The sequence below is a fragment of the Anabrus simplex genome, chromosome 1 (genome assembly GCF_040414725.1).
Source record: "Anabrus simplex isolate iqAnaSimp1 chromosome 1, ASM4041472v1, whole genome shotgun sequence".
Lineage (NCBI taxonomy): Eukaryota > Metazoa > Arthropoda > Insecta > Orthoptera > Tettigoniidae > Anabrus > Anabrus simplex.
The window spans coordinates 870,957,599-871,079,494 of record NC_090265.1 but is presented as its reverse complement, the minus strand read 5'-3'; the positions used below and the strand labels follow the sequence as shown (position 1 = coordinate 871,079,494).

Here is a 121,896-nt window from a genome sequence, read left to right as displayed (position 1 = left end):
GTTAAGGAGAGTACAGCATAAGAAATTCAAACCTGAGTTGAAGAAAGGCGACCTTGTATTAATAAAGAAACCCGCAATTTCCAGTGTAACGAACAAAATCTTTGCGAAATTCCTGCATTTATTCGAAGGACCATTTAGGATTAACCGTTCATTCCGAAATAATGCATACGAAATTCACGACTTAGATGGAAACAGTAAAGGAGTACATAACAGTGCAAATATCAAGTTATATTTCAAGGAATAGAGAAGGGGCAAACCATCTCAGGTGATGACGAGTCAAAGAAGTACAGATTGAAGCCACTTACAGCATGAATAAACAGATTGTTCCGAAGAAAGGAGTAATAATGCAAAAGAGAACTCCTAAAGAACAGTGAAAAGTCCCATTATAAGAAGGAAGACGAATATAATAAATATATGGCAAGCCATATATTTCTTTCAACGTAGGGGAAGTTAATGTGCCGTTTCACAGTTCTTTATAAGAGCTAGAGCAACAAAGATGGAGTCTCTGCGATCATATGTCAAATAAAATACATTTAACGTCAGTACGGGCCGAATTGCAAGTCTTTTCGTCGATCAGTTACGGTAATGGCCGCGTATAGAAGGCGCAGAAAAAAATGACAGATGGACATTATTTGAAACCATTATTCAAGAAAAAAAAAAATGCTCAGCATTTATTATCTAATCTACCTTCGAGGTGTTAAGAAGACGTAAAACTCATTTTATAAGGAATTATCCAGCGGAGCTGTATACAAGGGATTGGAAACGAAGATTAATTCCCGACTACACGCTAATTTGCGGAGAGCAAGATTTAAACGACGCGGGAGATTTAATACGTGAACAAGAAGAGATAAGATATACTACACTGGAACTACGTCACGCAGTGACGCAAGCCCTTGGCGAAATTTTCCCGATACCGTTTAACATTGCAAGACACCTACGGACCAGTGATTGAATGCACTTAGGCTAATAAAAGACGGCGGAAAGAATTTTTTTTTTTTTTAAATCAGAATATACCGAACATCTGTCTTAGAGAATTTTGAACTATTTATTGGATCAACTGTACCCCAGTAAAACCTATGCAATTTGAGCAACGCAAGAGCTATAGTAATTGGAAGATGTCCGCAATGAGTCAAATATTCTATCATTGTTCTGTTCCATACGCACGAGTCTTCACCATGGGTCTGTAAGGAAGCAAGGCGATGCTGCTTGGATTCTGACGAGGCGAGACGATGTTGGCTATCCCGGATGACCAGTGATCGATGTTGAGAAGCTACGATGTACCCGACCACTTGTGGAGGAACCAGATGACGAGATCCTAGTCTCAGATGACCGGAGGAGGAAGCGCCGAGACCATCTTGAGCAAAGCTAAGTCCATTATCCAAGTCGTTTTCGTAAGTAAGAATATATCATTTCTTTTATTGCTTGTTAATATTTGTTTGAGCGAACACTGTGCGTAGATAAACATCTAGCGGAATTGATTGGAAGTAGGTATTCATCCGTATGAAACGTCAATTCCATTTGTAGGCGTGGTCACCAAGTGATTTCCCGATCGTAATGTTTTCCAGAGATATGTGAGGAGAGATCGCTAGAGTTATTATTATTATTATCAGTGATGTGTAAACAGTGAAGTTAGCATTAATACCTGCGTGTACTAAATTTAAGCAACGTCAATCGATTCGAGATCATGCATAGGATGTGTGTTATGAAGGAATGGCAGTAGACTACTCCAAGTTCACGTTAAAATTTGGCACTATGACGGTATTTTCTAGAGTAGGCATTTTAGTAACGTCACGGCACGTTAATGTGTAAGTAAAGGTAATAATTTACATGATGAAGTGATTATGTGGCTTTATATGAAATATGAGTAATAATTGACACGTCATGGATATGATATAGAGTTGTTGATGATGTATGATGGTTGTAGTTATTGTTTCTTCGAGAGAGATAGTCATAGTTGTACGTAGTAAGGTCTCGTGACTTCTATTGTCATAGTTGAGAAGGTCACTGATTTCTCGCCAATTCCACTCAATGATTCTGAAGCCTACGCACCTTTACCTAGTTCAGGACATGATCTCAAGACGTGTACTGCAGTGTTTTCTTTTATCCATATTAGGTTACCTAGAGAAGCATATATGTGCTCTGGAGAGGATTTGAGCCTTCACTGATTTACTTAGGATGATCTTGAAAACTTTCACTGAATATAATTACATTTCTGTATAAATTTCAACCTATAGACTGATCACTGGTGACCTAGATTTTCAAAGAAGAATCATTTTTCTTTTAGCTGGAGACAGTGTCATACGATTAAATAGATTTTCCATTGGTAGTATGTGTTATTATAACTCTGTATGACCAGTGTGGTGACGTTTCTTGTTACTTCGTACGCACGTAGTCTATGTCAATAAGATAAGGTCATGTTACCTTAAGTTCATGAATTAAATCTTGCGAAAATGTTACTTATAGGGCGATTACGGCTTACAATGGACGTAGCTTAGCTCATGATGTGTAACACAAGGAAATATGAGTGACTAAGAAGCAAATAAGTAGGCAGAAAGGAATGTTTAAGATGTAAACATATACGTGTGTACTTGTCAAAACAATGCAAGAAGAACTTTATAATAGCCTTATTGATAGTCTTAAAACTGCAATCAGACAATCAGTCAGTGAAAATTTAAGGAATGTAACAGTTTTTAGAGTAGGTATCAGGTGTTAATTACCAGAATCTAATGCGATTTCCAAGAATGATTGACTTAAACGACTGGAACTCCATTTCTTGACTGAACATTAGCTCAGAAATTCCATGTGCGATTCTTTATTTCTCAAAGGAATACCACTAGAAAGACTGTAAATAATAGGTAATAGGATTTTTTTTTTTTTTTCTGAGGATGCATCCTATATTCTTAATGTACTTAATCTTAATGTTTATTTTCTTGCCAAGAAGGCATCTGTAAATACCATTAACTGTGTTCAATTTAATTTATTTAGTCATCACCCAACTCGGTAGGTGAATTGAAAGAGAAAGAAAAGGTAGCTTTTTCAAGAATCTTCCCAGATGTTGCAGGTAATTTATACTGACAATTGAGGATTTCGGAGATGAATGACTTTTAAGAAAAGAAGCAATTTAAGCCGAGAAGGCATTCATTTAGGTGGAAGTCGAAAGATGTGATTTCTTTAAAAGTTGTGGAAGGACATGAATTATTAGATTGACAAAGAGTTACTCGTTACAAGAGTTTCTTCATTAGTAAAGACTTGAGATAATTTCTTGAATATTTTATTTAATATTTGAATAAATATGGAATAGTGAAACCTAAACATTCTTTCTCTGTGTTCTTAAAATAAGGATTAGTTGTAAGACCGTAGTAGTAACAAGCGACGACGATTTCCATAAGAATTAATGAGAATGGTACCTAACTAGATACGAGAAAGAGACGTCTTTCTGCGTTAGTTAGAGACTACCGTTGGTCGACCTGGACGTTTTTCTGTTACGGAACTCACACCCGTAGAACTTAGTTACCAGACTTATTGAAGTTAGAGCTAGTCCGGATCTCTTGTGTCCTTGCCTGGACGCGGGAACGGCGCAATACTATTGTTTTAAAATGTAAAGGCAGTTTCGAATTAAAAGTCTGAATTTCGGTAATGGGGCTGACATTGTACTTCGAATTACGAATTATCCGTATTTCGAATTAAACAATTTAAATAACATGCAAAACTGTATCTCATGTTTCCGGGAACGAGAGCTTCTTCGAATTATGTGGGATTTTGAATTAACCGATTTTGAATTATCGAGGTTCTACTGTACTCCAGAAACGTACGAAGAAGTCACAAGTTCCAGATATGCAGAAAATTATAAGAAGGCTATGCAAAATTAACTGACAATACTTCAAGGAAATAGAACCTAGTCACTTATGCAGCTATTCAAGAATAAGAAGGCATGGTTTTATAAATAGGTCTACAAGATTTAACACAACCCTGATGACTATTGTTTAGACATCAGAGGAGTCTCTCAAGGAACAGGAATCAACTACAATGAAACATTTAGCCCTGTCACAAAAATAGGTAATATAAACTATTTTGAGTGTTGTAGCAAACAGGAAGATTTATGCAACTCAATTTCATGTCTCTGTAACATTCCTACACATAGAGTTAGATGAAGGAGAACAAACATATTGAGCAACAGGAAGGCTTCAATGATGGAAACAACCAAGTCTGTAAACTTAAAAGAAGTCTGTATGGTTTAAAGCAAGCTAATCACTGCTGGTAAATAAAATTTGCCGATTTCCTGAAGAAAATAAAGTTTAAACAGAGTAGTAGAGATACTTGTCTATTTATAAAAGAAGAAGGAAGTGACCTTATCATCACTGTCCTATATGTTGACGATGGTCTAGTTGCATCAACAAGTAAGACATATAAATAATTTCACTGAAAGACTAACTTCAGAATTCAATGTAAAGAGCAGAACTTGGCTACTTTCTAGACTTGGAAATTCATCAAGAAGATGATGGTACAATAAGAGTAGATCAGAAGAATTATACCACAAGAATTCTCAAAATGAACAATTGTAAGTCAATCTTCACACCCATTATCAGTTCCCCACATCAGAAGGCATCAGAATTAAGGGGAGACATCTGCAATTATCCATACCACCAAACCAACAGTGCTCATATGTATTTAATGGCATCCACTTCACTTGACACAGTGTATGCAATGAAAGACATTTCTCAATCCTTGGAAATTCCATATCCTAAGGAGAATGTAAAGGTCTAAAGGATATTCTGCTATTTTAAGGTAGTTGAAGACCTTGGTATAGTTTATAAACCAGATGAAGATTGTATCCTAGAAGGACTCAGTGATGTGGGCTTAGGTGGTAACATTCAAACAGGGAGATCAACCACACGGATCATTTGCAGATTTACTGGGTGTTTTATTACATGGGTCAGCCAAAGACAACCAAATCTTTAAAACTGAGGCTAAGCTCATAGCTACCAGTGAGGCTGCATGTAAAATGGTGTGGCCCAGGCATTTCCTTGATGACCTCTCCATTCTTCAGGATACTTCAACTTTATTTGTGAACAATGAAGCTGCCACCAAATGAGCAAAGAATCCTGAGTTTCAGTGACATGCTAAGTATACAAGAATTAAACTCCTTTTTTGTAAGGGAGCCTATCCAAGAAGGGATCATCAACGTACGGTCCGTCTCTACTACAGACCATCAACTGACAGACAAGCTGACAAAGTCCATTCACAAACAAAAACTGACAATTTTTTCCTTGAAGAAATTAAACTGCCATATAAAAAAACAAACAAAAAACCCAACATTGTTCAATGTGTGCGTGCGTGCACGTGTGTGTGTTAGGATAAACACAGGCATGTTCCAGATGTGTTTATCCTGCGTGTGTACTCTTTGGCTTTTATAGCTACTCTAGCACAGTAACGTGCACTTTAATCTGTATATTGGTGTGGTATTATGCCAAGACTGACTTGTGTTTTCCCAGTGCAATGTAGTGTTGAATACTCTATTATAGAGTGTTAATGATGTATCTATTTATTATTGATTTAACTCAAAAGTATCATTAACAGCATGCATGAATCATCTATGGACGGATGTTCACTAGAATATGATCAACTTTAGGATGTAAAAATTTAAAGACATTTTAATACCACTGCTACAACAAAGACAACTATAAAATGGTTTGAATGTACACATTTTGCAGAAAGACTGGACAGAAATGGGTAAAAGAAATCATATGGTAACTTTACTTCATATACAGGTGGCTCAGCAAAATATCTCACAGGAGGTTTAGTAAGGTCTAAGAAAGATACAGAAGAAATTATCTCGTAATGCTGCTCCACCTGCTTGCTGACATTTATACAAGGGAGGGGAGAGCATGTGAACACAATGTCTTGGGGAGATCCAAATTTAAATGCTGCACCCAGTATCTTTGACTGAGGATTAGCCTGTGAACCAATCATTGCAAATACTATATCAATATGCATACTTGTGACAATACCACTGCATATGAAACTGTTCTGTTTGCCCAAGAAGCTACTAATCACTGTAGGAATATTGTCCAATAGAATTTGTACCCAGTCTCCAGTTTCTTCCACATTTGAATTACCAAATGTAGCCACATATTTATTGAACTGCTTGGCCTCTGTTACATTGTCAATAGCATCTCCCACAAGAAGATGCAGTATTTGTTTCTGTATTGCTGAACAATTCACCATGGAAGTAAAATTGTCTAAACGGAGGGGTATAAGACATAAAGATTGGATGTTTTCTCCAAACATCACTGAACGCCTTCTCTTCCAGTCACAAAGACCCCCATTCACTGTCTGAGGAATCGTTAACCAGTCTGATGGATTTTCACTTAACTCGATAGCTTCTCTGTCTGGTTCATCTTCTTCTTCTGAGATATGAAATACCTTTCGACCTGCTAACACAGGCTTACCAACAATATAACCAGGATTACCACTGCGTTTAAAAGGTCTCTTTGGCTTATCAGCCCATATGAATGATACGTGGAAATTCTGTGTCAGTTCTTTTTGGTTTGAAGGGATATCTGTTAGCCAAAAATAAACATCAATCTTCAAAATACCTTGTGTGCCATTATGATGCAACAAATATTCTATGTGCTTAACTACACCAATACATGTTTCAGTGAAATTATCCAGTGAAGGAAGTTCAATCTTGTCCACTTCCAAACAGTCATCCAAGTCTTCTGAGACAGAACAAAGGTACGGGGTCACAGGAAGACAGATGTTTAGAGGGCACTCTTGAGTCTGAAAGAATAAAAAGGTATGATCTCAGTTTTCATTGAAAAAGAAAATAAAAATAAAAAAAATAATAATGTTTTTCGTTATTAATGGATAACGACAAACAAAAGTATGCTGGTCAGTAGACACACTAAAAAGAACTCACAGAAGTCAATATTGATCCACTGACAATAATGTCTACATACAGACAAAAGATTAACATCCATAAGTTTACACCCAAGAATCCAATGGCAAGAAACTTAAAACTACACAATGCATGGACATAAGAAAGACGACAGGCCCATAGCGAAAAGATGAGGAAGTTTTGGGAAAATAAGAACAACAAGAAGGTCAAGGTGAAGAATTCCAATGCTATTTAACGTGTTACTTAAGAGGGCTAAACATATTATAGTATACGGTATACAGTGAGTTTCTCTCATCGGCTGGCTGGCAGGTGCGCCCAGCATATCTGCCTCCCGTTGACTCATCACTTCCCATTGCACAGCACAGCGACAGCACGGGAATGCCCGCACTTCGCAGTTCAGTTCTGTGCTTAGAATGTGTATTAAGTGTTGATCTGTCACTCCAACTGTTCTCGAGATGTGAAGTGTTACTTCGGGGTATGATACTCATAATGCCTCCACATGTGTACACGGTAGAGGAAAGGGTATTTATGTACAATTATTATGTGAAAACAAAGTCTTGCACGGAAGTCATTAGGCGATTTGTAACACAATTTCCAGGTGTACGCCCTCCACAAATTGAGAGGAACTGGTTCTTTATTCGATAAGAAGCGAAGTGTTAAAAAACATGTACTTAATGAGGAAAAAGTAAATAAAATCGCAGAAAGATTAGAACATATGCCTACAAAATCCCTAAGACGACTTGGACAAGAAGCTGGAGTTTTGAAGAGCTCAGCATGGCGAGCTAAGAAAATGTCAAAAACGCAGGAGGAGAACATTTCCAACATCTTCTGTCATAAGGTACAAGCTTATTTTCATAATTCTTAACTACTCATTTTCTGAATTTTGATTGTTATCTCATGTCATGTACGGATAAAGTGAGCAAAGTACTGTCCTTGTTGCTATGTCGCAGGGCGGGCAGTTATGAGTCAACGGGAGGCAGATAAGCTGGGTGCGCCTGCTGGCTAACCAATGAGAGAAACTCACTGTATATACTAGCTGTAGTACCCATCGTTGATGGGAGAATCACTTAGCATGTGTATGATGACATTTTTGTCCACCTCTTACAATGTTCCCCAGATTCTGAGGAACATAAGTGGGCATGCCTCTCTGTGTCAGCTGCTTGTCGTGATGTACTCGCTTCCATGCTCCCTGCGGCCTTTTCAATTTCCTTTTTTGTTTTTCTTTCCTTATTGCTGATCTTCCTTCCAGTATAAAAGATAGCCAAGTATCAGGTTATTACTCAAAAAATAATGACAGGTGAACTAAGCTTTAAAACATTGTCAGAACCGTCTCCATAATGACTCTACAGTCTATAGAGCTAGTTACCGGCTACTGATTTTAAACTTTGACATGGCTGCCACTAATAATTCCCTTATTTGTCACTCTATCAGAAAAAGGTATAGAATAATAAAAGTTTGCGATAAGTTACTTTTGTGGGTACCCTGTCCTGGTTACATTTATTGGATTCTATTCAATCTTATTCTAAACTGAAATACCAAGTTTCATTAATATCCACTCATCCACTTTCCCATGATGCTGTAACAGACACAGGCAAATATTAAATTGAACTCGACATAGATTACTACAATGATGTCACTATTCTTGTCAGAATACAATATTAAACAACTGGAATGATGCAGTTAAAAGCAATGCCGTCATATGAAATGCTCGATCAAATGAAAGATCAGCAGTTTCTCACTTTTTACAAACAGTACTACGCTGGTGTTCTAAGAGTGGCAAGTTCCAGAGCTGTAATGACCCAGCCACAGACAGCAGTGAACACTGCTCTGCCGTTTTCCATTAAGTATGCACACTCGTTATTCATATCAGCACCTCAGAGCAGGGATTGAATAGCTGGAATACCATGATGAACCAGTGTGTCACATATCAATAATTTTCAGAACATGTACAGTATGAACCAGAGAAATGGCATGCTAATAAATAAAGTTATCTAACTCCTCAGCTATTTCCCGCCAATATTCAGGCAGGCTGTTCTACTCGGGACGCAGCAGTAATCCCATTTATCAGAGATAAGCGGCAGCAGAAAGAGACAAGGCACATAACAACAAATAATAGTTAATGCAATATTATTGTGGATCAATTTTATGAGCTTTCGATATTGTAGGCCTTCACACTTAGTTTTCCAAAGTGATCTAATGTCATGTAAAGGGAATCCTTCTTCCTCCTTTCATTGACTCCTACTGCCTTATTCTTCAAGTGATTTTTTTCTCATTTTAATAATCATCTTCACAACATTCCTTGTCGATAGGGGCTGATGACCATGCGGTTTTTCACCTTAAGACAATCACAACAAAAAACAACCACCATTGCCAGTTAACACGACTGAAAAATATTTCCATGTTAGTTGATGCTCGGCATTGATAAGGACTAAGGAACAAAAGTCTAAATTCATTAATTTTCTCATTGTCGGTGTGGTAAAACTGTATGACATAAATGATTAGAAACTGTAGTTTCCATAACTTGTCAGCGTGAATAAAAATTTCTATAGCTTATACTGTAGTGTCTTATTTCTGGACTTCATATACCATTCAATTCTGTCCACCGATTTTCTTGTGGACTTAGCAACCAAAGTCTAAACTCATGAATACTCTGTTATCATAGCCGGTATGGTAAAACTGTAGAAGACATAAATGATCAGAAATTGTATTCTAAAAAATTTTATATTTTTGTTATGTAATATTTATTTATAGGACTGCCAACAAAAAATATACGTATATTTGAGAATTAAATTTTAGGCTTTCGCCTAAACTACCATTTCACTCAGTGTGAATAAAATTATTTATAGCTTAAAGTGTAGCACCTTATTTCCCAACTTTACATACTAGTTTTCATTAAATTCTGTTCAGCCATTTTCTCATGATGCGCAGACAGACAGACAGACAGACAGACAGACAGACAGACAGACAGACAGACAGACAGACAGACAGACAGACAGACAGACAGACAGACATGAAGGAAAATTAAAAATTGCATTTCTTCCTTACAGTGGAAACAACTGATAAAGAAATACCATTCTTTTTAAATTCTCAGCAATGTATAGACGAAACTCTTATTTTATATATAGTAGTAATAATAACAATAATGTTATTAGTTCTATGTCCCACTAACTACGTTTACGGTTTTCGGAGAAGCCGGGGTGTCAGAATCTTATTTTGCGAGAGTTTTTCTGTGCCAGTAAATCTATTGACATGAAGCTGGAGCACACCGCAATGAGGTGGGATCAAACCTGTCAACTTGGGCTGAGAAAGCCAGGGCCTCAAAGTCTAAGCCATACTCAGTCCAGCCACAAATAATATAATAGTTCAAACTACCTTCTTCCTCTCTTGAAGAAATAAAAACATCACCAAAGGAAGTTTTTTTTTTTTTTTGCTATGGGCTTTACGTCGCACCAACACAGATAGGTCTTATGGCGACGATGGGATAGGAAAGGCCTAGGAGTTGGAAGGAAGCGACCGTGGCCTTAATTAAGGTACAGCCCCAGCATTTGCCTGGTGTGAAAATGGGAAACCACGGAAAACCATTAAGGAAGTTTTTAATGTCTAAGAATACTGCCCATACATTGTGAAGCAACAACATTTTACAACTGACCATAGTAAGAACACGTTACTTACTGAATGACTCAGTGGCAGATTTTGGGAGGAAGAAGGAGAATCTGCACTCTGTAAATATCATACAATATTTATAAGATTTATTAAAACACATCCAGTTGGAGTTGGTTGTAATGTATCAGTACTAGAGATAATCCATTTCAACAGAAAGATGTCTATGAGGAAGACAGCTGTGCCTTGATGGAAACTGTTTGTCTGTCACTTCGTAACAGATAGTACTGCAATGGCTACAAGGAAGCATATGGAGCAAAAATTGATAATACTAGTTCGATCAATAACCAATAAGCAATTTTAATGAGCATATATATGGTACTGAAAAGAACAGATACAAAGAGTCTAGTACGGCAGAATCCTACTGCTATTTTTTTTTTTGCTAGCTGCTTTACGTCGCACCGACACAGATAGGTCTTATGGCGACGATGGGACAGGGAAGGGCTAGGAGTGGGAAGGAAGCGGCCGTGGCCTTAATTAAGGTACAGCCCCAGCATTTGCCTGGTGTGAAAATGGGAAACCACGGAAAACCATTTTCAGGGCTGCCGACAGTGGGGTTCGAACCTACTGTCTCCCGAATACTGGATACTGGCCGCACTTAAGTGACTGCAGCTATCGAGCTCGGTCCTACTGCTATTATATTGTTGCTGTTAATGTAAGTAAGGATTTTATAATTTGTCTAGAAGTAACTTGGGGGCAAGAAATGGAGTGAGCTTTATACTTCACAAAGATATAGATGTTTGTAGCCAGATTGAATTTATTGATGATTGAATAATTAAAATGACAGTAAACTGGAATGAAGAGATACTGTTATCATGTAATCTACGTCTACACTCTGCAAGCAAGATATTCGAATGGAGAATATCTCCCAATTAACTTGGAGGAACATACAGACTATGGAAATTTGACAGTAATGGGGGATTTTAATGCTCATGCTGGATCAAATAGACTGGGCTATGAATCCTCCTTGGGTCTTCATGGAATGGGAAATAGGGTTGCAGAGGGCAAACATATTCTAGATCTGTGTACGAGAAACAATATAGTTGTGAGTGACAACTGGTTCATGGAATGGAACTTGCACAAGATATAGATGGAGAAATAAATAAGGAACTGTTATGATTACATACTCTCCAACCAAGGTATAACCCTCCTATCCCATGGGTTACAGATATATGAGTGCATTCTGGAGAGAAATACCAGCAAATGTGTCGAACCTAAACTTGAGGAAGAATAACATGGATTTATTTAGACCAGAAAGGTCAACTCTAGACCTACAGTTTTTTCCCTATAAGAATGTGCTTTCAAGTATAAGGCGTGATCAAAAAATTTCCGTCTGAGGGCACTGCTGCAGCAAAACATGCGACGCAGCACGACTTTGATGCAGGTATATAAGCACTGGCATGTAGGCAAAGGGATTAGTGTGCCAGTTATGTCATGCCGCAGTGCATGCGTTAAATGCAGCCACATAAATTATGGCGACATTATTACCAAATGCGTCCAAACAGGACCAATGTGCTGTTATTCTGTTCTTGGCTGCCGAAGGACAAATGCCGGTGGACATCCATCAGAGAATGAAGATTGTCTGTCGAAAATCACCGTTGTGGAATGGTGCACCAAGTTCTGTGCGGGTTCGCGTTTCGACACAAGACGTCAATCGATCTGGGAGACCAGCCTGATCCATTATGGACAGCAACAAGTGGGCGGTGTATGAGGCAGACCGGCGCATAACCATTCATGCACTAGCAATGGATCTCACCTTGAAGGGTTTATAAGCCTTGCATTAGTGTTGATATTAGGTGTTTAACATATAAGTGGTGGATGTGTTGAGCCACAAATTATATTTAGTAGCTAAGGTATGCTACTAGCCACTTACTGAGATGCTCAAAGGGGACATTCACAATCTGAATAACGAGTAAGTAACATATCAAAAGACATATCTACGTAATAGTGGAAAAAGCTTTTAATGTATTATTTTAATTTTCTTTTTAACTGTGACTGTGTTTTCATTCTAATGTACTGTTTACCTTCAAGACTTTATTCCTAACAAGGATAAATTAACCCCATTTAACTTCAGATGTATATGTAAACAACTACAATTCAACTACGACTCACATGTGCTCATTAGTGTATTATATAAACAAGACTTAGACATGCCAATTTCAGTGTATTATTGGTGATTGTATTGCATGTAACATTATATTTTTTTCCATCTTGTGGTTAAGGCTGAAGATGACTCAAATAACAGGGTCAAAACTACTCCCAAAATTTAATAAAGATAATTAGACTTTATTTAACTGGTACTGAATAGGTGGACCTCCCTTCCCCTTCTTTGTTAGTGATCATTCGTCAATATGGATCAAAATGAAATGTATTACTTAAGAATAGAGCTGACATATGAAGAATTTAATGGTTAATGATTACTCGGTGCATACAGTTACTGTAAAACCAATAAATCAAACTTACCTAATCAATCAAATACAATGTTACAGAAGTATTCTTTGACAACATCACAGGTAGGCAAATTAATTCTTCTTGGAACTATTTCTTGCGTAATGCAGTATAGAGTTTGCTCAAGGCAATTCAAATGAACAGTCAGAAGCCATGATTTTCAGCATCAACTTGTTAACAGGGAGAATGTGAAACACTCTAAACTTATATGTACTCAAGGTAACAGAAAATTCAAAAATAATCATGCTGACCAAGTTGAAAACACACCTGATTTAAAACATTTATTACCTCTATGTCACATACCATTACACTCAAGTACTTTCATCAATGAACCTTAATAAAAAAAATTAGAAAATAATTCTCTTCAAAACTACAAGACTACAACAACAAATTTCATACCACTTACCTCGAGAAGTAAAGTACTGTTCAACATATGAGGCATGGCTACAATAGTAATATTTTCATAATAGGAGGCTGCACTCAGAGCACCATTAACACCACAGTCTAAGTCAATCTGACTGCAGGAGCCTGACCAGTTGTGCAAGTACCGAATGGAACTAGATGTCTGGCAAATTGATGAAGTTAACTTTGCAGGAACACCTGATAATTGAAAATAACATCTAAATTTTTAAAGAGGAACTGCTAAAACAAACATGCAGAACAGTATGCCCCCATAGGTATATTTGCATACATGTTTTTTATATCAAATGAGTGAATGGTACAATTGGGTTTTCATTCTATTTGTCCAATAATACTACAGAATTCTTAATTTTTAACCGATGTGTATGCTAAAAAATGGTAGTGTTTCTTTCAAGTTTTTTGAATAAATTGTGATATTTTTTAGGTTGGACTGTTCTTAAAGTTTATTATTGGTCTAATTGGGACCCCATTTTTATGAATTTTAGGCATAGGCCTAACCTAGGAAAGCCTCGTGTTCATAATAGTTAAATTGGCTATTTCTTGTCCAGTAAGGGGAAAACGAGTATTTTTCAAGGTATGTGTAAGGTTCCTTTGTATTTTGTTAGTGGGGTCTTTGTTCTTTTTAGTGAAGTTATTCTCTGTGAAGAATGGTTCAGTTTTATTGATATAATCATTTTTTGTTAGAATAACTGTAGTGTTCCCTTTATTGCCAATTTACTGCCAACAACCATATTATACGCCGGTCTCACGTACGCATTGCACAGCTCACTCCATTTGTTTACATTCCCCCTCACCTCCCACGCTCCCCTCTGCCGATAACATTGCTCACACTCGCACAAGGACGAACATGTTAATGACTCAGTGTCAACTTAGCCAACGTACAAACATGATATGACGTAAATACAGAGCTGTTGTGAGTTTTGTCTTGTTTTTCTGTATTTTTATCCACATGGTGCTTCTGCTAAATCTTGCTTCCCTAGTTTTAACATTTTTCAAATGCCTTCTAGATTTCATTTCACACAACATGACTGGACGACAGATGATTCCTACTCAATAGTTTGGCTGGCAATGAATCATTTTGATCCACATTTGTGAATTTGTAATATTTAAAAAGTTTCTATATTAAAGTGGAATAGCAATTTTACTGAACCAACTGACATTATTTTGCATGAAACTAATTTGAAGGACAGAAGAAACTTTTAATTACATCTTCGCCATTTTACATAGAACTGTTCTAACTTCATTGCATCTAGCGACTTCTTCATCTGATGATGATTCAATATACACTTTTTAACTTGAAAATTCCATGTATCATATGAGTGGAATTTTATTCATGTTTTGTAATTATTAGTAAATTGATTTTAGGTTAATTCTAGACAGCTGAAGATGGCCTAATGTGGCCGAAACATGTTCTGTAATTTTAATAAGATGCTTTTACAACTTTGAAACTGTAAATAAACTTATAAGTATTGACTAGGTGGAACCATTATACTAATTTTTCAATTTCCTTTATCTTTCATTTCTCTTAAGAATTCAAAGATATCTCTATAGACAGAGGACATAACTAACCAGCCTACCAATATATCCATTGGGTAGGTGCTACTGTTGGTAATCGTTTTTGCATTACTTTTTCAGGGGCAGTGGCACTTTTAGGGCATGATGAAAAAAACCTGCTAATGAAGACTAAGTCTGAAAAAATACTTTGCATTTGTTTATGTGGTTAACAGATTGCTGTAATAGGTTGATTCATCCATATAGTATGAAAGATAATCATAAGGGTAAAGATAGTGTCTGAGTCTATGACCATAGTAGTACACAAATATAGTCTGGTCATATTCATCCCTGACTAACTTCTGCAACCCACTGTGCTGTTCTGCCATCAAATGTCTTTGCTACTAACTTTCCACCACACTGAAATTCTTGTAACACTCCAAAGAGATGTTTAGAGAGATAAACAGCAGAACATCACCGAATCTCAAAAATCTCTCTTGAATTTTGCCTTCGGGACTAACATATCTAAATACATATCTAAGCTCTGTTAGAAAAGCCTCTACTTTCATCCAACATAACGGAAATAGTTTGCTTTCATAAAAGTAGGTATGACTTCAATAATATCATTTGGTATGTCAGATGAAAGTCCTGAGAAAACTGTAGATATTTCTAAGTGGTGCCAAAATATGTAATCTTTCTTAGCAATTAACACTAGTAACTCCCTGTAATTACCTATGTAAGCATATTCTTCAGTTTCTCGATGACCTCTGAAAGGTAATCCTTGCTTTAAAAGAAAATACACAGTACCTATTAAAGTGCTGATAATATATCTGTTATTTTTTATTATCTCATTATGCTGGTCAATTTTCTTTCTGTAAGCTGTACTCAAACAGAATTCTATTCTGGACCTTCCGAACTAAATCATTTCAGCAACAGCATTAATGAGTGCTTGACACACCTCATGGCATCTGTTTCAAACTCTGAAACTATCTAAATTATCAACACTGTCTTTATTCCAAGTCCAAGCATTCTTTTCTGAGGAAAATAGAATACATGGCCAACAGTAGAGCTTATTCATTTTTGCACAAGCACATAACCAATCCTGAACTATGAACCATGAGTCGTGAAAATACTGTACTGTTCTTTTTGATTCCTTGACTAAATTTTTAAAAGAAGGCATGGCATTTATGATTTTTCTTTTCATCAAAAGTTCTTAACGAAAATGGCATGTTCATTAAGCTTTATACCATACATGAACATTCTGGGCCCGCCAACTCATTTATTTTTGAGGTGGAAGCGACAGCACTCATTTTAATGTTTAATACGTTGTGCAGTCCTATAGGCTATCCTTACCTAAGTTAAATATAAATTCACACTTAAGCGAGAAAAGTCACATCGTATTATAATAGAAAACATTAACACAATATTATAAAAATGCACTGTTAAGCGCAACAGAAATAATGGACAGAACTGCTCAGCACCGACTTTATAAGATTTCGTTTCCACTTTCCATTGTGGTAATACGACTGGAGAATGTAGTAGGATACATCTCAGAGAAGAGATTCAAAGGGTAACCACTGCACGGAGTTGGTAACAGCCTCTCGCTCAGCTTTAATGGTGGCGATCTACTGCAATAGAGTTCTCACCACACGCCCGGTCAAAGAAACAAAAATATTAATATTAAAGAATATTCGATTTTTTAAATTTTCAAACTGTTACCAGTGGTAACAGTGGATACTAGCATGCTTCACCACTGGTAGTTTCTTGAATCCACTGATATCTGATTCTCAAGTGCTGTTTTACTGTTACAGCCTTGACACACAATGTGATCCTAACTATTTCCTGCCTTTAAGGATTCTGGAATGGAGTACTAGTTTATCATCATCATCTAGGTATTCTGCCTTATGGCAGGTCTTGTCATGGGATGAACCGCTTCCACTGTTGCCTGTCCTGCGCAAAGTTTTTCATGTCCGAATATTTATTTCCTTGGATATTGTCCAACATTATTGATACTTTTTCCTTCCTCTTCCTCGTTTGCCTTTCACCATTCCTTCTATTCCTTCTTTCAGTAAACAGTCCTACCAGTTTATAATGAACTCCAAGTCGTACCCAGTCCTGACAAGTTTCTTATCCACATTTATCCACTTCAGATCCTGAAGTTACATCATTTACATTCAAAGTTATGACAGCCAAGTAATACTCTATCATTAGCTAAACAAATACTCACCAAAAGGTACTAAAGTGCCATTGACTAAACTCCAAATCAAATTATCGGCTTTATAAACGGATGGCTTGAAAGTAACCTGAGCGATAGCTTGTGAAGGCCACCGGTAAAACTGACGTCTTTCATACAGCTTATTAAATTCCTTTATGTTGGTTATAACCTGAAAATCAAAATCATACATTAAATTTCTTAACCATTCGATTAACTAGAATATGTAAAAAAATGCATCATAGAAATAAAGTATCACAAATATGCACTAGGGAGTAAGAGAATAAAGGAACTATTAATAAAATGATACAATTATTAATGTGAAAGGAAGAATGTGAAAAAATATTCATAAAAGAATATTTGGGACTGCTGAATCGGTAGTGGAATGGCAGTGTGTTTGAGAAAATGGACGAGTACCTACTTCAAATATATATAAGTGACCGGCCCCAGATTCGCACAGGAGCAATTGTGAATTTATGGTGAAAGGCCTTATGTGATAAATTTCCTACTTCTTTGAAATTATTTAAGAAAAGACTAAGTAAACAACTGATAAGGAATCTGCCACTTGGGCAACTCCTCTAAATGCGGATCAGAAGTGAATGATTGATAGATAAACTGGAGTTTCCTTGTAGACAGCATTAGTTGTTTTCCCCCTGATGTAAGTATGTAACTCAGTGTAATGTCTTTCCAAGGCCCTTCTGAATGCCTACCTGTTAGCTTGCTCCTTTTGTCCCATGTGATATTTTAATTCTTTCTCTAACACAATGCTAGTGGCTTTATGTTGCACCGAAACAGATAGGTTTTATGGCAACGATGGGATAGGAAAGGCCTAGGAGTGGCCATAATTAAGGTACAGCCCCAGCATTTGCCTGGTGTAAAATGGGAAACCACAGAAAACCATCTTCAGGGCTACCGACAGTGGGATTCAAACGCATTATCTCCCGGATGCAAGCTCACAGCCGCACGCCGCTAACCGCACGGCCAACTCGTGCGGTCTCTAACACAATGAAAACTCCTAAATCATTCATGCAAATCATCAAGAAAGAGCTCAGATGGTTGTTTTTTCTTAGCTAACATTGCCATACCTGACTCCCTTTTATTACAGATGAAAATGAATGTTTCATGCACCTAAATCTCCTGCAATAAAAGCTCTATACAATGGTGAAAACTGCATCAAAATCTGTTTGGTGGTTCTTAAGATTAGCTTGAAAAAACACACACACACACACACACACACACACACACACACACACACACACACACACACACACACACACACACACACACACACACACACACACACACACACACACACACACACACACACACACACACACACACACACACACACACACACACACACACACACACACACACACACACACACACACACACACACACACACACACACACACACACACACACACACACACACACACACACACACACACACACACACACACACACACACCCCCCCCCTACAAAGGACTTCATTTTATAATAAATAGAGATATTTAAAACAGCAAGACTTAGTTATAAGTAAAAACATATTATATCTATGCCCTTGTTTACAAGACTTACTTTACTACTGTCAGATTTTTTATAAGTAGACAGAATAAGTAGACGGAATAAGTAGATATTTTCTTGGCACATAAGTCTTGCTGAATCCATTCGTACCGTAACTATGCATGTTTGATATCACTCAATACAATACCTACAGTATATCTTGGAGCTTACTCTGAGAATGTTGCAAACCAAGTCTCATTACCGTTTTCCAGATGTACTCAAAGCTTCTATTGCCATTCACATCAGAATTCATACAACTCCCAGGCACATCACATCACATGATCCCACCATAAGCAATGACTCGACATGTCAAGGCATTCCATAATATTCCAAAATGACAGCTGATATAATTATAACATAAATATATTAATGTGATTATAAACTGTACAGCCTTTCGGCATTCAATATGCAAGTCACTGTGAATCATGTGAATCTTCATATTTCCTCTACCAGAGCTTAGTGGTCGCTTGTAGTTTCTCAACTCTTGCCTAGAAATCATTCCATCAGACAGAACTACTCCACCAGGCAATCTCAACTTTTATTTAAACTGTCAATGTACCGACACAGGAAACTACCTCACTCCTCATTTCCCTCAAAAACCTCTTCAGAACAGTAGTTAGTGGGATGTAAAAAGCAATAACATTATTATTAAAAGCCTGTTAAGACAGACACCTACCAAGGACTTTATTTTATAATATGTATAAATATTTATTGTAAACAATGTAAACAGCAAGGCTTAGTTATAAGTCAAAGTGTATGATATATATGTCCTTGCTTACAAGACTTCCCTTACTTCTGTCAGATTTCTTATAAGTTGATAGTTTCTTGGCAAATCCATTCACACTATAACCATGCATGTTTGATGCCATTAAATACAATGCCTACAGTTCATCTTGGAGTTTGGAGTACTACAATTAATTTTTCTTTTCACAATTTTGCTTTACGTTGCACTGACACACATAGGTCTCATGGCGACAATGGGATAGGAAAGGGCTAGGAATGGGAAGGATGCGGCTGTGGCCTTAATTAAGGGATAGTCCCAGCATTTGCCTGGTGTGAAAATGGGAAATCACGGAAAACCATCTTCAGGGCTGCCGATAGTGGGGTTCGAACCCACTATCTCTCAGGTCTAACTGCACGGCCAACTTGCCCGGTACAATTAATTAATTTCTACATCTGCCTTTGTTTCTCTTTCTATCCAGTAAGACTTCATTTGTCTTTTGCCTACACCTGATCCAACCTCAATGCTGGTATCAGACAAGGTTTCATTCAACGTATTTATTTCTAAATACCCAATATCCCTTGTCACTAACCAATGGCCGTAGCCGTGTTGAAACACTGGATCCCGTGAGATTTCCGAAGTTAAGCAACATTGAGCGTGGTCAGGAGTTGGATGCGTTACCACGCGCTGTTGGTGGGGGGTAAGGGAATGGAGGAGCGGAAAGGAACTGCCCACCCTACCGCACGTAAACTCCGGCTCAGGAACACATCTGCGGAGGTTTGGACCTGCCTCCGGACAGAATAACCCTTACCTTACCTACCTTGTCACTGATTCTATCATTTGTTGCAGAAATCATTCTCTTAATTTTCATACCTCCAACTTTGTGGCCCGTAATCCTGTCATTTTGTTTTCCAAAATAACGACACCAGCTGACAAACAAAATATCCTTAAAATTCTCAAATAATCTGCAATGTCAAAACCTTGCAGGATACTTGACGATACCACTGTCCTCTGTTGGCCTAAGGTGGAAACTTATGGAACTGTTCCCATCCCTTGGTCTTGCTTAGCCCACCTCCTCTATAAATTCAGTCCTTCAGCCATATTTGCCAATTTTCCTAACTTAATGATGTCTAACTGGATGGTATTTGAAACTGGTTTTCCAGTTTTCACACTTGTGCCAGTTCATTCACATCTACAGTATGGAAAAATAATGTGGGGGAATTCCACAGGGACTCAGAATGTCTTTATATAGCAAAAGAAAGCAATCGGATGCATACAGGGAATTTCAGACAAGCAATCATGTAGGGCCATGTTCCAAAAACTGGGAATAATGATTCTTCCCTCGATATATGCTTACCAATGCATAATGGACATTAAAGAAAACCTGATTAATTACCCATTAAGGAAGGAGTTACATCAGCATAATACAAGAAGAAGGAAAGATACAGACACTCCTCATGTTAGATTAAAGAAAATGCAAAAATATCATAACTACATAGGAATGATATTCTTCAATCAATCAATCAATCAATACTGATCTGCATTTAGGGCAGTCGCCCAGGTGGCAGATTCCCTATCTGTTGCTTTCCTAGCCTTTTCCGAAATGATTTCAAAGAAATTGGAAATTTATTGAACATCTCCCTTGGTAAGTTATTCCAATCCCTAACTCCCCTTCCTATAAATGAATATTTGCCCCAGTTTGTCCTCTTGAATTCCAACTTTATCTTCATATTGTGATCTTTCCTACTTTTATAGACGCCATTCAAACCTATTCGTCTACTAATGTCATTCCACGCCATCTCTCCGCTGACAGCTCGGAACATACCACTTAGTCGAGCAGCTCTTCTTCTTTCTCTCAATTCTTCCCAACCCAAACATTGCAACATTTTTGTAACGCTACTCTTTTGTCGGAAATCACCCAGAACAAATCGAGCTGCTTTTCTTTGGATTTTTTCCAGTTCTTGAATCAGGTAATCCTGGTGAGGGTCCCATACACTGGAACCATACTCTAGTTGGGGTCTTACCAGAGACTTATATGCACTCTCCTTTACATCCTTACTACAACCCCTAAACACCCTCATAGCCATGTGCAGAGATCGGTACCCTTTATTTACAATCCCATTTATGTGATTACCCCAGTGAAGATCTTTCCTTATATTAACACCTAGATACTTACAATGATCCCCAAAAGGAACTTTCACCCCATCAACGCAGTAATTAAAACTGAGAGGACTTTTCCTATTTGTAAAACTCACAACCTGACTTTTAGCCCCATTTATCAACATACCATTGCCTGCTGTCCATCTCACAATATTTTCGAGGTCACGTTGCAGTTGCTCACAATCTTGTAACTTATTTATCACTCTATAGAGAATAACATCATCCGCAAAAAGCCTTAGCTCCGATTCCACTCCTTTACTCATATCATTTATATATATAAGAAAACATAAAGGTCCGATAACACTGCCCTGAGGAACTCCCCTCTCAACTATTACAGGGTCAGACAAAGCTTCACCTACTCTAACTCTCTGAGATCTATTTTCTAGAAATATAGCAACCCATTCAGTCACTCTTTTGTCTAGTCCAATTGCACTCATTTTTGCCAGTAGTCTCCCATGATCCACCCTATCAAATGCTTTAGACATGTCAATCGCGATACAGTCCATTTGACCTCCAGAATCCAAGATATCTGCTATATCTTGCTGGAATCCTACAAGTTGAGCTTCAGTGGAATAACCTTTCCTAAAACCGAATTGCCTTCTATCGAACCAGTTATTAATTTCACAAACATGTCTAATATAATCAGAAAGAATGCCTTCCCAAAGCTTACATACAATGCATGTCAAACTTACTGGCCTGTAATTTTCAGCTTTATGTCTATCACCTTTCCTTTATACACAGGGGCTACTATAGCAACTCTCCATTCATCTGGTATAGCTCCTTCGGCCAAACAATAATCAAATAAGTACCTCAGATATGGTACTATATCCCAACCCATTGTCTTTAGTATATCCCCAGAAATCTGATCAATTCCAGCCGCTTTTCTAGTTTTAAACTTTTGTATCTTATTGTAAATGTCATTGTTATCATACGTAAATTTTATTACTTCTTTGGCCTTAGTCTCTTCCTCTATCTCGACATTATCCTTGTAACCAACAATCTTTACATACTGCTGACTGAATACTTCTGCCTTTTGAAGATCCTCACATACACACTCCCCTTGTTCATTAATTATTCCTGGAATGTCCTTCTTGGAACCTGTTTCTGCCTTAAAATACCTATACATACCCTTCCATTTTTCACTAAAATTTGTATGACTGCCAATTATGCTTGCCATCATGTTATCCTTAGCTGCCTTCTTTGCTAGATTCAATTTTCTAGTAAGTTCCTTCAATTTCTCCTTACTTCCACAGCCATTTCTAACTCTATTTCTTTCCAGTCTGCACCTCCTTCTTAGTCTCTTTATTTCTCTATTATAATAAGGTGGGTCTTTACCATTCCTTACTACCCTTAAAGGTACAAACCTGTTTTCGCATTCCTCAACAATTTCTTTAAACCCATCCCAGAGTCTGTTTACATTTTTATTTACCGTTTTCCACCGATCATAGTTACTTTTTAGAAACTGCCTCATACCTGCTTTATCAGCCATATGGTACTGCCTAACAGTCCTACTTTTAAGACCTTCCTTTCTATCACATTTATTTTTAACTACCACAAAAACAGCTTCATGATCACTAATACCATCTATTACTTCAGTTTCCCTATAGAGCTCATCTGGTTTTATCAGCACCATATCCAAAATATTTTTCCCTCTGGTTGGTTCCATCACTTTCTGAATCAGCTGTCCTTCCCATATTAAATTATTTGCCATTTGTTGGTCATGCTTCCTGTCGTTCGCATTTCCTTCCCAATTGACATCTGGCAAATTCAGATCTCCCGCTACAATCACATTTCTTTCCATGTCGTTTCCCACATAGCTGACTATCCTATCAAATAATTCCGAATCCGCATCAGTGCTACCCTTTCCCGATCTGTACACTCCAAATATATCAAGTTGCCTATTATCTTTAGAAATGAGCCTTACACCTAGAATTTCATGTGTCTCATCTTTAACTTTTTCGTAGCTTACAAATTCTTCTTTCACCAGAATGAAAACTCCCCCTCCCACCTTTCCTATCCTATCTCTACGATACACACTCCAGTGCCGTGAGAAAATTTCTGCATCCATTATATCATTTCTCAGCCATGATTCAACTCCTATTACAATATCTGGTAAATATATATCTATTAAATTACTTAATTCTATTCCTTTCTTTACAATACTTCTACAGTTCAACACTAACAATTTTATGTCATCCCTACTTGATTTCCAGTTCCCTGTTCCCTTATCACCGCTCCCTAGGCCATCCCGTTTCCCTGAATGTACCTCCCTATTACCCTTCCAAACAAATTTCCTAACTTATACGTACCACTGCGGTTTAAATGAAGGCCATCCGAGCGCAGATCCCTTTCTCCTACCCACCCATTAGGATCTAGAAATTTCACTCCCAGTTTCCCACATACCCACTCCATAGTCTCATTTAAATCCCCAATCACCCTCCAGTCAGTATCCCTCCTACACAGTATTCCACTAATAACAATCTCCGCTTTCTTAAACTTCACCCGTGCTGCATTTACCAGATCCCACACATCTCCAACTATGTTGGTACTTATATCAGCTTGCCTTACGTTGTTGGTACCAACGTGAAACACTACCACCTTCTCCTTCCCCTCCTCCCTCTCTTCTACTTTCCTCAACATCTGCCTCAACCTAATTCCTGGATAACATTCTACCCTGGTTCCCTTTCCTCCACACACTTTCCCCACGTGTCTAACGATGGAATCCCCCATGACCACAGTCTCAACCCTACCCACCTCATTTGATCCCCTTCCCTCCTGGTCAGCCCTATCTTTCCTGATAGCTGCAGAAGCTACTTCCTCCTCCCTTTTCTCCTTCCCATGACCCTGTTCCACCTGTCTTTTCCTATCCTCTACTCTACATTTCCCTTTCCTACCTTTTCCCTTCCTCCTACTTCCACGCATCTCAGCAACAGTTCCCTGTCCCTCATCTTCCCTCTGTTGTTCTACCTGGAGTGACTCGTACCGATTTCGCACAGACACCTGTCCTGAATTCTGATCCTGAATAGACCTCTTGGCCTGCAATCTCCTTCCCCTTAGAACATTAGACCACCTGTCTTCTACAACTCCTCCCTCTCCTTCCCCTCCCTCTTGTACACCTACTGTAACCTGTACATTGTTTGAGGGAGTCCTATCTTCCTTCCCGTCTTCTGTGAGAATCCTAATTATCTCCCTCAAACTTTCCAACTCCTCCCTCATACCCCTCAATGCCTCACCACACCCACAATAAGTACACTCGCGCTCCTTAGCCATTCTTTACGGAAGAAAAATTTTAAATTAAAAAAAATAAAATAACTTATTTGCAAAAAAAATAAATGAACGGAGGGATATATTGTCTGGGATAGTACACAACAATAGGGTAATTAATATACGACTACACTACAATACTACTTAGTCGTGCTCTATTATTATTATTATTATTTTTTTTTTAATCCTACAACCCGTAACAGGATAAAAGCTGCTGTTAATTACTGAATATCGAAAGTAATACACAAGAACTACACAATTCCAAACTGCAATTAAGCCTATCCTAATTTCAACAATATTTTAGTAAGAGTTTCTACGGATACCTCTACCACACCAGTACTACACAAATATTTTACAATAATAAAATAAGCACACTAAATTCTAATAGGATATTACTCATATACTACTGTACAGTACACTACAGTAATTTTTAAACTACTTTCAGACGTATCGTAATTACGATACCGGTACCGTACCGTATGTCACTACTAAGCACAACAGAAATGAAATTTGCAAGAACTACTGTACTCAAAGATTACCAACGAAGCTAAATGGTTAGACAAATTATTATTAGTATTACGGTCTAATAGATATACACGAAAGATAACACACGAATATAGCACGCAAGATACGGCACTATCTAAATGTACTGTATCTATACTACAATGTATCTACACTACACTACACTGCGTTTGGTTAAAAGCTTAAGTATCAAAAGGATTGCCGTACACGAAGAAAAAACACGAATATAACTGGCAAGATACTATCTAATATATTATACCTTATCTTCACTACAATTCTACTGAAATGTGGTTATGTGATTATTACAGCTGGTGGATTACTATTATTTTCCCTACTCCACGGGACGGAGAAAAAAAAAAAGTCCTTAATTAGGCCTACTGAAAAATACGAGGTTGTCTACAATAATTTCTCAAATATTTCTATCAAAACTACTACTACTACTACTACTACTACTCCAGGGACTTGAACTGCAATTACTGGGATATATGAACTTTATTATTATTAGCTAACCGCTCATAAATACTGAAAGATCGAGGGAGCGAAATATAAATTACGGATACTAACTACCTACTCAGAAGTACAAATGAATGGAATACAAGGTCAGCTGATTTTTATTTATATTTACTTGACTACACTACACCCTTTGTTTACGACTGTAGCCAACAATGCAATATTTGAATATGAGGAGCGACAATAATCAATAACAATACGACTGTTAACTATTACCGTGTAATCTCTTTAACTTCTTTTTAAATGGAAGTTTACAGGCGTATCGTGTCTTTTAATGTAGTAAATTATTACCTTCGCGATAGTTTGAACGTATATCTATACGAAATACTGGAAAAGTTGCTGCAGAAGTTACGGTACTATTCCTTATGATAATCTGCCTTTGTAAGTACAACCAACGAATCTACAGATATTTACAAATATTTTTAAAGTTAACCCTCCGTCGGGCGCACCTCTGAACGAAACAAAATCAGGCGCAGCCGGCCTGAGAGGCCACCCATATATTTTAACCCCTCCTCTCTACCTAATAGTTTGCTTAGGATCTAATACTTTGCTAGAATCTAAGGAAGGCAAATATACCAAACTAACGGGAAAGAAAATGTTTATTACATGAAATAAAGCTTAAACTAAAACATCAAAAATTGATCACTTATCACAAAAGAAATGTTAAAATTAGACTAATTAAATATTATAAAAGAAAAGAACTGAAATACAAAGGTGAAATACACTGTCTTCTGACGTGGGACCATCCTTCTTTGCCGCAGATGTGAACAGAAACCTACGATGAATCTTCAGAATCAGCAGCTGAATAACAGGTCTGGCACAGCGGTTTTACGTGGCTTAGACAGATCGGTTCATGACAATTATGACACTCGTAATTTGTCATCCTTCTGAATCCTGTTTCAGCCATGCATGTACCACACTTGCGTCTTTTGGGAGGTATGGAGGAAGACGTTTCACGTTCTTTTTGGGGCAAAAACCTTTTCAAAGCGCAATTGCAGCTGAGTAGGCATTCCACTTGTGTTCAGACTTCGCCGGGCTAGATGTCCAATCACTAGTTGATGAGACAAAGTTTTGAGGAAGATTCTCCTTCTTAGTGCTTCCAGTCCATTTCCAATCGAAATCACTTGGGAATTTATGCCGGCTATGTTCAGACAGGCAAAGAAAATGACCATCGGCCAGCGTCTTGTGTTCCGGCTCACATTGAAAGTTGCAGACATTTGGTCAGCTGTGTCAACTCCACCTTTGGTTATATTGTAGAATGTAATCCCTTCTGGCTTCTTCTGCACTCCAGTAGATTGATCAATGGCATCAGTTTCACAAAGTGATGAAATGAGAATTACATTTTTCCCTTTCTTTGGTATGTATGAAATCAAAGTGTTACCATTGTTGAATCCGAACAAGCTGCTATATTGATCCCTCCCTCTGACATTGACGAAACTGGGCGGCAACTGCTTTTTATTTTTTCTTACTGTCCCAACATATGATAGCTTCTTCTCTTTCAAATCATTTACCAGATCAATGTCTGAAAACCAATTGTCACAGGTTATGTTACGCCCTGTCTCAAAAATAGGCTCAGCCAATCGTTTGACCACGTCACTTGGCTTATTGCTTACTTTATATGGCCCTTCAGGCTGTCTTCCTGCGTAAATTTCCATATTGTAGGTGTAGAACATTCTGGCATCAACAAGGGAAAATATCTTTGTCCCATACTTGGTGGGTTTAGATCGTATGTATTGTCTGAAACCGCACTTTCCACGAAATCCTGGCAACATCTCATCGATTGTGACATTTTCTCCCGGAATGTAGTTCTTTTGACAGTTGTGAACAAAACAATCAAACAGTTCACGAACTGGGCAAAGTCGATCATATTCTTTCCGTTGTGAACGGCTGGTACGATCGTCAAAACGAATACAACGTATGAGGAACTTGAACCGTTTTATACTCATCACAAGGCCAAATTTTTCAATCCCATCTCCTTCTGTTCCCCATAGTTCCTCCAGACTCTGACGGTTTGCTCTGTAAGCTCCAGCCAGGTACAATAGACCAATGAATGCCCTAATTTCTATGAGGTCTGTTTCTCTGGCATCTCTATCTCTGGCAAATTTGGCTTTGACTGAGTCAATATATTGGTTGGTATATTTGACAATCAATTCCAAAATATCGGTATTGAACAAACATTCCCAACATTGTAATATGGTTTTACAATTTCTTGCATCTCCTTTTACACCTGGAAGGTGTGTAATGATGTTGTGACGTTGTGCACGACGAACAGCAGCCGGAGATGGCTTTTTGGTCCACTTTGTCTGTTTGTCTCTTCCAAGAAAAAAGGCATCCGGTATGTTCTCTTCTCCTTCGTCTTCCTCACCACTAGTCCCTCCTTCCTGTTCAGTTTCTGAGTCCACTTCACGTTCTTCAACCTCGTCCTCAGAAGCAATGTCGCTTTCTTCACCCAAGTCCTCAACTAAAGCAGGATCATCACTATTATCCTCAAGGAGGATGCTTTGTATTTCCGCTACATCCTTGGGGTTGGAGACATCATACAATTTTTGGGCCATTTCAGCAGGAAATCTGAAACTAAAGATATAAATACTAAATTAATTATCGATGTAACGTTATCAGGCGCACTCGGCCTGAGAGGCCAGGTTCAAAATAGCACTTATTTCTAAAGATATTGATGAATTTTCACACAGAACAAGCTTATTTCGAGTAAAATTAACCCTTGCAATAAAAATATTCTGAAAAAACTCACCTTCAAAATTATGACGTAATCGGGCGCAGTCGGCCTCACAAGCTGCGGAAGTTACAGGCGTGCCGCATGGAGACTGGCAGTCAACTGAGGTACGGTGTCTTATACACTGCCACGAGTTAGGAAACTATTCGTTGGGGCGGCCTGCTGGGGAGTGGGGTGGAGGGAGGGCATGCCAAAACGTGTTTTCCTGGCCTCTCAGGCCAGCTGCGCCCGACGGAGGGTTAATATTGTTACCTAAAGTATTACCTAAACCTAAATTCGAAACAAGGTGCATCTAGCTAGCCTACTTAACCTAGAAAACGTAATTTACTGAAGACCAACTGAATTACTTGTTACAAAATTTAAATAATTATTACTACTCCCAATTTCTACCAACAAGCACTAAACACCACTATATAAACAGCACTAAATGAATCAGATATACACAAAATTAAGCTATTTCACTAGGTTTTCACTACTTTAACAAGCTCCCATTGGAATTAAGAGATATGTCTGTGAAGTCCTTTCAAAAGATTCTAAAAAGCTGGCTGATGGGAAACAGCATTTACAGTATACAGGAATTTGAAGAAAATTGGTGCACCTCCATATAAATTAGTAACGATGTATAAATGTGTAGATATATTACTTGTAGAATAGCATAAAGTACAGTTTATATTCCAAGGAAATGAAGGATGTTTAACAGTAGGCTATATGTATAGTCCTGATTTTTAAGAGCATATTTTTTTATGGACTGTTGGACTTATGTCTGTTATGTACATTGTTTAATGACAATAAATTCTATTCTATCTAAAGAGCTGCAACTTCGTTGTTGGGGATGTTCTAGCATTTTGAGAGGCAATATTAATCGTTCTCATTTTAGGTTGTTACTTTTTTAAATTCTTTTTTACAATTTGCTTTATGTCGCACCGACACAGATACGTCTTATGGTGACGATGGGATAGGAAAGACCTAGGAATAGAAAGGAAGCGACCGTGATCTTAATTACGGTACAGACCCAGCATTTGCCTGGTGTGAAAATGTGAAACCACAGAAAACCATCTTCAGGGCTGCCGACAGTGGGGCTCGAACCCACTATCTCCTGGATGCAAGCTGACAGCTGTGCAACCCTAACTGCACAGTTATCTTGTGTGATAGGTTGTTATTATTCCCATTACAATGGGATTGCGACCCTGGTAGGCACTTTATGCCCATTTCTAGGTTTTATTTATTTTTATTTAATTATTTATTTTTTGCTAGGGGCTTTACGTCGCACCGACACAGATAGGTCTTATGGCGACGATGGGATAGGAAAGGCCTAGGAGTTGGAAGGAAGCGGCCGTGGCCTTAATTAAAGGTACAGCCCCAGCATTTGCCTGGTGTGAAAATGGGAAACCACGGAAAACCATTTTCAGGGCTGCCGATAGTGGGATTCGAACCTACTATCTCTCGGATGCAAGCTCACAGCCGCACGCCTCTACACGCACGGCCAACTCGCCTGGTCTAGGTTTTATTATGGCTGCTTCTAACATAAAAGACAGATGTTATTTGCAGTCACCCTTAACATGGAGAAGATGCTTCATAATGACTTTCAGTGTAATTTCCTTCCAATGAGTGGTCATCATCCCATCTAGAGAAGCTCTTCCAACTAAAGCCATTACTGGCTCTGTCCAAAAGTTGAGTTATTTACTGTTACACATCATTTAGCACAGAGTTACATGCTGTAACTACAATATTGTAGCAGGTACTGTATCTGGAAAGTCAGGCAAAGCTCCTGGCCAGACAGATTTTATACCTCTTTCTTTTTCTCTTTTTTTTCCAAATTTGTTTTTCATCACACCGGCAAGGACGAGTCTTATGGCGATGGTGGGATAGGAAAGGACTAGGACTGCGAAGGGAAGGACCATGGCCGTAATTAAGGTACAGACTCAGCATTTGCCAGGTGTGAAAATGGAAAACCGAGGAAAACTATCTTCAGGTCTGCCAACAGTGGGGTTCGAACCCACTATCTCCCAAAATGCAAGCTCACAGCTACATGACTATGTAGCCAACTCACTCGGTAGTATTTCTTCAAAGTCTTTTGATACCTTATATACTCATCTACATTAGGTTTATTCTTCATTGAAATTACCTTTAATTATTTTAAAAAAGATATTCTTTTTATGAGGTGCTTTACTCCGCACCGACACAGGCAGGTCTTATGGTGATAATGGGACTGGAAGGGGCTAGGAGTGGGAAGGAAGCGGCCGTGGCCTTAATTAAGGTACTGCCCCAGCATTTGCCTGGTGTGAAAATGGGAAACCACGGAAAACCACCTTCAGGGCTGCCGACAGTGGGATTCGAACCCACTATCTCCCGAATACTGGATACTGGCTGCACTTTAGCGACTGCAGCTACCGAGCTTGGTAATTATATATCACTATCACTATCACTATCAGCCATATTCAATCGTTTTTACGATGTGGCCTCTTTAAGTCCGAAGCAAGGTAGGTTTTCATGAGGTCTCTCCATTTGGCACGGTCTTGAGCGATGTTCTGCCAACTGATCCCAGTAGTCTTCCGGATGTCTTTATCCCATCTGTCCGGTGGTCTTCCCCTTGGTCTGAGATGATCTTTCGGACACCACTCAAGCACAAGCTTTGTCCACCTACCATCAGTTCTCCGAGCAACGGTAATTATATACATATATTGAAAAAACAGTAGAAATTACAAAATATAAGATTTTTCCAATTTGCTTTATGTCGCACCAACGCAGACGGGTCTTATGGCGACAATGGGAGAGGAAAGGGATAGGAGTGGAAAGATATTGACCATGGCCCTGATTAAGGTACAGGCCTAGTATTTGCCTGGTGTGAAAATGGGAAACCATGGAAAACCATCTTCAGGGCTGCCAAGAGTGGGGTTTGAACCCACTATGTCCCAAATGCAAGCTGGCAGCTATGTGACCCAAACTGCACAGCCACTCACTTGGTAAAAAGTCATGCAAGTCATACAAAAATGTAAACAGTAGTAATTGTTGTTAGGTCTTTTACTGTACTGTACTTCCACAGCTTCCAGCAGATTATCTAATTTTAAAAATAAATTACATGAAACAATATAAAATAACATAAATATTACAAAATAACTTTATATTTGTAGGTAATAATAAAAAAAGGTTCTCAGTTTTAACCCTCAAAATACAGTAGAACTTCATATCTAATTTGTATATCTCTGTCCAACTTACCTGCCTAGACTTAAAAGTTGTCACTATTGGTAAGTTGTCCTTTACAATACAGAAGAAACCATCATTATTCTGAGTGACTTTCAGCTCTGAGTTGTTGCGATATATGAATTGTGACCGATAACAATAGCGAGATTCAAAAACTGTAGATGGCCTCCTTTTGCAAGATATGAAAACAAGTCTGTCCTTGAGAGTGCAATCTTCATCACAGCAACAGTTGATGTCACAGAAGTCCACCTACACACAGAAAATCAATATATTTGAGATCCTGTATAAAAGCAGCCCACCTAAAAAGTGCAATTACCTCAAAAACAATACTTGTATCACCTATATTACTGTAAATATACACCACCATGGCAATGCACTTCATGCCATATATTCTTTTCAGAGTTGTCATTCCACTCAATGATTGCTGCTGTTACATAAAATCAAAACCAAAGATTATTCTGTAAATTTTACTACTAGCACTAGATATCTTATCCACTTAGCAGCATGAATGGTTAGTGGGTACCGCAAATTGAAAATGTACTTATTTTAAAAACAGCTTATGTCATAACATGAGTACTGGAAAGGAACAAGTAAGTATTAACCCTAGAACTGATATACGTCACATTTGTGATGTTATTCACTCTTTCTGTAGTAATAACAATAATTTCATGTGGCTATTTCTAGCCGAGTACAGCCCTTATAAGGCAGAACCCCGATGAGGGTGGACGGCATCTGTCATGTGTAGGTAAATACGTGTTATTATTGTGGTGGAGGATAGTGTTATGTGTGGTGTGCGAGTTACAGGGTTGTTTGGGACAGCACAAATACTCAGCCCCCGAGCCACTGGAATTAACCAATGAAGGTTAAAATCCCTGACCTGGCCAGGAATTGAACCCAGGACGTCTGAACCGAAGGCCATTCAACTGACCATTCAGCCAACGAGTCGGACACCCTTTCTGTAGTGATAGAGTGCAATGCAATGCAGTCCCCACGAATCAATAGGAATCGTTTAAAATTGATTTAATATGAATCAAATTACACAGTTCTCAAAAACAGTTGTTACAAGCTAAGTACCTATTGCAATTTTGGTTTCCACAGTAGGCTATTTTGAGCGCTGATTGTAAAACAAATGAGGCATTGTTTTTAATTTCGTAGTTCTGGGTTGCTGCGCTTTACGGGTGAGGTCTAGTAGAGGTTGCTGGTTATTTATATTAGATACTAGCAAGATACCCGTGCTTCGCTACGGTATTATACTGAAATTTATAATTGAATGCTTATGGTTTTAGATATATAATCCGCCGAAATTCGCAATCTGACTCGTTTTCTGCGAGAATCCGCCAAAATTCGCGATCTGACTCGTTTTCTAATAGATTATGGCAAGTTTCCTCCCATTTTTCAATCTTTCCTTCCTGCAATCGATTTCGTACTTCCCGGGCTAGGTCAAGGTATTCCACCCGGTCAATTGGGTCCCTAAATCTTTGAAATCTTTTCCTATAAGCATTTTTAATATGGATCAAATCCTTCAGGAGATCTGGCGTGGTGTCGTCTTGGGTGCCTTATGTCATGCATTCTTAATCATTACCCGTCCAGGACCCGTTTCCAGCGCGGTCCGCACATTTGACGAAGGTCCAGTACATTATTATTATTATTATTATTATGTTCTGAACCCCACAGCATGATGCAAGACCGCTACTTGGTGGTAAATTACATCTGCTGCCATTGTCATTGTTGACAATGTGACCAGCACCATTGTCGCGCGTAGGCAAGTGTGCGGGATTTCTGGCGATACGAATGGCATACTTCCGTGCATTATTGACCTTATTATAGAGGTGAACAATTTGATGGTCAATCATATTCCTATCGTTTATTTCAAATGTGTTTACATTTTTATTTATATGCCAGGAGAATCTACTGTATTCTAAGAACGTTCTCCGAAGGAAAAGATGGCTGTTGAAAACGAACCCAGGAAAGATTAAAAATGATCGGTTTATGATCAGGATAAGTACATCGAAAATCTACAGCCTGTTTCCAGTCATTCGATAGGGTCAGGAATGGAATGCATAAAGCCCCATCTAGCGGCGACAATAGTAATTGTTAAAACAAGAATAGTAGTTAACACCACCTTTCCAATACTTATCTTTCCTATGTTTAGGAAATAAACATTACAACAGGCGTTGTAAGATGGGACATGTTTCGCTTAACAGTAGTAAGCATCATCAGCCGAAAATAAATCTTAGCCTAAAGTTAGGTCAGGGCCCTGAACCTAGTGTCCTTAACATATATGGCACCGTAAGAATCAACATTTATATTTATAAAATGAAAATAGGCTTAAAACTAGTGTGAAAAAAACATGGAATGTTACAACATGGCTAAGAGAAAAAACACAATCGAGTTGAGACAGAGGATAAGAGCAGAAAGTAGGCTATAATACAGAGCTGGTAGTGAAATAATTAAAATCATTAGGATATCATTGTTACCAGTCAGTCAATCAGAATGTTCAAACATAAAAACAAGCGTGAAAATATATAAATTTAACAGACCCCCTTGAACGGCTAATGTCTCCGCTCAACGCTCATCCAACATAAGAGGTAAGCGATCTTAGTCTCCCATTCTGAACACCCTATTTTCAAGGCCCCAGTACATCTTTTTCCTTTTTCCATTTTCAGATTTCAGTTCACGCACTTGGCATCTTTTTTTTTTTTTTTCCGTTTTGGTCTTGAACTCCCAGCAAAAATGAAGCGGCTTCAGGCGTGATCAATCCTGTTTGAAGTGTTACTACTCCATGTCTGCTACAACATATGATTTCTCTCGCCCGTTCTCACGTATCTATACAAGAGTGGGATTTAATTATTTCTTCACTTAAAAGAATATAACCATTATGTTTTGTTATATATGAACATTCTTATTAACTGACTGGCAGCCATGAGTTTGATACTACACTGCCAACTCTATGTTGTACCTTATGTTTTTACCTCTGGCAAAACGATTACGTGTTTTTTCTAACTCAGCCATGATGAACACTCTTATATATTTTCACGCTTGTTTTTATGTTTGAACATTCTGATTGACTGACTGGTAACAATGATATCCTAATGATTTTAATTATTCCACTACCAGCTCTGTATTACAGCCTACTTTCTGTTCTTATCCTCTATCTCAACTCGATTGTGTTTTTTCTCTTAGCCATGCTGTAACATTCCATGTTTTTTTCACACTAGTTTTAAGCCTATTTTCATTTTATAAATATAAATGTTGATTCTTAGGGTGCCATATATGTTAAGGACACTAGGTTCAGGGCCCTGACCTAACTTTAGGCTAAGATTTATTTTCGGCTGATGATGCTTTCTACTGTTAAGCGAAACATGTCCCATCTTACAACGCCTGTTGTAATGTTTATTTCCTAAATATAGGAAAGATAAGTATTGGAAAGGTGGTGTTAACTATATTCTTGTTTTAATAGTAATTGTGCCGGCTGCCGAAGCACTCCTCTGGGGCAATGATCGATGAATGACAAATGAAATGAAATATTGGACACTGTTGCTGGAATGAATGATGACAGGGAAAACCGGAGTATCCGGAGAAAAACCTGTCCCGCCTCCGTTTTGTCCAGCACGAACGTCACATGGAGTGACCAGGATTTGAACCATGGAACCCAGCTCTGAGAGGCCGGGGCGCTGCTGCCTGAGCAACGGAGGCTCCTTATAAGTACATTATGAACAGTAAAATCAATTGATCTCACCTTCTTTTACACCCCACTGCCGTTAAGTTTATTTACCCTACCCCCCCAAAAAAAATAATTAACAGAAGGCATGTTTCTTTATGTTTAAAGGAGATTCCAAACACCAATGTTCATGGCTATTACCTTCAGTTTTGAGATATAAGTATCCTCATAAAATAATTAACTTTTTTTCACTTCCTTTCACACTCCTACCCCCCCCCCCCCCACCCAAAGTGAATTTTCCGGCAAAAAATACTTGCTTCTTTAATAGTAAAGGATCTTCTAAATACCAATTATCACGACTCTAACTTCTTCAGTTTTTTATTTATGTGTCCTCATGAAAGGAATTCAACTCCTTTTCACTCCTGCCCACCAAAATGGTTTCCCCCCAAAACGCGCTTTTCTTTGTTTTTAAAGGAGGTCAAAATACCAATTTTCACGTCTGTAACAACTTTAGTTTTGATTAGATGTATGTATTCTCATACAATTAAGTCAATTAATTTTTCAATTCTTTCACCCCCTCCCCCCACTTCATTGGATTTTCCGAGAATACGTGTTTCTTTACTTTTAAAGCAGATTCCAAATATCAAATTTCATGTCTGTAACATCTTCATTTTTGAGATATCAGTAGCCTAATTAAAAGAATTCAACACCATTTTCAGTCACTTTTACCCCCACTCCACCCAAGTGGTATTTCCGAAAACTAAAAATACACGTTTCATTATTTTTAATAGAGATAAAAAGTACCATTTTTCACTTCTGTAACATGTTAAGTTTTTTGAGATATACTGTAGAAATTCTCATTTTAAAATTTCACCCCCTTTTTAGTTCCCCTTAAGTGGAGTTTCAAAAACAAATCACCTATGTTTCTTTACATTTACAGGAAATTCGAAATACCCACTTTTTATGTCTGTAACATTTTACGTTTCTCAGATATTCTGTAGATATAGTCTTTCAAAAAATTCACCCCAATTTGTCGCTCCTGTTTAACTGCCATTAATTGGATTTTCCAAAAGCAAAAAAATACGTGTTTCTTTATTTTTAAAGGAGATATATACAAATTTTCAGTTCTGTAATATCTTCAGTTTCTGAGATATATGTATCCTCATTTAAGGCATTCAACCCATTATTCACCCTTTTACACCCCCCTATTGGGATTTACAGAAAACAAAAAAAGTGTTCCTTTATTTTTAAGGGAGATTCTAAATACCAATTCTTACATCTGTAAACTTTTAAAGTTTTAAGATGTAGACACACTCATTTTAAAACTTCACCCCCCTTTTCACCCCCCCATTATTTGGATTTTCGAAAAACGAAAAAATACCTGGCCCAAATGCCAATTTTCAGGTATGTAATATATTCAGGTTCTGAAATATAAGTAGCTTCATTAAAGGCATTCAACTTCTTTTTCACCCTTTTCCACCCTTCCTATTGGGATTTTCCGAAAACAAAAAAAATACATGTTTCTTTATTTTTAAAGGAGATTCTAAATACCAATTTTTACATCTATAAACTTTAAAAGTTTTGAGATATAGATACACTCATTTTAAAATTTCACCCCCCTTTTCACTCCCTTAGCGACGGAATATCCAAAAATCCTCTCCTAGCGAGCACCTACATCTTAATATGAATATATCTTCAAAATTTCAATTCTTTATGTCCAGTGGTTTTGGCTCGGCGATGGTCGGTCGGTCAGGACAAGTTATTTTATATATATAGATATTGTTGTTTTATAGTATTTTATAGTAAATGATGGATCCTTGTAGACCTAGTGACATTCGTGAGTGGTTGGAAGATGAAGAAGAAGAGTTTTCCGGCAGTAATAGTGATATTTTGCTAGAAGATTGCCATATGATGATGAGATGATAACAAGGGTAATAGTGAAGATCTGGAAATCGAGCCTGAATGTCGGAAATAGCCGAGTATATCCACTCGAACCCAAGTTTGACGTTACAAAATAATTTTATGTATGGAACCCTGGAAATCTGACGAATGAGATCAGTGATTTTCGTCTGTGGAAATACGGAACATTGCCTTTTGTCGGGGCCACAGGTAAAAATTTTTCCAAAATGTATGTATATAAATAATCAGCGTAACATTTTACACTTTTTGTATATTTTGAAATTACATTACTGTTTCTTTTTTCAGTGGTTTCCTGAGATTCAATTTTGAAAAATGATTCTTCTTTTTATACTTTTTGTGTTTTGTTCGAGTCTTATTCATTGAAAGATGATCAAGAAGCTATTTTTATCAAATAATTACAATGCTGCTGATTTTCTGAGTAAAATGATATGAAATATGTAATGGTTATCTATGTTTTTTATGTCTTAATTGCTTTTTCAATACATAACTGTAACATGGTACGAGAACGCGTATCACTTAAGAGAAAAATGCCTATCAGTTCTAGGGTTAATGAAGTTATAAATACAGAGATGGAACACATAACAGGACAAATACAATGACAGGTCAGTGTGCGAAGTGGAAGGAACAGAAAAAGAAGACAAGGATAAAAATAACACAAAGGACAAGGATAATCTCCAAATCTTCCTACACTGCAGTCTTCAAATACATAGATTGACTCTCTCCTCATCAATTGCAGATCATCTACAGCCATTTATTCTCAAACCTCAGATGAGCTCGTTTATAAAACACAAGTCTAAAAGCTTGTAAAATTGTAATATAGTTTTGCCAGAAAGTTTAGGGACACATTATAATTTTAACATATGCAACTCTGTCCTTATATTATTAGGTGGCATAACAATGTTTTAACTGTTAATTAACATTGCAAAACTAGTGTTTTAAAAAAAATGCAAATTAGGAGTTTCTACAACGATGGTTGCTCCTTCTAGAAAATTTTATAGTGTTTCAAGCAAATGGAAATGTTTGAATTTTTAGGAAATAAAATGCAGAATAATTGAGTAACTAACTGTGATTAATTTTTTATTTATTGCTCAATCGTTTCTAACATATTATGTTTTAAATTTGCAAGGATGAAATGTGCCTTGAAAATTTACTTTGCAAATGTCCGAACATTATCTGACTTTGATTTTTCTGGACAAGGGTAGGGGAAATCATGGCATAAGTTGTTTGATATAACTTCTGAATGGAAGCACCTAGCATGCCATTGTTTGCACAGCAGAATTCCTTGGGATCCGATCTGTAGGCAAGAAAAGTTTGCGCATGCTAGGTGATTCCATTCAAAAGTTATATCAAACAATTTATGCCATGATTTCCACCACTTTTCTCTAGCAAATACAAAACTCAGAAAATGCTCGGGCGTTTGCGAAATAAATTTTCAACAGACATTTCATCCTTGCTAACTTAAAATATAATACTTTGAAAATAATCCAGCAATGATTCAAAATTGCATCACAGTTAGTTAGTCAGCCAGTTTGAATTTTATTGTCAAAAAAGTCAAAATAATAGTTCGCTTAAAAAAGATTAAAATTTTCTAGAAAGAGTAACCAATGTCGTAGAAACACCTGGTTTGCACCAAAAAAGTTAAAAACAGTTACTTAACTGTTAAAAACAGAGTTATACTACCTAATAACATAGGGACAGGGTTGCATGCATTCAAATTATAGTGTATCCCTAAACTCTCTGGCACAACTTTATGTACTTGGCAGGTTCAATTCTGGCTCAGTCCGGTGGTATTTGAAGGTGCTCAAATACATCAGCCTCGTGTCGGTAGATTTATAATACCAATATAAATTTACTCATTCAGGACAAATATTTCAGATTCCCTATGGGAATCAACATCTATATCATCGGTAGATTTACTCGCACATAAAAGAACTCCTGTGGGACTAAATTCTGGCACCTAGGCGTCCCCGAAAACCGCAAAAAAGTAGTTAATGGGACATAAAGCCAATAACATTATTATTAAACCTGTATGTAAAACATCACCCCAAAGAGTGTTGAAAATTAAACATAAAATCATTTTGGGTAAGACAGTTACTCCTATTGCAATTTTTGATGTAGGAGTGGGGAACAGCTGCTGCAAGAATGTTTAAAGGAAACTGTAAAAACATCCTACAAAAATAATGGTATTGGTTGAGATTTAAGGTAAGGAATGAATTGTGTTTGTTCAAGATACACTGAATAAAGAACAGTATCTCTAATTACTGGATACATGTGTCATTCCCCAAATAAATGTGTGGTTTCTCATGTTCTTCAGCAAAGATTGTAATGAGCCATCTTCAACAGCCCAGACTTTTAACCCTATTGAGGAGAAATTGAAGCTCTTGTCTTGAAAGACAAAATTAGTGAACCTAAAGGGCTAGGACTAAGAAGGGAGCAGCCATAGCCTTAATTACGGTACCATCCCAGTATTTGCCTGGTGTAAAAATGGGGAACCACGGAATACCATCTTCAAGGTTGCCATTGCTGGGGTATGAATCCACCATCTCTCAAATACGAGTTTAAAGCTATACTGCCCGTACCACACAGTCAACTCGTTCAGTGTGTTAAAGTTATAAATTGTTTGAAATATAAGTAATGCTTATGATGATATTCCAGCTGAACTATGAAAAGTCCTGGGTGCCAAAGGAAATGAGTGTTTGACGAAATTGTTCGAGAAATCCTTGCCGGATTTCAAATGCCAGAACAGTTTCGTCAAACCTTCCTTGTGCCCATTTATAAGCAAATGGATGATGTCCAAGAATGTGAGAATTACAGAGGCATCAAACTCACTTCACACACACTCAAAATCTGGGAGCGTGTCATAGGAGCGCATCAAGGGATTGATTAACATCCACCGGAACCAGTGTGGTTTTACATCGGATATGTCAATAAATGACGCAATTTAGACTCTGTGGATCTTGATTAGGAAACACCATGAACTATGTAAAGACTTCCATATGGTATTCATCAATCTGAAGAAAGTCTTCAAGCGCGTTCTCAGGAATATTATCTGGGCAGCAGAAAAAGTTCCTGAGGTGTACGTGAAGATGATCCAAGACAGTTTTACTGTGTTGATGTGGTGTACATCAGGAGTGGGCACTGAACCCAGCACTGCTCAACGTTGCCATCAACCACCTGACAGAGCAGGTGATGACAGACCTGCTAGGGACCATACTTTACACAGATAATATTGTTTTGGTTGGTGAGTCATGTAAGAAGGTTGAAGCAGTGTTGAAGTGATGGCGAATAAGACTAGAGGCAAATGAATTAAGAATAAGTTGCAAGAAGACAGAGTACATGATCTTCAACTTTACACAGCTTGTGCAAGTGGGCCCACATGGCACTGTCTTCCTTGCTGGAGAACTGGTGATGATGACTGACAAGTTCAAATATCTTGGATTAGACATCACAACTGATGGTAATATTCATGTAGATCTCAAGCACTGCATCAGTGTTGGTTGGATGAAATGGCAGTCTCTTACTGGTGTTCTGTGTGATAAGTGGATGCCTGTCAAACTGAAGAGCAAAGTGTACAAAATCACAATTTGGCCTGCCCTAACGTACGGCTCCGAAAGTTGGGCAAGACAGAAGAAGCATGACCAGTGAATGGATGTCACATTTGCAGATTTGCGACGGTTGGCGGGTGTCGCTCTGCATCACAAAGTGCACAACGAGCATGTGCGAGGATCTTTTAAAGTTGAGCCCAACAGTGACAAGATGGAGGAAAAACAGCTCTGCTGGTATGGTCCTGTCAGAAGACGTGATGAATACCATCTAGTACAGAAAGCTCTTGCCATCGAAGGGCCGAAGAGAGGAAGAGGGTGTCCTAAGGCAACATGGAAATGATCTGCCGAGGCAGCCTTAAAGGAAAAGCAAAGTGCCATTAGATCTGGTGCAAGAACATCGGACATACCTACTCTCTCCAAGTCAGACGAGCTGACCCTGAGTGAGTTCGGGAGCACTCGTTTTATGGGTACAGTATATATACAGCCAGGAAAGAAAGAATATAAGTAGTGCTTAAATGTCAAGAAATTCTTAGTTCACTGGCCACCCAACTGTATAACTTTTCCTAGTACTGATTACATCAAGCAAAGTATTGTTTAATTTAGAAAATTACTTGGGCTCTGATTGCAACAAGAATACAGCATTCGATACTGACACATCACCTGGTGCATAATTTCAATGTGTTTCAATGTTGTTCTGGCACAGTAAAATATTCTGTGATAAAATCAAAAACCCTATAAAGGAAATATATAAAAATTACTCACAGTCAAGTCACATGAACAAATATCTTCAGGCACGAAGAGAGATTCCAATGGTGGCTCCTCTGTTTTAGTAACTACCTCAGTAGGACTCGGCAAAGTTGTCGGAATGAAAGTTACGGTCTCTTCTGTTGTCGCATATTCTGTTGTTCCATTATTCTTGTCAATCTCGGTGTCAGATGTTGTATTCCCATCCTCTGTATTACTGACATTTGTGGTTGAGTTTAACTCTGACTCAGTAGCATTTAACGTTTGATCTAGAGAAATGTCAGTAGAAACATAACACGCTTCACTGGCATTGCTGTTTGTATCATTTGAACAATCATTATAGGGTGTCATTTCTGTTGGTGGAACTTCAATAATAGTATGACATCTTTGTAACAGCAAAATAAGGCAAATGACTGAAATATAACCTTCCATTATTATTAAAGTCATATGATACACAGGGAAGTATCAAACATAGAATTACAGCATGTAACTGCTGAAATCAATTGCTCTCCTTCATATATTTGACAGGTTAGATTAATCAACATTCGACACCAAACTTATCGAAGTTGCGAAGAATTACTCCCAGTTCCATATGAACTACACCCATGGTTTCTGTCTGAAGTCGAAAACGATCATTTCCACAATAAACTACATCTGGAGACTTCAGCTGTGGCCCTCCACCCAAGAAAAACTGTGTAATTTGATCTCTCATGCTTCCTAAAATAAAAGAAATATTTTACAAATCAAAAAAGATCTAAAATTATAATAATGTAGTGAATAAAACTACAGAAAGAAATAATTCTCAAAGCTGGCTGACTAAAGTTTTAAGTTCTTACCGACAGGCCTCCAAGTGACACAATTAATTGAATGATTGCCAGGAGAAGTTGGAATGTGACAATATCCATAACCATATATTTCACAGCGACCATGTCTATCCTGATGATACACCTGAAGATGAATTTTTGGCCATCCTGAAAAGATTATGATATCAACGGGCATAACAATCAGTCATAAAAATAAACTCTATTAATAGAAATCCTTCTGTGTTTTCATTCTACTTCATCAAGTACTGAGTCCGCCAAGAATGTTGGCCATCAACACCATAACTTGTACATTATCTACAATCATTCAGAAAAGAACATATAAGGCATGATTAAAAAGTTCCCATTTGAAGGCACTGCTGAAGCGAACATGCAACATAGGGCGACTCCTATGTGGGAATATAAGCACGGACATGTAGGCAAAGGGATCAGTGTGGCAGTCGTGTCGTGCCAAGGTGTGTGTGTTATATGCAGCCACGTGAACTGTGGCGACGTTATTACCAAATGCGTACAAACAGGACCAACATGCTGTTGTTCTGTTCTTGGGTACCGAAGGTCAAACACTGGTGGACATCCATCAGAGAATGAAGACTGTGTACGGGGCAGCATGTCTGTCGAAAACCACCATAGTGGAATGCTGCACTAAGTTCTGTGTGAGTCGTATTTCGACACAAGACGTCGGTCGATCTGGAAGGCCAGCTTCATCCATAACGGTCAACAAGCGGGCGGTGAATAAGGCGATTAGGGCGGACCAGCACATAACCACAATTATTACGCCTTCAGTCACCTCAAAATGGCCTTAAAGGGTCGACGCTTCCTGTCGGACGAGGATGTGCAGCAGGCAGTTTCGAATTTCTTCACGCAGCAGGACACAGTGTGGGATGAGTGCTTCAATGCTCACAGCGATTTTGCCTGATTGGCATCCCAATTTAGAACTGTACGGCTGTCAAATGGAAACTTTTTGATCGCCCCTTATATTTGATGTGAAATGTCTGTCAGTTTCACATTTAAGATACAAGACTGCATTTCACAAACAGAAGGAAGAATCCATTATCATGACGAAATAAAATAGATAACGATTATCTTAAAATGGGGCCTAAGACTAGTAAATGGAAAAGGAACAGACAAACATACAAAATTTCAGTTTAGTGGTGATTATATTTGAAGAGAGAACATAATTTCTAGACATTCTCCATATTCAGATAACCGACAGTCATTATCACTCACCTTGAATTCCTTTAGTTACAAAATGAATATCTATTGGATGGCACCAATATGCTATGTTATCATACTGAGGATTATCCACATGTGTCTGGCCTTCTTTTAGGCCTTCAACAACCTTCCAGCCACCACCTATCATAGAAAGAAAAAAAAAAATCACAATTCAATGCCTCAAACTTTTTTACATTCTCTGAACACTTCTATTTGCCCTTTTTAAAATTTAATTTCATGTGGCTATTTCTAGCCGGGTGCAGCCCTTGTAAGGCAGACCCTCCGATGAGGGTGGGCGGCATCTGCCATGTGTAGGTAACTGCGTGTTATTGTGGTGGAGGATAGTGTTATGTGTGGTGTGTGAGTTGCAGGGATGTTGGGGACAGCACAAACACCCAGCCCCCGGGCCATTGGAATTAACCAATTAAGGTAAAAATCCCCAACCCAGCCGGGAATCGAACCCGGGACCCTCTGAACCAAAGGCCAGTACGCTGACCATTCAGCCAACGAGTCAGACTCTATTTGCCCTGAAAAAGTAGCATAGTTAAGAAGACCAACAAGAAAGAAAACTCTTGACAGATTTTAATTAAAACAGCTGAATTAGCAAAGGAGCTTAAATTTTACATGAATTTCAATAGCTATCTTCTGATTTTATGACATTTTGTAAGCCTTGTATCAAACCTTATGATAAAAGTTCAGAAGTTTATGACTTAAAGAAGTACAAAATATGCAAGCAAATATGCCCTAAAAGCTAGCTAAATATGACCTAAAATACAATAAAATATGACATGAATTTTAGGGATAGGTAGCAAGTATTGGAGTTTTACTGACATTAAATGTCTTAGGTAAAAAAATGTGTTCAATGATAATACACCAGACACATTTAATCACACAAACTGATAGAGAGCTACAGTACGTTAATACTTTCAATGTTCATTCAGTATCATAGCTATTGCTGCAGTTTTTGATCGGTTTTCCTATATAAATTAAAAAAACTAAGTGTTAGCATGCTTTATGGTATCTGTATCCACAAGTTAGAAGACACTGTTTAACAGGAAATTTATTAAGGCCAATCTGTTGAAATTCGTTGGTAGTGGAAGGGGAAGAGAGCTGTAACTGGACCCTTCAAGGAGGAACTGGGCGAGAGATAACATGGAATTTACTTGTTTGTTAATTGTTTCTGAGCTAAATACAAGGGCGAGTCATAAGTCATGTCAACTATTTTTTTCCTCGCGAACAGGAGACAACACGGAAAATCTAAGATATGCTTTTGGAAATATAGGTCATGTACTTGTGCATAGTGCTTGAAGACAAATTCTGACTTCAGGAGATTCTTGTAGAAAAATGACAGAACACAGGCCATTGAACCTTGTTTTATTATGGTACAGACAGCAAATACACAAGACTATGTACAAAGGACAGGTTTCCACTGGTTACAGACCTTCGAAATAATCACCCAAGGTTTCCACTGTGCGTTGCCAGCAGTGGGGCAGGCGCTGAATACCATTCATTGCGTGTGTATCACTAACGTATGATACCTCTCTCCGAAATGCTGTTACGATGTCCCTTTGTTAGCAAACCGTTGTCCACGTAATGGCTTCTTGACTTTGGGGATTAAATCATAGTCACGTGGGCTCAGATCCGGCTGCTATTTTAATATACGATCGTTGCTACTGCTTGTTGACTTCCATTTCTTGATGCTCTCGCTCACACACTGAACTTGGGGGCATGCTTAGACCCACACTGTTGTTTACATACACCATCTAGTGGCATCATACTCAAGTACATACCGTATGTTTCCAAATGCATATCTTAGATTTTCCGTGTTGTCTCCTGTTCGCGAGAAAGAAAAAAAATAGTTGCCATGACTTATGACTCGACCTACGTATATCTACTGGAGTGAATCAAAGGCACAAACACACTATCATCATATTTCATGAGCTCACATGTATCGTGTCACAATCTAACCTGTCAAGAAAGATGTGTTAAAAGACGTTCGAACAGCAGCTCCTCCTTGGAATCAGGTCTTCTAAACCTGCGAACTGTCTGATCCGGGGAAAAAAGGAAAATAAACTACTACACTATTTGGAAATCCTGTGTTTGAAACTCGATGCAGATAACACATAGCTTGTTAACGACTTCTCAAATTAAACAAAAATGCTGAAATTATAACCAAATATGACCTTATTTCACTAAACTCAGCAAAATATGACTAAAACAAAAATGGCTGAACTATGCATTTATGTGCAACATCAAATTGCTTTAAATGGGACCAGAGACCCATCATATACATGTATTTTCCAGATTTCAGGTAAAACGAGTTCAGGAAACAAATACGACTTTTTCTTAAGTTCTGAACCTTACTAATGATCAAATGAGTTAAGAGATACTTGAATACTAGCATAGCACCCACTTCCAATCTGAGAGTGGCGGTGTGGCATGGACTCCACAACACACCGGAAGCATATGTGAGATATGCTGGTCCATGTTCACTGCACAGCCTTGCATAATGCATGGAAATTAGTCAGAAGAAAGTTCAGGGCATGCACATTCCTCGTGGCAACATCCTAGTTGTGCTGGATAGGAATGAGGCTGGTTGATCTTAGGAGATGTCCTCCCGTCCATGGAATGTTCATCGAACGAAATGGCGACAATTCAGAAGCAATGGACAAGTTCATTGTCTTGCTGTGGGTACAGGTCTTCTGCAGAGTGCTGGAGGCAAACAAATGGGCAGATATGATCTGATAGCAGCAAGTTCCTTCTCATTTGCTAGTGAGGGATGTTGGCAGGTGTATGAGGGGCCCCATTTCATCCCATACCTGCCTGAATTCTATCCTGCTGATAAGAGGACTCCTTTGTCTCATGTGCTTGGCAATCCACTTGTACCCTACCTTCAGGGTGTACCAGTGGTGGTGGTGGTGGTGGTGCTGATTGCTGTTTTAAGAGGAAGTACAACTAGGCAACCATCCTCTATATAACACTAATCAGATAGGATAGGATAGATGAAAGTGAGGAGCCTGGCACAAGTATGTGAAAGTAATGCCAGGACTCAGCTAAAGGGCCCCATGGTCGCCAACCCATACTCCCAAGCTGAAAGCCTGTGGGCCCCTTTTAGTCACCTCTTATGACAGGCAGGGGATACCGTGTGTGTTATTCTACTGCCCCCACCTGCAGGAACCCCACCAACCTGGACCCAATGTTCGGGAAGCCAGGCTCTGCCTGTCACAAGTCAGGACAGAGGGCGAGTGATAGAGGAGTAACACCTCTTTAAAAAACCTTGGTCCAGCTGACCCGGCTGGTAGTCCCATGTAAGGGTCCCTTGCTAGGGTTACGGCGAAGACCTCAACGGCAGTGAAGGCGGAGAAGAGGGACTTCGGAACGGTGGAATTGGCGGAAGGGGCAACCCTCCTATTCTGGGTAAATAAAATAGGAACTGCTGCCTTGCAGTAGAAGTGGGAACTTCAAAGGCTAAGGGAAGAAACCCCGACAGAAAATCAGCCTGGTGCCTCAGGCTTAAGATGGCAGCCCCATCAAGGCACTCGGAAGCAGTGGGTTAATCACTCGCTCTTCTTAAATAATCTGATTATAGAAACTGAAGCGAAATTACAAAACCGGACGGATAATCTGACGATGACCTTTGGCATGAAGAGGATAACGAAAATTGGTTTCTGGAATGTGAGGACCTCGAGGGAGAAAAGCAGACTAAAACAAGTGACTAAGCTTCGCCTCTTCAACAGCAATGTAAAGTCAATTCTTCTATACGGCTGTGAAACATGGAAAGTTACAAAACAGATCAATAACCAGCTACAGGTGTTCATAAATAGATGTCTGCATCGCATAACAAATGTGAGATGGCCAGACATAATCTCTAATGAAGATCTTTGGACCATGACCAATCAGCAGCCGATTGACATCCAGATCAAGGAGAGGAAATGGCGCTGGATCAGCCACACATTAAGGAAGCCAGATGGAGCTGTTGAGAGGACAGTGCTGGACTGGAACCCCCAAGGCACCAGAAAGCGAGGTCAGCCAAAGAAGACCTGGAAGAGGACAATCGAAAAGGAAATCGCAGAGGTTGACAAGACCTGGAGCGAAGTGAAGAGAATGGCCAGGAACCGTACTGTGTGGAGAAATTTTGCCAAGGCCCTATGCTCCAGAGGGAGCAACAGGAAATAACTCAAGTAAGTAAGTCCACCTGCAGGGGGATCGGGGTGTACCAACTGTTACCTCAACTCATCAGCCCAGGCAACTTTTTACCATGTTTCGAGAGTCCAATGGTGGTGTTCCCTTGTTCATATCAATTGATGTATCTTGTGATCTGCGATGAGCAGATTTATGCTAGAGGGACGGTGGCTTCTGTATATTATTGAGAGGAGGAGATGGTTCTGGATGGTACGGTTGCTTACGCTTCGTAGTTGCCCGGCACTGAATTTGCAAGTGATCTGATGTACTGTGGCCAGTCTATCCACTCATACCATCCAAACTAGGTGGTGGTGACCCCTGTCCCCAACATATTACACACTGCGGCAGTTCACCTCGGCAATGGTAGCTTTGCCTGAATCCACATAATGAGGGTACTCCCTTCACATGTGGCATGGGAAGTCCTAGTCCTTTGCCTGCATGGTTTCGGAGATTGAATGGCCCATACTAATGGCACCAATAATCTGGCTGCGATCAACTGCGCTGAGATCTTGTGTCTTAACCATCCTGTGCCCAGCTGTTACTCACACAGCCCGTATGAGGCCTGATGACATCACAGTCACATTCCATGGTGTACTACTATGGAAGCTGACAGACATCATGGGAGGAAGAACACATCAACAGATGCAAGAAGCACAGGGCAGAGAGCCTTAGAGGAAGTCCAGCTGATCCATTTTCTGGGACAGAGCTAAATAGAAGCTGACTTACCAGTATAGAAAAAAGTACTAAGGGATAAAATTTCTGGCATCTCAGTGCCCGTGAAAACCATGAAAGTAGTTAGTGGTGTATAAAACCAATAATAATCCAACTTGGTCCACGGGGTTCTAGGTTCGTTCCCCAGCCAGGTCAGCGATGTTAACCTTCATTCATTAACTCTTCTGGCTCAGGAACTGGGTGTATGCGCCATCTTCAACATTAGAATATTCATTCTAGGTAGGGCCCTGCCCTTACAGATGCACAGGTCACCCATGGGCATCAATTTAACAATCTAAAAAAAAAAAGAAGAAGGAAAAAAAGGTAAAATTAATAAAGTCATGGACATCAAGTCGAAATATTGCAACAGGCCTCTCCAGCAGCCAAATGCCATTAAATTATTATTGACCAATTAAAGGAAAATGTTAAAACCAGATATATAATATATTTTCTTTTTGCCCACGGCTACAAAACATATAAAATTTGATGAGTATCACTGTAAATATGTGGGTATCAGCGATGTCTACTTGTCATGCTGGCACGGGTATAAGCAGTTAAATGAAAACTGTACTTGTTCATTCAAGGTTATACACTTCATTATTGGTTCCGTATTAAATTAAGATTACATATAAAATAAATACAAAGTTTAATCCACCTACTCAATACTTTACATAAATTACATAAATGTTTACAAAAACATTACAATAAGTTACGAGGTACTAGTTTCGACCCTGTATGGGTCATCATCAGCTTAGCCAAGATACATATGTATATGCCAAAGTCTTAAAACAGAATTACACGGTGGAATGAAATATAAAAAAATGAATTGAATATGTGATGGAATGATGCACATAAAATGGTGAATCTATGAACTGTTGTAGATGTAACAATGTTATGTTTATCAGTGACAAATAAAATCTTAGGAATTATGTCACGTATAATTAAACCATATGAATATTTATCATACAACTATTGTAAATTTGAAATAAATGAGCTCTGTTGACGAATATTCTAAAATTGCACATTTAAAATCGTAATATGCCAGTTTTAAAGTGAAATGCAAATGCTTCTATTGAGTTCTAAAAGATATAAAGTTCAACATTGGCGCAGAGGGAATCTTTCTTACATGATGTCCAATAAATCCACAACAGAGGTTAAATGTTGATAGAACTGTTCGACATTCTTGTAATATAATAAAATCCTACTGTGCTATAAGGAATACTCCCAATTCAAGTAGGAACCAATAGAACCTGATGAAGAAAAAGTTAGAATTAACGCGAGAAATATTGTGAAAAGGCGAGAAAGGCGAAGAAAGAAATTAACGAGTACTCACCTTGCGTGCAATGTAAAACAACCTTACCGGTGGAGTGCAACTGACAGAATGAGAGTGGCGTAGAGTAGGAAGGGAGTAGGTTAGTGAGGGGAGGAGCAACCAGAGAATGACATGCAAATGGAGGAGTGGGGAAATGGGAAGTAGCTTAAGGCGGGGTCGGCGGGAGGGAAAATGGTGGTGTTTGTATTGGCGGAGGACCTTTAAATGACTTAAAGAAAGAATTTTGGTCTACTAACTTACTTTTTCTGAAATAAGTAATGAATAGATCAAATAAAATATTAGACCTCCGTTATTTCATTAAGGTTGTAGTTAGTGTTAAAGTACTGGTCCAAATGTATATAAAAATTCTCGATTATATTAAGTAGAGGGCCTTTATTACCTATTTCAAGGATATCCATGTCTAGTTCGATGTTCGTAAATTTATGATTATAATCGACCATATGTTGACCGATAGCCGAAAATTTATTGTATTTAACTGCATTGATGTGTTCCAAGTATCTTACATTAAAGCTTCTACCAGTTTGCCCTACATAAGATATATTAGTGCAGGAGTTGCATTTAAGCCTGTAAACACCTGATTTTGCGTACTTGTTGACTTTATTAATTTGTGATGTGTTGTGTAGAATGTGTGTACTGCTGTTATTGGTTTTTAATGCTATTTTTATGCCTTTTTTCCTTGAAAATATTAGTGATGTTATGAATTTCGTTATTGAAAGTGAGAGTAGAAAAGGATTGGTATTTAGCTAGTTCTTTTTTAAATGTTGTTCTGGGATGGAATTTATGTTTACTGATAATACTTTCTATGAATCCTGCTATGCTACGAATAGTATTCAATTCAATGGAGAGATCTTTCTTAGTCATCGGTATATTGAATGCTCGGTGAACTAAGCTGTCATATGTTGCTCTTTTGTGAGGTTGAGGGTGAACTGAATCTTGACGAATAGTAACTGCGAATTGGGTGGGTTTTCTATAAATTTTATAGGTTAAAGAATCCGGATGTCTAATAATGGTAAGGTCTAGAAAGTTGATCTTTTGATCTGTTTCTGATTCCAGGGTAAATTTGATATGTGAGTCAATGTTATTTAGTGCTTGAAGGGTGGTATGGGCGTCATCTAATTTTTCATTTATAATTACTAAAACATCATCAACATACCTAGCCCAGAAAAGGATATTATCGAAATTGTTGTTGATTTTAGTGTTTTCAAGGAAGTCAAGATAAATTTCTGCAAGAATAAATGAGGCCGGTGAACCCATTGCCAGACCGTTCTGTTGGTAGATGATGCCATTGAACGTGAAAAAGTTATTATTTACGACCAATTTAAGTAGCATACTAAAGTCTTGAATTTCTAGTTTACTCAAATGACTATTTCTATCAACTAGTTGAAGACAAACTATTTAAAGACTTAGCCAAAAAACATCATAATTTAGAGAAAAACTGAAGAAATTAAAGAGCTCTAAACTGTATGACAATCAAATCAGATACATTAGCAGACTGGTGGACGATTGCAAGCAATTCCATCCACCTATCATCAATTTATCCATGATACCCCTAAGTGAAAATGAACAAGTAATTTTAGCCAAGGGACCCAAGCATAACTGGCCCAATTTGAATACAATTAGTTCAACCGTCACAATGATTACAGAATCAGAACTAGCTATCTCAAAAATGCCATTAGATACACAAGATGAGTTAAGATTTGAGGTAAAAAAGAAGCTCAAACAACCATTCTCATAATAATTCACCCAACCTTCCTGACAACACTAGTAACAAGAAAGTATTAGCCGATCAGAAACTTCTACATGTCCTAAATAAGAAAATAAAAGACAACGATTTAATTGTGACTAAAGCAACACAACAGTAATTATCGATAAAAAGGAATACATTAGTAAAGCTTCGGATTTCTTTACAGGTGGTTCTTTTTCCGTAATTAAAAAAGACCCTATGCAAAAAGTTCAAAGACTCCTCAAACAAACTTTAAAAAATACTTCCTTTCTGCTTACCGAACAAGGAAAAAGTCAACTTATAAGTATGAATCCGGGTCTTCCTACTGCCAGAGCTCTCCTTAAGATACATAAGACCAGTGTTCCCATTCGACCAATGATTAATTTTAGTCCGAGTGCATTGTACAAAACATCGCAATTTATCCAAAGTTTCTTAAGGAATAACTACCAATTCCTATCTAAGAAGTCCATTAAAAACACATATGAATTAATAGACAAACTAAACAAGTTCAGCATGCAACCCGATTATTCCTTCAATCTTTTGATATTATAAACATGTACCCCAGCATCCAAATTTCCTAGTTAATTCCCATCATTGAAAATAACCTGAACAAAAATAGTCATTTGAGTAAACTAGAAAATTATAAATGAGAAATTAGATGACGCCCATACCACCCTTCAAGCACTAAATAACATCGACTCTCATATCAAATTTACCCTGGAATCAGAAACAGATTAAAAGATCAACTTTCTAGACCTTACCATTATTAGACATCTGGATTCTATAACCTATAAAATTTATAGAAAACCCACCCAATCCGCAGTTACTATTCGTCAAGATTCAGTTCACCCTCAACCTCACAAAAGAGCAACATTTAACAGCTTAGTTCACTGAGCATTCAATATACCCATGACTAAGAAAGATCTCTCCATTGAATTGAATACTATTCGTAGCATAGCAGGATTCAATGGCTTCAGTAGCCACTTCATAGAAAGTATTATCAGTAAACATAAATTCCATCCCAGAACAACATTTAAAAAAGAACTAGCTAAATACCAATCCTTTTCTACTCTCACTTTCAATAACGAAATTCATAAGATCACTAATATTTTCAAGAAAAAAAGGCATAAAAATAGCATTCAAAACCAATAACAACAGTACAAACATTTTACATAATACATCGCACATTAATAAAGTCAACAAGTACGCAAAATCAGGTGTTTACAGGCTTAAATGCAACTCCTGCACTAATACATCTTATGTAGGGCAAACTGGTAGAAGCTTTAATATAAGATACTTGGAACATATCAATGCAGTTAAATATAATAAATTTTCGGCTATCGGCCAACATATGGTCGATTATAATCATTAATTTTTTTTTTTCTAGCTGTTTAACGTCGCACTGACACAGATAGGTCTTACGGCGACGATGGGACAGAAAAGGGCTAGGAGTGGGAAGGAAGCGGCCGTGGCCTTAATTAAGGTACAGCCCCAGCATTTGCCTGGTGTGAAAACTGGAAACCACGGAAAACCATTTTCAGGGCTGCCGACAGTGGGGTTCGAACCTACTATCTCCCGAATACTAGATACTGGCCGCACTTAAGCGACTGCAGCTATCGAGCTCGGTAATCATAAATTTACGAACATCGAACTAGACATGGATATCCTTGAAATAGGTAATAAAGGCCCTCTACTTAATATACTGTAATCGAGAATTTTTATATACATTTGGACCAGTACTTTAACGCTAACTACAACCTTAATGAAATAACGGAAAAGTCTAATATTTTATTTGATCTATTCATTACTTATTTCAGAAAAAGCAAGTTAGCAGACCAAAATTCTTTCTTTAAGTCAATTAAAGGTCCTCCACCAATACAAACATCACCATTTTCCCTCCCGCCGACCCCGCCTTAAGCCACTTCCCATTTCCCCACCCCTCCCTTTGTACGTCATTCTTTGGTTGCTCCTCCCTCACTAACCTCCTTCCTTCCTACTATATGCAACTCTCATTCTGTCAGTTGCACTCCACCGGTGAGGTTGTTTTACATTGTGCGCAAGGCGAGTATTCGTTAATTTCTTTCTTCGCCATTCTTGTCTTTTCACAATATTTCTCGCGTTAATTTTAACTTTTTCTTCATCAGGTTCTACTGGTTCCTACTTGAATTGGGAGTATTCCTTATAGCACAGCAAGATTTTATTACATTACAAGAATGTCGAACAGTTCTATCAACATTTAGCCTCTGTTGTGGATTTATTGGACATCATGCAAGAAAGATTCCCTCTGCGCCAATGTTGAACTTTATATCTTCTAGAACTCAATAGAAGCATTTGCATTTCACTTTAAAACTGGCATATTACGATTTTAAATGTGCAATTTTAGAATATTCGTCAACAGAGCTCATTTTTTTCAATTTAACAATAGTTGTATGATAAATATTCATATGGTTTAATTATACGTGACATAATTCCTAAGATTTTATTTGTCACTGATAAACATAACATTGTTACATCTACAACAGTTCATAGATTCACCATTTTATGTGCATCATTCCATCACATATTCAATTCATTTTTTTATATTTCATTCCACCGTGTAATTCTGTTTTAAGACTTTGGCATATACATATGTATCTTGGCTAAGCTGATGATGACCCATACAGGGTCAAAACTAGTATCTCGTAACTTATTGTAATGCTTTTGTAAATATTTATGTAATTTATGTAAAGTATTGAGTAGGTGGATTAAACTTTGTATTTATTTTATATGTATAACTATACTTGGCCCTCATAAGACTGTCATTTCAATAGTATCTATAAAATTCAATGATTGTTCTACATCAGTTGTAATAAGAAAACATTGATACATGAACTTAAAAAAAACCATTCTCATTTAAAACAGCATCACCCAGAAAAATTATTAAAATTATATTAATAACAATATTAGTCTCAGGAGTGAGTGAGCTCAGGGTGTGTGGTGTGTAGGGTGTATGAGACCACACAGTCCACACAGTACCTTTTCAGCTCAGGGTCATGCAGGGTTATTGGATTTACAGCTCCCTGTGCAGATCAGTGGTAGAGTGACGGCCTCCGGACCCCCAGATCGTGGATTCAAACCTGGTATATGGAATGAGATTTTTGAAGGGCAGATGAAAGTCCATTCCACAATCTACATTGTACAATGTCAGCAGGTAAAAGATATCTTTGGTGAGACACTTGATGTGTATCTGATAAGATTAATTAAATCTCAGACAACGATCACCCATCAGACTGCCATACAGCAGAGTAAAGTGGAACATCAGAACTGATATACAGACAGCCTAAATGGGATGAAATCACAATGTCTGCAACACTGCAGTTGAGGTCATACAATCATTATGGGTTTTATGCCCCACCAATTAGTTTACAATTTCTGGAGAAGCTGAGGTGCTAGACATTTTTGTACATTGGGACTTATTTTTCATGCCGGTAGGTCTGCCAATGTATTTTAGTATCTTCAAATTTCACCAAACTGAGTCAGGATGAACTTGCCAACATTAAAATTATTCCAATAAAAGAGAAGGGAACAACAGAATAAGAGTAGCAAAATATACTCCTGTAAATTCAAAGTTAATAAAATTCCTAAATACACAGTCGAACTTCTCTCCCGCGGACATCGTCAGCTCCGTGGTTGATTGCCTAGTTGTACTTCCTCTTTAAACAATAATCACCACCACCACCAACCATGGAGAATGTTTGTTACAAGAGGTGTCTGCTAAAACAAGTTAAAACGAGAACACATATACGACAGTTCGCAACATTTCACTGACATTAACACAGACCTAAGAATTTTACACATCGAAAATAAAAGTAAATCTTTAAATATTAAGGAAGCAATCAAATTTATGTTGCAAAAAAGCTAACGAAACCGACCTAAATGACCATACACATTTAAAGAATTCCCTGCTCTTCGCTCTACTCGCATAACATCTGGTCAACACTTACTGTTTAAATTAGCACTTAACATTTTTAAAAATATGGTCTATAGTAAAAGTAACGTCTAATAGATACTCTCCATTTAAATTCCGCACTTCGTTCAACACTTACATCACTCCGCCCCTACTCCCCATCCCCTCTCCACGGCACAGTATGCTCGATTATAACATGGAGAAAGTACTTACCTGCTCTTCCCTATCCAGCAGCCCTTCTCCTGCGTCCCCTTCCCTCTCCGGAGAACAACATGCTTCACCCAAAATCTTCCCCTAGCTTTTCCTTGACCACAGTCATGAAATAGTGTTTGGTGACAACGGACTAAAGGCGGGATTCCACTGAGGCAACATTTGGGCAACATGGAGCATGCGACACCGAAGCATGCTGCAGACTTTCAATTGAAGAAATACGGCACGACGTGTAGCGTGCAGCTGTGTGGCATGAGACATGTTGCCATCTGTCGAACACTCTCTGGTGCCGCATGCCTCAAAAATATGCTTGTCGAACAGTGTTGCCTGGGATCCAACAGTGTGTGGATCGGTGCTACAATTTCCGTGCGACAAGATGAAGTGGGCTATTGAAAACACTGCGAATTTAATTGGGGATTATCATAATGCTCCAGAATTGCGGAATGTAACATTGAGTGATTATAAAAACAGTAGAAAAGAAAGCATATGTTAAAACGGCCCCCAGAAAAATATGACTGCAGTGTCCACGAACTGAAGAAAATTTTAAAAATGCGTTCAGCTTTCCGAGAGCATAAAAATTCAGAAAATGAAAACTGGTGTTGCTTCTCCATTGAGAGGAAATCTGTGGTTCGTCTACTTACCTTTCTTCTTGACATCGATGCTCCAAACATCAGGTGACAATAAGGAACGTGAGGTGAATTGATTTTATGCTACTGTTTTCCTCTAATAAATGAAATAAGTTAACTGCTTATGAACTTTTGTAAATAAAATTGTGATTTATTCAATGCCCACCAGGCTGAGTGGCTCAGACGGTTGAGGTGCCGGTCTTCTGGCCCCAACTTGGCAGGTTCGATCCTGGCTCAGTCCGGTGGTATTTGAAGGTGCTCAAATACGTCAGCCTCGTGTCGGTGGCACATAAAGGAATTCCTGCGGGCCTAAATTGCGGCACCTCGGCGTCTTCGAAACCGTAAAAGTAGATAGTGGGACGTAAAGCCATTATTATTATTATTTTATTATTATTCAGTTCCTGGTTTTATCCTTATTAGTACTGGCAATAGTTTGCACTAGAAATAAATAAATTAGAGATAACTATTAAAATAGAATTTAATGACATCATAGTACTAACTACAACAACAACAATAATAAACTTGGCAGGTTCGATTCTAACTCAGTCCGGTAGTATTTGAAGGTGTTCTAGTAGACCTAGTCAGCCTCGTGTCGGTAGATTTACTGGCACGTAGAATAACGCCTGCTGCACTAAATTCCGGCACCTCGGCGACTCAGAAAACCGTAAAAGTAGTTAGTGGGACTTGAAGCAATAACATTATTGTACAATAATAATAATAATAATAATAATAATAATAATAATAATAATAATAATAATAATAATAATAATAATAATAATAATAATAATAACAAACAATGAACAATAATAATAATAGTAATAATAAATTCTACATATCGGTATATTATGGCATTTCCATGCCTATGGATTTCTCGTAAATACGTCATTTAATAGCATAACAACAAATGGTTTTCTTTTCTACATTGTTAACACACAACAATTAATCTATTTTTTATTCGGATATTCTTCGCCGCTACTCTAATTACTCAGTCTCCCAACACTGTTTCATCATAGCCTCTTTCTTCCTCACTATGTCTACTTATTGCTGGTCCTGTGGCGTAGAGGTAGTGTGCCTGCCTCTTACCCGGAGGCCCCGGGCTTGATTCCCAGCCAGGTCAGGGATTTTTACTTGGGCCTGAGGGCTGGTTCGAGGTCCACTTAGCCTATGTGATTAGAATTGAGGAGCTATCTGACGGTGAGATAGCGGCCCCGCTCTAGAAATCCAAGAATAACGACCGAGAGGATTCGTTGTGCTGACCACACGACACCTCGTAATCTGCAGGCCTTCGGGCTGAGCAGCGGTCGCTTGGTAGGCCAAGGCCTTTCAAGGGATGTAGTGCCATGGTATTTTTGTCTATTTATTGTCATAGATGCCACAAGTTTTCTACAGATTCTGTCATGGTACACGGCCTTCATCCGACAAAGTACTCCAAAAAATCATCACTAATGGCTTTCGCCTCTTGAAAATTCCGACGTGGTTTGTTTGCCAAGGACTCCATGCCTTATCAGCTAGGATCACTCCGCGCCATGCACATTTCCGGGATGATTCGTGAGATGATACGTTGAGAAATTCGAAACAAGGAAGTATAGCTGTCACCAGCCGGTCAAAGTCGAGTGAGGAACTGTTGTCTTGGTTGCCTTGATGGAATAACGTTTATAGTTGGCAACAAGTCTCCACAAGTGACGCATGCTACACCCGGCAACACATGTAGCATACCACATTTTTTGTGCCCGACTGACAACAAACCGCATGCTACAAAGAGCAACATTTGTTGCCAGCCACATGCTCCATGTCACCCAAATGTTGTCTCAGTGGAATCCCACCTTAAGTTTCAGCAATACAGATAAGTACAGAAAATTGTTTTTCATTATGTTCACGTGGTGTTAGCCGAGTACTTATAAAATCATCATTTATACTTGAAATAAAATTCAGGAAACTCAATCGTCAAAAGTTACCAGTGTTTCGCCCAGAGTGCGGCATGGGCTCATCAGTTGGATACCGCACCTTTTCCAAGACACTGGCTGGCTAGCACGCCGGTAGCGACACCACTGCAAGCCATACATGTGATAAGCACAATGCAGTGCCGACGTACTAGGGGAGAATTGCATCTCCACTTGCTATATTGCCCTCCCGGGCTAGCATGACCAAAATATGGCTTCCGATTGAGATAGCTAGAAAAAAAATTCAGGAAACTCAATCGTCTTGGAAAAGGTGCGGTATCCAACTGATGAGCCCATGCCGCACTCTGGGCGAAACACTGGTAACTTTTGACGATTGAGTTTCCTGAATTTTATTTCTAGCTATCTCAATTGGAAGCCATATTTTGGTCATCATTTATACTTGTTCATATTAACACCTAACTCTCTATCATTGACATTATGCAACGTATACAATACCGTACATATTAACACATGATTTAAGTGATTTAATAGAATATGAGGATGATCTTGTAGAACGAAACATGTCATTCTTTGTGTAATAGTGTGTATTTTTACAGGTATGTTTATAGTGTTATAATTTTTATTGACGTTTTGTGTTTGACAGACTGGAAAGTGTTTTATGTGCTATTTGACTAAGTCGACACTGGAAAGCATGGCTTCGTTCTTAACAAAATAAAACAAGGTTGTAAAAGTGAATCGAATGTATTAATGCCAAAGAACTTTAAATATATAAGCATAAAGTACATCATTATTTTGATTATTCTAAACAATTTTACAAATACTTGCCAGGGAGATATTCAAAGTGATAATACAGCCTTTACAATCATTACAGGTAGGCCTACAGGAAATAAGCATTCAGATGGGTGTGTAAATTTAGTATTTTTTTTTTACTACTATATTCTTGAAAAGGAAATAACGACCCAGCGTGAAACACAAATTCTTTACTGAATTAATCTCACCTTTCAGATTATTTGTGATTTCTCGTGCTTTTTCTTGTAACACTGACCCACTCACTCACAGTGTCTGTGCTCAAACACGTCTGAACCATTCATATACCACAACGTTCACTTCTGCGACAACTGACTCCCACATTATTTTCACTCCATGATTCCTATTTCCCTCCCACTTGTTTAAAATTTTATTTTTCTTCTTCAAAATTGTGTTTATTTGAATTTTCCCGCTGGAAGCTTTTCACACTGAAAGTCCTTTTGCAGTTTTTGTAATTAAATGTTTTCCTGTCTCGAGATCTAAACACACTCGTTCCTCCTATTCCTGTTTACTGGGCAGTATTTCTCTAAACAATCAACATGTGAACGTATCTTCCTTGTCAATTTTAGCTGAACCAGCTGATCTCGATCTTATCAGCAACAGTCTGAGTTATGAATGGAATGATGCAAGATAGGCTGGGAAATCCCCGGGTAACTTGTGAATAAACAGTCACTGGCAGCATTCCTGGGCAACTAGAATTTTCAGAATGTGCGCTAATTAGAATGTAAGATGACCCTAACGGAAGGTTTGAAAAGAGCCCTGTACAGAAGATTTAACTTTATGGCTATTTCAGCATTCCTATATAAGTTTCACCCCTCTTTTCCTTGAACTCGAAATAGTACAAACATTCCAAAGGACCGGGCGAGTTGGCCGAGCGGTTAGGGGCGCGCAGCTATGAGCTTGCATCCGGAAGATAGTGGGTTTGAACCCCACTGTTGGCAGCCCTGAGAATGGTTTTCCGTGGTTTCCCATTTTCACACCAGGCAAATGCTGGGGCTCTTAATTAAGGCCATGGCCATTTCCTTCTCATCCCTAGGCCTTTCCTATCCATCGTCACCATAAGACCTATCTGTGTCAGTGGGACGTAACGCAAACAGCAACCAAAAAAAAAAAAAATTCCAAAGGAATTCCCGTATGTCTGTAGGATGATTTTAAGAGAAAGAATGTGTAAAGAACATGTCCCAGAACCTCTAAAGCATCCGTTTAAAACAAGTGGACGAGATAAATGGCAATATTCGCTGTCCAAAATTTGAGGTGTCTGCTTAAATGAGGCTTGTTTAACGCGTGTCTGATGTAAAATAAAATCGGTCCCGAAGAAAAATGTCCATATAGAGAGGTGTCTGCTGAAGAAAAGGTGTCCGTTTGGTCAGGTTTGACTGTATTATTGTTTTTCAGGCTAACAAGTTGATGATTGTCATGTGTTTTTAGGCAAAGGATGAAGAGCTGTCAAAATGGCTCAGCGCATGTTGAATACCTCCCTCCCAATGAAGCTACGAAGCAGAAACAAGCTTGTCAGGGGCTGAGAAGAAATGGATGTAAAAGAGCTGGGATTGAAGAGGAGAGAGCCGATCCATGAGAAGCTGGCAGTGCTGGAAGAAGTAGAGAAGGTTTTCTTTTAAAATTGGCTTTACGTTTACGGCGATGATGGGATAGGAAAGGCCTAGGAGTGGGAAGGAAGCGGCCATGGCCTTACTTAAGGTACAGCCCCAGCATTTGCCTGGTGTGACAATGGGAAACCATGGAAAACCATATTCTGGGCTACCGACAGTGGAGTTTGAGCCCACTATCTACCAAATGCAAGTTCACAGCTGAGCGCACCTAACCGCATTGCCAACTCGCTCGGTAGCAGAGAATGTCCTTGTCTCCTCTTTCTGTTGCTTCCTCTCCCCACACTGATCTGTCATTGTGTTTATCTTATTACCTATTTTATTTTCTTCTCTTTCTATATATAATTAGATTTAGTCACTTGCGTGTTCCATTCTGTTACTTACATCGACCCATTGGGCTCCTTTCCTCCTCCTGTGTTTGTCCAGTGTTCCCAGTCCTTTACCATCTGCATTCATCTTTGTCTCTTTCCTTCTCCTGTATTTACCTGGCTTTTTCTTTTCCTACATTTTGCACATCAAGATTAAACATCTATCAAATTGGCCCCTCAATGCACGCTGAAACCCTTCCCCATGATGAAGCCAGAACAGTCATTTGAGCATTAAGATGAAATACTATTTGTCAATTTTTATTTTTAGTAAATGCATTCAAAATGTAATAGTCAGCAGCAGCTGCTAATCATTTCCGAGAATACATTTTTCTCTTGCAGTTCTTCTTAAATTCTGTTGGCTCTGTGGAAATGTCAATGATTACTGATCAAGCCAATCTTTGCATGAAATATGCAGCCACAGAGGTCACTTCTAAAGGTGGGTGGAGGACATGGTTGGATCTGATGTACATTAGTTTTCACTTTTCATGGGTTTCAATACCTTGTCTGCGACGTGCCTGCTCAAACAGTGAGACACCTTCTACAATATCTTTGCGCCAAAGAACATGGTTTTGTGCAGTTGTTGCCCACGTGTTAGCATTTATGTTGGTGCTATTCATAGTCTTCTTAAGCTGGTCTTTATAACATTTCAAATGAGCACCTTGAGGCCTTTTGCCATGACCAATCTCACCGTAGAGAAGTTGTTTAGGCAGTCTGCCAACTGCCACATTGCTTATGTAGTCATCCCATTTGATGTTTATGATGGATCTAAGTTTCTACTGATGGAAGCGTTCCAGTATCTTTATGTTATGACAGTAAAGTGTTCAGGTTTCACATCCATATAGTAATGTTGTTATGACTACAGCTCAGTACACCATTAGTTTGGTAATAGTAATAATGTAAACATTAATTAATACCACCCCCACTCTCCTATCCTCTGGCATACATGGCTCATAAAAATCTTTGGTCTGCTAGGACAATTGCTGCCCAAGCCAGATGGCCCGTAGATATTGGAGTGCCATGAGGTCAGTAATATAATATAAGCCCTATTGCTAGGCTTTCTTGACCACATGTTCTGTCTATCATATCAGTTTCTTAGGTGATCACATAAAGCTGAACGAATGCCATTCAATCCTTACGTCTACAGTTAAATCCTTGGACAAGCGAGAAACTGAATTTGGGGTCTCCTGTAAAAGGTAGACAGACTCATCCAACACTATGCTCCTGGCAATGAATAATATATTATTTTTATTAAAATGTTTTACTAACTTACCTGCATGAATTCCCCATTTGCAAAATATGCTGTGACTTGGAAATTGACTGGCACTGACTATTTGACCAATTATGTGAACTTCTGCCATTTATCTTACATATTAGTCTGTAAAATAAAAAACAATTAGGTTACAGCAGATATTAAAAAAATTAACAAAAGCACCATATTTAAAAAATATATATTTTGGCATGTACTTTTTGTCAATAGGTAACAACTTGTTTCTTTTTCAGGTTTAATACTGTTACCATATGTTTCCTAGCAGGTAGTTTATAAATGATCATGATGATGATGATGATGATGATGATTGTTGTTTAAAAGGGCCTAACATCTAGGTCATCAGTTCCTAATGGTACAAGATAGAATGAAATGACATGATAATTAAAATTTTAAAATGTATCAGCTGACTAGAATTTAAAACAAATTATGATGAAAAATGATTATGAAATTAAAATAATAAGTGGATCTAATTTGCAATGCCTTATTTTCAGATAAAATGATAGAAAATATAGATTACAATGGAATTAGGCATTGCCTTGAAGTACAGTGACATATATTATTCAAGTAAGAAATGAAAATCACACATTAAAATACACAAACCCAAACTAAAATGGAGTCAATGAAATAAAAGCATAGTTAACAATAAAATAAAACTAATAGAAAATGTACTTTTATACACGATAAAACAGGTTACTATCCCTCATAAAATGGATGACAAGGTCTGTTGACTACTAGTCATCTCATAGGATGAGGGCGATGGTACTGGGAAGTTTTAGACTACGGCGTAGATCAGCCAGGTCCATGCACTCTGCAAGGATGTGTACCACAGTAAGATGACAGCCGCAAGTACATACTGGGGGGCCTTCGCCCTTCAGTAAGTAGGAGTGCATTGCTATGTCATGACCAATCCGAAGATGACATGATATCACTGCTTCCCTCCGAGAAGCCCGAAGGGAAGTCTTCCATACCTTCGTAGGTCCTTTTATCGCTCTCAGCATATTTGGGAGAGAGGCGGCCTGCCACTCCATCTCCTAATGGGACATACCAAATGTCTCAGCTGAGAACGAATATCACTGGCTGGGACCTTGTAAGGCAACGGGGGCAATGTAACTGCCTCCTTGGCAGCCCTATCAGCTAACTTGTTTCCCCTCTGCACCCATGTGGCTTGGGAACCACATGTAGTTTATAAGTGTATTACTCAAAATATGTTTCGGCAGACTAAATAACCTAATAGTTATAAAATAACTGAGGTGAAACTGAAAGGAAACAGTTTCAAATATTAAAAAATACAAGTATGTAAAAACTACACTTCTTACTTTTGCATGAACAAGTCCGCTGCTATCTCAGGGACCAGTAAGATAACATAGTTACCTTAAAATACTACACATATAATCCAACATTTTATCAAATTTACAAAGTCAGTATTAATATTTTCTTTTCAAAATATACTATACACAACTAGTAATTTCTACCCGAAATGAAAAGAAAAATCTGCACCCATCAATGTATCCTTCATCTTCCTGGTAATTTTAAATTCTTTCAGTATAAAACTGGGCTAGCTTGGAGGTGAAGAAGTCAACCAAGGACTTTTTATCAGAAGTGAAATCATTCTAGCATTACTAATTAATACAGCTTTTACTAGTGTGATCAGTTTTCTTGGAATCTGTAATTCTTCCATTGTTGTATAGAAGTTACTTCTATCAATGCTGTCACAGGCTGATCAAAAATCAATGAAAAGGTCATGTGTCTCTATTACAAATTCATTATATTTTCAAGTACCTGATGTAATGTAAAAATGTATTCCACTGTTGGATCTTCTGTGATGAAATCCACAATGATCCCCTATTACATCTTCTGGAAGCAACCAGGAATCGATGCAACTGTTAGTCACTTTCAGTCTAATAGAAATGGAGTATATCTTTTCCTTTTCTTTTCAATCTTGGGTGCTGATTTGAAATACTTTAAAAATTTAGTGTTTGAGGGTTCCGTTTTCTGGTCCTATGAGTAGCTAGGGAAATTCTTTGTCAATATTCGGCAGAGTTCCGCATGCGAAGGTAAGGCTGCATACTCCAGAGGGTGTCTGGTATCTGGAGCTGGGTTTGTTGTGACTACTTTACCAGTAGCCATTCATCGCTTCGCAGTGACTCAAAGCTTGTGATTGGGGGAGGATGAAACCTCCATATACCCACACTCACTCAGGAAGCAAACTCTCTATCTGAGGTAGAGAGGCTGGCTAGAGAGTCAGAGAAGGAAATTCGAGGAGGTTAGGATATAAAACAAAGAAAGCACAAAATCCTGTCAAACAATTCTGGGGGACACCTTGTTAGTCTAGCTCTATTCTGAGGTCAATCCAGCAAAGCCACTGTATTATGCCTTTTAGTATGGGCAAGAGCAAATTTCACAGAACAGTCTCTTTCTTGGCTTTGACAATATGAAAGTAGTAACAGGGTATGAGCAAACATCTGTAATGCCATTCCTCGTGCAGCCAGTCCCTGTTCTGAATGGTGCAAAAATGTGGCATTCCAATGAGCTTGGCAAACTGATATTTAATAGCAACTCCTGGCTTGGTGAGGAAAGCAACAGGAAACTGCCTCACTCCTCATGTCCCTTGTACACCTCTTCAGTGACACTTAGGCCAGAGCTGTTGAGCCCGTAGCCATCAGGCTAAGTACTCAAAAAAAAAAAAAAACTACACGTCCACGCGCGCGCGCGCGCACACACACACACAAGGAAAACCCTGTGGTCTTTTTATTTTGAAATACAATAATCCTATTTATAAATAACAAGCACATCTTCTGCAGATCATCTACGTATTAGATACTGTACGATTAGAAAATGAAGTTAAAAAGGAAGTACTACAATATTTCTAGAAGATGTTCTTACTTTTGCCTCCTTATTCCTTTTGAAAAAATGAACTACATTTGAAGCTTAATTTATAATTACGCTACATCCTAGCAATGTTTTGCTAAATTATTTCATGCCAGCCAACATCAGAAGTTCCTCTGAATACACATTTTCTTATTTCCTGACTTGGTGATACAACAGATAAAATGCTCACGTGTGAAAGGTCTACAGAAAGTAGCCTATGGCAGAAGATTGGTTTGGAAAATAAAGACAGATTTATTTTTTAATACACTTTCAATCAATCAATCAATCACTACTGATCTGCATTTAGGGCAGTCGCCCAGGTGGCAGATTCTCGATCTGTTGTTTTCCTAGCCCTCTCTTAAATGTATGCAAAGAAATTGGAAATTTATTGAACATCTCCCATGGTAAGTTATTCCAATCCCTAACTCCCCTTCCTATAAACAAATATTTGCCCCAATTTGTCCTCTTGAATTCCAACTTTATCTTCATATTATGATCTTTCCTACTTTTAAAGACACCATCCAAACTTATTTCATCTACTGATGTCCTCCCACGCCATCTCTCCACTGACGGCCCGGAACATACCACTTAATAAAAATCATTGTTGTCCGTATTGAAGATACTGAATGTAGGAGCATCCTACATACCACTTAGTCAAGCAGCTCGTCTCCTTTCTCCCAAGTCTTCCCAGCCCAAACTTTGCAACATTTTTGTAACGCTACTCTTTTGTCAGAAATCGCCCAGAACAAATCGAGCTGCTTTTCTTTGGATTTTTTCCAGTTCCTGAATCAAGTAATCCTGGTAAGGGTCCCATACACTGGAACCATACTCTAGTTGGGGTCTCACCAGAGACAAATATGCTCTCTCCTTTACATCCTTACTACAACCCCTAAATACTCTCATAACCATGTGCAGAGATCTGTACCCTTTATTTACAATCATTTATGTGATTACCCCATGAAGATCTTTCCTTATATTAATACCTAGGTATTTACAATGATCCCCAAAGGGAACTTTCACCCCATCAACGCAGTAATTAAAACTGAGAGGACTTTTCCTATTGTGAAACTCACAACCTGACTTTTATCCCCGTTTATCATCATACCATTGCCTACTGTCCATCTCACAACATTATCGAGGTCATTTTGCAGTTGCTCACAATCTTGTAACTTATTTATTACTCTGTACAAAATAACATCATCTGCGAATAACATCATCTCTGATTCCACTTCTTTACACATATCACTGATATATATAAAACATAAAGGTCCAATAATACTGCCTTGAGGAGTTCCCCTCTTAATTTTTACAGGGACAGATAAAGCTTCACCTACTCTAATTCTCCAAGTTCTATTTTCTAGAAATATAGCCACCCATTCAGTCACTCTTTTTTTTTTGAGTCCAAATGCACTAATTTTTGCCAGTAGTCTCCCATGATCTACCCTATAAATGCCTTAGATAAGTCAATCGCAATACAGTCCAATTGACCTCCTGAATCCAGGATATCTGCTATATCTTGCTGGAATCCTACAAGTTGGGCTTCAGTGGAATAACCTTTCCTAAATCCAAACTGCCTTCTATCAAACCAGTTATTAATTTTGCAAACATGTCTAATTTAATCAGAAAGAATGCTTTCCCAAAGCTTACATACAATGCATGTCAAACTGACTGGCCTGTAATTTTCAGCTTTATGTTTATCACCTTTTCCTTTATAAACAGGGGCTACTATAGCAACTCTCCATTCATTTGACAAAGTTCCTTCATGCAAACAATAATCAAACAAGTACTTCAGGTATGGTACTATATCCCAACCTATTGCCTTTAGTATATCCCCAGCTACTTTTCTAATTTTCAACTTTTGTATCTTACTGTAAATGTCATTGCTGTCATAGGTAAATTTTAATACTTCTTTAGTATTAGTCACCTCCTCTATCTGGACATTATCCTTGTAACCAACAATCTTTACATACTGCTGACTGAATACTTCTGCCTTTTGAAGATCCTCGCATACACACTCCCCTTGTTCATTAATTATTCCAGGAATGTTTCTTCCATTTTTCACTAAAATAAGTGTGGCCACCAATTATGCTTGCCTTCATGTTATCCTCAGCTGACTTCTTTGCTAGATTCAATTTCCTAGTAAGTTCCTTCAATTTCTCCTTACTTCCACAGCCATTTCTAACTCTATTTCTTTCCAACCTGCACCTCTTTCTTAGACTCTTTACCATTCCTTACCACCTTTAAAGGTACAAACCTATTTTCACATTCCTCAACAATTACTTTAAACCCATCCCAGAGTCTGTTTACATTTTTATTTACCGTTTTCCACCGATCATAGTTACTTATTAAAAACTCCCTCATGCCTGTTTTATCAGCCATATGGTACTGCCTAACAGTCCTACATTTAAGACCTTCCTTTCTTTCACATTTATTTTTAATTACCACAAAAACAGCTTCGTGATCACTAATACCATATATTACTTCGGTTTCTCTATAGATCATCTGGCTTTACCAGCACCACATCCAGAATATTCTTCCCTCTAGTTGGTTCCATCACTTTCTGAATCAGATGCCCTTCCCAAATTAACTTATTTGCCATTTGTTGGTCATGCTTCCTGTCATTCGCATTACCTTCCCAGTTGACATTTGGTAAATTGAGATCACCCGCTACGATCACGTTCCTTTCCTTATAGTTTCCCACATAGCTGATTATCTTATCAAATAATTCTGAATCAGCATCTGCGCTACCATTTCCTGGTCTGTACACTCCAAAGACATCAAGTTGTCCATTATCTTTAGAAATGAGCCTTACCCCTAGTATTTCGTGCTTATCATCTTTAACTTTTTCGTAGCTTACAAATTCTTCTTTCACGAGAATGAATACTCCCCCTCCTACCATTCCTATCCTATCTCTACGATACACCCTCCAGTTCCGTGAGAAAATTTCTGCATCCATTATATCATTTTTCAGCCATGATTCAACTCCTATTACAATATATGGTAAGTATATATCTATTAAATTACTTAATTCTATTCCTTTCTTTACAATACTTCTACAGTTGAGCACTAACAGTTTTATGTCATCCCTACTTGATTTCCAGTTCCCTGTTCCCTTAACACCGCTCCCTAGCGCACCCTGTTTCTCTGAATGTACCTCCCTATAACCCTTCCAAACAAATTTCCTAACTTATATGTACCACTGCGGTTTAAGTGAAGGCCATCTGAGCGCAGATCCCCATCTCCTACCCACCCATTAGGATCTTTGCTTTACATCACACCAACACAGATAGGCCTTATGGTGACAGTGGAATAGGAAACAGCTAGGATTGAGAAGGAAGTGGCTGTAGCCTTAATTAAGATACAGCTCCAGTATTTGTGTGGTGTGAAAATGGGAAACCAGAGAAAACCATCTTCAGGGCTACCAACAGTGGGGTTCGAACCCACTATCTCCTGAATGCAAGCTGATAGCTATGTGACCCAAACCGCACAGCCACTTGCTTGCTAAAAACATATCTTTTTTTCAAAAGTTTGACTGTGATACTTATTGAGAGAGCTAACCCTAATAGGAACTACCTTTGTTTTATTTTATTTTAAAACATATACATTCATCAGAGGGAGCAAGCACTATTCTGGGTATAAGAGCTATTTTTGTAGTTACGGAACCTGTAATAATTTCTGTAAAATATTTTCACCGCCTTGTCAATACTTATACATTTTAATTTAATTACCGTAATTGACATAGTAAATAGGAAAGGTGAAACTAAAAGAAATTGTTGTAACAATTTTCAAAATTCATATATACTTGTTATATTATACCATGGTACCATAGTCCAAGGATCAATTAATGGTTGGCACCGCTGAAGAAAAGAGCGGTGGCTCTCGAAACATGTACATGTACAGTAATTAAATAAAATAAAATGTATAAGTATTGACAAGGCGGTGAAAATATTTTACAGAAATTTGAATATAAGTCAATACGGACCAACATGGTGAAAATAATCAATTCGGAACCTGTAATAGTCGCATATTGATTAAAAGTCTTGTTCCTTTGCAGATGCCTTGGTATAAGTCCAGAAATCTTCAAGACATCGAAAATCAAGATTATGTTATGAGTTCACAAGAGAACTTTTCTACAGAGAAGAACTCCGATACAAACTAGTATTGCCATCTACAGCTGCATTCAAAATTTAGATTTATATGTGGTATACAGCAAGTCATAATTATTTGAGGGGTCAGAAATTATATTTTGGTAGGTAGGCTTAAAATAATATAGGTATTATAATACACGTGGCATAAAACAGTATATCATTATCTTGAATACTGTAAAGTTAGCCCATATTTAAACAAAAAATTAACCTATTGTTACAACATCCTGAAAGGCAAATGAATGAAAACTAAATACTAAATTTGTTTATCAGACAGTGTCTGATGTTAGCTACAGAGAGAAATATAGGAAATGTTTTATACCACATATGCCATGAATAGTAGGCCTGGATGAAGGCGGACTTAGGCACATGCGTAGCACCGTAGATACGAATGTTCGGAATGGATTCCACAATTAAGCCAATCCCGTTAGTGCGCGACAAGCTTATAAATCAGTCCATAGTAAGAAAAACTACCGCATTAAAAAAAAATTAAAAATAAAAATAAATGAGAGTTACTAGTCTTGCTCTTTACCGAAATGATACGACAGTTAATGAAATGCCTCAAAAATGACCAACTGCCCTTAATTTATTATACTTACTTAGTATGTAAATATTCGAAAATGTTATCTCATGTTACAGAACGACGATTAAAAGGAAATAAAAGATATCAACACAAAATAATCATAACCTTCAAAAATTTGTTTACATTAGCATCAAAACTCGTTTGCCGGTTACATTAAAGTCGATATATCAATCGACAGAAACTACAGTGACTGCGACTGTACCAAGACCATCGACTCCAATCCTCGATCTTAACTCTATCTACTCTACGTGGCCAAGTCCAGTCCAGCCGCCATGTTTTAGCCAAATACTCAATCAGTTGATAGATTGTTTCAGTAAAGAATAGTTCGATGTTATTTATTTTGTTTATACTGTATTGTATATGGTATTTGTTATATTAAGAGTCTGGAAGTCTGACAAAAACTTCAAACTTTAGATTTATATGTGGTATACAGCAAGTGATAATTATTTGAGGGGTCAGAAATTCTATATTGGTAGGTAGGCTTAAAATAATATAGGTATACATGTGGCGTAAAACAGTATATCATTATCTCGAATAATGTATGTCACGACTGTAAAGTTAGCCCACATTTAAAAAAATTAACCTACTGTTACAAGATCCTGAAAGGCAGATGAATGAAAGCACCGAGGAAATTGACGATCGTACCATAAACAAAAGGCGAACAGAAAAGATGAAGTGAATGACTAGAAAGATAGGAAGCGAAGGTTTACAACGGTCCTATTTTATTTTAATAGATGGATGCTTCAGTGTGTCTGTCAATACTAAATTTGTTTATCAGGCAGTGTCTGATGTTAGGCTGCACGGAAATCATACAATTGAAAAAGTGCAGTACTTTACCCGATAGAATAGAACACTCAAGTACAGTCACTGCATGCATTCTATTCCACAAAAATATAAGACAGTTTTATTATACAGGGTCTCTTCAGCTGGCGTTAAATATATCTAACACGTACATATGGTGGCGGTAAAATCTATATTGGTGTTTTTGAATACTGATGAAATTTATGATATTTCTTCAGTATGTGGTTTGAGACATATATTTCAATCACAAAGTCCTGGTAAACTACATTGTAGTCTTAATCTTATCCACTTCGTACCGAAGATGAAGAAGATTATATTTTGATGTTACACGAAGTCCGTGTAACGTAAGTTCAGGTTAGGAAAGCAAACGATACAATTTATTTTACTGTGGTTGTCTTCACAAATGTTTGGAAAAGTATTCACACAACAATTATATTAAGCAGACGCCATAAATTATATTTAGGCCGTAACTTAGTAACACACACTTTACTACACTAGACAGTGGGTGGTTTTCACATTTTAAGTATTTAAATTTATGGTATAAAACATACATATTGTGACCAAATTATCTAGTATATTTCAAAATATTGGAAGCATGGCATTTAAACTGAAAATATAATCTATATAAGAACTGTCACAAAACAACAAAATTGTTGTCGAATATCGTGAAGACAACTAGCATTGGAAGTACGGTAAGTCTTTCGCATGGTATTGGAATAAATTTAACTATAGTTTTATGGTAAACGAGTTAACTCATTGGAGTACGGTACTTTAAATCGTCTATAGTCACTGATATCTGGGGCAGAAGTTCTCCAACGAGGTTGTTTACCATAAAAAATAGTAAAGTCGTTGTCTTTCGTTGTTAATTCTGATCATAACTACAGGCTAAAGGACGTCAGAACTGACTACAGCATATTATAGTTCTTGCACTTTGAGAAAGAAATGAAAATGATTTATAAAACAGTAGATTTAAAACGGAGCTTAGTTCCTTGTATTTATATTACCTTAACATATCCTCATCATTATTTATTCTAGTTCATCTGATTTCCGTACGCGTGAACCAACCCATAACCTAACTTTTGTTGTTAGTTGTATTCGTGCGTTACCGATTCTCATAACTCCATGTTTCTTTGCATCGTATCATATTTATATCACTGAATGGTTTCAGATGAACCGTGATATTTTGGGGACATTTATCACTTAATGGTTTTAGAAAATCCGCATTATTAGTTTCCACAAGCACATCTATTTTAACACAGGATATATAAATATTCCTCCTTGACAGGAGTAGTTCTTTATTTGGAATGAAAGCAATAAATGAATTCATATGTCGTATAAAATTAAATATGGAGGTCATTAATACAACACTTGCTCTACACTGAATGAAAACACGAGGGTTTCCAGAATATTGTTTACTATCGATTCAGTCAAACAATTTTTCTGAATCTAGAGCTAGCATATGAGTCTTTCAAAACGATTTTCATTGAGTCCATGGTATTATGAACTTTCAGCCAAAACTCGCCACATGAAAATAAATGTATGGGCGGAAAGGTGATGAAATATTTCTCAGATGGAAGCTACGTGTACGTGTGAAAGGCATTTTGTGTATACCGGAAACCGGGGTTACTTTGCACCGTTTCATTGACGAAAATTTGTTTTCAGCAAGTATGTTATCGTTGCATTTTGAATTTTCTGATGACATTCTAGAAGCACACAGGAAGATGTGCCACTGTAAGTGTAGACTACATCACAAAATAGTCCGGCGTGCTGGCCTTTGGTCAGAGGGATGCCAGGCTCAATTCCTGGCAGAGTCGGAAATTTGACCATCATTGGTTAGTTTCGCTGGCACAGGAGCTGGGTGTATGTGTCGTCTTCATCATCATTTCATCCTCATCACGATGCGCCGGTCGCCTACTGGCGTCAAATCAAAAGACCTGAACCTGGCGAGCCGAACATGTCCTGGGACACTTCCGGCACTAAATGGCACGCCATTTTTTCACCACACACTTGATACAACAATCAAAATATGCTGTTCTTTTTTATGTCATCAGTCCTTGGGCTGGTCTGATACAGTTCTCTCCACCTCAACCTTACTCTATCCCTCTCCATTCTTCCAAATATTCCACAGACTAACGCTCTTACTATAGACGACCCGGCCCTTCAGATTGAACTTGCCTGTTTGCCGGAATGAAACAGACCAGCTCCCGTGCTCACCTAGGCCATTACGCACAAATTACTTCGTCACGTCTTCGGTAAGCATTCATGTATATCGCTACCGGCCTTCCGAGGAGATACCTTGAAGGTTAACTTATTGCCCGATTCTCCTGGTTTGATACGGTTGTCTACACCACTATATTCTGGGCCAATCTCTTCATTCACACATAACTATAAAAACTAACCCCATGGCACTCCAGCCGTGAAGGGCCTTGGCCTACCCAGCGACCACTGCTCAGCCCGAAGGCCTGCAGATTACGAGGTGTCGCGTGGTCGTCTCGGTCGTTATTCTTGGCTTTCTACACCGGGGCCGCTATGCAACCGTCAAATAGCTCCTCAATTCTAATCACTGCTGCATAACAGTTCCTTCCTAAATCACTTCTAATGTGTTCGTTCTACTGGCTCCTTTGATTCCTTCGGCCATTTTCATCCCATACGCCCCTCTCCAAAGCTAAATGAACATGACCCGCATGTCTCAGAAAGTGACCAACCAACCTATCACTCCTTCGAGTCAAATATCGTCAAATCGATCTCTTAAAATCTATTCGGTTCAATACCACTACTTTTGTGATTCGATCAAACCAGCCCACATTTAGCATTCTTCTGTAACACCACATTTTGAAGGCCTCTATTCTCTTTCCGCAGCAGTTACCGTCCTTGTCCCACTCCCTCTTCCTTTTTATCCTTTATATTTTTCAAAACCTGCTCTCTACAGACATACTACGTTAAAGAGTAGGACAGACAGACTAATTCCTGCCTTACTCCCTGGTGGAATGTTGTTCCTCTTTCGTACCCTTCCATTTTGATTACCGTCACCATTTTGATTTTTCGTGCAAATCACAAATGTCTCTTCGTTCCCCGTAATCAATTCCAATCCTCTTGAGAATCTCGAAAAACTTAGTCCAGTTTACAATACCAAAACACTTTATTATTATATATTTCTGGAGTCGCTGGAGTCACCCTGGGCAGTAGCGGCGACAAAGGGGGGCGAGGAGAAAAAAATATTCCATTTTAGCCGTCTGAAACTAGAAATATAGGAGTATTTTTTTATAAAAGCACTTTGTACAAGCCCTGTTTTTTATCAGCTAACTCTTTACTTTATTTTCGTTAATTATTAGCGGAAATACGCACAAAATGTCACTCGTCGCGGCTAACTGATTTGCATAGCGTCACAGCAAGTAGTGGGGACTTTGCATATGCTGTGAGAAAGGGTACCAGAGGTATAATTTTTTGCCAAGATCATGGACACTGAGGTATGATTCACCGACTTGCCGCGCACATTCCTCCGTCTAGCAGTCTCTTTACTGTCTATTAGTTTCTTAGTGAATAGGCCTAATCAAATACTAAATGATTTTAATTGCATAATCACGCCGTACTTCTATTTTTGTAATAGATGTATATATTGTTCCTTTGGTGAAACAACCGAGGGAAAATGAGGAACAGGGAACTGTTGCTGAGAAGAATGGAAGTAGGAGGAAGGGAAAATGTAGGAAAGGGAAATGTGTAATAATGGACAGGAAAGGACAGGTGGAACAGGGTCATGGAATGGAGAAAAGGGAGGAGGAAGTAGCTTCTGCAGCTGTCAGGAAAGATAGGACTGACCAGAAGGAGAGAGGATCAAATGAGGTGGGTAGGGTTGAAGCCCTAGTCATGGGGGATTCCATAGCTAGACAAAATGTGTGGAGGAAAGGGAACCAGGGTAGAGTGTTATCCAGGAATTAGGTTGTAGCAGATTTTGAGAAAAGTAGAAGAGAAGGATACGAGAAAGGAGAATGTGGTAGTGTTTCACGTTGGTACTAACAACGTAAGGCAAGCAGGTATAAGTACCAACATAGTTGGTGATGTGTGGGATCTGGTAAATGCAGCACGGATGAAGTTTAAGGAAGTGGAGGTCGTTATCAGTGGAATACTGTGTAGGAGGTATACTGACTGGAAGGTGATTTAGGATTTAAATGAGACGATGGAGTGGGTATGCGGGAAAATGGGAGTGAGATTTCTAGATCCTGATGGGTGGGTAGGAGATAGGGATCTGCGCTCAGATGGTATTTGACTTAAACCGCAGTGGTACATATAAGTTAGGAAAACTGTATGGAAGTGTTATAGGGAGGTACATTCAGGGAAACGGGGTGGTCTAGGGAGCAATGATAAGCGAACAGGGGACTGGAAGTCAAGTAGGGATGACATAAAAATGTTAGTGCTGAACTGAAGAAGTATTGTAATGAAAGGAATATAATTAAGTAATTTAATAGATATATATGTACCAGGAGTTGAATCATGGCTGAGAAATTAAATAATGGATGCAGACATTTTCTCACGGAACTGGAGTGTTTATCGAAGAGATAGGATAGGAATGGTAGGAGGAGTATTCATTCTGATGAAAGAAGAATTTGTAAGCTACGAAATATTTAATGTTGACAAACATTAAATTCTAGATGCAAGACTCATTTCTAAAGATAATAGGCAACTTGATGTCTTTGGAGTGTACAGACCGGGAAAGGAAAGTGCTAACGCTGATTTTGAATTATTTGATAAGATAACGAGCTATTTGAGAAACGATAAGGAATGACACATAATTGAAGCGGGGATCTCAATTTACCAAATGTCAATTGGGAAGGTAATGCAAACGAGAGGAAGCATGACCAACAAATGGTAAATAATTTAATATGGGAAGGGCATCTGATTCAGAAAGTGATGGAACCAGCTAGAGGGAAGAATATTCTGGATGTGGTGCTGGTAAAACCAGATGAGCTGTATAGGGAAACCGAAGTAATAGATGGTATTCGTGATCACCAAGCTGTTTTGTCGTAATTAAAAAGAAATGTGAAAGAAAGGAAGGTATTAAAATTAGGACTATTAGGCAGTACCATATGACTGATAACACAGGCATGAGTGAGTTTTTAAAAATAAACTGTGATGGTGGAAAACGGCAAATAAAAATGTAAACAGACTCTAGGATGGGTTTAAAGCAATTGCTGAGGAATGTGTGAAAAGAGGTTTGTACATTCAAATGTGGTAACGAATGGTAAAGGTCCTCTATATTATAACAGAGAAGTAAAGAAACTAAGAAGGAGTTGCAGGTTGGAAAGAAATACAGTTTGAAATGACTGTGGAAGTAAGGAGAAATTGAAGGGACATACTAGGAAATTGAATCTAGCAAAGAAGTCAGCTAAGGATACCATGATGGCAAGCATAATTGGCGGTCATACAAATTTTAGTGGAAAATGGAAGAGTATGTATAGGTACTTTAAGGCAGAAGCAGGTTTCAAGAAGGACATTCCCGGAATCATTAATTAACAAGGGGAGTGTGTATGCGAGGATCTTCATAAGGCAGAAGTATTCAGTCAACAGTATGTAAAGATTGTTGGTTACAAGGATAATGCCCAGATAGAGGAGGAGACTAATATTAAAGAAGTAATACCATTTACCTATGACAACAATGACATTTACAGTAAGATACAAAAGTTGAAAACCAGAAAAGCAGCTGGGGATATACTACAGACAATGGGTTGGGATATAGTACCATATCTGAAGTACGTATTTGATTATTGTTGCATGAAAGAGCTATACCAAATGAATGGAGAGTTGCTATAGTAGCCCCTGTGTATAAAGATATGGTGATCTACATAAAGCTGGAAATTACAGACCAGTCAGTTTGACTTTCGGAAAGCATTCTTTCCGATTATATTAGACATGTTTGCGAAATTAATAACTGGTTTGATATAAGGCAGTTTGGGTTTAGGAAATTTTATTTCACTGAACTCAACTTGTAGGATTCCAGCAAGATATAGCAGATACCAGTGGCGGCGCGTGACTTTCGTCACTGGGGGTTCAACAGAAGGAAATATCCCCCCCCCTCAATATCTCCTCTTCCCCCTGTCACCTGTGCCATGACTTAAGTTCAAAGAATGGGCATAACGGTGAACATAATGTGCATGCCTAAAATCTTTCCTTATGAGAACATGCACCCTGAATGGTGACCACTCATTACATTTGCTCCATCGTAACCTTGTGAATCAACTTATCTGGATTATCCACAACTTCGCTCAAAGAAAATTTTAAACACTCTGCTATTGTCTTAGCATCATGACTAGAGGGTGAGAGGAAACCCCAGAATCTTTCAACTGGTTTACCATTGTGAAGAACGATGACAAATTGGGCTGTAGTTGATATATCGGTGGTCTCATCTGCGATTGCCGAAATGAAGATTCACTTGTTCCTTCATGCCCGCGCAATGCCATCTCAAAAGCGCCACAGAACTTTACACAGCACATACCGATTTCTCCGTACTTGATCGTTGTCTCTTTCCACAGACTGCCTGTAAGCACAGTCAAATTACTGACGGTTATCGTGTCTTCCCAGGAGATCGAATTGTAACTGGGGAGCATATGAGATTTAGAACTTTTGTGTTTCTTTATTTTTTTTGGGACAAATGTTCTTAATCTTCCACTTCGACTTTGGTCCAAGACCCTTCACTTTCATCACTCATGAATAATAAAAAAGGAAATCAAATCAACATGTTAGTAATTTCGCACCCACAGATCCACTCGATTCTTTTATATATATCCATTCTGAATTTACTCACAATTTCATTACTGTTACTTTTAGGGTATCCGGCTCCATGGCAAAATTGTTAGCGTACTGACCTTTGGTCACAGGGGTCCCAGGTTCGATTCCCGGCAGGGTCGGGAATATTAACCATGTTTGGTTAACTTCCCTGGCACCGGGACTGGGTGTATGTGTCGTCTTCTTCATCATTTCATCCTCATTATGACGCGCAGGTCGCCTACGGGAGTCAAATCAAAAGACCTGCACCAGGTCTCCCCGGAGACCACACGCCATTATTATTATACTTTTAGGATGCCTCGTTATATCAAGATCAGGCATTGGGCGTCCGGCATCCTTAATCTTAATCTTAAGTTTACGCTCAAGAGAGAGAGAGAGAGAGAGAGAGAGAGAGAGAGAGAGAAGAAACGTTTTTCCTCTTAAGTATCATATCACTGTTCAAACTCATTATGTAGCTCCTTACCTTTCCCGGGAACAAAGATTATGGACGCAACTACAGTGCACAAAAATACACACGCGGACAAAATATTGTAACTTCTTTATGTCCTAAAAATTAAGTTTCTGAACGGCACAACAGTGCAGAAAAACACTCACACGCTTGCATACGCTTGCACAGCGTACAATAATATTACGAATTGCGATTACTATTGAAAACTTTTGTAAATACTAGCATCACACTTGAAAAACACGCGTAAACTTTAGGGATGTATGTTCGCACTGTTCACAATGTTGGTAACTTAATTTTAAGAACTCCTATGGCTAGGCAATTAGAGTTTTCATTGGTATTACATTCCCGCTACTCTTTGCCTCGGTGATTTTTAAGTTAATTTTCTCTCCAAAAAGTAATTATTCCAAAGAAGGCAAATGAATAGATGTTTAGTAAGTATTGATATATTTGGGAAAAGACATCAAATGGGATTTGGCAGTTTAATGTGACTGCTGGTAGTAATGATGCTCTTCAACACTAGCGCTAATTATGTGCACTATTTTCTGCTACGGTACGTAGTTGAATTCCTGTAAGGGCAACAGATGGCAAGCACATACTTACCCCAGACCCCTACAACACGACTTGAGAGAGTGGCATATTGCGCATGCGTACACCACAGATATTTGTTTCTGCGATATCCTGGTCTTATCTATGTGCTGGCCGATGTCCCCCCACACCTCGTCACTCCCTTCGCCCAGGTACGTACGGAGAGATCGCCTTCCGAGGGGGTTCCAGACAAGTATCCAGCCACGGCACGTGCGCAGTTCACATGAATTGAAAGCCAGTACGAGTATATTACGGATAGGTGGGCTAAGCAAGAGCTTCGAGATTGACAAGGGAGTTATGAATATTAAGTAGTTGAGTACAATTTGATATAAACTGGAGGTTCATTGCTCCATTGCGCTATACCAGAAACCGCCACTGACAGATACCCTGGATTCAGGAGGTCAATTGGACTGTATCGCGATTGACCTATCTAAGGCATTTGATTGGGTAGATCATGGGAGACTACTGGCAAAAATGAGTTCAATTGGACTTGACAAAAGAGTGAATGAATGGGTGGCTATAGTTCTGGAAAATAGATCTCAGAGAATTAGAGTAGGCGAATATTTATCTGACCCTGTAATAATTAAGAGGGGAATTCCTCAAGGTAATTTTATTGGACCTTTATGTTTTCTTATATATATCAATGATATGTGTAAAGAAGTGGAATCAGAGATAAGCCTTTTTGCACACGATGTTATTCTGTACAGAGTAATAAATAAGTTACAAGATTGTGAGCAACTGCAAAATGACCTCGATAATGTTGTGAGATGGATAGTAGGCAATGGTATGATGATAAACGGGGTTAAAAGTCAGGTTGTGAGTTTCAGAAATAGGAGAAGTTCTCTCAGTTTTGATTACTGATCCTTTTGGGGATCATTGTAAGTACCCAGGTGTTAATATAAGGAAAGATCTTCAGTGGGGTAATCTCATAAATATGATTGTTAATAAGGGGTACATATCTCTGCATATGGTTATGAGAGTATTTAGGGGTTGTAGTAATGATGTAAAGGAGAGGGCATATAAGTCTCTGGTAAGATCCCAACTAGAGTATGGTTCCAGTGTATGTGACCCTCACCAGAATTACTTGATTCAAGAATTGGACAAAATCCAAAGAAAAGAAGCTCGATTCTTTCTGTGTGATTTCCGACAAAATCTATTTGCTTTACGTCGCACCGACACAGATAGGTCTTGTGGCGACGATGGGACATGGAAGGCCTAGGACTGGGAAGGAAGCTGCCGTGGCTTTAATTAAGGCACATCCCCAGCATTTGCCTGGTGTGAAAGTGGGAAACCACGGAAAACCATCTTCAAGGCTGCCGACAGTGGGATTCGAACCCACTATTTCCCAGATGCGACACAGATACGTCCGACAAAAGAATAGCGTTACAAAAATGTTGCAAAGTCTGAGCTGGGAAGACTTGGGAGAAAGGAGAGGAGCTGCTCGACTATAAGTGGCATGCTCCGAGCAATCAGTGGAGAGATAGCGTGGTGTGACATCAGTAGACGAATAAGTTTGTGTGGTGTTTTTCAAAGTAGGGAAGATCGCAATATGAAGTTAGAGTTGGAATTCTAGAGGACCAATTGGGGAAAATATTCGTTTATAGGAAGGGGAGTTAGGGACTGGAATAACTTACCAAGGGAGATGTTCTTCAAATTTCCAATTTATTTGCAATTATTTGAGAAAATGCTAGGAAAACAACAAATAGGGAATTTGCCACCTCGGCGACTGTCCTAAATGCAGGCCAGTATTGATTGATTGATTGATTGATTGAATAAAAGGTATAAAGTGTGCATTTGTGTCCGAGGAGGGCATATTCCTTACTGAGAGAATGACTGATGTCGACCTTTCTTTTGTGAATCTGAACTGTTTCAAACAACGTTATTTATTGATTTCTTTATGCTTGTTATCCTGCTTTCCTATCAGGTGAACTCAGTACCATTTTTCGTTATCAATATAGCACTCCACCTCTATTACGTAAATACTGTGTTTTATGTCTTCCACGCTTGCCTGTGATTATTCTTTTCTAACATTGTCTTTGTTCCTTAGCAATTGTCGGGTAGTGTATTTTCTTAGACTGATAACACTTTTCTCATATGACGACCGTGTGCAGTTCCATAAAGCATAACATATTTACTATTTAAATTGGTCAGTTATGCAATGTTTCCTTAGGCTGATAACACATCCTCCCTGTAACAAAGAAGTTTTGCTATTGCTCCCTAAATACAATGTACCATTAATGCTATTTGCTTTACGTCCCATTAACTACTCTTTTACGGTTTTCGGAGACGCCGAGGTGCCGGAATTTAGTCCCTCAGGAGTTCTTTTTACGTGCCAGTAAATCTACCGGCACGAGGCTGACGTATTTGAGCACCTTCAAATACCACCGGACTGAGCCAGGATCGAACCTGCCAAGTTGGGGTCAGAAGGCCAACGCCTCAACCGTATGAGCCACTCAGCCCGGCACAATGTACCATAAGAAACTTTGAACTTTCACTTGTCTTCATAATATATGCATGTTATCTACATCAAGTTCACAACATACAGTATTTGTAAGTCATAGCTGTAGGTCCCTAGGTCTTTCCAACTTGAGAATAAATTACGGTATAAATTTTGTGGTTGAGTATTATTCTCAAGGAGATTGGAGATTGAAAGACGCAGCAGCGATCAAAATGCGAGAAGAACGTAGAACAATAAACTTAACTGGGGACCCGATCCGGATAGGCAAGTCGTCGATCCTCGTCAGATCGAAAACGAGCTGTTGGAGGCGAGTGTCAACTTCTCCAAGGAGCCTTCTGCCCATGTTGACTTCGCCTGCTGCCTATCCGTTCTATTTCTGCTGTAGCCGACTCATCGATAAGCCGCCCAGCTGTTCACTGCAGAACGAGAATGCTGAAATTGCTGGTCATCTTTTCAAGCCTATAAGTGAATCACCAGCAAGTCTATACGTGATACCTTTCTGAACAAGTGTAAAGGTGTAGTCGGGACAGATTTTCTGTCCTTCCAACTTCAAGAAAAAATATTCTGTGAATCCAAGTTCAGACACCGGGGTTAACCGTGGAGCAGAAAGAGGTGAAAGACGGTGTGGGCTTGAATGGATCTAACTACGATACCAAAAAATGAATTAAAACTTTAAATAGGGGTTATATTTCTTTTAAGAAAAAACAAACTTAACAATCTTTCACTTAGTGAAATAACAACATGACAGGTACAAATAGCAATCTTGAAACAAGAACTGGAAAATCCAACAATCGGTAATTTACCATTTTTGAGCTTCAGCCTCCAGATTTAAAAGTTTTCAGCTTCAGGCTCCAAATTTACAATTTTCGCACATGTTGCGTTAGTCAGATGAGGAGCGATATCTCCCAATACACAGTGTTCACGAGCACTAGGTTCCAACAGTAACAATTTACGGCCTTCCAAAGGCACCCCTCAATATTACAGTAAACTTAGGAAAGAGCTTACATGCTCTCCAATATTGACCAAATTTTAACAGCCCACTTAAGGCAACATTACACAAAACTTTACGATCTCTGGCCTCTCTAGGCACAATTTAAATTTAAATTTCTTTTACACAGAGGTATCTATTACCCAAGCTACTGGGCCTTCGTGGAAAAGGAATAACAGGTTAAATTAATTGGCCGAACACAAAATGAATGGAGGCATATACTTGCACTCCTAGATAATGAAGAATAATAATATCCTAACGGGGCTCTCGGCCCAGTGATACAGGGGCTAATCCCAAGCTACTGAGGTGACTCGAATGAAGGTTAATTTAATACATTACAGGAAAGGAAAAACAGGTACTAAATCGTAGTCACCTCAAACCAAGTTGAAGGGGAACTCGAGAGGGTAACGCAATCTCTATCCCCGATTTACAGTTAAAGACTTTATGAAATTTTACATTAGCCGACGAAAATTTACATTTAAAGAAAAGGTTGGTTACATAGTCAGAAATTCGAACCTTCCCCTAAAATAAGTTTGAGGAGACAGCTAGAAAGATAGAATATTGATGGCCATTACCTGGCTGTTGTTCTGCCTGCCGAAGAATGAGGCGCCCCGCCTCCTGTCTTAACACACACACTCAGAAAGACGACGATCAATGAGACAAGGTAGCCCGAAAGCTTCGGCTTATATACCCGAGGGGATTGTTCGAGAGGATTCTGGACTAGTCCGGACACACCCTCTCAATTTTATCGGCAAATTCAAAAGATACCCCCAAAAAGCAACAAGAAGCCTGTGGTAGGCTAAACAATAATTACAGAAAATTCTTATTGGCCAGATTCAAAACTGGCGGAATGAGAAAGAAGTGTTGCAAACTTAGAAATATATACAAAAAATAAATGAAAGTTTACTTGAGAAAACCCATGAACACAAAATTTCTTTCAATCACAACTTCTTTTACCTTGCACCAGAGTGCATGACCTCCGTTTTTGTAACTGCATCTATGGAGAAAAATCCAAACTTCTTGATGTACAATAAAACAAAATAAATCCAATCAGTTTAGGAAACTTAGAAATGATAAACTTCTCAATTATTCATTAGTGACATCTTCTGATTAAAGTCCCAACTTCATGCAATAGCAGTTTCACGTTTGTAGGATAGTTAGAGTTCATTAAGGCGCTTCTTTTGAAGGAGCGGAGTTTAGGTGTACCTCCCGGTGCAATAATAATAATAATAATAATAATAATAATAATAATAATAATAATAATAATAATAATAATAATAATAATAATAATAATAATAATAATAATAATAATAATAATAATTTCCATTGTTGGACGGGAATTTCATTGCTGGATGCGCTTGTGAATGGCCAGCTGTTGAGAGTGCTCTTGCATTATTGCAGTGATAAAGTAGTTAAAACGTATTGAAATATTTTAATTTTGTGTGTGTGCGTGATCCATTTAGTGCTATTTATACATTGGTGTTTAATGCTTGTTGGTATAAATTGGGAGTAGTGATATTTGTTTGATTTTATAAACAGTAGTTATACTGGTGTTCAATAGAGTACCCTTTGTAGGTTAAGTAGGCTCACTAGGTGTAACTTGTTTCGAATTTAGGTTTAGGAAATACTTTAATATTAAGTTTTAAAATATCTTTAAATATCTGTACTTTCATTGGTATAATATTTAGAAAGGCAGATTATCATAAGGAGTTGTATCTTCCGCAGCGTTTGCGGTATTACATATAAATAACCGTTGACATTTTCACGAAGGTAGTAATTTATTCAATTAAATAACGCGATACGCCGGTGAACTTCGTTTTAAAAAGAAGTTACGGAGAATACACGGTACTTCACTGGATAATTACGGTACGCAAAAGTCTTTGGATTGTTGACGATTATCGCTGCATTCCGACGAGATCAAAGAGTACATGAACATGGTAGTTGTGTAAACAAATACAAAAATCAGCTGATTATTGTATTCCGAAAATTTGTAGTCTAAGTTCCCGCTTTACTTTGTATTTTGAACCTTCGTTTATTCATCGAGTAAAAGTTAATAATCAAATTCCTATAGCCCAATAATATTGCAGTTCAAGACCCCAGCGGAGTTTTGACAGAAACAACCTCTTAATTTTCATCATTTAAGGACTCTTTTATTCTCCGTCCCACGTAGTAGGAAGAATAATAGTAATACACCAGCTGTAAAGTCCGACTCGTTGGCTGAACGGTCAGCGTACTGGCCTTCGGTTCAGAGGGTCCCGGGTTCGATTCCAGACCGGGTCGGGGATTTTAACCTTAATTGGTTAATTCCAATGGCACGGGGGCTGGGTGTATGTGTTGTCTTCATCATCACTTCATCCTCATCACGACGCGCAGGTCACCTACAGGGGTCAAATAGAAAGACCTGCACCTGGCGAGCCGAACCCGTCCTGGGATATCCCGGCACTAAAAGCCATACGACATTTCATTTCCAGCTGTAAAAATCATAAAACCATATTTCAGTTGATAAATTGTAGTAAATCGTACGGTATATTTAAATAGTATTTAGATAGTTCCTCTTGCCTGCTATATTCGTGTGTATATTAGTGTGTGTATCTCGTTTGTATCTACTAGAGCATAGTAAGATAAAATAATACTAACTAGCAGAATTACCCGCTCTTCGTACGGGTTATCAGAAACCGGCTTTAGTTACTCATACTATCGGTGTGACTGACTTCATTAGATATTTATATCACTGGTGTATATACTTAAGAACGTACTGTAGAAATTATTTGTCATGTTTGGAATTATAGTATATCTTCTTCTTCTTTTCTTCATGGGGCCTCTAAATATTAGTTCCCAATTAGCGTCGACCTCTAAGATATTTTGCTACTATGATTTTCCTTCATTCCCACCTAGATATACCTGCTCCCTTCACAAACCTTCAGGTTTAGTGTAAGTATACTTCCGCTAGATAGTACCACAAATATAAATATTATTGAATGTATTTGTTTGATCCGACCTTTCGTAACTATTACAATGATCAAGGAAATACGCGATGCATAAAAAACTACTAAAATTATCGAGAATTATATTTCTCAGGGCTTGTCACTCATGTTCCACTTCATATAATGAATCTGAGTATAAATGTTGAGAACATTTTTCAAGTCATGGGCGCACCATCTTGACAGTTGTGTACAGTTGTTTTCATGGTACATGCATGCATAATCTCGCTGCTGTTGAATCCTGGAGCTGGCGTCGCCATGGTTACGGCCGTTCGTTTCTTTATCCGATTCCTAGAGCAAGGGTAGTGTGGTTCCAATATCTCCACAACGGTTGGTTTTAGGGCCTTAAAACATGTTTGTTTTCATGGTTACAATGATCGTAAAATTGGACCAAAACATCGGCACTAATAATATCAGTGATCCTACTACTCCATGATTTGACAGAAAGTAGTTTAAACTATAGGTAACAGACTCCGCAAAATGATGAAACCTAAGCCAGTACGTAAAAACGGAAGCCCGTTAGCAACCGCTGGTCGCTGTACTACGGAGATCTCCGGGGCTGTTATTTGAATACTTCACTCCATTTCTATCCCCGCCCAAAGGAGTGCTATGAGCGTCTTACAAAACAGTTTATTTTTTCCAGACAGTAAGTCATATGTATATCAATTATGGTTGGTAGTTATATCCAAACGTACATTCATAATCTCGCTGCTGTTGAATCCTGGAGCTGACGTCGCCATGGTTACGGCCGTTCGTTTCTTTATCCGATTCCCAGAGCAAGGGTAGTGTGGTTCCAATATCTCCATAACGGTTGGTTTTAGGGCCTTAGAACATGGTTTTCGGGCCCGAACAGTATACCGAGTTTTGTTCTTTGCGTCAAGGGGCTTAAAATGAGCTTTGTCTCGTCCTTGTACGACAAATTCGATTTCGCCTATAATAGCCTATTATTTTAATATTTTATATCTCCCCCCGTCGTCGTCCCTCGAATTGTTTTGAAAATAAAATAGAGCCCATGTTACTCACTGGCAATGTAACTTTCTATTGGTGAAGTAATTTTTAAAATCGGTTCAGTAGTTTTTGAGTCTATCCGTTACAAACAAATATACAAAATTTTCCTCGTTATAATATTAGTATAGAAGTATAGATTACATCCTTACACATACGGTTGCTGTCAGGAAGGGCATCCAGCCGTAAAACAGGGTCAAATCCACATGTGCGACACAGTTCGCACCCGCAACCCCGCAGGTGTAGGTAAAGCGATAGAAGAAAAAGATACTCATTTTAAAAATTCACCCCCTTTTTTATTCTTTTCACCCCTTAAGCGGATTTTCCAAAAAGAGTGTGTTCATTTTTAAAGAGATTCCAAGTACCAATTTTAAAGTCTGTAACATCTTCATTTTTGAGATATATGTATCCTCATATAAATAATTCAACTCCTTCCTCACTTCTTTTCTGAAAACGAATATTTGTGTTCTTTCATTTTTAAAGGAGATTCCAAATATCAGTTTTCATATCTGTAACATGTCAGGTTTTTGTGATTTATTGTAGATAATTTCGCTGCTGTAGAATCCTGGAGCTGACGTTGCCATGGTTACGGCAGTTCATTACTTTATCCGATTCCTAGAGCAGGGGTAGAGTGGTGCCAATATATCCCTAACGGTTGGTTTTAGGGCCCGTAGGGCTTACCGAGTTTTATTCTTTGCGTCAAGAGGATTAAATTGAGCTTTGTCTCGTCCAGGTCGAGTCGCAATAACATCCAGACTAGCTCGAAATTATCGTTAATCTTCAGCTCAGTGTCGAATTGGCGTCATGAGTTCTGATAGAGAGTTGCCTAACGAGATAAACGGCTGAATTAGTATACCTCAACGCGTTGGACGTCTCCATCTCGCGATTTGTTTCATTTCTTCAACAATTCTTACAATTCTTAGCCTATGTTCACTTATAAATACATGCTTAAGCTACTGTAAGTAGTCATTGAAAGAATTAATAAATTTTATCTAATATGACTTTATTAAATTAAAAAGATCCTGAAAATGACTTGAAAAACCTAATATCTTGAATAGAATCTAATTATTCCATCGTCTAACTAACCTACTTATTATTTATAAAACATTTAAAAAAGGCCTTTGGTCTCAGTTACATACATGTATTCAGTGGGAAATAGAAAATGTTTCTGATGCTCATTATTCGATATAAATCCTCTATATATAAAGCCACAAGGCTAACTGACTCCAAATACAGTAGAGACAATACGCGACACTGAGCGAGATATCGCGGGACAGCTATTGGAGCTCACTCTAGCGGATAAACCTGAACAGTACTTATTCTCTCATAAGAGCACGTGTATTTTTGTGTGAAGTTTTTGGTGTTATTTATGCGTTTTCAGTGAGCTGACATAATTAAATAGTAGCGTGTGTCATTCCTTGATATCTTCTCTCAACATGAGGGGAAAGGTATGTGCTGTGTTTGGCTGCAGTAATTACGAAGTAGAGAAAAATGCGCGGTCGTTCTTCAGGTTCCCTCGTGACAAGAACATGTAAGTAATATTGTGTTTGCATATATATTCTTCCAGTGACAGAGATTTTTATAGTACTTCATAATCTCCTGACCTGCTCGACCCATATTTTAACTGGCATAAAATGTAATACGCATATTTTATTGTATAATGCAGCAGTTAACCTTCAATACCGATGTGTTGTTGTAGGTGTGATCTGTGGGTTTTGAAATGTCACAGAAGTGATTTGGATAAGGTGTACAAGAAAGAAGGGACGTTACGCTTATATAAGAATTATAAGATCTGTTGAGATCATGTCCAGGCCAGTGACTTTCAAAATCCTCGACTATACAGCCAAGCGTATGTTACATTTTTACTCTAATTGTACGTAAATATTCCTCAAAGCATCACTATCGACAACATTTTCATACTTTTCTCGCTTTAATCCCTCTTCTCAGATTAAAGCCGGTTAGTAGGCTTCATGTTAAGAGGAAAATTGTCCAGCTTTTAAATGTTAATTCATTGCATCATGTGTGTAAGGAATGTGCCGATATTTTTATTGACAAACGTCTTAATGTGATCATACAATGTTTTTTAAATGAGAAAAAAGACAAATCCAACCGTAAAAGTTCAGGCAGGAATGCTACAGCTAAAAAAGTAATGCATAAATGAAAGATCAAGCCATTTTACAGCAGCCGATTTCATATCTTGTTTATGTGTCTAATTTCAGTCTTTGAATAATAACCTTTTAAATCCTTTTTCATTCATTTATCCAGAATTGCTTTAGCAACTTCGAAGTTAATATCTCAATACCACTTTCTTTCTAGACGTAATTTATTTATCCATTTCCGTATATACATTTCCATTGATATTTGAATTTAGCGCGATTTGTTCAGGTCAAGTCACTAGGAGCGCCACCGTCGAATTGTCTCCCATTTTAACAAAGCGAATTCCGTAAGTGTCACGTGTTGTCTCTACTGTATTTGCTGACTCACTCACTCACTCACTCACTCACTCACTGACATTAATGTTTGCCCACTTCCAGGTGAGCTAGGAACTTGAAATTCGGCAGTCTGATAGCTTTTAGGCTGCAACCCAAGGAAAAATTCCAAAAAGTTCAAATTTTTCGTATTTAGCCCTCCACCGAATCAAAATATCGGACTCAAACTTCCGGTTAGACCCTTCAGTTCCAGATGAGCTAGAAACTTGGAATTCGGCAATCTGATAGCTATTATTCTACAACCCAAGGAAAAATGCCAAAAAGTTCAAATTTTTCATATTTAGCCCCCCACCGAATCAAAATATCGGACCCAAATTTCGTTTTACACCCTTTCGCCCAATCAAATAATCTTACTCAAAATTAATGTTAGATTCCTCCAGCCGGCAAGCTGATACCTATTAGGCTGTAACCCAAGGAAAAATTCCGGAATGTTCAGATTTTTCATATTAACCTCCCTCCCCCGCTCAATCAAATTATCGGACTCAAATTTCGTGTTAGACCCTTCCAGCCGGCAATCTAATACCTATTAGGCTGTAACCCAAGGAATAATTCCAAAAAAGTCAAATATTTCATATTTAGCCCCCCCCCCCGAATCAAAATATCGGACTCAAATTTCGGGTTACACCCTTCCAGATGAGCTAGGAATTTGAAATTCGGAAATCTGATAGCTATTAGGCTGCAACCCAAGGAAAATTTCCAAAATGTTGAAATTTTTTATATTTAATCCTCCTTCCGACCAATCAAATATCGGACTGAAATTTCGTGTTAGACCCTTCCAGATGAGCTAGGAACTTGAAATTCTACAATCTGATAGCTATTAGGCTGTAACCCAAGGGAAATTCCTTAAAGTTCAAATTATTCATATTGAGCCACCACCGAATCAAAATATCGGACTCATATTTCGGGTTAGACCCTTCCAGATGAGCTAGAAACTTGAAATTCGGAAATCTGATAGCTATTAGGCTGCAACACAAGGAAAATTTCCAAAAAGTTGAAATTTTTCATATTAATCCCCCCTTCCGACCCATCAAATATCGGACTGAAATTTCGTGTTAGACCCTTCCAGATGAGGTAGAAACTTGAAATTCGGCAATCTGATAGCTATCAGGCTGTAACCCAAGGGAAAATACTTTAAAGGTCAAATTATTCATATTGAGCCCCCCACCGAATCAAAATATCGGACTCAAATTTCCGTTTAGACCCTTCCAGATGAGCTAGGAACTTGAAATTCGGAAATCTGACAGCTATTAGGCTGCAACCCAAGGAAAATTTCCAAAAAGATGAAATTTTTTATATTTAGCCCCCTTCCAACCCATCAAATATCGGACTGAAATTTCTTGTTAGACCCTCCCAGATGAGCTAGGAACTTGAAATTCGGCAATATGATAACTATTATTCTATATCCTAGGGAAAAATTCCAAAAAGTCAAATATTTCATATTTAGCCCCCCACCCAAAATTCATATTTAGCCCCCACCGAATCAAAATATCATATAATAATAATGTTATTTGTTTTACGACCCACTAATTACTCTTTTACGGTTTTCGGAGACGCCGAGGTGCCGGAATTTAGTCCCGCAGTTCTTTTACGTGCCAGTAACTCTACCGACTCGAGGCTTACGTATTTGAGCACCTTCAAATACCACCGGACTGAGCGAAGTTCGAACCTGCCAAGTTGGGGCCAGAAGGCCAGCGCCTTAACCGTCTGAGCCACTCAGCCGGGCAATCAGAATATCGGACTCAAATTTCGTGTTAGACCCTTCCAGCCGGCAATCTGATACCTGTTAGCCTGTAACCCATGGAAAAAATCAGGAAAGTTCAAATTTTTTATATTTAGCCCCCCCCCCCCGCTCAATCAAATTATCGGGCTCAAATTTCGTACTAGACTCTTCCAGCCGGCAATCTGATACCATGAAACTGTAATCCAAGGAATAATTCCAAAAAGGTCAAATTTTTCATACAGCCCCCTCCCGAATCAAAAATTTCGGACTCAAATTTCGGGTTAGATCCTTCCAGATGAGCTAGGAACTTGAAATTCGGCAGTCTGATAGCAATTAGGCTGAAACCCAAAGAAAAATTCCAAAAAGATCAAATTGTTCATATCCATCCCCCCAACGAATTACTCAAATTTCGGGTTCGACTCTTCCAGATGAGCTAGGAACTTGAAATTCGGCAATCTGATACCTATTAGGCTGCAACCCAAGGAAAAATTCCAAAAAAATCAAATTTCTCATATTTAGACCCCTCCCCGCCCAACCAAAGTATCGGACTCAAATTTCGTGTTAGGCCCTTTCAGATGATCTATGAGCTTGAGATTCGGCAGTCTGATAACTGTTAGGCTGCAACCCAAGGAAAAATTCCAAACAGTTCAAATTTTTCATATTTAGCCCTCACCCCGCCCAATCAAAATCCTCTGCCCCTCCCCCCAAGAATATGGCGGACGCCATAATGCAGTGCCCTACAAAATTAAAATTGGGCAGTGCTCTAGCTCCAAGCCTGTAACCGACGTAGAAATTGCAACAAGTTCAAGTTTTTAAAATCTTCCTCACTAAAAAAATCGAATTATGAACCCAAATTTAATTACTGTGCAGACTTTCGTTTCGAGCTATTTTATGGCTGAACGGTGATTGCTATCATAAATGGATTGCACTTTCTGATGTTAAAATGAAGTGATCTTCAACTTTGGTCCTAAGACTTCTTGTCGTATCTCGACCCTTTCTACCTTAGACTGAGCTTCATTTTCCCGGTTTTGGTCAATTTTGTTCAACCTCCATTATTTATTTTTTGATTCACTCACTCATAGGACAGATAGATACACGAAATTCGGCAGTCTGATAGCTATTAGGCTGGAACCCATGGAAATTCTCCAAAACGTTCAAATTTTGCATAGTTATCCACCCAATCTAAATATCGGGCTCAAATTTCGTGTTAAACCCTTCCACAGGAATTTGAACGTTGAAATTCGTCAGTCTGATAGATATTGGGCTGTAAGCGAAGAAAAAATTCCAACACGCTCCAATTTTCACATTTACTCCCCCCCCATCCTACCCGATCAAAGTATCGGGCTCAAATTTTGGGTTAGACCATTCCAGATGTGCTAGGAACTTGAAAAATTTGGCAATATTATGGCTATTAGCCTGCAACCTACGGAAGAATTCCAAAAAAATCAAATTTTAACTTTTCCCCCTCCCTCCCAAACAAAATGGCGGACGCCATGATGCAGTGCCCTACAAAATTAATATTTGGCAATGCTCTAGATCCAAGCCTGTAACCGACGAAGAAATTGCAACAAGTTCAAATTTTGAATATTTAACCCACTGAAAAATCGAAATATGAAGCCAAATTTAATGACGTTGCAGACTTTCGTTTCATGCAATATTGTGGCTGAACGGCAATTGCTATCAATAAAGGGATTGAACTTTCTTGCTTAAAATGATGAGTTCTTCAACTTTGGTCCTATAACGTTTTATCGTATCTCGATCCCTTCTACCTTAGATTGAGCTTCATTTCCCCGGTTTTGATCAATTTTGTTAAATTTCCATATATTATTTTACTGTTTAACACACTGATAAGACAGATAGATGCACTCAGTTCAGCACGCTCCCTGGCACGACCATTGGCCATATGTAGACTGACTTTCATTATTCTACTGCCTTGAATGTACGGGAAACTGAAGGAATATGTAGAAACACTACCCTAATTTCATCATAATGTATGTTACTTAATCAATTTATGGTGAAGACGGTGGAGATACGGCAAAACCTCAAATAACCAAAATAGTAGGTCGTTGCATTGGCGTCCAGCGTGCCAAGTTTCAAGACTGTAGCTGCCTACTAAATTGGAAAAATCATTTTTCAACTTGTTTAAAACGGACGAAATTTGACATGAATCGAAACGTTCACCTCTTTCTTTGGTATAAGTAGGCAAGATACCAGAAAATGCCTAAGACAGTAATGTAGACGACTAAAGGGGTCGTCTGATGGCGCAATCCGTACTTTGATACGACCGTTTTGCCGCAATAAATTTCCAAATGAAAGTCTGCACTATTTAACGTGCACATTGCCTGGCTCTCTCTCTCTCTCTCTATATATATATATACATAACCGTTTGGCTCACTGGCTGACATAAATGTTTACCCACTTCGGCATGCCAACGGCCGTAGCCGTGTTGAAACACCGGATCCCGTGAGATCTCCGAAGTTAAGCAACATTAGGCATGGTGAGGAGTTGGATGGGTTGCCACGCGCTGTTGGTGGGGGTAAGGGAATGGAGGAGCGGAAAGGAACTGGCCACCCTACCGCACGTAAACTCCGGCTCAGGAACACCTCTGCGGAGGTTCGGACCTGCCTTCGGGCAGAATAACCCTTACCTTACCTACTTCGGCATGAGCTAGAAACTTGAAATTTTGGCAATATGATAGCTATTAGGCTGTATTGTGGAAAAGTTCCAAAAGTTGATTTTTTGTTATTTTTACTTTCCTTTCCTTAAAATAAATTGTAGACGATATGTTGCAGTGCGCCAGCAAATTAAAATTTGTCGCAGTTACAACTTTGGCCTGCAACCAACGGAGAAACTCGAAAGAGCTGCATTCTTCAACGTTTTCATCTTCAGAAAATATCGAAATCTGGAAGCAATTTTCATTATGGTGCTAACTAACGTTTCGAGGATTTTGGTGGCTAAACTGTAATGTATGTTACTTAATCAATTTATGGTGAAGACGGTGGAGATAAGGCAAAACCTCAAATAACCAAAATTGAAGGTCGTTGCATTGGCGTCCAGCGTGCCAAGTTTCAAGACTGTAGCTGCCTGCTAAATTGGAAAAATCATTTTTCAACTTGTTTAAAACGGACGAAATTTGACATGAATCGAAACGTTCACCTCTTTCTTTGGTATAAGTAGGCAAGATATCAGAAAATGCCTAAGACAGTAATGTAGACGACTAAAGGGGTCGTCTGATGGCGCATTCCGTACATTGATACGACGTACCGTTTTGCCGCAATAAATTTCCAAATCAAAGTCTGCACTATTTAGCGTGCACATTGCCTGGCTCTATATTATATCCGTCTTACTAATAAACGGTGTATAACTTTTATACAAGGTTTATACACCGTTTACGCGAAATTCGTTACTAATAAACCGTGTATAAGCCTCCTATGTATACATCTGTTATAGTTATTCACTGAATTGCTTATACAGTCCAGGACCCTTGTATAAGCGTTGTATAGCAGCGTGTAGCGGAAAAAAAGAAACGAGTGAGCAGTTTATTTTCGTGGTATTTATTGTCGACAGTAATATAATCGTTGTAAAATATTCGACTTATCCATTTAACATTGAACACACGTTGAAAGAATGACGATAACGTTGATGATCTTCACGATATTTTAAACATAGAAGACATACGGTACCGTACACCATTCAGAGGTTATGGAAGCTAGACATCTTCGTAAAGTAAAACACTTTAAAGAGACGGAATGACAATGAATAACTATAAAAGAAATGATGGTTGGGCGTATTTTTGTGTAAAAATGTGTTACAGCTTAATAGACCTTTGATATTGCGAGTTTATTATACACTATCTGCCTCTACAAAGATCTTTCTTAATTGAGTAGGTACCTACCGTATACAATGGGACATATTCCTCGAGATAAAAAGTGACATAACTTGAAAACCATACGTAATATGATTTCCATACTTTGTAGTTGAATACGTAGAAATGTGATGTATAAATGCCTAATAGAAACTTTTTTGATCTAACCTTTCGTTTAGCTACAAAACAGGTTTTCCTTTCTCCTGAAAAGTAAGGATTTTGGAATGTGTACCCTTTTCAACTCGCCGATTCAATTACAATTGCTCACGTTTTCCGAACTACCTCAGTTAGGAGCTTTTGATATTTTCTTAAGCTTTTCCATTTCTTTTTCAGCGTCCATTACATAAGCAAGCTGAAGAAATGTTGATATCAATATAAGTCAATTTCCAGCTGTCTCACGGAATGACAATGAATAACTATAAAAGAAATTGTGGTTGGGCGTATGTTTGTGTATTAAGGTGTTACTGCTTAATAGACTTTAAATTGCGAGTTTATTATACATTATCTGCCTCTACAAAGATCTTAGATCTTTCTCAAATTTGAGTATAAAAAGGGACATATTCCTTGACATAAAAAAATGGTATAACTTGAAAACCGTACGTAATATGATTTCCATACTTTGTAGTTGAATACGTAGAAATGTGATGTATAAATGCCTAATAGAAACTTTTTTGATCTAACCTTTCGTTTAGCTACAAAACAGGTTTTCCTTTCTCCTGAAAAGTAAGGATTTTAGAATGTGTACCCTTTTCAACCCGCCGATTCAATTACAATTGCTTACGTTTTCCGTACTATCCCAGTTAGGAGCTATTGATCTTTTCTTAAGCCATTCCATTTCTTTTTTTGGCGTTCATTACACAAGCAAGCTGAAGAAATGTTGATATCAGTATAAGCGAATTTCCAGCTGTCTCACTTAGTGTTGCCACTGCCTTTTCGATATGCCGTGCTACTGTGCGACTTTTCGGAAAGTTTTGCTCGTAGATAACCAACAGAAGCGATCATAAAGGCGGTGAACGTGCGAAATACGTCAGTGAACTGCAGGAAGAGATTCCTACTCCTTGGAACTAGTGTATACGTGCTGTGTAGTAATACAATGCGTATACCTCGTTTATTAGTAAGAAAAATGTAAAACGCTTATACAGGGTTTATTCACTGTATAACTAAACAAGAGTTAAACAACGGTATAAGGACTTTTTATTAGTAAGACCCTATATATATATAACCGTTTGGCTCACTGGCTGACATAAATGTTTACGCACTTTTGCATGAGCTAGAAACTTGAAATTTTGGCAATATGATAGCTATTAGGCTGTATTGTGGAAAAGTTCCAAATGTTGATTTTTTTGTTATTTTTACTTCCCTTCCCTTAAAATAAATTATAGACGATATGTTGCAGTGCGCCAGAATATTAAAATTTGTCGCAGTTACAACTTTGGCCTGCAACAACGGAGAAACTCGAAAGAGCTGCATTGTTTAACGTTTTTATCTCCAGAAAATACCGAAATCTGGAAGTAATTTTCATTATGGTGCTAACTAACGTTTCGAGGATTTTGGTGGCTAAACTCTAAGTCCTACCGCCATGTGGACAAGACGTTCGGATACGATCATGAAGAGATCTACAACTTTTGACCCGGGACTTTTAGTCGTATCTTGATCCCTTATGCCTTAGATAGAGCTGCATTTTTCAGATTTAACGTCAATTTTTTACATTTTCCGTAATTAATTTTACTGTGTTACACACTTATAAGACCGATAGATTCATGAAATTTAGCAGGCTCACTGGGTCACAGGTGAGCAAAATGCATGATTCTAGCACCCTGCAAAAATGGAAAAACGAAAGTAAAACGGAAACATTGTACTCCTAATCTAAGGTTCTAAACCAATCTACGGTGAAAACGATGCAGATACGACAAAACATCAAATAACGGAAATATAGAGCGTTTCAACCACGATAAACCTACCAAGTTTCAAGACTATAGCTCCCCGTAACATTAGGAAAATAATTTCTTATCTTGTGAGAATCGTACGTAATTTTCACCACGTCGAAACGTTTAACGCTATCTTTTCTATAAATTGTGAATGTACGGTACGAGAAAATATTAAAGGACCAAACATGGCGCAATCCGTTTTTCGTAACGAAGTACCGGTTCGTCACAGTAATTTTCCATGTGACCACTTGCAATGTAGAGGAATGGGGAGCGAAAGCGAGTCCTCAAATATAAAATCACGTTTCATATTCTTCCTTTTGCCTTTACACAACCTAATCTCTTAAATTTTTCACTTAATATATATATTACATTTGACAATAAATTCACAGGATTTCAGTTAGTTTTGCCTGCAACTATCTGTTAATATTTCATTATCACAATCATCTCACTTGTCAACCATCATAAAAAGAAAAACACTGATCTCCTCATCCATGTCAATCGAGTATTTCACATTCATGTAAATGGAATATTTCAAAATATATATGTCTCTAACATTCGCACTTCAGGAAGACAAGTCATTAAATCATCATTTTTGCTCTAAAATAGCCAAAATTACCATTACTGCTAATTATTTAAGTTATTCATCAAAAATAAATATCAATTTCCAAAATTTAGTGCCAATGTATTTATCATATGTGATCTGTTATTATGTTATTAGTTACACCTGACATCTATTTAATGTTATTCTTCTGAAAACTCTGTAGTCTGACATCTAAGAAGATTCCACAATCCATGTCAACATCATTCAATTACAGATAACCTCTCCAGTGATACCATTTAATATGATCAAACAAGTCTCCTAACTTTACTTATTTGAGTAAAAATATGTGTGGCTAGAAATTCAGGACAATATGGGCTAAGTTCACATCAACTTCCCTATTTGGATTCACGTTTGATGATCTACAGGTATTTAACCAACATATGCACGTTATATGGGTCGTATTTTGTGTTATACATGGAATACTGAAGGATTAATATGCGTTATGGAATCAAAAATAACTATTCTCAACGTTAAATTGCGTCAACTAAATTAACATCGCCAATAAAATATCCACCTCTTCAATCTCGACGAAAAAAATAATCATCACCATCATTATTCTTCTTATTACTCGACCATTCTTCACATATATATCATCTGCTTCACATTTCACATCTCATATTTCACTTTTCATTATAATAACCACAACTATCTTAATTTGACGCTTATGACTCATAATTACTATTCATCCCCTTGTATATTCCATTTCGTTCTCAATTTTCTTCAGATTCCTCTCATTTTCTTCATATGTTTTCCTATGACCTCGATATAACCTGTATATGACATTACATTTAACTCCATTTCGTAGTATAATATCCTAACATAATCCTAACATTAACCACAATGTCATATCATATTAACAGCTGAAATAAGTTAACCTCTTTACTCAATTGACGTCAGAAAAGTTGGATGGCGCAGCCACGTGGTAGAATGTTGAAGCTGTAACATAGTGACGGGTGAGGTTTATTTACATGGTAAAGCATTGACGTCGTGATGGAAATAGAAAGGAAATTGTCAAATTCGAGAAGGTACTGCTCTGTATATAGTTGCAAATCGTATAAAACGGGTTCTAAATCTCTTCGCTACTTTCCTGTACAAAAAGTTCAGAGAGAAAGATGGGCTTCCGCGCTGTCAATTGGAAAACGTGTTACGCGTTACATGACAGTGTGCAGTCTGCATTTTCGTGAAGACGACTTCTTTCCACAGCGTAAGTATCGGTACTATTTATTGTACTCATTGATAGTTATTGTCTCTAATTTGTATTCACAAGGATTTAGCTACATAAAAAATTCAGATAAAATTGTAGCCTAATACTTCTTTGCCGTACATAGAATATAATCCGCTCTTTCTAAACTTGCATCCCTCACGTGTACTTTATTTGTTTTAGGGGTCTTCCGATTGACAATAGCCGAATGGTTAGAAAATTGAAGAAAATGCCGTTCCTAGCCTAAATTTGCCAGATAAGAGTGTGTAAAGAAGAGGTTATGTGCAGCATATGAGCAACAGAAATTCAAACGAGAGGAAAGGTCAAAAAGAAGAATGCAGAAAGAGTAGGTAACATAACTCTAATTAATAAATTAAGTCTAACTATGCAATTAAATTTAAGGCTTATTGACATTTATTATAAAGTTCAAAAGCATATTATTATATTTAAATTTCGCTGGTGATGCATCTTAAATTATATAGTGCTGGCCGTAAAAGAGGTTGTTATTTTTTAATTCAAAGGAAAATTTTCCTTATGTAGACAGCGCAATACCCATGAACAACTATTACACAGGTGACATGGTAGATGAAAGTATGATTTAATCACTAGTTATAAAAAAACAATTTTGGACATTGTTACAGGATAGGTTGCTGCAATATGTTTCATAATGATAATAATTGGAATTATTATAATATCATGTAACTCTTTACAGCTGGATTTTACTGCAGTGGTGATATTTAAAGTTGTACTTCCTTAGTTAATGAGTAACATTTTATAAAATATGTTTAAGAGCCAACTCTTATGTAATCATTGTTATGACAAGGAGACCTCATGATCATAAATTAAATAAAAATCAATATTTATTGAAGTGAATCTGTCATTTTAGAAACAACATAACTGGATATTTTATGACTCTTGTGAGTCAGTTTATTATTTAATGATAAGCATATTGTTCTGTATAAAAGCCACACACTTCATATCTACCTGTGTATATTTATATAAAATTTTATTATAAGGAGAGAATTTTTGTTAGTTTTAGGAACAAATTAGTTAATTCTTGGAGTTTCTGGAATGAAAGAAAAGACAAATAGCATTAAAGTATTTATTTTTTGATAAAATATCACCATTTACTTTTTTGGTAACATTTTCATGTAACTTACATGAGAGAATGGTTCCATTAATTCATTTTTTAACTGAGAGAGTTGAGCAATAGGAAATTGAAATTAATCACTTTAATTTCAGGTCTACTCATCTTCAAGAGCATGCTTTACAGAGGGGATCTCTAGAGAATGTTCAGAACCATGAAGAACATTCACAACCCTGCCCATCATCTGCAAATGTTGATAAGAATAGCAGAAATGATAATCAACTCTCCCCTGTAGAAGCAGCAAACATATTACTTGAGCTGAGGTCACAAAATGTTTCCTCTGACTGTCAAAACTCTTTTGAGGACAAAGTTGTGCAAGTAGAAACAGCAGCACTAGAGAGAAATTTTTTTTCTGTCCAGACTTCTTGTGACTGAGAAAGATTTATTTTTACAGGAATTTCTTCCTTTGAACTCTTGAACTCACTTGTTGTGTGTGCTGAGAAGTTACTTGAGGTTAATTCTAACTTAACACATTACTTTTCAGTCAGCCTTAAGGAGAGAATAATACTGACACTTTGTAAGCTGAAACTAAATTTAAGTTATGAATGTTTGTCAGTTATGTTTAGTATTACTCCTCATACATGCAGTAACTATTTCAGATCAACTTGCTAGTTACTTGCACAAATTTTATCTGCAGCCATTGTATGGCCAGATATGAAAGGGATTTCGGCTAACTATCCCACATGCTTTAAGAAATTTAAAAATATCAGACTTGTACTTGATTGTACAGAATTATTCACAGAGAGGAGCAAGTGCCTTAAATGTAAGATATGCACTTATTCTCACTATAAAGGTGGGAATACTGTGAAATTTATGGTAGGTGTGGCACCTTCAGGACTGATTACCTTTGTCAGCAAATGCTATGGTGGAAAGTCTTCTGATAAAGCTTTTTTCATTCAGAGTGGTGTTTTGGACCAATTAGAACCTCAAGATACATTCATGGTTGACAAAGGGTTTTTAATTGAAGAAGAATGTAGGAAATGTGTGTGACCCTCATTAGACCCCTTTTCTTAAGACATAAAAGTTCCCTGAGCAAGGAGTAGGCTCTTATCACTGCAGACATTGCTAAAGCAAGGGTCCATGTTGAGAGAATCATTAGAAAAATGAAAGTGTTCAATATATTATCAGGTCGCTTAACTTGGTCAATGCTAACATATTGTGATAGCATATTAACTATTATAGCAGGTTTAGTGAATCTCAGTAAACCTGTTCTTGCTGAGGAAAAGTATTGAAGAAAACTATCAATGCCATAAGTGGAGGTATGAGTAAAATTTCAAAAGTCTACTGTTTTAAGCAATCTTTTTCACATTACCTTTATACCTTGTCAAAAAGTACTCATCACAACAAAATTTCAAAACAAAAGAACCAAAATTTATTAGTGATGCACTTGATGGATAGGAAAATTAAGATTGCTATGCATTTTATGATTTTGTTAGAAATATGGTGGTCAAGACTTCCTTTAAACGTCACAGTTCTGACTTTCCTGAAAATAAATCCATGCCTATTTAACCCTTAATGACCCAAAAAGAATTCCAAATTTTCATTTGATGTTAGTAGATTACCTTTCTTATGGTTAAGCGGTTGAAGTCTGTTACTTCTTGAGGATTGTATGGACATGTGGTGTAGCTCAAATTCCATTGTTCACATCCACAGGTAAAGGTCATATGGTAACACTGAGGCATGCAACGACTACAAAATATTTAAATTACGATAATGTTTGTTTATTTTTTATTTTTTTGCAATTGGCTTTACGTCACACTGACACAGATAGGTCTTATGGTGACGATGGGAGAGGAACGGGCTAGGTCTGGGAAGGAAGTGGCCGTGGCCTTCATTAAGGTACAGCTCCAGCATTTGCCTGGTGTGAAAATGGGAAACCTCGGAAAAACATCTTCAGGGCTGCCGACAGTGGGGTTCGAACCCACTATCTCCCGAATACTGGATACTGTCCGCACTTATGCGACTGTAGCTATCGAACCATAATATTATTCTATAATTAAAATAATAATGACTTACCGTAAGAGAAACAAAATATTTGTTTGTATATCAGAATTTTAAAAATAAATCACAAAAAGATAAGAAAGCTGCTTGTTCAATATAACAGGGCACTGAGCAGTCTCTCACTTCCATTCCCTGCCTCAGTACCAACCAATGCAAATATGCAACAAATAAAGCTTCAAAGAATGTACAGTAGATGAAGGCTTGCCTTTGCTAACCAGCCAATGTAGTTAATTTGTAAGGGAATATTAAAAACAGGCCTCTTTCTCGAGACATGTTATGGGTTATGGTCACACTAAGTCAGTATTGGTTAAATTTAAAAACCACCAGTGTTTGTGTAGTTCCTAAAACATGCTCGTGAGAGGTACTGAAAATGACTGATCAGTAAATATATGATCAACATTTCTCCAGTCTAACAGCACGTATGAATTGTTTGAAAGTTCCTAATGGATTACCTTCACAACATAATTTACTATACATATGAAATAAAACTTCACAATAGAGAGTGTCATGAGCACTGAAAAACAACATGCCTTCCTCCACACCTCTGATCAGTTAATGGCATACAATTCATCTTTAAGGAATTGTGGACCTGAGACCCCCGAGATAATGTTTAAAATTTCAGTCATACCTTCCCCTAAGTTCAGTCCAAGAAACAAGCAGTACTCAATATGGATGTGTAAAGTCAGAAATCTCAAAATAAGTGATTATCAATATGCAAACAAGAGCTCTTCTTAAAAATTACCACAAGTGCAGAAAACAAATGTCCTTCTCCAGACAAATGTCCTCAACTTCTGATGATTTACATTGAAAAGTTCAATGAGAAATTTTAAGATCAGAGGTTTCCCCTTGCCACTGATAATAGAGAGTGTCATGAGCACTGAAAAACAACATGCCTTCCTCCACACCTCTGATCAGTTAATGGCATACAATTCATCTTTAAGGAATGAAATAAAACTTCACAATAGAGAGTGTCATGAGCACTGAAAAACAACATGCCTTCCTCCACACCTCTGATCAGTTAATGGCATACAATTCCACAGGATGTGAATGTATTTTGATGTAGGCCTAAATATGTAAAAATGTATGTACTGAAATTGAAACAGCACCTCATGTAAGAAAATGCTTCTGAAACACAATGCTCTACAATTTCATATAATTTGGAATCACAATCCTTCCATACTTACCCCTGCTGTTTCTTAGCAAAAATCTAGGGAAGAATCTGAGTAAAGTAGACATTTGCTAAGGTTTCTAGCATCTTTGTGGAAAATTCTTCATTGTAAGCTACCTCTTTTACAACAAGAGAGTTATCAAATTAAGAATAGACCACGAAGTCACACAACTTATAATTAACAATGAACATACCAAGCTGAATATGGCCATAATATGGGTGTTTCATTTTGAGTGATTGGCTCTCCTTATGAAAAATGTGCTCCCTTGAAGGACAGATTCTGCAGTTACTTTCTTTTCCCATTATTGGGCACTTCACTTCAATCAGTCTCCTGCAACCTTCATTTCCCATTAAGGGGCACTTCACTTCAATCAGTCTCCTGCAACCTTCATTTCCCATTAAGGGGCACTTCACTTCAATCAGTCTCCTGCAACCATTCGGGTCTGATGATACACCATCAGGACTGTATGCCAGCCATGTTAAAATGGCACTCGAAATGACACCTATAGATGTCAACTGCCTACCTGTTAACTTGGCATACAATAATTTTGCCTTCTTCTCATACTTAAACCTTGTTGAGTTGCTGAATTTCCACTAAATTTGGGATGGTACACAGATTCCAGCTTTCAAAACCAATCAGGCTGCCTGTTGTTGGTGTATGTAAATAGAGAATACCAGATGCTCCCTATTATTCTAATTTTTCTAAATTCACTCCACTCTGCTCCTGCTTGAACTACAGTTCTGATGCACACTTCAGAAACTTTGCTACAAAACTAGAGTAAAATTCTTTCTCCTCAGCAGATCTTGACTGAAGGGCATCATTTGCAGCTTCCTGTAGATCTAGGAAAGTCTCCATGTTAAGCTGCTCTTCAACTATCATGGAAATTAGCTCCTCAGCATGACTGCTTGTGTTTGCAACTTCATCATGACAATTCTGTATACTACAACTCTGAAGGATAGCCAACTCAGTTTCCGGATGACCTAGAAATGACAATAATCTGAATAATAATAATAATAATAATAATAATAATAATAATAATAATAATAATAATAATAATAATAATAATGAGTTCAGGGGATGAAACCTACTACATATACTCACTGCTCATCAATGTGTGTAGAAATTCCCTTTTCATGTCAGGAGTTGGTTCTGGCACACCACATGAGTAAATTTTACTCTTCTTCCTAACATGACACAAGGAAGTTATTGGCTGTGGTCTGTACTCATGTTTTGTACTTCTTTTAATTTTCCCCCACTGTTGAGCAAGGTCAGTGCAGCTTAAGTCCTCCAGGTCAATATATGTGTTAGTCCTGTATAAATAATAATTAACAGTAATTTGGCATCAGAGGAATAAATGCCTCATAAAAGGACATAGAGAGCCAAAGATGAGTTTGACTTCCATATTAAAGGGAATCGAGTAGGTTTACCATGAAAATATTAAGATATGAACTTTAAACTTTAACTAAGAACATTTTACAACAATAGTATAGGCTATTTACGTGGACCAGTGCCATAGCCAGAAATAAAATTTGGGAGAGGGGAGGAGGCAGGTAACTTGTCCTATGACAAGTTCAAATGGAGACTCCAGTTTGTTAAATATCTGTATTTTAAATATTTAATTAATTAAATATGTTGATAAAGGGCATGCCTCCATTTTAACTTGACTGTGGCAAGAGACTAATAAATTATTTTATATTTTTGCCTTTGAATATCAAGTATGTAGGTCAATATTTGCAATATTGAAGTATGATTTGAGCATCCCAAGTAATGATTCTTTGAACCCAAAACATTCATGCAAATTCAGGGTTGCTGGATTCAATTTATTATCAGGGAGTCGTCATTTGTGTTATGTGAGAAATATATATTGTGAAGTTAATGAAAACATCGATGCCCGTAGATTTCCAAGTAAAGTCGTCATATACGTAACAGCAGACAGTAAATTAACTATCTACATGTGGGTAATATTTTTAACTGGTAGTAATTAAGCACTGCATTTAAATTGCTTATAAAATATTTCTATCAATGAAAGAAAATATGTAGTATATTTCCATTATAAATTAGAAGCCATAACCTAATTAGTTGGTAGAATTGGATAAACCAAGTATTCTTTAACCCGAAACAGCTGTGGCTGTAGAGGTTATAGTACTCTTAAATTATAATTTTCAAACTTTGCTCTGCATATTCTGTAGGCAGTTATAATTTTATAATTATTGTCTGTTCTAAGTTCTGACTTTTGTGCTGATGGTAAAAATGGAAGGAGAACATGTGGGCTATTCCAACACAAGCCTGTATAAAGCCTAAGATTTATTTGCTTTACAACATTTACTTAGTAGAATTATTTTATTTCTTCCTCAAGATATCAGGGAGGGGATTACAAACCAGGTAACCCCCACTCTCCTGGCTAATGCTTTGGCATGGACCAAATCAAAAAGAAATTACTCCATACCTCTAATAGTGAAAATTTACAGTAGCTTACCTGTCAATGTGAATTAGCGTGGTTACAGTGTGTTTACATTTATCTGACAAACCCGCTTTACATGTCCAGTTGCACTTCGTATTATCACCCACTTTGCTCAAAACAACATTAACTTCGTGGGGTTTTTAATCGATGTGCGATGATTGTAAACACAACGCTACAACACCAATTTCATCTTCTGTTTCAAACTTTTTCCTGCACTTATCAAGTGATTACGCTTGAATATTTCTTCCCCTTCCACTAATGGACGCGTGAAATTACCGACAACTCTCAACAGTTGCGCATACGACACCAAAGATATTTTGAATACTTAATAAATCCTACAGACGCACACCCGATTACTGTCTTGTTTACTTATCCTCACTATCTCGCCGCCATATTGGAAACAGCTGACCGTAAGCTCCTCCCCCGTTTCGGACGTCAATATTGATTGCATTACGAACGCATGATTTCGTTATCACTGGTTAAATATATCCTAACTCAAAGAAATTGTCATTTTGGTCAGACTACCTAATAACCTCCTATGTTTTTAAATCGATTGCCTTTCCGCGAAACATCACTTCCTTTGAATATGATTCATGACAGCACTGCACACATATACATTTCACAAGAATAGAAAATGGCACTTCTTAAAACATGATATTTAAATTACTTACAGCATCAATACTTTAATAAACGTATCTTTTCTTCCTGTTTTCCCTCGGTGCTGGGTGTATGTCCAAATGGTTAGGACATGCCGTCAATACGATAGTGACATCGTATCAGCCTGCGGTAACATCTGGGAAGGTCTCTCCTCCTTCATCGTCATCAGGGAATAGTTTTGTCGGCTTCAAGTCACCATCTCCAGACAGCCTTTGCCTCGGTCTTCTTAGTACATGACGTAGGCCATTTCTTGCGCAGTTAGAACAGAAATATAGATTAAGATGGTCAGCTTAGTCATCTTAGAGTACAAAGCTTTCTATGATTCAGAAATATATTGATACTAATGCTTCTTTTAATTGAATCGTACTGAAGTCTTGAAGACTACTGATATGGTTATCTAAGTTTCAATTATAATCAGATTTAATTTTCTATTGATGGTTTCTAATGGCTGTTGTTATTCTTATTTTCTTGAGAACAAATATTGATGCTGGGCACTTCCTTCCTTGGTGTCTCGTGACGTAACTGATTACGTAACGATCCTGTCCAGCTGTTCTGTTTCATTTTATCAATTTCAGATGTGCGGTATTCTCGTTGTCTCGCTCGATTTCTCCGCTGTATATTTCTATTTGTCTTCAATTAAAACCTTCCTTTGTGAATATAATCTTCTCTCCGTATCAGTTTGCCGTAACAATCTGATTGAGTACCGGTATGTTCCTTCTGGAATGGCATTTTTTAATAATACATTTTTAACAATATTCCATCCATCATTCCTTTTTCCCAGCGTTCTGTATGTTATTTCTCTGCTTGTACCTTGTAAATGTATGATCTTCTCTACATTTACAGTTAAATTAGCGTGTTATTTTTAATGTTCTCGCAGCATAGCGTCCATTTTTTCCAGAGTATTCATTGCTAACAGTGAAATGGCACATTACTAATAACATGCGGTATTGTAAATCGGGTACGTCTGAACGCAGTTTAAAGTTATTGTAGTGTACTGTAGTATACGAGTAATATTGTATCTATTAGAAATTAGCTAGCTCATTATATTATTTTAAAATATTTAGTAGTAGGCCTATAGTAGAGGTATCAGTAGAAACTCCCTTACTAGAATTCTGTTGTTGTAATTAGGATAGGCTTAACTGCAGGTTAGAATTGCGTAATTTTTGTGTATTCTTTCGGTATTCAGTAATTAACGGCAGTTTTTATCCTGTTAGGGCGTTGTAGGAAAAAAAGTGTACAACTAAGTAGTATTGTAGTGTAGTAGTGTATTAATTACCTTATTGTCGCGTGATCCTTGTGTACGATCCTAGACAATATTTCTTTCCCTTAATATTTTGCTAAAATGCAAATGTAGGAACTATGGGTGTAACCAGACATTAAGGACTATGCGGCCGGAGTTAGAGAGTTTGAGAGAGATAATTAGGATTCTCTCAGAAGAGAGAAAGGAAGGTAGGCCTCCCTCAAACAATATAAAGGTTGCAATAGGTGCAAAATATTGTCGGGAAGTAAAGGGGGTCTAGGGGGAAGGAGGTGTCATGCTAAGGGCTCTATTCAAGATCATAATTCAGGACAGGCGTCTGTGAGAAATCGATACGAGTCACTGCAGGTAGAAAAACAGAGGGAAGATGAGGAACAGGGAACTGCTGCTGAGAAGTGTGGAAGTAGACGGAAGGGAAAATGACCCGTTAACGCAGTCCAAACCACAACTACGCTTATGGCAGAAAAACTTCGAACTAGCTGTTACACAAATGAGCCTGGTAGTTCATAAACAAGAAAACGGGAAACGAAAGACGACACCATAAAACACCACCCTAAAATAGGCAAACTTTGAAGAACTTACCTGAACTGGTGGAGAGGTGCCACGATAAAACCGCGGATTTTTAAACAAACACCTGTAAACGAAGAAGAACACGTATTACCTTTAGGAAAAATAATATGCTTAATTTATTTCAAGAAACAAGATTAAATTGAAAGCCTTAACAGAGGAAACGTCCTCCAAAATAAGTTAAACAAATAGTCTATTTAAATTAAATGAACTGGCAAATCAGAAGGTTAAAAATTCCCTAAGTATGGCCGGCCACCGTAAGAAGAAAATAGTAAATAATTACACAAATTTATGCTTCCAGCTACCGAATAAACTTAGCGCAATTAGATTAAACTAGCGTTTTCTTATTTCAATTTGGGAAGGTAAAGATTTCTTCATTTATTCTTTTAGAATTATACTTTAGTTACACAGCGTAAGGGCAGCATTATCCACGGAGTACTCTCCAAGGGAATCAGGTATTAAATCTACACGTTGGCATAAAACGAAACACGAACTCTCCCAACGACAGATAAATCCAACACAAAGATAGAAGGAAATATCCTAAGGTAACAATGAAGGTCAAATAACAAGCCCAAATTTCCACAAGAGCAAGGGCATAACCAACCGATCATAATTTAACTACAACCAACCTTGGTCAACAGCCCAAAAACAATCATCACCAACGCATCCGAAATCGTCATGACAAGAAACACAAGCCATGAACGCAGGCAACGACCAATGAGAACAAACACAACAATGGTCGTTACCAGAGGGGCAAAAACACAAGTTACAAGTAAGAAATAGAATAAAGAAGGAACAAAGCTAATCGAAAAAACTTCTATCAACTTGGCGAGAACTCGCTTGGCCCTAAAAACCTTGCATAGGGGTAATTTCATAGCAACCACAAAGGAAATTACAGTTTATCACCCCGGCATAATTAGTAATAATAGTTGTAATAATAATAATAATAATAATAATAATAATAATAATAATAATAATAATAATAATAATAATAATAATAATTTAGTTTCACATAAAGTAAATGTGAGCCTCCGTGGCTCAGACGGCAGCGCGTCGGCCTCTCACCGCTGGATACCATGGTTCAAATCCCGGTCACTCCATGTGAGATTTGTGCTGGACAAAGCGGAGGCAGGACAGATTTTTCTCCGGGTACTCCGGTTTTACCTGTCATCTTTCATTCCAGCAACACTCTCCATTCTCATTTCATAGCATCTATCAGTCATTAACAAATCACTTTGGGAGTGGCGACCCCATCGTACTAATAGCCTATATCTACTTCATTCATTACATCCCTGACCCGGTCAATGACTGGAAAACAGGTTGTAGGTTTTCATAAAGTAAATGTAACATGATATGGTTTGGTATGCATGCAGTACATGAACATTTAGTATATATATGGAGCTTAATTTTACAAAGAAACCCGAATACGGTAAAAGAGTCAACCAATAAAGTTAAAAGCCCAGATAGGACGATGGAACATTTTAGGAGACTTTTTACACCACAAACGTTCGAATAGCAGATATTTCGCAACTTATCAATGCAGTACTGAAGACCATTTTCAATTAAAGACACGAAGAACTTAGAGATTCCCGGAAGCTTGCAGAGACGCATTAGCGTCGGTACACAACACTCACTTCGATTTGATTATCCAACAAATACATAATTTCTTACAGTTTGGGTATGTTTTCTAGAATATTGAAGTAGAAAGATCTGAGGACGTGAAAGAACCTTCGCACACAGATGAATTAACTGTTGTCCATTGTGTAGGGTGAAATCCTGTTCGGTAGAAGACACAAGCACGACTCCGATCCATCACGGTCAAGCAGCAAAACGGCAATGGCGTAACATGCCCGCTAGGAGGAGAAGCCAGAGCCAACATGGCCTAGATCTCTGATTGGTTGGGGCGAGCATTGCAGTATGACCTCTCGGTAGAAGATAGCAGCACACAGCAAGGACGGAGCGTGCCATGAGTGTAAGAGCATAGTTGCCAGCGCTGGGCTCGGGAATTGTATGAATTACGTATGACATGGAAAGACTTAGGAAAAATTTGGGAAAAATACGGGTTGGGAATAAATTATAATAGGACACAAATTTAAATAGCAGCTAGGCCAGAACAATAATGTTAGAGGAAAAGTAAAAAGATGACGATACAACCGTGTCAGTCTTCCTCCCCGAAGCACAACATATCCACAAGTATACTATCAGTTCAGTGGTATCAAAAGAAACTATCTTTATAATATAGTCCAAATCAAAATGACCACTAGTACTAAGTTCAACTTCCGAAGCATCCAGCCAGTAGAAATACCACATTATGCTAAATATTTAAAATCTTTTACAATTTTTAAATCATGTCATGCAATGATTCTCATAGCAAACGCATTCAGATTTCATCAGGGTTACAATGCAATCTTAATTTTATGTAACACCTTTTCATAGTTTACTCACACCAATTTTCTTTCGAAAATAGTAACCTCACAAAGCACACTAGGTTCCAGGAAGTTCGCAGTACAAAGTCTAATCCGAATCACGTGCTCCAGCTTAGTTGGTTCCGAAATTTTGTTTCTGCAATTTGGTTACTATAGCACACACCATCACGATCACACGCTGAAGATTATTTATATTTTACAAGTTTTTGAAAGATCATACGCAACGCATCCTCAGTAGTTCTTTCCTCAATTCCTTTTTACCTTTAAATACTCTCGACAGTACTTTCAGCATTTCAACATTTAAATTGAAATTTCAGCTCAGATACCAGTTATCGAGTTTTACTACTAAGAAATGCAGTTTTCTTCTTTCATTTCCAAAATCGAATTAACGTTACCACAAAATAAAAAACGCAAAGGAGCAAAGGAGGGCAACAAGGAAAGAGGCTGAATTGGTGAATGCAATCCTACAATATAACTAAAGTCCAAATATCAGTTTAAACGTAAATTTTAAGTTACACTCGATTGAGCCAGGGCCGCCGTATACCACCAAATATATATATATATATATATATTCCCAAGTACCAAACGCAGAAAGCAAAACAAGAAATGAAAACCAACAATACACTAGAGCGGACAAATGTTATCATAATTCCAACACACATCTAAATGGACAAAACAATACGTAGGTTCACATTTACTACTACCCCAGTTTTTCATCATTTAATGAGCATCAGCACTACCGAAATTGCCATGAACACAGGTAAATGCGATAAAGTAAGGGACAATCATATCACAATACCAACCACATTACTTAAACTTTTTCGAAATGTAAAATATTACGCTAGTTGAACCCACGGATCTTAATTAAATTCAAAATATTTTGGAACATAACATGCGTAGATCTAAAATACAGTTGAATTTTTGAACAACTCAAATGCACAATGACAGTTATTTAAAAAAGTATCCAACTTAATTTGATATGACATCATGTATACAAACCAAACATAACCTAACAGTACAAGAAGGAAGATGAGAAATGGTTACATCGATTAATCAATAGCACACACCAATTACAAGGTTTAGTAATATGATCATATCCCAGGAATAAATATAATGATAATTCAAGAAAAGGATAACATTTGCAGCTTCAGTTGGAGACCTCTAGTTCAATCAAATGATGGGTACGCATTGAGTTTTTCATCGATAAGCGAACTATCAACAATGCCAAGCCAAGAGTCGTACAAGGATGGAAAACAACAAACTCATAATAACATCTCCATTAACACCATAGGAATAACAGGACAGAAAATGGTTAAGAGGAAACTCAGGAAAGTTGACCGATCTGAAGTCGCATAACCCACCAACTTCACAGAATTACCGAAAGTGCATTTTCCACAATGGCACATCCGATTAAATGAAAAAGAGGCGATAGAATACACCTCAAACGAGATGACCAGGCAATTAGGAGCAATGACGTGCACAACATAACCCACCGGTTGTCACACAGGACCTCGGCGTTATCCGGTCTAGAAATAAGTGATATCTCAATCACCCTGTCGCTTCACGACTAAACAGGTACCTCCTCCTATCCCCCAGGAGACCAGGCAAATAAAATATAAGTGGCGAAATACGAGGCAGGTCCATGGAAAATGCTCAATGAACCATGAATAAGGCAGTAACGCTGCTAATAGACCGCATAATCAATCAACAGGAAGACTCCAGTACCGCTTGGGAAATAGTAGATAATACCATACTTATCTTGCAAACCACAGAACGGTAAGATGACAAATCGACAGTAACAACATATGCTAAAGATTTCACTGAGGACAAAAGGGCCATAGACTGGCAAGTTTATCTTAAATGAACTTTACAGTACTACATATTAAATACATGATGGTGTCGGCTCAACAGGTAATGTAGGAAGACAGGAGATGGAGAAACCAGAACACTCAAGAACAAACAAGATACTTTAGACAAGACAAGGTTATTCCATCAGAGTTATAGACCCATGCAAGGGTTTATTCCCAAATCTACTGGGACACAGAGGTACTGAAGTGCCACCAACACCAATAAAACCATAACGACCCCCAACGAACATGCGTCAGCCCAAAAGAGATTAAAGGACCACTCACTATCCTCAACGACATGCCATGAAGCCATCATGCGACCCCAAAATATAATTCCAAAAACAAACCCACAGTACCGTAACAAAATCGCCAACCACAGGATCAGAATCATACCTACTAGGTTTCAAAGGACCTGCACTTCTCAGTTTAGGGACATTTCTTGCATAACGCAACACCACCATATCAAGGAGATAAGGTAGGAATACATGGAACCCACTACTCAATATGGAACTAGATAAAATAAAGGTAGGTTAACAGAATATTTCAGAAGAAGTATTCCAGGTACATAATGACTACGGCAGTATACAAATCTAACTATGCACAGAACTATCAGACACAAGAAGTATTAATACATCAACCAGCTGTTACACCAAGAGGACAACAGGATACATATTTTAGGAAAGACAAGTTAGGTTAGTTAATCTACAACAGAAAATTTATCGAGCAGGAAAAACTTGAGACAGGCTACTGACCAGATTAATATTCTACAACTAGGTGACAGAAATAATTAAGAAGAGGAGACTAGAACTATTAGAAATAGAGGAGCACATGCTACCAATAGTCAAAACAGGGAGAACCAGAAAAGACTCGAAGTCCATGTGCAAGGCAAACAGCTTACCCACTCTACTAACGATCAACAGTGTTCAACCATAACCAATAACTACTCAATAAGTAGAAGACATAGCTAATATGTCTCCAACCACCACCTAGCAACACACAAACCCACACTAACTATAAGCACAGTTTAAAAATGGTAGGCCATTCATGCAATATGCAAACAACAGCTTCACAATTAGCACCGGCAGCAACCGCACAGCTGAAATAGAGCCATATCACCAGCGACAGGTCATGTCACCACGGTAATGATCACTGAGGGGTAGATATAGGGCTAATTTCAATATGCAGGTAATTAAACTGAGTTAGAAATCATTTTATGGAATTAATATGAGTTAAATATTTTCAAAAATAACAACAGGCCAAAGGTTACTAAAACATCATACACTGCAAAGTTAAGATATCATTAAGTCACAGACGAATTTCAAATATTAATAACATAAAGGAAACAGTTACTGGCATGAAAACAATACCCATTAGGCCAAAAGTTAGTAACAGCCGAAAGGAGACACTCACCGCGCAGGTAAATCGACCTCACCAAACACACAGAACTATAAAATTTTAAAAGATAATTGTCTCAGAAAGTAACCGTGTGAGGATTAATCTCCACATACTTCAGCACTGGATTACATACGCACAGGAACAGACACAAGACGGGTATGCCTAAGGATAGATTACGTATAGATAAGGTTCACACAACAGTAGCAACGCAGTAGAAAATATTGGTTAAGGTAGGTGCTCATATAATATTTTAGTACATACACCGCCCCACAATGCCAGGAAATAATAACAGCAACCCTGGAAACCGATACCAAACGCCAGGACAGATACTATAATAAGACTTTCCCAGTATAGACTGTCAATCATAATTCAATCGACCAAACGAAATTCACACGCATTATAACGGATCAAATCAGATAACTCATTTAAAATGAAATTAATTCCGTTACAAAAATAGATGGTAATTTACACAGGTAATCAGTAAAATACCTAACAGATAACCAGCACGAAGGACACAGAGCACGCCGCAAATGGTGGTACACACATGGCCGGAAGCCAATCGATCCGTGCTCAACTATTAATAGTTTCAAAATTTCAAGGTAGACAACCATAATAACAAACCAAGAATAATTATTGACATGCAAGACTCACCAGTTCAGAAGGTAACAAAAGAGGACAAGTTACGGGACACCTAGAAACAACAAGGCAGGGTGGCAGAACACACCGCATATTACCAGCTGGTAGAGAACTAGCAAAATCTCGTATACAACACAAATCGGTCTCCTACAGGACGATAGGGAAGAGGAAAGAACACTCCGAGATGACTTTAACATGAAACAAGAATTACAAAGTTAAACAGGATGGATGCATTCCTTTTACAATAATATCTAACACATGTTTAATACCATGTTCTTCTATCAATCTATTAGCATTTGATACCGTATAGTGCACAGTAAAGCAAGCAGGAATGCAATCGACCTACTGGTAGTTACGAGCATTCGGTATTAACTAAACAACCACGCTCTGCTACCACTAACTGACCCGTCAATGCAGTCCAAACCACAACTACGCTAACGGCAGTCAAACTTCGAACTAGCTGTTACACAAGTGAGCTAGTTCATAAGAAAGAAAACGGGAAGCGAAAGACAGAAGCCATAAAACACCACCCTAAAATAGAAAAACAAGGAAGAAATTACCTGAACTGGTGGAGAGATGGCACGATAAATCCGTGGATTTTTTAACAAACAACTGTATAAGAAGAAGAACACGTATTACCCTGAGGAAAATAATAAGGTTAATTTATTTAAGGAAACAAGATTAAATTGAAAACAGTAACAGAGAAAACGTCCTCCCAAATAAGTTAAACAAACAGTCTATTTAAATAAATTAACTAACAAATCAAATGGTTTAAAATTCTCTAAATATGGCCGGCCAAACTAAGAAGAAAGTAAAAAATAATTAAACAATCTTATGCTTCCAGCTACCGAATAAACTTAGCGCAATTAGATTAACCTTGGGTTTTCTTAATTCAATTTGGGAAGGTAAAGATTTCTTCATTTATTCTTTTAGAATTATACTTTAGTTACATAGCGTAAGGACAGCATTATCCGCGGAATACCCCCCAAGGGAATCAGGTACTAAATCCACACGTCAGCATAAAACGAAACACGAACTGTTCACTACGACAGATAAATCCAACACAAAGATAGAAGAAAATATCCTAAGGTAACATTAAAGGTCAAATAAGTAAGTAAACATTTATTTTCCTCCCGATCTTACAGTTACACAACCTAATCGATCCTAATGGAGAAAAATGACAATTCTCAATTGGAAAAAAACAACAATGCAAAACTAAGAAATTTACAATAAAACAAGAAACAATGTAACCTAGATTACATAGACAATGCAGTACAAAGATACGATGATACCCCGCGCTTGTGGGCATAACAACACTAAACACAAATGCAAGGGATAAGTTATGGCCTCGCGGCCAGCTGAGCGCAATTAGATTAACCTTGGGTTTTCTTAATTCAATTTGGGAAGGTAAAGATTTCTTCATTTATTCTTTTAGAATTATACTTTAGTTACATAGCGTAAGGACAGCATTATCCGCGGAATACTCCCCAAGGGAATCAGGTACTAAATCCACACGTCAGCATAAAACGAAACACGAACTGTTCACTACGACAGATAAATCCAACACAAAGATAGAAGAAAATATCCTAAGGTAACATTAAAGGTCAAATAAGTAAGTAAACATTTATTTTCCTCCCGATCTTACAGTTACACAACCTAATCGATCCTAATGGAGAAAAATGACAATTCTCAATTGGAAAAAAACAACAATGCAAAACTAAGAAATTTACAATAAAACAAGAAACAATGTAACCTAGATTACATAGACAATGCAGTACAAAGATACGATGATACCCCGCGCTTGTGGGCATAACAACACTAAACACAAATGCAAGGGATAAGTTATGGCCTCGCGGCCAGCTGAGCGCAATTAGATTAACCTTGGGTTTTCTTAATTCAATTTGGGAAGGTAAAGATTTCTTCATTTATTCTTTTAGAATTATACTTTAGTTACATAGCGTAAGGACAGCATTATCCGCGGAATACTCCCCAAGGGAATCAGGTACTAAATCCACACGTCAGCATAAAACGAAACACGAACTGTTCACTACGACAGATAAATCCAACACAAAGATAGAAGAAAATATCCTAAGGTAACATTAAAGGTCAAATAAGTAAGTAAACATTTATTTTCCTCCCGATCTTACAGTTACACAACCTAATCGATCCTAATGGAGAAAAATGACAATTCTCAATTGGAAAAAAACAACAATGCAAAACTAAGAAATTTACAATAAAACAAGAAACAATGTAACCTAGATTACATAGACAATGCAGTACAAAGATACGATGATACCCCGCGCTTGTGGGCATAACAACACTAAACACAAATGCAAGGGATAAGTTATGGCCTCGCGGCCAGCTGAGCGCAATTAGATTAACCTTGGGTTTTCTTAATTCAATTTGGGAAGGTAAAGATTTCTTCATTTATTCTTTTAGAATTATACTTTAGTTACATAGCGTAAGGACAGCATTATCCGCGGAATACTCCCCAAGGGAATCAGGTACTAAATCCACACGTCAGCATAAAACGAAACACGAACTGTTCACTACGACAGATAAATCCAACACAAAGATAGAAGAAAATATCCTAAGGTAACATTAAAGGTCAAATAAGTAAGTAAACATTTATTTTCCTCCCGATCTTACAGTTACACAACCTAATCGATCCTAATGGAGAAAAATGACAATTCTCAATTGGAAAAAAGCAACAATGCAAAACTAAGAAATTTACAATAAAACAAGAAACGATGTAACCTAGATTACATAGACAATGCAGTATAAAGATACAATGATACCCCGCGCTTGTGGGCATAACAACACTAAACACAAATGCAAGGGATAAGTTATGGCCTCGCGGCCAGCTGAGTTAAATGTAAAATTAAAAGGGCAAAGTACCTATGCTAGTATGTCTCCTTGTGGAGGCACACGCCAGCACCTCCCCTCTCCCCTTCCCGCTGCTAGTCAGCAGCTAGGAAGGCCGACAATTCGCTGTGCTGATTCACTAGATTTAACACACTGCTTGTGTCATGACAAACCACTGCAAGATCTTCCTCCTCTTGGCACAACTGAGACTTTGCCTTTAAGGCTACTGTACATCTGTTTCTGATTTTTGTCAAAAACCTACACAAATTTCCAGCACCTCTCCATTCCGCCACTAACCACCTCAAAAGCTTATCTCCATTGCACGGATGACAAACTGTTGTTTTTTAAACACCCTCCTCTCTGCCAGCGTTTATTTACACTCTGTCAGCAAATGAAAGTCTTTCCTCAAAGGTCAAATAACAAACCCAAATTTCCACGAGAGCAAGGTCATAACAATCCAAACATAACTGAACAACAACCAAACTTGTTCAACAACCCAGAAACAATCATCATCAGCAACACTTCCAAAATCGTCATGGCATCAAACACAAGCCATGAACGCAGGCAACGACCAATCAGAACAAACACAAAAATGGTCGTTACCAGAGGGACACACAAGGTACAAGTAAAAAATAGAATAAAGAAGGAACAAAGATAGAAATTCAATAAAGGAAAATCGAAACAAAATTTCTATCCTCTTGGCGAGAACTCGCGTCGCCCTAAACATTCAAAGGACATTAAAGTTTATCACCCCGACATAATAATAATAATAATAATAATAATAATAATAATAATAATAATAATAATAATAATAATAATAATAATAATAATAATAATAATTTAGATTCACATAAACTAAATGTAACATGAGAAAGATTGGTACGCATACGGTACATGATCATATGGTTTATATATATAACTTAATTTTACTTAGAAACCCAACTACGGTAAATGATTCAACCAATAAAATTAAAAGCCCAGATAGGCGATGGAACATTTTAGGATACTTTTTTACACCACAAACGTCCGAATAGCAGATATTTCGAAACTTATCAATGCAGTACTGAAGACCATTTTTAATTAAGGACACGACGAACTTAAAGATTCCCGGAAGCTTGCAGAGACGCAATAGCGAAGGTACACAATACTCACTTCGATTTGATTATCTAACAAATACATAATTTCGTACGTTTTCTAGAAGGTTGAAGTAGAAAGATCTGAGGGCGTGAAGGAACCCTCGCACACAGATGAATTAACCATTATCCATTGTGTAGGGTGAAATCCTGTTCGGTAGAAGACACCAAGGTCGACTCCGAACCATCGCGGTCAAGCAGCAAAACCGTAGGGGCGTAACATGCCCGCTACAACGAGAAGCTAGAGCCAACAGCTCCTAGAGCTCTGATTGTTTGGGGGCGGAGCATCGCAGTATGACCTTTCGGGTGAAGATAGCGACACACAGCAAGGATGGAACGTGCCGTAAGTTTAAGAGCCTAGTAATGAGCACTAGGCCCGGTAATTATATGAATGACATAAGACATAGAAAGACTTAGGAAATAATTGGGTAAAAGACCGGTTGGGAATTAATTATAATAGGACACAAATGTCAATAGCAGCTAGGAACTAAAATGTTAGAGGAGAAGGCAAAGTAACACGATACAACCGTGTCAAAAAGGTACAAAGAGAAATGTAGACGTGAGGATAGAAAAAGACAGGTGGAACAGGGACATGAGAGGGAGAAAAGGGAGGAGGAAGTGGCTTCTGCAGCTGTCAGTAAAGATAGGGTTGACCAGGAGGGGAGGGGATCAAATGAGGTGGGTAGGGTGATAACTTTGGTCATAGGGGATTCCATTGTTAGACATGTGGGAAAAGTGTGCGGAGGGAAGGGAACCAAGGTAGAGTGTTATCCAGGAGTTAGGTTGAGGCAGATTTGAAGAAAGTAGAATAGAAGGAGGAGGGGAAGGAGAATGTGGTAGTGTTTCATGTTGGTAACACCAATGCAAGGCAAGCTGGTATATGTAACAACATAGTTGGCGATGTGTGGGATCTGGTAAATGCAGCATGGGTGAAGTTTAAGGAAGCGGAGATTGTTATCAGTGGAATACGGTGTAGGAGGGATACTGAGTGGAGTGTGATTGTGGACTTAAATGAGACTAGAGAGTGGGAATGTGGGAAACTGGGAGTGAGATTCCTAGATTCTAATGGGAGGGTAGGAGATAGGGATCAGCGCTCAGATGGCCTTCACTTAAACCTCAGTGGTACGTATAAGTTAGAAAATTTGTTTAGAAGGGTTATAGGGAGGTACATTCAAGGAAACGGGGTGGCCTAGGGAGTTGTGTTAAGGGAGCAGGGAACTAGAAATCAAGTAGGGGTGACATAAAAATGTTAATGCTCAACTGTAAAGGTATTGTAAAGAAAGGAATAGAATTAAGTAATTTAATAGATATATACTTACCAGATATTGTAATAGGAGTTGAAAATCATGGCTGAGAAATCATATAATGGAAGCAGAAATATTATCACGGAACTGGAGGGAGTATCGTAGAGATAGGATAGGAATGGTAGGAGGGGGAGTATTCATTCTGGTGAAAGAAGAATTTGTAAGCCACGAACAAGTTAAAAATGACAAACATGAAATTCTATGGGTAAGGCTCATCTCTAAAGATAATAGGCAAATTGATGACTTTGGAGTGTACAGACCAGGGAAGGGTAGCGCAGATGCTGATTCAAAATTATTTGGTAAGATAATCAGCTATGTGGGAAACGATAAGGAAAGGAACGTAATTGCAGCGGGTGATCTCAATTTACCAAATATCAATTTGGAAGGTAATGCGAACGACACGAAGCATGATCAACAAATGGCAAATACTCGTAAGTTAATATGGGAAGGGAAACTGATTCAGAAAATGATGGAACCAACTAGGGGGAGAATATCCTGGACGTGTTGCTGGTAAAACTAGACGAGCTGTACTGTATAGAGGATCCGAAGTATAGGTCGGCCGCTCATTCTTGGACGGCCACTTGCGCGTGGAAACAATAGAGCGAGTCTAGAAGATCATGTGACTTATCTTGTGACTTACCCGTGCCAGTCTTCGGGCACCCTTCGCCCCGCTCGTACGTCACCGAGCTGCAGGCTGTATAAGAAGCGGTCAGAGCAAAGCAAATTTCAGTTCACACGAAATCTTTATACACACTATTCTTTACACTAAAATATTCACATCACTAGTAGGCGTTACTGTACGTCCCAATTAACTGAAAAAGAATACATTTTCTCATTTTTTACTCAGGTAAAATACTAACACTACTATTCACATGAGCTAATAGTGAAGGCTTTAATTCAGTTCCTCTACACAGATGAATTAACCGTTATCCACTGTTTGCTTTTTCCCAGGTGTTCCAAATGATGTTCCCGTTTATTCAGCGGCTCCCCCTTCCGTAATAATCCGTCTCACAGATTGTTCAGACACAAGGATTCTCTGTCACCGTCACTGTCACTAATGTTACTACTGCCATTGACTGTGAATGCTATTCTTTCAATCGCATGCTTGACTAGTCCTTCCCGTGCATAATACACTGACTGACAGAGCAAATGCAACACCAAGAAGGAGTGGTTCGAAAGGGATGAAAGTTGGGAAAAAAACAGAGACGGCACGGACGAATAATTGATGTTTATTTCAAACCGATATGCAGGTTACACAATGCGCACGGCATCGACTCAGTAGGATGTAGGACCACCGCGAGCGGCGATGCACGCAGAAACACGTCGAGGTACAGAGTCAATAAGAGTGCGGATGGTGTCCTGGGGGATGGTTCTCCATTCTCTGTCAACCATTTGCCACAGTTGGTCGCCCGTACGAGGCTGGGGAAGAGTTTGCAAACGGCGTCCAATGAGATCCCACACGTGTTCGATTGGTGAGAGATCCGGAGAGTACGCTGGCCACGGAAGCATCTGTACACCTCGTAGAGCCTGTTGGGAGATGCGAGCAGTGTGTGGGCGGGCATTATCCTGCTGAAACAGAGCATTGGGCAGCCCCTGAAGGTACGGGAGTGCCACCGGCCGCAGCACATGCTGCACGTAGCAGTGGGCATTTAACGTGCCTTGAATACGCACTAGAGGTGACGTAGAATCATACGCAATAGTGCCCCAAACCATGATGCCACGTTGTCTAGCGGTAGGGCGCTCCACAGTTACTGCCGGATTTGACCTTTCTCCACGCCGACGCCACACTCGTATGCGGTGACTATCACTGACAGAACAGAAGCGTGACTCATCGGAGAACACGACGTTCCGCCATTCCCTCATCCAAGTCGCTCTAGCCCGGCACCATGCCAGGCGTGCACGTCTATGCTGTGGAGTCAATGGTAGTCTTCTGAGCGGACGCCGGGAGTGCAGGCCTCCTTCAACCAATCGACGGGAAATTGTTCTGGTCGATATTGGAACAGCCAGGATGTCTTGCACATGCTGAAGAATGGCGGTTGACGTGGCGTGCGGGGCTGCCACCGCTTGGCGGCGGATGCGCCGATCCTCGCGTGCTGACGTCACTCGGGCTGCGCCTGGACCCCTCGCACGTGCCACATGTCCCTGCGCCAACCATCTTCGCCACAGGCGCTGCACCGTGCACACATCCCTATGGGTATCGGCTGCGATTTGACGAAGCGACCAACCTGCCCTTCTCAGCCCGATCACCATACCCCTCGTAAAGTCGTCTGTCTGCTGGAAATGCCTCCGTTGACGGCGGCCTGGCATTCTTAGCTATACACGTGTCCTGTGGCACACGACAACACGTTCTACAATGACTGTCGGCTGAGAAATCACGGTACGAAGTGGGCCATTCGCCAACGCCGTGTCCCATTTATCGTTCGCTACGTGCGCAGCACAGCGGCGCATTTCACATCATGAGCATACCTCAGTGACGTCAGTCTACCCTGCAATTGGCATAAAGTTCTGACCACTCCTTCTTGGTGTTGCATTTGCTCTGTCAGTCAGTGTATTCTAATACATTTTCCTCTGTGTGACAGCAAACATTCCACCATTCCTCTTCTCCGATTTCTGATAATCTTTCTCTGCACAAAGCGATAACATCGCCCATTTTAAATGTGGTGTTCCTACTTCCTACCCATTGTTTCACTTCGGCCCATTTCATTGCTATATGGTTTAAAACAGGATGGTATGAGGGTAGTCTCAAGGTTGTGTGCCCATGTCTTGCTGTAATTTCATCTATGATATACTGCTGATGGAGCGGTTTGTGCAGTTTAATGATGTTGTACAATTCGGCCTTTAGCATACTCTCTTCAAACGGAAGTCGTTTCCCTCTAAGCAATGCTCTCATGGTGTCTTTCCTACTATTAGAGTTTAGAGTTTTGTTCAGACGAACGTTATGATAAGAAGCATTATCTATTACCAGCACAGAATTAGGTTGTAAATTTGGTATTGTTTTGTCAACCAGCCCTGATAATTCTCAGAGTTCCTTTCATTATGGTAGTCTCCCATCGACCGCCCCGATTTGAACATTAATAGAGCGTTCGGTACAAAACCCGACCAGCCGCTGGCATGAACAATTATTAATCTATTGCCTTTTGATACAGGTGGCATCAAACCTGCTGCCGTGTCACCACTCCAGTTCTTAGGGTTTGAGTGG

The 121,896-nt window shown here is 38.2% G+C and overlaps 2 protein-coding genes across 2 annotated transcripts; both read right to left on the bottom strand.

The window, feature by feature from the left end:
- Window positions 1-3,630: 3,630 nt before the first annotated feature.
- tctn (tectonic) lies at window positions 3,631-42,121 on the bottom strand. Its single transcript, XM_067136505.2, has 5 exons — window positions 41,693-42,121; window positions 31,820-32,053; window positions 17,145-17,301; window positions 13,413-13,606; window positions 3,631-6,780 (listed from the first exon to the last, which is right to left on the bottom strand). Exons 1-5 carry the CDS (start codon window positions 42,119-42,121, stop codon window positions 5,641-5,643), a joined length of 2,154 nt encoding a protein of 717 aa, XP_066992606.2. The 3' UTR covers window positions 3,631-5,640.
- Window positions 42,122-42,181: 60 nt separating this feature from the next.
- Window positions 42,182-70,131, bottom strand: LOC136857671 (B9 domain-containing protein 2-like). The gene is made up of 5 exons (XM_067136506.2): window positions 70,001-70,131; window positions 62,392-62,496; window positions 43,723-43,848; window positions 42,511-42,645; window positions 42,182-42,391 (listed from the first exon to the last, which is right to left on the bottom strand). The coding sequence occupies exons 2-5, from the start codon at window positions 62,477-62,479 to the stop codon at window positions 42,213-42,215; spliced, it is 528 nt and encodes a 175-aa protein (XP_066992607.1). The 5' UTR covers window positions 62,480-62,496; window positions 70,001-70,131; the 3' UTR covers window positions 42,182-42,212.
- Window positions 70,132-121,896: the final 51,765 nt, after the last annotated feature.

Bases quoted from the DNA above. Each gene is read 5' to 3' on its own strand.
- tctn (XM_067136505.2), bottom strand. From the start codon at position 42,121: ATGACTTTAATAATAATGGAAGGTTATATTTCAGTCATTTGCCTTATT. The intron at 17,302-31,819 runs GTAAGTTGGACA...TTTGATTTTCAG, and splicing joins CAACTTTTAAGTCTAGGCAG to GTTATAACCAACATAAAGGA. The intron at 6,781-13,412 runs GTAAGTGGTATG...TTATTCTTTCAG, and splicing joins ACAGTACTTTACTTCTCGAG to ACTCAAGAGTGCCCTCTAAA.
- LOC136857671 (XM_067136506.2), bottom strand. From the start codon at position 62,479: ATGGCAGAAGTTCACATAATTGGTCAAATAGTCAGTGCCAGTCAATTT. The intron at 43,849-62,391 runs GTAAGTTAGTAA...TTTCTATGATAG, and splicing joins CAAATGGGGAATTCATGCAG to GTGGTGGCTGGAAGGTTGTT. The intron at 42,392-42,510 runs GTAAGAACTTAA...CTTTTATTTTAG, and splicing joins TGTCACTTGGAGGCCTGTCG to GAAGCATGAGAGATCAAATT.